Source organism: Leopardus geoffroyi, chromosome C2 (genome assembly GCF_018350155.1).
Source record: "Leopardus geoffroyi isolate Oge1 chromosome C2, O.geoffroyi_Oge1_pat1.0, whole genome shotgun sequence".
NCBI lineage: Eukaryota > Metazoa > Chordata > Mammalia > Carnivora > Felidae > Leopardus > Leopardus geoffroyi.
Window position 1 is genome coordinate 83,852,330 of NC_059333.1, and position 121,896 is coordinate 83,974,225.

Genomic DNA, 121,896 nt, shown 5'->3' on the forward strand with positions numbered 1-121,896 from the left:
GTCTCTGCTCTTCTTTACTGAGGTTTTGAAACTTTCGTTACTTAATAATAGTTATCTATTTAGCACTACTGCATGTCAGGTGCAGTGCTGAGGGCTTTACACACTGATCTCTCCTTTAATAACCGCAACAATGCTATGAGATGGTGAAGCCATCTTACAGGTGAAGAATCTGAGGTTCTGCAAAGTTAAGCAAATTGTCCAATGCCACACTGGGAAATGCAGTAATGGGGATTAAAATGCACACTAGAGTTTGGACCTTTTCCAGTGGTGTTCTTTGCTGTTCAAGCAGAGCCCCTCACCCCTTAGAATGGGATGATGGATTTCCTGACTCTCTGTCCACACCAGGATCATTTCTCTAGGTATAAAAACTCAAAATCCCAATTATCCCTCTGAGAAAGTGATGGCTAAATTTTCCAACCCCCAGGTTGAACTGGTTAATACATCTTCCCCTTCTCACATGCCATGCTGGAGGAGGCAGTTTGCAAAGTGGCAATGTGAGGTTCGGAGTGAGCAAGGACCTTTACTTTGTATGCACCCCGCACCAACATCTGTTGTCATCTCTGTACTTGGAAGGGCTGATATGATGACTAATTATGTTATAGATAGACTGCTGGTTATATAGGGCACATTTAATATTTTCTCTTTTCATTTATATATATCCACAGTGCTGAGCAGCAGCATTGTTAACCCAATACGGGGATCGTGTAAAAGTCTTTCCTAAATGGCTTTGGAATGTGTTAAAATATTTCTACATAGTTTTATTTAAAATTTTCTTTAAGGTTGATTTATTTTTGAGAGACAGAGAGACAGAGCATGAATAGGGGAGAGGCAGAGAGAGAGGGGACCCAGAACCCGAAGCAGGCTCCAGGCTCCGAGCTGTCAGTACAGAGCCCAACATGGGGCCTGAACTCACAACCCATGAGATCATGACCGGAGCCGAAGTTGGACACTTAACCAACCGAGCCACCCAGGCGCCCCAAAGTTTTAAAGAATCATAAAAGATAAGAGCTACTGGATCATATTTACTGTATCAGGTTTCCAGTATGTTAAGGCTAGAAGAACTTAAGTTAATTCAGAAATCTCTGGATAATGTGGATGATATACCCATAGATATACATGAAAGTTTCCCTTGAAATGGAGATGCAGAAAAAGTAGATTTTATTAATTCAATGTTTTTCTTATTTTTCACCTGTCGTCTAAATGTGTATTGAAATTCTGTAGCTTGAAACTTCAAACAGACTTGATCACATTTCTTTACCCTGGATGAAGTGTCTTAAGGGTGAAAAGGCCACCTGGCTGTTTCAGAATGACATTGATTGGAAGTCCCCGTTCCCCAACTCCTCTGCCCCAAGCTACGCCTTGTCTTATTATCAGCTTATCAGGTTCACACTTTAATTCTAATGGTATACCCAGAGGTGACCATCTCTGCTGGACTTATTTACTCAAGTTGAAGGTTGTTGTAAGACCGAGTCCTTGGGGGAAGCGATGGCATGGGTGTGATGGTGGCATTCCATGCCCTGCCCCAGCAGTATTACTGCTGCCATGCTGCAGCATCCTATGCTTGGAGGGTGAGGAAAAGGGTGTCCTCACAGGCTGATCCTTCAGAGTGATTTTGAGCCTGTTCTTGTCTGCCTCTCAAGCATCATTCTTCTAAGTTGGAGATTTTGTGCTCCCCATACACCCTCCAAACATTTAAAAATTTTTTTTCAACGTTTATTTATTTTTGGGACAGAGAGAGACAGAGCATGAACGGGGGAGGGGCAGAGAGAGAGGGAGACACAGAATCAGAAACAGGCTCCAGGCTCTGAGCCATCAGCCCAGAGCCCGACGCGGGGCTCGAACTCACGGACTGCGAGATCGTGACCTGGCTGAAGTTGGACGCTTAACCGACTGCGCCACCCAGGCGCCCCCCCCCCCCCCAAACATTTTAAATTTAAAGTATAGAAAAATAGTATGATGAACTCCCATATACTCTTTGCTTTATCTCTCTCTTTCTATAAAATATTTTCTTTTGCTGAACCGTTTGAAAGTAAGTGGCAGGTATGATGCTTCACTCTAAAAACCACATGTATCAGCTGAGTACAAGGACACTGTTCTGCATAGCTATATGCTATTATCACATGCAAGAAACTTAACCTTGATATAAAATCACTGAGTATAGTTCATGTTTAAATTTTCCTTAGTCCTTAAAACATCCTTTGTAGCTATGTTTTTTGGGCAATGCAATCAAACCTTTAATACCACTTTTGTGCTAAGATGAATTCATACATAATTGGAAATGTCTTAGATTATCTCAAATATCCCAAGACTCAACTTTGATTAATTTTCTGTTTCAAACCTAAGTCAATTTTCAATAGTGTTTGATCTAACAATATATTGAAACATGTGACATTTGATGTTAGTACTTTTGGAACTGTGGAATAATGCATGTGCAATATTCTCAATGTGTTAAAACGAGAAAGAAACCTTTTTTTTTTTTAGCTGTTTTTGTTGTTCTTGTTGCTTTTTTTTTTTTTTTTTACCATGTTAGCAATTTTTAAGTGTAGAATTTAGTAGTGTTAAATATATTCATACTGTTGTGCACCAATGTCCATAACCCTTCTCATCTTGCAAAACTGAAACTCTGTACCCATTGCAGAGTAATGGCCCCTGTGGTAGCAACACTTCTACTTTCTGTCTCTATGACTTTGACTACTCTAGGTACCTCACATAAGTGGAATCATGCAGCATTTATCTTTTTGTGACTGGCTTATTTCATTTAGCATAGTTTCCTCAAAGTTCATCCATGTTACAGCACATGATAGGGATTTCCTTCATTTTTCAGGCAGCATAATGTTCGATCCTATGTAAATACCACATCTTGTTTTTCCATTCATCTGTCAGTGAACTTGGGTTGCTTCCGCTTTTTGACTATTGTGAATAATGCTGCTGGGAATATGAATGTTGTTTTTCTATTTGAATCCAGGATCCAAACAAGAATTATGCATCCAATATTGTGTTAACAAATTCAATTTCTGCTAGAGATTAGCTGGTGTTGACTTATTGCTAGTCACCAGGGACTCAGACTCTATCAAAATGCATATGGATAGCATAGTATCTTATACATGATTGAGCTTGATTTAGAAACCTGATGCTAAATACAGTAACTCATAGTGGGTGTTGGTGAGTGTGAGTGCACCTCACTTCTGGTATTAGCCTTTCACCCCTGGCTTTTCTCCATCCGTACATCCTCCCTCCCTCATTCCGCCTCAAGGAAAATGGTGAGTGAGGAGTGAGGAGGTAGAAACTGTGTGTGCACGATCCAGAGTCTTCCTCTCCTCTTCCTTTGGTTTCTGGCTATTCTAACGTGTTTTGCAATTCTGGGGATAAAGTGGTGAGAGTGGGGGGCTGGCTCTGTTTCAGTGTTGCCACAACTGGGTAGATAATCTGTTGATTATACAGTTTGTCTCCCCAGCTTAGCTAGTACATAGGTATTTGGCCCACATCTCCTAACTCTTTGTTTTACTTGTCAGTTGGTTCATCTCCAGTATGAGGGGCAAAATATTTCTTTTTTTTTGGACTTCTTAAAATGCCTCAGTTATCAGGGGGACACCTGAATACCAAACTCGACCATCTATCTGCATACTGGACCTCCTTCTGTTGTATAAATCTGATTAGGACAACAAGTTACAGTTTGGAAGATGCCTAGATCTCTGTAGACCCATGTAAAAGAAATACGGTATTGCCAAAGAGTTATTAATGTTAAATTAATTTGACTTTTCCTCACTCTAGAGACATTCCTGTTGAGGTTACTAATGCCAGTTATGAGAAGTAGAGAACTCCTCTTTGCTACAAGCATAGGGAAAATTTTACTCTTTTTAAAAACTCTGTTTAGAAAAAAATTATTTTGGGGCGCCTGGGTGGCGCAGTCGGTTGGGCGTCCGACTTCAGCCAGGTCATGATCTCGCGGTCTGTGAGTTCGAGCCCCGCGTCAGGCTCTGGGCTGATGGCTCGGAGCCTGGAGCCTGTTTCCGATTCTGTGTCTCCCTCTCTCTCTGCCCCTCCCCCGTTCATGCTCTGTCTCTCTCTGTCCCAAAAATAAATAAACGTTGAAAAAAAAAATTAAAAAAAAAAAGAAAAAAATTATTTTTCATTGCTAAAAACATGAGAAATGCAGAAAAGTACAAAGAATAAAACAAAAGATACAAAAGCTTATCATCCAGAAAGAACCACTTTTCATGTTTTAGTACATCAGTTTTATCTCCAATCCACACTTCTCCTTTGAGCTCCAGACTCTGTATCAAACATCTCACTTGATAGCACATCTTGAATGTCCTAGAGTCCACATTCAGCATGACCAAGAATAAACTCATATTCCTCTCACCCAAACCTGTTCCCCTTAGCACATGTTTCCCATATCAGAGTGTTGGTGTCTTCCAGCTGTTCACACTAGAAACCTCAGCCATTCTGAAAGTTCTTTTTCCTTTACATTCCACATCCAATCCTACGTGAAATTCTATTGATTTTAATTTTTCTATGTGCCTCAGATTCTTTACTTGTTTATATTCTCAGCACTACTCCCCCATCCATGCTGCCATCATAGGCCACGTGGATTATGATCGATTCCACACTGGTTCTTTTCTCTTCTAGCTGCCTCATGCTGGCCCCTCGTAATTTGTTCTCCATACAGAGACAAGTATTTTCAAAGTGCAAATCTGATGATATCTTCCATACCCACCCTCACTTGTTTCCCCAGTCCCTCAGCAGTAAAGACTTCTGACCCTGGCATATAATGCCCTGCATGACCTGGCCCTATTACCTCTCTAGCCCCATCCCACACCATTCTCTGCCCAGCTTTTTTTACTTCAGCCACATGGCCTTTTTTAAGTTCCTTATACTTGCTATAGTCCCTCATACCACTGGGCTTTGCCCACACTGTAGTCCCTGCTGAGACAGATCTTTATGTAGGTACTGCACAGTCGTCCATCACAGCTCAGTCACCAGAGAAGCCTTCACTGACCTCCCTAACCAGGTCAAATTGTCCCTGATAAAGGTTCTCCACCAAGCACATCTCTATCACAGCATTTAGAATGTGCAATGTGTGTGTGTGTGTGTGTGTGCGCGTGTGTGTGTTTTGTTTGTTATTTAAGCTTTTATTTACATTCCAGTTAGTTGGGGCACCTGGGTGGCCCAGTCAGTTGAACATCTAACTCTGGATTTCAGCTTAGTTCATGATCTCATGGTTCATGGGATCAAGCCCCGTGTGGGGCTCTATGCTGAAAGTGTGGAGCTTGCTTGGGATTCTCTTTTTCCCTCTCTCTGCCCCTTCTCTTCTCACGCTGTCTCTTTCTCTCAAAATAAACTAAAAAAATAAATAAATTCCAGTTAGTTAACGTACAGTGTAATATTAGTCTCAGAAGTGCAATATAGTGATTCCACACTCCATACGTGTGTGTTTGTTTCTTAATGTAGGTCCTCCCTCACTAGACTGGGAGCTCCTTGAGGGTGGGAAATGTGACAATATTTGCTCACTATGGATCCTGAACACCTAGGACATACTCATTAAACATTTGAGGAATAAGCAAATGCCTTTCCTTCTGGTCTTCTATATATACTCATATTTGCAAAAATGGAAACATAGTCTATCTACTGTTTTTCCCCCTTCTTAGCAATAAGTGAACATTTGAGGACTATTCTTTGACAAAACCCACTCCTTGGAATTTTTGCTGTTTCCAGTTTTTTCTGTGATTCTTCATTTGGAAAGCCTACTTTAGAGTTGGATATGGATAGAGGATCTGAAATAGTACTGGCCACAGCTATGACATCTGATCCTCTTTCAAGGCCCATCTCTGCATCTGGAGACATCTCTGGTCTGTGGAGAAAGATAGGACAGTCGTTAATGTGTGGGATCAGAGAGATGAGCTTTACAGCACTGCTCTGCTTCTGTTCCACTGAAGTCCTTTTGGATGTAAGGAACAGTTTCAATAAAGTTACTTCAAGAAAAGTGCGATCTAGGCAGAAATCTCTCTAAAACCCAAGAGCAGAGCCCTAACTAGGGCTGGAGGGTGGTTTCAGGATCAGAGTGGCCTCAAGTCTTCAGCAACAGGAGCCTATGACTTTCTACCTAGTTTCAGAGTGACCTGTCTCAGCTTCTCTCTTCATGTTGACTTCAGTCTTCTCTTCGTACCTTCCAGGTCTTTCTGCTCTCTCTGCTTACTTACCTTCTGCATCTCTTCTGCTTTTCAGAAGTTGGCTTGAAAATGGCTTTAGTTTGGTTCTGACTCTATCATCTGGTATTTCTTTATGCTTCCTTTTACCTCCTATTTATTCTCTCAAATGGCAAACTCTGTGTTTCTTATTTCAAATTAGAGAGAGTGTCTCTAATTGTCCTGTTGGATTTTTTTGAGCCAGCTCTTTGTGTCCCTAAACTAATCTCTATATACACTCTCTATGTATACCTTTGGATGGGTGCACCCACTCTAGTCCAAATAGCAAAGGGGAGTAGCAGAGTCACGTAGTACCCTAAATGGCTTCCTGGGCAACATCGGTCTGGGCTAGGAATTTTCCATTAAATTATGGCCTGGGCAAATCAGATGCTATAACTTGACTTCCCTAATACAGCCGGTGTAACTTGGGACAAAGTGCCCAACTTCAGTTTGGAGTCTTGGTTTCCTCAGGTTTAAAAAGGAGAAAATAATCTATTTTTATCAAGGCATCAGGATAAAAGGAAATAGGATAACACAAAGCATACAGAGCACTTAGTCCAGTAACATCTTAACAAACGATGCTTTCTATAGTAATAGTGTCATCTATAGTGTATTAATATACAGTTGACCCTTGAACAACACAGGTTTGAACTGCATGGGTGCACTTATATGCAGATTTTTTACAGTACAGTGCTGTAAGTGTATTTTCTCTCTATGATTTTCTTTATAACCTTTCCTTTTCTCTGGCTTGCCTTATTGTAAGAATACAGTGTATAATACATACGTATTATAATACATATAATATGAAAAATGTGTTAATTAACTATGTTTTTTTTTTTTTTTACTTTATTTATTTATTTTGAGAGAGGGAGAGGGAAACAGAGAGAGAGAGAATGATAGCATGAGCAGGGGAGGGGCAGAGAGAGGGAGAGAATTCCAAGCAGCTCCGCATTGGGAGCACAGAGTCCGATGCTGGGCTCAGACCCACAGACCATGAGATCATGACCTGACCCACAACCAAGAGTCACACGCTTAACCGACCGAGCCACCCATGCACTCCTCAATGATTTATATTATTGATAAAGCTTTTGGTCAACAATAGGCTACTTAGTTAAGTTTTTGGTGGTAGTCAAAGTTATATGTAGATTTTCAATTGCACAGAGTTTGGTGTTCCTGATCCCCATGTTGTTTAAGGGTCAACTGTATTTGTAATTAACATATATTAATATATTATATATATTAATATAATTGAAATAATATATTTTAAAATTGCCTCTGATTAGACTGGGTTACTTCTGGGAAGAATTTCCCAATGGATAAATTCTTCTATGAATTGTTGTGACTCTGGGTAGAACAATATTTCTGATGCACAGGGTGGAGTAATGGGAATGTTTATTTCCCTGGGGAGATGGTGGTCTATGGGCCTCTCTACACTGACTATATGGAAATTGGCCAAGATAACATGGGGACAATAGATAGCCTGTAGGTACTAACAAAGGTCATTGTACTGAAAGAGTTTTTGGTCTGAAGCCAGAAGCCAGATTTAGACTGAAATACACATACTTTCTTTTATATAGAAAGGTTTAAAAAATGTTTTTTTATGTTTATTTATTAAAAAAAAATTTTTTTTTAACGTTTATTTATTTTTGAGACAGAGAGAGACACAGCACGAACAGGGGAGGGTCAGAGAGAGAGGGAGACACTGAATCTGAAACAGGCTCCAGGCTCTGAGCTGTCAGCACAGAGCCCGACGCGGGGCTCGAACTCAGGGACCGTGAGATCATGACCTGAGCCGAAGTCGGACACGTAACCGACTGAGCCACCCAGGCACCCCTTACGTTTATTTATTTTTGGTAGACAGAGAGAGACAGAGCACAAATGGGGGAGGGGCAGAGAGAGAGGGAGACACAGAATCCGAAGCAGGCTCCAGGCTCCTAGCTGTCAGCATAGAGCCCGACGCGGGGCTCGCACTCACAAACCGTGAGATCGTGACCTGAGCCGAAGTCAGATGCTTAACCAACTGAGCCACCCAGGCGCCCCTATATAGAAAGTTTTGAATAATAACAACTAATGCTTACATAGGGCTTCATATATGTCAGACATTGTTTTAAAAGAATCACATATATTCATTCATTTCCCCTTTTTCACAACACCTGGAGGTGGACACTATTGCTACCACCAATGTACAGATAAAGATACTGAGACATTGACCTGTTCTTAAAATCCTTTCAATAAACTGACCTTACTTTAACCTTATGCCTAACTCTAGTTCTTTGTCTTCTGGGTACCATGTTTGGTATTGCTATTCCTTCAGGGCTGGAGTCTTGCCTCACTCCTCCAGCTTATTTCCAGGGCTAATATTCTTCCATAAACTTCAAACCTGAGGGCTGCTGCCAGAGCCCTTAATACCCCCCACCGCCTTTTTTAAAATAGTCCAGAGTTTTATTTATTTATTTATTTATTTATTTATTTATTTATACACCTTATTACGCCATGAATTCATAAGGAATGGGTCCTAGAAGTTCAGGTTCCTTTGTGTTGATTTTTACAAAGTATGCTTCTCTGGTTGGAGCAGGCTGGCATTTTGGCTTGTTGGGGCTCCGGGAAGGTTGTACTAAGATGTGCTACAGAGGCATATTGATTATTCTGAATTGAAGTTACTTAAGAAACAGCCAGTGTGAGAGGAACACTCTAACCTTCTTTTGTCTCCAGAAAGCAGGAAATAAATCTATCATGTGGAAGGTAACAGAAGTATAGAGACATCCGTATAGTCAGAGATTGGAAATTGAGGGCCAAGAAGGCTATGTAAGCAAACTCTGTTTAGATTCTCCACTAAGTAATAACCAAACCTAAGTTTGTCTTATCAATTCATCAGAAATTTATTTCTTTGTCTAAAAAGTATAAAAGCTACCTGCCTTGGTTACTTCTTATATCTGTGGGATCTCCATACATATGAATTAAATCTGTTTTCCCCCCCTGTTTATCTGTCTTATGCCAATTTAATTATTACACAAGCCAAAAGAACCAAGCAGGCTAGGGATAAAATTTTCCTCCTCCCCGACAAGTTGAACCCAAGTACTTTTCTTTTTGGTTTTCTTCTTTTTCCGATCATACCCCTTCACACATTTCAGGAAGCTATCTTGGCTCTTAGAATGCTTAATTTGCTCAATGTATACATTAATTCTCTTGGAAAGAATCTTGCCCTTAACTTATTTGCTTATATCAATGCCAGAAGTATGCTGGGTAATATTGTAGACTCCTGCAGTTTTACCATGGGAACATTTGTGGGGCATTCCTTTTTGAGCAGTGCTATTCCCTTAATGTCTACGACATTGCCCTTCTTCTATATTCAGATGTATGTGGCCAAAGGAACAAGTCCATGTTTTCTAAAAAGCTTGGAGAACACATAGTGGGTGCCTCTTTCCTTTTGTGTTAGTCATTTTGGTGAATTATTGGAATATGGTGGTTTGGGGAAAGAGAAAGAAAGAAAGAAAGAAAGAAAGAAAGAAAGAAAGCAAGCTCTTAATATCTTGAGCAAATTTGGCCAAGAGGCAAACTGGGACAAAAAACCATAATGGGGCAATGAGTGAGAGGTACATGAAGATAAATGGTTCAAAAATAAGTGTCTTTTGGGAAATTCTCTTTTTGAGAAAACTGGAATTGCCATGAGGGCAGGTGTAGAAGCTAGAAGGTACCAAGTTGGGCTGTAGATGTTTCCATAGTGAGTGCTTGGAGGTGAGGCCCACATTGGAGTCTGTGGAGGAAGGGTGGTATGGTGGTTAGTGTGTGGGTCAGACAGAAGAACATCCTGATATTGCTCTGTTTCTGTCTAAGCAAGCCCATTTGGTTGTAAGGAGCAGAGAGGCTCAATCAAGCTACCTTGAAAAAGGGGGATTTAGGGATATAGACATTCAGAATTTCTCTGAAATTTGGTAATTAGAGTCTTAACTGGAGCTGGAGAGTGGTCCAGATTCAAGGTCACCTCAGGACCTTGAATAGTCTAAAGGGGAAGGTGGTATATGTTTAATAACTGGATTTTAAACAAACAAACAAACAAACAAAAAGCCTCTGGTTTATAGCACTTGCCAATTTCTATGATGTAAATACTCCCATTGTGGCCAATTTCAACCAACATAGTATCACTTAACCTGAAGTTGGGAATAAATAGACACAACTGTCTCTAGTTAGTTAAAGTCTATTCCAGCACACCAAATGTTAACTTTAGTTTTTTTCCTGAACTTTCCAAGTTTTCAAGAAGGTGATTTATTATTGTTTTATAATCAGAAAAAAGTAACAAAAAATATTAAAAAATAAATATAAATATATGGGATGTGGGCTGGCATATTAAGGACAAACTTCTCCAATTTTGCCATTTGTTGAGGGTCAGTCTTCACTTTTGCTGTTGGCCCCTGGGACCACCTTAGGGCTTGCAGCAGGTTTGGTTGGACTCACAGCTGCCTTCAAGAAGTCACTTCCAAATTTTGACTCCCTGTTTTGTGGACATTGTTGCAGAAAGAGGTTACTCAGAACCACCTGGTGGGGTCTCAGGAACCCCTGGCCTTCCTTAAGTTCAGGTCTGCAAAGGACATTCCAGAGTGATGCTCAGGGACCTGGCAAGGTGGCTCTGAATAGAGTTTGGGAAAACTATAACCAATATATGGCAAGTCTTTCATTGTGTTGACTAAAACATACAAATTTAGACTATGGAAAGTGTTTGCTGTATGTGGCATTTGTAACAGAAAATGAAGCCTTGACACAGATCTTTTGAAAATAATCACCTCCAGATTTAAATTATGAAACAGTTGGCTCTGGGCTTGGCCCTGTACTCAGATTTTGGTTTCTGGGCTCCCCACTTAGATCAGCCTTATGTTCCTTCTCGTGCAACCTTCCAACTTCCCGTTTCTGACTCCTGCAGCCCCCCAGCTCATTATTCTCTTATGAAAGCATTTATCTTTTGTTACTATTATGCTGGGACCAGGTTGTCAAGAGGAGTTGGCTTGAGGGGCCCAGGGCTAGGCCTCTGATGGGCAGGGGCTAGGGGCCTTGGGCAGCCTTGAATCAGGCAGGGAGGAGAGAGACCAAGCCATAGCATCTGCAGGATGGGAGTGGCAGAGACTGGGGTGCACCACCCATAGGCTGGGGATGCACAAGTGAACCTGACCTGAAGTAGAGGCTGTAGGTTCTCTGTCCTCTGGAACCAGAAGGAGATCACAGAACAGAAGGTAAGGCTACTCTTATTTGAGGCATAGGTGGACGTTCCAGTCACCTCCCACTTACAAGCACAAACATACAAAGTCTTGATTGTGCTCCTTGAGCCTGAGGTGGATAAAGCACTGGCTCAGGAGCTGCAAGTCCTGAATTCTTGCCCCATTTCAGCTAATTACTAGCTGACGTTGCGTGAGTCACATAATCATCTGGGTTTATTTCATGATCTGTTGTTTGAAGCAGTTGTAGACCAGCCGGGGATGACGCTAAGGATTTGAGAAGTCTTCACATTGGACCCCAAGTGGCCTGCCTGTAACTCTTTTCTGTTGGGTCTTTCTTGATTCACTGGAGTCATCCTCTACTTTCTTCCACCTGATGGCCTTCCAAATCCTGTATCAGAGCCCTTCTTTTTCCCTTTGTTAAATACCTACAGAGCCTCTGACAGATTCACATATAACAATGGTTCTCAAGGAATAGACCTGGGACCAGGACCAGCAGCAGCAGCACCACTTGTGGCTTGTTAGAAATGCAAATTCTCAGACACCACGCTTGATCCACCTAATTAGAAAGTCTGGGGTTGGGGCCCAGGTAATGCTGATGCATGCTCCAGTTTCACATTGCTGCCAGAGGGCATGGCTCACTGGCTTGCTCTCTTACTATTGTACCCCATTCTCCAACCCCAACCCCCTCACACACCTTGTCTTCTAGTTCTACCTAATGGTTTGTAGTTCTCCAAATACTCTTTGTTCTTTTATACCTCTGAGTGTGTTCATTCTTCCTTTGCCCTCCCCTTTTTCTCTCCTCACAAATTCTTCTTGTCCTCCTGGGTCAGCGCACACATTACCTCAGCCATGCAGGAACTCCTCTTTTTTTTTTTTTTTTTTTTTTAATATATGAAATTTATTGTCAAATTGGTTTAGGAACTCCTCTTAAGAGAGCCACTGGCTACCAAGGCAGAGCTCTTGTTCCAGTTTTTGATTATTCTTTCATCCAACCATGAAATCTGTCTATCCGCCCCATATTACTTGACTGAATCATATGTAACTGGGCTTGTGCCAGACTCTGGGATGTAGAATGACTTGACTTGTGTGCTCACAGCTTACTGGGGGAGACAGACCGTGAGCCAGACTAATGACAATACAGTGCTTTAGTGCATCTGCAGAAGCATGAACACACATGCAAGGCTTGCAATAAATGTAGGTATGTTGGGGAAGCTTTAGGAAGACAAGAGAGACATTTATCTTGAAGGATAAATAGGCATTTTGCAGGCAGCAAGGAAAGTATGAAGTCCAGGTCTCCCTTGGTAGCATTTAGACCCTGAAGCAAATATTTCTTTGTTCACTCTGCTGCTCATCCTGGAGAAATCAAGTGAAAATGAACTCATGTTAGATGTGTATGTGTGTGTATATTTCAGTTTTTTCTTCTGACAGGAAATATGAGGTCTCTGAATCAGAGAAAAGATCATTTATTACTCACAGATCATCTTCTTACCAATTCCCTGCATCCCTTTCTCTTTAGATAATGTGCAGTGGGGTTGCACCACAGGAGATGAGCACTGAAGCTGGAAGACTCAGCTTATATGGGTAGCACAGGTGGCATGTGAGGCCATTTCCTCCTCCTCCTCCTCCTCCTGAGAGAGAAACCTTTATTCTGGAATGTAAACAAATCCTCTCTGGGGAGGGGGCGAGCACTCTCTACTTTTCCTTTTCTACGTTGGAATATATATAAGTGAGTGGCTTCAGATACTACACTTGATCTTAGCCAAAAGGCCCGAGAAGTGATAAGCAAATGGCTTCAGGAGGAAATAAGTCCCTAAAGCTCCCAGGGGCAACACACCATCTCTAACTTCTGAGGCATGTTTTTTATTGAATCTTCCTTCATCCTGGTATACCAGTGCTCTTTGCTCAGAAAAGGAAAAAAGGGGTCTTCCCCTTCTCTGGGATACAGCAGCAGAAGCAGTGGGTTGTTGGCAGTGGTGATGTTCAAGGAAGTGTGGTCCTGAAAATATGGCAGGCAGAGGCCCAGAGCACTGCAGGCGTAGCTTGTGATGCTTTGGTGCCATTGCAGTTGTGACTATTTCCTAAAAAGGTAAACACAGTCTCAACTGACTTTGTGAAGTCCTTCTGTCAGTGATGAGTTAGGTGCTTGAGCGTTGATTGAGGTGTAGCAGCAGACAGCAGGAGATAGAGCTGACTGGACATTGGTAGGGTTGGTGGAGAGAGACTCTCAGGTCAGGAGACTGGAAGGTGGGGTCCTCTAACTTTGATCAAAGTCACAGTTACACTGAAGTGTTTCTGGGAAAGCCTCTGTTGCAGATTATGATTCTACTGGGTCATTGGGGAACAGTGGAAGGTGAAAACGTTGGGCTTTAGAATCAGCCAGACCTGAGTTCAAATCTCAGTTCTGTCATTCAGTAGCTATGTGTTTTAATTTGTCTTCACCACAAAGTAGATATTAGACAAGGACTGGCTACAGGTAGTTTATTTGAGAAGCACAGTGATAGGGTGGGGAAGTGAGAGGATGAATGGGTTACTACTATGAGCAACTAGAGCTCAGTGCTCTGAGAGTCTTATGATAGACAGGGTAGAATGCACTTCACTAGTGTCCCATGAAGAGACAAGGAAGCTAGCGTTTTTATCTACCAACTTCTGGCTTTCAGTTGCAGGTCAGTCTGGGGGGCACCTCTGGTGAGCCCACATGCTCTTGTAGCTGGAAAACTCTCTCAGGCAGAGTGATGCTATTGGTGTGCTTCTGGGAACTTTCTGTGGGTGACCTCCAGGATGTACTGAGGGGCTATGGACAAGATACTAATTATGTGATCTTACCTGTCTCCATGTCTCCAAAATGGAGTTCATAAAACTTAACTGCACTGGATTGGTGGGAAGATTAAGCGCAACAGAGTTCATAAAATGCCTCTCATAGTTCTTGAAGCATAGTCGATACTCTATAAATGAGAGCTTTAGTAGCATTAAGTTAACGTGACAGAACAGTGGCTTTTCCTTTGTAGCTGACTTAACACTTGTTTCTATCACGATAAGTTGTGTTAGAGAAGAAAGTTGACTGGGGTCAGAAGGGGCAATCTGTGGTTTTAGGAATAGAGATTTCCATGGAGTGAAGCTACCCATTTGTATGGAGACAGAATCTATTCCTTATAAGCATTATAAAGCCAACTAACTAGCCTAATAAGATATAATCAGATTGTTTTCCCAGTATTAAAGCTTTTGCCAGTGGCTTGTACATTTTGTGGCTATAAAGAATATCTATAAAGAATATTTGTTGGTTAATGCTAAATCTCAGAGCATATCCAGGTTGACATGGATGCCAAACTGGTTGTGTTTTTTACGTTTGCACTAAATCTAATTGTAGGTATTACCACACCTACAGTACAAGTCTGTGAATACATCCCTACTAGGAAAATGTGGGGTTGGGGAAAAGGTAACAGTTATCTGCTTATGTCAAGGGAATGGGGTGGGTGGACTTGGAAGGTATGTGAAAAATAATAAGGGAGCTTGGTGAACAGGATCCATCATGAATGGAGAACTGAATTTTATTCTTATTTCGTTTTATTTGAGGGGGAGTTGGAGTGGAGCTGAATATGGCCAGTGTTGTTCATACTTTGAGAGGTTCTGGGGGACAAGATGCCATGAGAGAGATTGGGTCATGTGTTGTCCTCAGCTCTACCAGAGGTGGCAGTTGGAGTCATTTGGGTGAAAGTGGAGTTCCTCCTAGTTGAGGCCTGCAGGAAGAGTCAAGGTGTGTTCGTCCCTGTGATGGGCACAGGAGGTCAACTATGTACCAGCCCCTCCCTCTCCTCTGTGCTAACAGACCCTGATTTTGTTTGGCTATCAGGTATCTACTCCTTGATCTTGGGGAAAGTGGACTGGAGCCAGCAGATGAATCATGTTTGGTGCAAGCCAATCATGTTATTCCATTCGTATTTCCTAGAGTTTGATCTCTGGTAGTCTAGTGACCCAGGAGAAGCCTAATGGGGATTTTAGGAAATATTTTCTTTGTGGTAAAAAGAAAGAGATGAAGGAGAAGAGGACTTCCCTTCTTCCTGCTTTTGGACTGGTTAGTATTGTGGCAGCTATTATGTGATCATAAGGGGACATCTCCGTCACACTGAGAATGTGACAGAGTGGGAAAATGGAAAAATTCTGTGTCATTGATGACATCACTGAGCTTCTGGATTAACCTGAGACTGCGTACATTTGCCTACTTATAGTGTGAGACTTCTATTGTTTAAACCACTTAAAATTTTTTTCTAATGCTTATTTATTTTTGAGAGAGAGAGACACAGAGAGCAGGGGAGGTACAGAGAGAGAGGGAGACGAAGGGTCCGAAGTGGGCTCTGCGCTGATAGCAGAGGGCCTGATGTGGGGCTCGAACTCACGAACTGTGAGATCATGACCTGAGTTGAAGTTGACCCTTAACCAACTGAGCCACCCAGGCACCCCTGTTTAAACCACTTTTGATGGACTATTCTGTTGTTGAAGCCAAAGCATCTTGATTGACAGAGCTCTGGATAAAGCACAAGTCTGGTGGGAGGGGAGATATGAAAGACCCTAACCTTAGGAATAAGTATCTATGGAAGAGAGGAAGAGCTGAGGCAGAACTGGGACCCATGGAGGAGGCTCAGTCACCACTGACCAGGGCAGAGAATGGATTGGGACTCCCTGTTGATCACGAGGACAGCCAGTGTTCCCCACTGCTAGAAAGTACAGTCAGACCAACACACTAGTGTTGTCTGTACATGAAAGCAGGAGCCAGACAGCAGAGGCCACTTTGGTTAGGTATTGTGGACTGGTGCAACCATGGCGAGCAAGCCCTACCATTCCTTCTGTGGGAGATGCGGGGGTCAGGACCAACATGATATTACAGCTCTGGGTAGCCTGATGGTGGTGGAGGAAACAGGGGCTTTGAAGCCAAACAGATCTGGGTCCTGCCACTCACTTGGGCAGAACTTCAGTTTCCTTCTCTGTAAAATGAGGACAATCGTATCTGCCCCACTGGGTTCTTATAAAGGTTAGAATACATTAGAGTGAATTAACTTCTCTAGTCTATAATATAGTGGGAGTTTATTAAAAGATGATTATTATCACTTAATAGAAACCTGCAGAGGTAATGAAGATGCTTCATGGTGTACCACTAGATGCATGGCCAATAGATGCTGAGTGAGATTAGGCCAATTTGAGACTTGCTAGGGTAATCTGGTGTTGACGTACTCTGATTAGTCTTCTAAGAGAGAAGACCCTGGGGATGGAGTTTCTGGAGATCATTTGTTCTCTGTCCACACAGACATATCTGAAACAATAGACTTTCTTGGTAGGGGGGAACATTAATATTTGCAATGACATTGTTTTCCCCTGAGCAGGGAGGAAGACAAAGACAGAACATGTGCAATGCTGATATAAACAAGAATGCCAGCGATAAGTGGGTTTTCCAAAGTTCCCAAGGGACTGCGTGGGGGCTTATCATGGGGTCCCACACTCCTGAGAAGAGGGAGGGGGAAGAATGTAGAATGTTCCCTGCACATCCTATCATTGACAACTTGCATTATAAAAGCACCAGAGGTATGAATGTAATAACCAGAATCAGAAGCTTCCTGCTCACGGATATGAGGGGGAGATGGACCAAAATAGCCTCACAGCACTAATAGCAGACTCTGGGAAGCCACCCCTTCTCCTCTGGAGCCCCTTTAAACACACCTCTTCTAAGTAATTTCCAACCTTTTGTTGACTCACAAAAAGAAGAAGAATAGAAGTTACTGGCGTTTGTAGTAACAGGATGAGAAAGTACGAGACTTCCTGTTGTGTGTGTGTGACAGCTGGTGATAAGTGGAGGGCTCTGCACAGGAAATCCGCTCAACTTCTGCAATGTGACCTGCCTGAAACTTGGGCGCTCCTTCAGTCTGGATGTTGATGGCAGGACAGGGGGGTGCCTGGACCATGGGCGACGTGGTAGAGAAGAGTTTGGAAGGGCCGCTGGCACCTTCTACGGATGAGGCCTCCCAGAAAAGAGGAGACCTGGTAGAAATCTTAAATGGGGATAAGGTAAAATTCGATGACACGGGACTCTCCTTAATTCTGCAGAATGGCCTGGACACCCTCCGCGTGGAAAATGCTCTGACGGATGTCATCTTGTGTGTGGACATTCAGGAATTCTCCTGCCACCGCGTGGTGCTTGCTGCGGCCAGCAACTATTTCAGGTCAGCATGCCTAGGATTGCAGTCAGATTGGGTGCAGGTTGTAAGGAAAATCGATATTGATGTGATAACCCAATCTAACTAGTTGACTGTTGTTGCATGTACGTTTTGTGTATCTATTTAGGTTCATGTGTCTATTCCAGATACAAGAAAGGAAGCTGTTAAGCCTTAGATTTTAGATTTGTTTAAGGCATATTAAAAGAGAGATTGGTGTCATTTGAAAACAATGTTTATATTTATGGTGAATCTTCTGTATATGTATCATTGTTTCAGAGGTTGGAAAATTACTGAAGTCATGGGGATTTTTTTCCCCCTTGGTCTGACTAGTGTGTTGGAAACATGATGTTGTCTTTGTTCACCAATGTTGTGGCCCCTCTTTTGGAGTTATCAAATGACTTGCTGAAAATTAGGGGCATCTGGTTGTGCAGAGGGTGGATTGGAAAAGAACGTAGTAACAAAGGTGCTTTAGCAGGGAGAGGCTCCCAAATATAACACACTCTGAGACCTGGGTTCCATCCCTCTCTTCCCTTCCTGACAGTGAGACTTGAGGCAAGTCACTTCATGCTCTGAGTTTCTGTTTTGTTATCTGTACATTGGGGATAATGATGATTACCTCTCTGGATTGTTGTGATAATTAAATATGAGAGGGAAAAGGTCTTACACAGTGCCTAGGGTATAGTGGATGCTCAGTATGTCTTTGTTGAAAATCTTCACCTCATTCTGTTTGGTTCAGCTTAGAACCATTTATTGTTTACCATGAGCAAATGCCTGGGATAGGAATGTGGGAAAATCAGGAACACAGTGAGTAGGGCTGGATTCAGAGATCTCCAGACCAATGTAGACACGGTGGGAAACAGTCCCAAAGAGAAATGGGGATGAAGAAGGTATCTGGGGAACTTGAAAAAGAAATACATTTAGAATTTCTTTTTTTTTTTAAAGCTAATTTATTTATTTATTAATATTCATTTATTGTTGAGAGAGACAGAGTGCGAGTGGGGGAGAGACAGAAAGAGAGAGGGACACAGAATCCAAAGGCTCCAGGCTCCAAGCTGTCAGCACAGAACCTGACATGGGGCTCGAACCCACGAACTGAGAGATCATGACCTGAGCCAAAGTTGTTGCTCAACCGACTGAGCCACCCAGGCGCCTCTACGATTCCTTTTAATGAGATTCTTCTTAACTCTTGGTTCTGAGGAAAGTAAAAACTATTTATCTATGTAAACATCATGAAAAGTATTTTATCGGGGCGCCTGGGTGGCGCAGTCGGCTGGGTGTCTGACTTCAGCCAGGTCACGATCTCGCGGTCCGTGAGTTCGAGCCCCGCGTCGGGCTCTGGGCTGATGGCTCAGAGCCTGGAGCCTGTTTCCGATTCTGTGTCTCCCTCTCTCTCTGCCCCTCCCCCGTTCATGCTTTGTCTCTCTCTGTCCCAAAAATAAATAAACGTTGAAAAAAAAATTAAAAAAAAAAAAAAAGAGAAGAAAAGTATTTTATCTTTTTACTTTTTCTGAGATGCTTAGAGGGAAATTTTTACTTGGAATTCAAAGAGCAGTGTCAATGGATCATTGTGGGATTGATTAGGTCCCCTATGTAAACAAGGCAAGGGGACACCTGGGTTTGTGGGAAGTAGCGCCAGCCATGTGCCAGACAGACATAGTATCTGATTTTGTTTTTGCAGCACTGTGGTGAGGTGGCTGATGTCCCCTTTTACAGATGAGGAAATGGAAATCCAACATTACAAATGTAATCATTGCTGGAGTAGGGATTGGGCACGTTCTAGAAATCCTTGTTTTTACTGCAATAAAAATTGCCACTAAATTTGGGGCTCCATTCCAGAGGAAGTATATAACAGGTAACATGGAGGTACAGCCATAAAGTTGGGATGACAAAGATAAACATTTCTCACCCCACCGGTATTGGTTGTATCTTTCACATTGATCAACAACCACTTTCAGAAGTGAATGAAAGTCAACTTAGCTCAATGTACTTAGTACCCATTTTTAGATTTATTGATTCTCTTTTGAATCACTGGAAAATGGCAGTCATACAAATGTATGCCTGATTAGCAATTTAGTTAGTGGCTCAGCCTGCCTATGGAACAGGACCTCTGGGTGTGTGCTCTCAAGCACATCATTGATTCCTCTGGTCCTTGGGTTTCTCATTCTAAATGGAAGGTGTTTAGGCCCAGGTCCTTCCCACCCTGCTGATGTAGGATACTTAGGGAAAGTGTGTACCAGCCCTCAAAGGTGGTGGTGGCCATGAGATGCTGGAGGCACCCACACAGTGTGCATGTGTGCCTATGGTTGAAGACTCTCTTCCAAAACTGCCTGCTCACGTAGGGAGATTCCTTCTTTTCTCTAGAGCAGCAACTTTTGATTCTTATCTTGGTATTTCCAGGATGACTTTCCTCCTATAATGAACACAGTCTTGGAGACAGAATTCTTTTTTCCGGTATTGCTATTAACTGCTATTAATAATAACTTCTGTTGTTGAGCACTTAGTGAGAGCAAAGCTCTGTGCCACCTGTGTCTCATACACCATCCCACGGCAGCCCTGCGGGGTAGGGAATTGTATGCCCGCTTACAGATGAGGAATGAAAGCCCGGAGTGTCTTGGTGAATAAAGTGACCGAGTGGGATTTGGACTTAGGACTGACATGAAGTCTGACATTGCCTCACCACCCGTTTTGCTTAGTTTCTAAGGTTTTGAAAGGGCTAGGGAGCCAAGTTCCTCTTATGCTCACAGTTAGGAAGGGCAGAGAGCCTACTCTGTCTGAGAGGCTTCTGACACAGCCCTCTTTGCTTTGGAGGGCCTGGAAGCTGGCTATTAAATTTTGTACACTTTTTCTTTATTCATTGAGAACATAAATATTTTCCATGGAGTGACTGAACCACAGTTTATTTAACCAGTCCCCTGTTGACAGACATTTGGATCGTTTCTAATCTTTTTTTTTTATTATTTTTTTTAACGTTTATTTTATTTTTGAGACAGAGAGAGACAGAGCATGAATGGGGGAGGGGCAGAGAGAGAGGGAGACACAGAATTGAAAGCAGGCTCCAGGCTCTGAGCCGTCAGCCCAGAGCCCAACGCGGGGCTCGAACTCACAGATGGCGAGATTGTGACCCGAGCTGAAGTCGGACGCTTAATCGACTGAGCCACCCAGGCGCCCCTCGTTTCTAATCTTTTGCCATACAACAATGTTGTAATGAATAACCTTATACATATGTCATTTTTATATGTGTGCAGGAATACCTGGGAGTGCATTTCTAGAAGAGGGTTTGCTGAGTTAAGGAGAAATGCATCTGCAGTTTAAGTGGATATATATGCCAGATCCGCCTTTATAGGGGTTCAGTCATTTTGAACTCCCGACAGGCTTGCCAAAAGAGGATGGCTTCCAACTTCGGGATTTTTCCCAGTATGACAGATGAGAAACAGTATCTCAGTTTTGTTTTAATTTGCATTTCTCTCATTTTGAATAAGCTCAAACGTCTTTTTGTATGTTTAAGGATTGTCTGTAGTTCTTTTCTGTGAACTGTCTCTCTTCACGGCCTTTCAAATTTTCACGTATATATATATTAAATGTTTATTTATTTATTTTGAGGGAGAGACAGTAAGAGACAGGGAGTGCATGTGTGAACAGGTGACAGGTAGAGACAGGCGGAGAGAGAGAATCCCAAGCAGGCTCCATGCTCAGCACAGAGTCTGATGCGGGGCTTGAACTCATGAACCGTGAGATCATGTCCTGAGCTGAAATCAAGAAGTCTGTTGCTTAACCAACTTTTCAGATATATATTTTTTAATACGCCAAATTTTCAGATATATATTTTTTAAAATTAATATTTTATTTTTATCAAAGTACTGCATGCAGATAGTTAACGAAGAGTCAAATAGTATTTAAAGACTTATAATGAAAAAACAAAATTCCTCTTCACCTCTTCTACCCTTCAGGATTGTTCACCAAAAGTCACCATTTTTTATGTTTAGCTGTTTCTTCTGGTATTATATTTATATTTCTTCAAAATATGCTTATGCTACTATTTCTTGATTTCTCAACGTTAGACATCATTTACTGATTTCCTAGTATGTCTGATAAGGACTTAGCACTTACTCCTAGCTGCCTTACCATACACTGACCTTTACTACAATCTCTCAGTATAATGTTTTCACATTTTTCCTGGATAAGTTTGTATTAAGAATTTGCATGATGTTCATGAAAACATTTTTCTTGTTGAACCAAGTTGTGTGAAATGATTACATTTTGTTTCATGTAAAGCTTTTTGTCTTTCCTGAAGTTAATAATTCATTGTTTTTTCCATTTGCTTAGTTGTGGGACTATCTTTTGCTCACATCTTCTCACCATGATCTTTCATGTGGTCTAGTGCATCAAAGAATCTACCAGTTCCATTTTCCCCCAGAATCTTCCTCACCGACATCATTTTACACATGTTCTCTGGACCTGCTGCCCAGCTATTGTCTACCTGCACATATAACCATGGTGGCTATAAACAGGGACTATATTAGTAACTCAGACAATGTAGTTCCCTTTGGGGGCCTATTTAGAAGTCTTGAGTGGAATGAGGAAGTTGGGAAAATACATAGAGTTGAGGCTGAGAAAAGCGCAAGGGAGAATAAAGCTGAAAAAGTAGCTCGTGACATACATTAAATGTCAACAGCCAAGTGTCAAGGTGTCTGAATATTATCCTAGCAGGAAAATCAAGGAAAGCATAATTTAATATTCATAGTAATTGTTTTTTAAAATGTTATAAAACTAGTCGTGTGTTTTAAAAGACCACTAAGGGGCGCCTGGGTGGCTCAGTAGGTTGAGCGTCCGACTTCGGCTCAGGTCATGATCTTGCAGTGTTTGAGTTTGAGCCCTGCGTCAGGCTCTGTGCTGGCAGCTCAGAGCCTGGAGCCTGCTTCTGATTCTGTGTCTCTCTCTCTCTCTGACCCTCCCCCGTTCATGCTCTGTCTCTCTCTGTCTCAAAAATAAATAAAAACATTAAAAAAAAAAATTAAAAAAAAAAAAAAAGACCACTAAGCTGCCATTTGTGTTATGCCTTTGGACATGTCCCCAAATCAAAGTCTTTGGAACTGGTTGTGCATCCTACATGCTGAACCCACCTCCCATAGGATCTCCATCTAAACCAGTGGTTCTCGCCATTTTGGAGGGGCAGGGAACAACAAATCATTGCAGATACGGCACACTCCATAGGTGAGGCTGACCCCTGAGGGCAATCGTGTTGTGATTTCAGGGGTGGCTGAGGGAAGGAGTAGTGATGTAGGGAGGGATCATCAGGCTCCTCATAGTCCTACCAGATGACTGGCCTTCCCACATGAATAAAAGAGCTTCCAGGCTGAGGCTGAGTCGATAGCAAGCTCCTTTGTTGCTGCTGCTGCCCCAAATCTGCCTGGACCTTGGCTCCTGCTTGTACCTCAGTACCTTGGTCTTTGGGTCTGGTTCCCTGAGTCCATGATGAGGGGATTTTGACCACTGGCTACAAAAATCAAGCACAGGTCAGGAATGGGAATGGCATTCTGGGCCCAATCTATTAATATTATTATTATATATTAACTAATTACTGTATGGCAGCAAGTAGGGTGAGAGGCTACCCCTTTTTTTTTTTAATATTTTTTTATTTTTAAGAGAGAGACAGAGCATGAGCGGGGGAGGGTCAGAGAGAGAGGGAGACACAGAATCCAAAGCAGGCTCCAGGCTCTGAGTCTTCAGCACAGAGCCTGACGCGGGGCTTGAACTCACGAACTGTGAGCTCGTGACCTGAGCCGAAGTCAGACGCTCAACCGACTGAGCCACCCAGGCGCCCTGAGAGGCTACTCTTAAACCATGTGTAGAGGTTATAATCCTTTGCTTTTTCTGCATAATGGTGTAAGGGGTCTACAAGGGAGCCGGCAAGCACAGGTGAGAGAGTAAGTGCTAAGGAAAACAAGAATGAGTTAAGGCCATCTGGGTCTGGATTAGAAATCTTGCTAATGGTGAAAGCATTGAGTATTGCTGTTGCCACAGTGGGTATGCCTGATCAAGTGAACTGGTGACTGTACTTCGAGCATTGGGTCCTGCATTTTATGCTTTTAGTCTTGTTCATTTAGTAGAATCAATGTGGTGGTTAATATTTAAGTACTATAGACCAGGACACCTGGGTGGCTCAGTCAGTCGAGCATTCGACTTTGGCTCAGGTCATGATCTCTTGGTTTGTGGGGTCAAGCCCTGCGTCAGGCTCTGTGCTGTCAGCTCAGAGCCAGGAGCCTGCTTTGGATTCTGTGTCTCCCCCTCTCTCTGCCGCTCCCCTGCTCGCACTCTGACTCCCTCTGTCTCTCAAAAATTAGTAAGCATTAAAAAAATATTTAAGTACTATAGATCTATAATTTCTTACCAGCAATTCTAAAATCCCCCAAGTGCTGATAAATGAGAAGGTTTTTAGAACTTATTTGGCAGACAAATTTGTGACTTGAGCTGCACATGTCTGATGGAGACATCTGTCCTGAACTGAGAAGAGGCTACTTGGAGTCTGTTTATTCCATTATGCATATATTCATTGCTGGAGTACTAGTGCTCTGGATATAGGAATGCTGGCGGTGCTATATAATATTCAAGATATGGTAATATTCAAACAATTCTGAATGTCAGAGCACATCTGACTGCAAGATTTGGGGGACAGGGGATTATGGGACTTTTCTGATAAAGTTTGTTTTCGTTTAGGTGTTATTATTCTACTTTGTTTCATATGAATATTTTACATACTTGTAAAATTAGTTTAGATACAGTTTTGCATCTTGCTTTGCATCTTGTTTCATTATAATCTTTCCCCTATAGTTTTCATAACTCTTATTTATTTATTTAGCTACCATTTTTAATATATGCATAATATGAAAATCATTCTCTCATTGTGAATATAGGTTACTTCTAATATTTTTGTTTTTATAAATGATGTGGTGATAAACATATTTGGAATAAGTATTTCTGCAGTTTGGGATCTGGAAAGGACAATATTTTTTGAGTATTTACTGCATGCCAGGAACTTTGCTGGGTTTCCACAATATCAACAATTAGGTAACAACTAGTGGATAGCATTGTCTCCATTTCACCCTCCAGGGAACTCACTTTGATAGCAAGAATGGTTTTCCCCATTGGGATCCAAACTGAGAGCAGACCTTTCTATCAGGCAGAAATGTGGCTGTTGGGACATTAACTGTGCAAGACTATTAACTTTCCCTCTCTACCATACACTAGTATAGTCTATGTAAGCTGTAGGTGAGGAGAAAGTGTAAAAGTTATTGCCTCCGCGTGCACTTACACACACACACACAGGCAGAACACTATGGGAACATTCAAGCCAATTTGTATCTGGGGGCTGAGCTGACAGATCCCCATAGCATTGAAGACTCAGCATGCCTTAGGGCACCAGTCTGGGTCAAAGGATTAAATAAGAAATAAGGAAGTAGGTCAGGATGTGAGGTGAAGAGACAGTATGCTTTGAAAGCATAGGGCCTCAAGAACCTGTAGGACATCAATTGGGGCAGGAACCAGTAACTGCTTGGTATAATGGAAAGAACACCATCTTAGAACCTTGTCACTGGCATTTGAGTCTATACCCTGCCACTTACTGGCTGTGTAAATTTTGGAGAAATTGCTTGGCCTCTCTGAGGTTCAGTGCTGTTATACAACATATTGAAGCTACTGATTTGTGTCTATCCATCCCAGTAAAGTTTGCGAAATACGTGTAATAAAATAGATCATTTATGAATTTTTTTGCCTAAACATTTTATGCATGATAACAAGTCAGATTTCTTCATTCTAAGGAAGAGCAATCAACTGGCTTTTTTGAAGATTTATGTAGGTAACTCACAGAATCCCTCAGAAGTCCAAACTCCGAAAACAGACAGGAGCCAGGGAGGCCAGGTCGTGGCCAGGACCACAGCTTAAAGCCACCCAGAACCCATCTGGGGAGAATTCCCCCGCTGTTGCAGGATCCTGGAGGCCAAGGCTAGCACAGCTCTGGCCACTAGCACTGTCTCCCTTGCAATTCCTGGAAACTGGAGGCTGCTGCTTCCACCAGAATTGGTTCTCCTCTGTCTCTGATTCTTTGCATTTCCAGCTCCCAGTTCCTAGCCTGGGGTAAGTTTATCTAATTGGTCAAAGCTGAGTTACGCATGTTAATGCAATAGCTGTGACAGAAGTTGGGAAAGTGTGCGTTGGGCCTTTGCAGCTTCTGGATCAGGAAGTGCTTCTGCCACACACCACATCTCATTTAGAGGGACAATTTGCCATATCTCAGGAGGGTTTCAGATGCTGGGCAACCAAAAACTGACAAGGATCCATTATATGCAGCTACTATGTGCCAGTCCTGCATTAGGTGCAGAGTAAGGGTTAAGGTATCATGAAAAATATACAGATATTAGAGAATTCCATGATTCCTGTCTCATAGGCATCAGAGATAATGATCCTGAGATCTTACAGGCAAGAGGACAATTATTTTGCATTTTTACTTCTCTTCTCCCTTCGGACTTTGAGTGGCTCTGGTATACATGTGAGACTGTGTGGCATGTAAGCATCATCCATCATGCATGGTCTAGAAACTGGCTGGGAGTGTGAGCTATGGGAGGGTCCTTGACACCATTGCAATGGCTGACATTCAGCAGACACCTACTACATATTTGATATCCATAAAAACTTGACATTCCTCCTGAAGGTTCAGTCACCGATAGGCAGCATCCTGGTCAGAGCAGGAAGTCCTCACAGAGTTGGGAGGCTATTGCATAACTTTAAAAAAGGGAAGGATGATAAAGCGTGGTCATTATAGGAAAGATTTGAAGGATCAGTTAAAAATCCAGAATGCTTCAGAATGTTGTGGATTCAGCAGGTTACTCACATCACCATCTGGACACAAATGTGCTATGCCTACATAGAGACTCCTGCAGACCATTTTTTTTTTTTTTTTTTTTTTTTTTTAGGATTGGAAGGTACTTGGCAGGAATTGCTGCCTCAAGGCAGAAGTGCATGTAGGTCCTTTGAATTTTTAATAAATATCATCTCTGTCATCTCCACCCCTGGTGTCTAGGGCATGTGGGTCTTCTTTCACTCAAGAATAGAAAGTCCATTCTTCTCCTGTTTTGAATAATGCTCCATGGAGCTCTCAACTAAAACACAACACAAATACTCATCATTGACATCTTAAGTTCTGAACTTTACCCCATGCCAAGTACACTGATATGTAACTGTCCATTCATGAAAATGCCTTTGCAGAGTAGATTCTAATATAGCAAACATTGAACAGTCCATGAGAAGAGCTGCCCATATGAAGAACATGTATGTTTTTGGTAAAACTGCCTTGGAGCTCACCATCCGTCACATTGCTCAATGTTCCTGTATTAGTCAGTGTTCTTTTGATGGCAAGGAATAGAATCTGAGGTCAAATCAGCTTTGGCAAAAGAGGAAGGTATTTGGCCACATAGCCAATTCATAGGAAGGGCCGGGATGCAGCAGAACCCAGGGAGAAGAGGAACCAGGGCCTTGAATGCAGTCAGGGTGCTTTCTTTTGACTCTCACTTGGCTTCTTTCTAAGGTGGGATTTCTCAGATGTACTTCTGCCACATGGTTGGGGGTCTGCTCCTTGGCAGCTCTAAGACTCCCTCCTTTTCAGTTGGTTCCAGAGAGAAACTGAGGGGCTGGCTTCAGTTTGAAAAGCCCCCAGGAAAGACTCTGTTCCATTCTATTACCCAATCCTAGACCAATCATTGTGTCAGGGAGGTGGGGCACAGTGATCAGCCCAGTTTAGTTTAGGAGTTCAAGGTTGGCCAAAAGCAGGGGCAGAGGGCAGGGCAAAGGAGGGGAGATTGGTAAAAAGGTAAGAGCTTCTATTTGAACCACATGATTTGAGTGGGACTTGGGAGAGCATTTCCCAGAAGGCACTAGACAAAAGGAAAAATGAATGTACACTAAAGAGGGCTAATAAATGCTGGTTTACTTTCTTTTCTTAGCTAACTTATTGTACTTCTGCCTTTGCTTTGGCTGTCAGGAAGCTTATGCATTAGCTTTCCTTAGCCTAGATTTCAGTGACATAGTCTCCTACTTTAATTACTTAGATCTTATTTTATTACTTTTTGTTGTTACTGTTTTGCATTTTATAATATCTCTGAGACTATAAGCCACCTTAAGTTATTTTGGAGAGGCTTTTTTTTTTTCTTTTTAAAGTAAGCTCTAGGGGCGCCTGGGTGGTGCAGTCGGTTAAGCGTCCAACTTCAGCCAGGTCACGATCTCGCGGTCTATGAGTTCGAGCCCCACGTCAGGCTCTGGGCTGATGGCTCAGAGCCTGGAGCCTGTTTCCGATTCTGTGTCTCCCTCTCTCTCTGCCCCTCCTCCGTTCATGCTCTGTCTCTCTCTGTCCCCCCAAAAATAAATAAACGTTGAAAAAAAAAATTTAAAGTAAGCTCTAGGCCCAGTGTGGGGTTTGAACCTATGACCCTGAGATTAAGAGTTGCATGCTCTACCAACAGCCAGTCAGGAGCCCCTGGAGAGGCCATTTTTGTGTAAGTCTCCTTTGCTATGAAAAAAATATCATTCAGGCAACCTACATATCCTCTGCTGTAAGGGTAGTCATTCTGTTATTATGTTTAACTTTTGTGGAAAGCTTTAAGGCCACAGTAATTATAGGAGTGCTGATATTGTTATGACTTTAAAACACAATCAAACCAAAAGTTGCATTGTAGCTGTTTCTGAGGAGATATTCAAGGATCTATAAAAATTACCTGCTGGCAGGTATGCATATAATAATTCAGGTTCAGGGTCAAGTAAGAGCTTACTGATATTCAGGAGATCATGTGTCATGTAGAGTAAGCTCAGGTTTGTCTGGGGTAGATATCAAGGGAATTTTGGTGTTTGGGGAATTAAGGGAGGGGCAGATGCCCAGTGAATAATTCTTGGAAGGTGGGGTTAGTGGACATAGCACTCAAGGTCAATTGAATGAATGACCCCACTCTCTACCATGCACTGAGTTTACAAAGATTAATGAGTTCTTGTTCCCTATTGACAACAAAATCACAGTCAGTTAGAGGAGAAAGATAGGCAAATCAATGCTTCAGTATAGGGTAATAATATCAATGTTTCAGTATAGGTAATATGATGGAGTTCTGCTTACAGAAGGGGCATTAAGTCAGACCGGAGAAAAAAGGCAATCAGAGAGGGCTTCCTGGAAGAGTATAGGCCAATCTATGGTAGCTCCTTCTTCACCTTTGGCTTTAAAACTCCTCTCCACTCTCAGCTGGAGGATCTCTTATTTTTTTCCCCTCTCCCTCTGGATCTGTGTCATAAAAGCCCAAGGAACAGGCCTGGCAGTCCAGATTCCTCTGTGGCAGCCGGTGAAGGGAGAAGTCTGGAACATGTATGTGATCACTTTTGCCCTGTCATAATAGGGATAACTTTTATGCCTCAACATTTGAATACCTTGGGTGAGGATTAGGACCAGTGCCAGTTCACATGTTTCTAAGTGATCAGAACCAGGGAATGCTCAGAAAAATCTCTAAGCCTAGGCTGATCTTTGACTTTTGGTTAATGACATGGAGGTCATAAGGAGGCCAGGATGGGGTCCTGTGGGTTGGGATGGAAAATGTTTGGAAAGGGGTGGTGATAAGGAGCCTTTAGGGAAACAGTCTGGTCAGGATGTGGCAGTGGACAGTGAGCACAAATGCTGACCCTGCTCGTGGCCCAGTGGGAAGTGAGAATCAGAGCAGACCTCATTGATGAGGGAAGTGGTGTTTTGTTAGGGGAAGCCAGGTTTCGTCTCTGGCAAGGAGATGGAAGATGTGCTAAAGCAAATTAAGGTGGAGAACAACCACCATGTTTTGTACTGTAACATCTCAAGTGGGAGGGCTTAGGGTAAATATCATGGGTCTGGGGTACCAATTTGGAGAATCACTAGATAATACAGTTCTCTATACACACACTTCATTTCAGGTCACTGAGTCTTGGAGCTCGTTGTTATTTATTCGCATGGCAGTTAGAAGAGAAATGTGGATGTGGACAGTATGGTGTAAAATAGGCAAATCCTCTTGGCCTTCAGGACCAAGTACAGGACTACGCTGCATGTGTAGTTTCCTTCTGTCCACTTACCTATCCATCCATCCATCCATCCATCCATCTATCCATCCATCCATCCAACAAATATTAAATCTATACTGTGGGTCAGCAAATAAGAATTGAGAGAGAAATAAAATCTAGCCCTTGGCTTACAGAGTCTTATAAATCTAATAGAAGAGAAGACTCATTAAAAATAGGCTATATAGGGGCGCCTGGCTGGCTTAAACTCCAGGAGTTTTAAGTCATAGAACATACGACTCTTGATCTTGGGGTCATGAGTCAATCCCCACGTTGGGCCTAGATTTCACCTAAAAAAATAAGCTATATAGAGTGTACATAGAGAAGCCTGTCTGGCCCAAGGGTGTTGATGTAAACAGAGGCACACACCGGAAACTGCTAGTTGTTGGGCATAGCTGCTTCAGGGGGTTTGGAAGGGGGTATTTAGACCAGACTCTGAGGGGTCTTGTATGGCAATATTGAGCGTACATCAACATTTCCTTTTCTGGGCACTTTTAATACAATGTTCTTTAGCATTTGGGCCCGTTTGTTATTCATTATTCATTTGTCTAATTGTGTCAGTCAGGACTGTGAACTGCAAATGGTAGCTACTCAGTTCAAACTGGGTTCAAGCATATCAACAAAAGAAGTTATTTGCTCACATTATTTAAAAGTTTAAGAGTATTGACTTTAGGTCTTGTTTGATCCTTGTGTTCAAATAATATCATCAGGACTGTTTCTCTCTTTGTCTCTTGTCTCTTCTTTCCTCTGTGTTGGTTACTCTCTCAGGGAGGATCTTCACAGATGGAGGCAAGAAAATATCCAGCTGCTCCAAACTTTTATTTCTCCCAGCTCAGCAGTTACAGCAGGAAGAGAACTTCTCTTTCCCAGGGGTTCCAGGGAAAGTTCTAGGATTCGCTTTGATTGGACTGGCTTCTTCCTATGCCCATCAGTGAACTGATCACTGTGGCATGGGAGACTAATGTGCCATGGACTGTGCTCACCCATGGTCTAGGATGTGGGACCAGCTCTATTCAAACCTTGCAGACTGAAATTAGAGGAGGGATAGTTTCCTAAAGGAAAATCTGGGTACACCTACTAAAAAAATTAGGAATAATAAGAAAAATAAGGAAAAATAAGAACTGCTTATTATATCTTTGTAGTTGAATCATTGCTGAATCCTGGTCATAAGCATTTGCTATGACTGATACTCTACCCTGCTTGATGTAGCAGGACAGAACAAGCCTTTTCTGTCATAAATTTGGATGGGCTGAGTTACATGACATGCTGAGGCCTCAGCAATGGTCCAGTGGAGCTGGGAGGGACACTGGTGCTATAGAAACATGGCTGGAGTTCTGGTCCCCAAAGATGCCTGTGCAGTGTCCTTGAGGAGTGGTGAAATTGGGCAAAGAGCTTGGTAGGAGGCAGTTCTTTCAGGGCTTAATAATGTTTAGAGTCAGGTGGGGGGCAGCTCTGGGGTTCTAGCTCCTCTGTCAGTTTGGAGCAAAGACTTAGTCAGCAGCTGGGGGTTCAGGGAGCTGACTCCAGGCTCCAGATAGAGATAGCAGCATGTGGTTAGTCATGTCTCTTGGAGATGGCCATGAACCTTCAAATCCTTCTCTGAAGACTCCCCTCCAGGTGTGTGAGATTTACATGTGAACTGCGGGTAAGAACAGAGAATTGCACACTGTTAATTATTAATAGGACTTTGGCACCACATCCTGTTTCGGAACTCCTAGCTCTAATGAACTGTGTTACTTGAATATAAGCTGCAGGGACCCTGTCTATATAGCTAATCTGGAGAAAGACTTACAAGGCCAGGATGAGGCCAGCTTCCATCTGAGCCTGCGTGCCCCACCCCCTACCCGCAGTTTGGGAGGCAGCTTTAGGCCTCATGGAATTCTAGGAGGGTTGAATCTCAGAAGGTGAAAGGGAGAATCTACAGAGAGGGAAGATTTTCAAGGGCATGTCTGCCCCAGCACCATAGCCAGTTATTTCTTTGACGTAGAACTGTGTGCAATCTCCTCCTTCTCAGGGTGAGCCATAGGGGCTTGTGTTAGGAAGTGAGGTGACCTCTTCATAGAGCATTGGTACTTGAACATTGGTTTGCCGAAGAATTATGGGTAGGGGTTAGGGGAGCCTAGTAAAATTCATATTTCCAGCCCCATTGCCAGGGATTTTGATTCAGTAGGTCTAGGGTGAGTGGGGTTCAGGATTCTGCATTCTTAACAGCCATCACAGGAATTCCAAATGCAAGTGGTCCAGGGAACATACTTTGAGACCCACTGGCTTTGAGGCTGAACTGTCTGCAGGCCAGAAATGTGGGCAGGACTCCAGTGTTGGGACAGCGTCTATATCGTAAAGCTTAAGGAGCACCTTGAGGTCAGAAATGGGGCTGAGCCAAATGTTTATGTCCTTCCCTTGGTTAGGAAATGGCAGGTGAAAGGTTTTGGTGCCCTCAGCGTAGAGGAGCTGGGGACCATCAGGAGTGTTGTCATCCCATGCTAGGTCACCCCTGCATGTGCTCACTCCCTGCTTTTTTGCAGTGGAGACCCCTTTGACCATCCACATTGGGTTTATATCCAAATAATCTTTTCTTAATAATACTATTCATTGAGCAGCACATGATTACTAATTAGGTTTTTTTTAACCAATTGTATAGACATTAACATTTATATATATATATATATATATTTTTTTTTTTTTGAGAGATAAAATGTGTGTGCAGGGGAGGGGCAAAGGGAGAGGAAGAGAGAGAATCTTAAGCAGGCTCCATGCCCAGCTCAGAAGCTGACACAGGGCTTGATCTCATGACTGTGAAATCATGGCCTGAGCTAAAATCAAGAGCCAGATGCTTAGTTGACTGAGCCACCCAGGTGCCTCAACATTTATATTCTTAAATAGAATTTACTCAGTTAGTTAACCAATATTAGAGCTATTCAACACAGAGTATGTCACTAATGCAGAGGAGTTAGTTCCTGGTATAAATGGGGTGGTGAGGGGATTAGAGGAAGAACAGAACAGGGGCAGCATGGGTGGACCTAGCCTAGGAATGAAATAGTGGGGATGGTGGGTGTTGGTCTGTAATTGGGTTTAGAGGTACAGGAGGGAGGAGGTGGGTGTGGAGGCTCAGGGAAGGGGTAAGCCATAGTAATGTTGGGCTAGGTGGAAGATTATGAATTGGTAACATTTAGGAATGGCAGAGGTCTAAGTGGAATGTTCCGGTGTGGCTGTGTCCTTTCCAAGCTCCAGGCCCTGGACTTGGGGGTGTAATGGGAGTTCTCTGTGGAGGTGGAGGGCTTATGAGGCAGGCCTCCTCAGCCTCAGTCTCCCAAGTGTGTTTGGTAATTTTGGAGGTGCTGATTCTTGTCAAAGCCAAACACACAGGGGTTAGGAAGGACATGTCATTTGTTCATTCATTCATTTTCTCCCCAAATATTTACTGAGTCCCTACTAGGCTCCAGGCACCATTCTAGCCCCAGGGATACAGTGGTGATTACAACGCATGCCCTCACTCAGCTCCCGTAGTGGGAACACAATTGTTAAACTAGTTAATTTCAGGTTGTGACAGGTTGTAAAGAAAAATAAAGGAGGTGAAGATGTTAGGGGGTGACTATATTGGGGGCAGCATCAGAGAGGGGCTCTCTGAGGAGACTTCTGAGCAGAGACCTGAATGAAGTGAGGATTAAGGCCGGCAGAACTCAGAAAAGAGTGTGGTCCAGGCTGTGTTTGGGGCCATGCCCTGACTTCATTCCAGAAGACTCTCAGGCCCATGGAAGTTTTCATGGCTATTGTGGGAGACGAGCTCACTTGCCCAGTCTCTATTTTGGGATTGGCACTGACTCACTGCTGAGTATTGGGCAACTGGCTCCCAGCTTGAGACTATTTCTACTGTAAAATGAGGATCTTAATAGCTACCTCTGTTTTACTAGAATCTCATGAGAATTGGTCAGTGTCTGTCTAGAAAGTATTTTTTATTACAAAAAATTGTATTTATCTTGAGTATAAGCTAAGGAGTAAATGGTTAGCAACTAAGTTTTGTTTTTAGAGAGCAAAACTTAGTCCAGTTCACTTAGTGCTCTCACTCAGTTGACCCCCCAATGGCCCCCAATATGGCCTTGAACTTCTGCTGATTTTCTTGGTTTCAGCTCACTGTTCAGCTCTAGAATAAGAGTCCAAAACTAGATTCTGATCTCCATTCTATTGCTGACAACCTGTATGGCCTTGGGCAATTCACTTAACTTCTACTTCTATAGTCTTATCACCTATAAAATGGGTATAATAATCAAGCAAGATAAGGCTGTTTGTCCTGCAAAGTGCTATAAACATAAACATAAGAGATAACTGTTATTAAAGTGGATATCTAAGGGTGACCCACCTTATATAGGTTATATACTGTTTATGGGGTCCCAACTTTGCCTCAGTGTTTCAATGGACTGCTCAAGAGAGCAGGAGGAGGCCTGGGTCTTTAAGAAATATGTAGTTCTCTCGTAGTTTCACCTTGTCTGTATTCAGTATGATTGTGTCCCAGGAGAGTGTATTTAAGTGATAGAAAATCAGTGACAAAGTCTCAGAAGAGAGCAGAGAAATGCTGGGATTTGGGGAGACAAAGCAGGCAAAAAGAGCCTTAGAGAGAGGACTCTGTCTTTAGAGCACTTCCTTTCTCCTACTGTGTGACAGGCACCATGCTAATGTCTCTGGACCAGTCTGTGTGTAGCCCTAGCCTGACTCTATTCTGGAGGGGTTGTGGACAGCAGTGCAGTGACTCTGACACCCACTTACCTGATGATATGCACCAGGCTGAATGCTGGCAAGTCAAGGGTTGCAAGACAGAGTGTGATGGGTCTGCCTACTCCAAGTATGTACCGTCAGCCTGACAAGATTTCTCTGGTCTGGTCCCAAATGCCTTCCCTTAGTAAGTGCTGGGTATTGTGCTAACACCTTGTTTATATTATCTCACTCATTCTTCTCAACAACTCACTGGGGTGAGTTTTTACTCACTAGTACAAAGTCTTGTAGTGAGTTTGTATTAGAGCCTAGACTAGACCACAGCCCCCTTTGCCTTTCAACAGCCAGCACTGCAGGCTCTTCCTACTCCTAGGAAGAGCCCCTTTGTGCACACCCATTCACATACACAGAAAGCCAGAAGTGCCTGAGAATTTTCCTGCTCCTGGGGTGGCCCCTAGCTAAGACTGTCAGGAGGTGCTGGAGTATCAGACCAGCTCCTTCGCCACTTGCTGAGACGGCTCTGGAGTATATATTCTCCAGCAGTCCCCTGCAGGGTTAGGCTGAAGTTACTTTCTATCCAACTTTTGTCTTGCTTGGCCTCCTCCCTTCCCCTGTCCTGCTCCTCCTATATCCCAAACACGTCACTAGCTTACAAGGGTCAGCTTCTGGGCAATCAAGATACCCACTCGGGTATGGGCTGAGCTGGAGCAGGATGTTATTCAGTGACTGATTACAAGAAAGAATTCGGAAGCTGTGTCTAGCAGTGACATCCTGATCAAGAGTCCAGATAATCCCAGAGATCCCAATAATTGTGTCATACACAGAGACTTCAAAAGAGCCCCTCAAAGTGGAAGGCATTGAATTAGGGAATTTATATTCCTATCTTATTTAATATTAAAACATCTATTAGACTTTTCCAGTTTTCATTGGCATGTTTGAGATCATACAGATTCAACAAAGTTCACCTTTTACTAATCTTAAAATCACATTGTACGTGAGGTAGCATTTCTCAATTGCACTTGGGTGGGACTCTGTTGATATGTTGCCTCAGTTATGTGAAGCTTTGTTTGACCCCATCATCATTGCCCACCGTCTCCTGCTAAACGTCCTGTTTTCTGTGTATTGATCTACATGACATTTATGTGGGTGGCATTTTTTAAAAAAAATTTTAAATGTTTATTTTTGAGACAGAGAGAGACCGAGCATGAGCAGGGGAGGGGCAGAGAGAGAGGGAGGCACAGAAGCTGAAGCAGGCTCCAGGCTCTGAGCTGTCAGCACAGAGCCCAACGCAGGGCTCGAACTCACAAACTGTGAGATCATGACCTGAGCTGAAGTCGGACGCTTAACTGACTGAGCCACCCAGGTGCCCCTTATGTGGGTGACATTTACTTCACCCCCTGAGATGATTGCAGATCTGGGTGATACTCTAGAGCAGTGCTATCTAATAGAGTAGCCACTAGCCACATGCAGCTATTCAGCATTTGAGTTATGACTGGTCTGAATTGAGATGTGCTTTTAAGTATAAAATGTCTATGAGGGATTTTGTAGTCTCTGTGGGAATAAGGATGTAAGTTGTCTCATTAATAACTCATTAAAAATATTTATTACATGTTGAAACAACATTTGAGGTGTATTGGGCTAAATAAAAGATATTAAAATTAATTTTATCTCCTTTTACTTTTTCAAAACATGGTTAGTAGAAAATTTGAAATTACACATTTGGCTTACATTATATTTCTATGGGCAGTGCTGCTCTAGGGACTCAAAGAAGGGGAGATTTGGCAAGTGAAGTTGTCCAAATCCTGGACAGGCTGATCTGGGAAGAAATTGTGTGGATGTTGTGATGGCAGGGTTCTTTATGTGATCAGGAGGCAGCAAGGTGAGTCCTGTGTGACACCACTTTAAAAGGCATGCGGTTCTGCAGATGACCATTCATCTCTGGCTTGGAGGATTTATGGCTGACAAAAATGGCTTTTAAATCGGTCATCTGCCCACATGACATCACTGCCTTTCTGCTTCCAAGTACTTTGCAGAATTCACATTTGTTGTTTCTTTCTTGCTGTCATATTCTTGAGGGAAAAGAGGCCAGTTGAAGGAAGAGAAGAGGAGGAGGGAGGGTGGGAGGATTACTGTTGATTAGAACAGGGATGGGGGTGGGGTGTGGGGGGGATAGGACACTAGGAGACCTTAGGGAGAAGATCTCATTGGCTAACACAAAAGGTTCAAAAAGTCAGCTAGTCAAGTGATTTCTCTCTTTTTCTCAGTCTCTTTCTTTCTGGGGACTTTTGATTTTTGATGTTTATGATTGTTCCTGGGAAACCAGAAGCAGGTACCTTTGTTTTGCAGATTAGGAAATGGGGAAAAGAAACTGATGGGGGATTCCCAGACAGAAATAGGAGGTGTGGAAAAGGGAGGAGGAGCAGGATTTAGGGATCAAATTCTCTCTGTGTTGGTATGGAAGTCCCACTTTGGGGAAGTGCATTCTATCATCAGGGCTCTACACTGGGACTTTCCCATTTCAGTGACTTACTTGGCTGGGAGATAATGATTCTCTAAGGCTCCTGTTCATGTGTCTAAAGCTCAGGAGGTCCAGTCACTTAGCAGCATGGTGACTGCCTCAAGTAGTACAGTTTCTGGGACAAGGCTTTGGCGCTGTCACAAGCCTCCCGGCTCTGTTTGGGTGCAATTAATGCTTTACTCCAAATGCATCCATCACCAGCAAACTAAAGTGAGAACACACCTGTTAAAATGTTATTTTTGGGGCACCTGGGTGGCTCAGTCGATTAAGTGTCTGGCTCTTGGTTTTGGTTCAGGTCATGATCTCACGGTTCATGGGATCATGCCCCGAGTTGGGCTCTGTGATGATGGCGTGCGGAGCCTGCTTGGGATTCTCTCTCTCTTTCTCTCTCTCTCTCTCTCTCTCTCTGCCCTTCCCCTGCTTGTTCTCTCTCTCTCTCAAATAAATAAACTTAAAAAAAAAAGTTCTTTTTGAGTCCTGCCTCTGTTCATAAACCTTCAGTGGCTCACCATTGCCCACTGAATAAAAAACCTAACTCCTTAGCCTGCCTCTAGTACCTTCCACAGTCAGGACCCAGGTTATCTGTTTGGACTGATCTCTCCCCACCCTCTCTCATCACCGCTGGACTCCAGCCAAACCATGTGCTTGCTAGATCCTCTGCCTGTCCCACACTCTTGCATCTACTTACCATGTTTACTACCTGGATGTCCTATCCACAGTTGTCACATAGCAACCTTTTCCTTCTCCATGAGAAGCCACCCCTTGCCTCCACAGCACTTTATAAGTCTTTTTGACCCTTGTAGACTATTATTTGTGGAGATGTGTCCCTGCTAGATTCTGAACAACTAGGGACTAGGGGAGAGACAGCCTGTATTAGTCAGCCTGGACTTCCATAAAAAAATTGCCATGGACTGGGTGTCTTCAACAATAGAATATTATTTTCTCACAATTATAGAGTCTGAAAGTCCAAGATAAGAGTGTCAGTACGGTCGGTTTCTGGTGAAGACTGGCTTATAGACAGACACTGTATGCTTACACAGCAGAGAGAGAGAGAGAGTTTTGATGTCTCTTCCTCTTCTTTTAAGGACACAAATCCTATTGGATTATGACTTCACCTAACCTTAATTACCTCCTAAAAGCGCTGTCTACGTTGGTGGGTTAGGACTGCAATATATGAATTTTAGGGGGACTCAGTTAAGTCCAGAGACTGCCTGATATTTAAATCCCTTCCAGCTTTAGCCCAGTATTCTATGCAGAGAGGGTGCTCAGTAAATGTATGGCATATTGAAAGAAATTTAATTCCATTGCCTCCAAGTAATTGTTTTTATAAGCTGTGCTGTTCAAGCCTGTGGGACTGCTGGGGTCCCACAGCTCCTGGGAGGGCAAGAGGGAGTTAACAGGTTTTTATGGGAATCAGACTGAAGGAATTGTGTCAGCTATAGCTATTAAGGATCAGCCTCATGAATATACTGTCTCTGGTGGGAATGTTGCAAGGCTGCTGTCCATTCATAAGGGAAGTTCCATATAGTTTTTGTGCTGAGAACAATAGTAATTCTCTGAGCATTTGGATTTGTTATATATGAAATTGTGTGATTGTGCACTCAGATATCACCTCACACCAGTCAGAGTGGCCAAAATTAGCAAATCAGGAGACTATAGATGCTGGAGAGGATGTGGAGAAACGGGAACCCTCTTGCACTGTTGGTGGGAATGCAAACTAGTGCAGCCATTCTGGAAAACAGTGTGGAGGTTCCTCAAAAAATTAAAAATAGACTTACCCTATGACCCAGCAATAGCACTGCTAGGAATTTACCCAAGGGATACAGGAGTACTGATGCATAGGGGCACTTGTACCCCAATGTTTATAGCAGCACTCTCAACAATAGCCAAATTATGGAAAGAGCCTAAATGGCCATCAACTGATGAATGGATAAAGAAATTGTGGTTTATATACACAATGGAGTACTACGTGACAATGAGAAAGATCGAAATATGACCCTTTGTAGCAACATGGATGGAACTGGAGAGTGTTATGCTAAGTGAAATAAGCCATACAGAGAAAGACAGATACCATATGGTTTCACTCTTAACAGAAACCCATGGGGGAGGGGAAGGAAAAAAAAAGAGGTTAGAGTGGAAGAGAGCCAAAGCATAGGAGACTCTTAAAAACTGGGAACAAACTGAGGGTTGATGGGGGGTGGGAGGGAGGGGAGGGTGGGTGATGGGTACTGAGGAGGGCACCTTTTGGGATGAGCACTGGGTGTTGTATGGAAACCAATTTGACAATAAACTTCATATATTGAAAAAAAAATTGTGTGATTATGTAACTGACCAGATGGTCTCTCTTTTGCATTGGTCAAATGGGAGGCCCACCTGTAGTGACAGTTCAGTGGCACTCCTAGCCTCATTCATAGACTATCTTCATGTCTCCACTCACATGTTTAATCATCTTTACCCTGCTTATCATTTATGCAATCATTATATTTTAGATACCTTTTAAGTTTTCAAAACTCCAGAAACACAGTAGGACTTCAGTGCATTTTAAAAATAAATAAAATTACTCATACTTTTCTTGAGAGGAATTGATAATTCAAATATCAATGTCCAGGTAGCATGATAAATTCACATATGAGCTTAGGAGGGGGTAAAAAAAAATCTTTGTATTTCTACTTATCTATTAGTTATTGAGAATCCTTACATCAATCTTTTAAATGACTGCTAAAATTCCCATTATAGACGAGAAAGCTGAAGCTCCTGGAGATTAAGTAACATGTCCAAGTTCTGAGTTGGTGGATCTGGTTTTCAAATCTTGGTCCATCCCATGTCAAGATCAACATCTTTTCCATCTGTTCCCCTGCTTCCAGGATAGACACTAAATATCCAATAGTCTAGTCTGGGGGAGGGAATAAGCATAGCCAGAGGTGAGACAGAGTAATGGCCTTGGGGAGTTCTGTCCTATGATAAGGCAATTCGAGGCTCCCAGTTGGGAGACAAGCTGTAGACAGGGGTTGAGCCTCTGGAGTGAGAGGTACTAGCAAGATCTCTTGTGTTACTGGAGGGCATTCGGGCCCCAGCTGGCCAGGCCTGGGTGTGGAGGCCAGCTTCCAGGACAGAGGAAGGCTTAAATGAGAACTGAGAACTGAATGAGAAACCCTGTTTTGGGGTACTAGTAGTTGAGAAGGCCTGGGCAGGAGAAGGGTGCTACAATGCTCCCAGAAGACTGTCCAGTACTTTGAGCCATTAAAGTAGTTCTTTGGGCCAATAAAGTAGTTCTAGATCCCACCAGCTTTGCCAGTAGGGCTCCTACTCTTCCTTCAGATCTGGGATTGCCTTAGGGACCACAGCTGGGTACAGCAGAGCAGGACACCTCAGTTCAGTAAGTATTAATTGAATGTCTGGTGTGTTCTGGGTGTTAGAGGAACACAGAACAATCATCCCAGGTCCTGACCTTAGGGACCTCGCTGTTCTGTGGGGGCAGATAGGTGTGAAGGGGGTCTGTTAAGGTCATGGTAGCACTCACATTCACACATCTCTCTTCCAGGGCCATGTTCTGCAATGATTTAAAGGAAAAGTATGAGAAGAGGATCATTATCAAAGGGGTCGATGCTGAGACCATGCACACTCTTCTGGACTACACGTACACCAGCAAGGCACTGATCACCAAGCAGAATGTGCAACGGGTCCTGGAAGCTGCTAACCTTTTCCAGGTGTGTGAAGAAATAGTCTCAGTGCTTTCCTCTGGAGCAGGGGAAAGCAGTGATTCCTCAGAGATCTGTCTGGACTGGCTCTCAGGCCTATACCTGGGACATACATACAACCATTCTCATACCCACAGTTAGTTGGGCCTCTACTTACTTGAAAGTCAGAAGATGCTCCTTTGGAAGTTTCCTCAGAGGGGGTGAGATGTGGCATTGACTCCTTAATGCCATAAAGCCAGGGCAGCTTGGTGTCTGGAATCTATATGTATTTCCTGACTGCAGTAACTACAATTTGCAGAAGCCTAATTGGAGCCAGGGGCTCCAGTCACCACTTCATATTCATAACTTCGAATCCTTACTGGGAAGGAAGGGAAGGCAGTTTCTTCTCCCTATTTTACAGGTAGGAAGAGCAAGGCACAGAGAAGGGGGTTATTTGCACCCTGGGCCTTCTGCATCCAGGGGCTGTATGCTTGCCACTAGACCCTACAGTCTCTCTGGGAGCAAGTATCTAGACTTGGGGGGAATGCCCGACCTTGACTGGTCGGCACTTTGCGGTGGGTATGAAAGAAGAGCACTTTTCATGAGGGGTATTGCAGAAGATAAAAGACAACCCTTGGGATTAATTAAGTTTATTCATTTATTTTGAGAGAGAGAGAGAGAGAGAGCGCGCGCGCGCGCGCACACACACACACACACACACACACACGTGGGAGAGGGGCAGAGAGAGAGGGAGAGAGAGAATCCCAAGCAGGCTTTGCACTGACAGTGCCGATGCAGGGCTCAAACTCACTAACTTCGAGATCATGACCTGAGCCAAAATCAAGAGACTGATGCTTAACCAACCAAGCCACCCAGGTGTCCCTAGGATTAAGTTTTATTGTTTCCTTTTGACTACATTTGTTTCAATCTGACTACAAGAATATTTAGCTTCATTGACTAATTAGATCCATAGATTCTGTCAGTTGCATCCACAGTTATCATTGGGGCCCCATCCCAAGTTACTATCTTTGCTTAGGTCTAAAAGTACACCTTAAACTTGGTTTTGCCAGGTGAAGACAGAGATTGTCTCACTGAGGATGTTGAGATTTATTGACAGAGTCTAGGGACAAACCAGGTCATTCCCAGGGACTGAGACAAACATCAGATCTTGTGCATGGTTTGGGACTTGGGGACGTGGTATCCTTCTGAATCCTCAGTAGGTCAGTGGTTGAGGGGAAACAGGTGGGGAATGAGGGGCCCAGAGTCAAGACCAGCGGCTATGGGATTTTTTTTGTTGAGACTGGAGCCTAGGCAGGATCTGTGGAGTCCAGCAAGGAAGGGAGAGTAGAAAGAGGGAGGAGAGTCAACTATAAAACAGCACTGATGAGTTACGAATAATTGCCAATTTTATTGTCTCAGCTTCCTCAGGGTATTGTAAAGATACAGAGCAAGTTACTTCCATCAGGACTGGTCATGCCTTCTGGTGATGTGTCCAAGTCAGTTACCACCCCCACATACAGCCCTCCCCCCTTTCGCTGTCCTTACCTGCTTACACCTTTAGCCTTACTAACCGGCAGGGAAATACTCCTCATTATGTGGAGTGAGGGGCTCAGTAGCTATATCGTATTCCTTCCCTCCCCCACAACTGCTCCAACAATCTGACCTCAGCGAAATCCTTCCCAGGTCAGATAGGGCCTCTATCTAGTTCAGCTTTTACCTGGGGGCTAAAACAGAGCTTCATGTATTCTACAGTGGGTGTGTGGGTGTGGGTATATGTGCAAATCTTTATTTAGCCTCCTTGTTTTCAGTAAGATGTCCTCATGTGTCTTTCTCAGTTTCTGGTGTCCCTGAGTCCAGAACCTCTCTTGTGTGGTTTCTCCAGAGATAAATCTTTTCCAGCAGGAACAAAAAAAATCTATCTTTTGTTAGGTTATAAGAGGTAGGGAGGAGTCCCAGGAGGCTTAAATTCTTCTTAAACCCACCCTTGTTATCAGCCCCATCTGCCCCGGCCTTGCTATTTCCCTGGGACTTTAATATTTCTGCTTTCTGGGGTTCTGAGGGACAAACTCCTTTGTAGGCACTTGGTCTGACCTCTCTTCTCTCAAAAAAAAATCACTCTCCAGTCTTCACATTCTGTGGTTTGGGGTTACTGATATCTCCTGGTTTCAGTGAGGATGGAGTTTGTGTTTCTGTTTCTTGTTCTCCTTTTCAGTTTTGGGTGATTTTTATAAAAACTCTTTAGATAGTAAAGACTGTTATCTTTTGTAATAATGTTGCAAATATTTTCCATTGGTTGACTCATGATTTTTAGTAATGACTTTTTTTACATATAAAATTTTAAAATTAGTGTTTAGTCAGATCTATTGATCATCTCCTTGATGTTTTTTGCCTTCGTTGTATGTTTTTAGAAAGACCTTCCCTATTGCTTAATTATATACTTACTCACTTCTAATTTCTATTAGTCTTGTTATGTCCGCAGCTTTGATATTTAAATCTTTAATGTATCTGGAAATCATTCTGGCATAAAGTTTCTCCGTTGTCTTCATTGTCATCGTCCTCCTCCTCTGCCTCCTTTCCCTCCTTCTCCTCCTTCTTCTCATTTTCTCTCAAGTTGTGAGCTTCAACAGAGATTTTGGTTTTAATGAGAGGTGGAAGGAAGAGGAAGACAGAGACAGGATAGAGATAGAGCATGTTCTGTTTATTATTGATTCCCCTATCCTGGTAATCCCTCACCTCAAAATTTTCCAAATCTCATTCACTTTCTAGGCAAAAAATAGTAAGTTCTCTCTGAGGCTGTTTTACTAATTTTCCTAATGAGTGTTAATTCTTACGAAAACAAGAGAAGAGTGCTCTAGGTGTCTGGTTAGAAAGTCTGTTGCTTCTGGATAACTTGCTTTGAAGACTCAGATGTAGAAAACTGGGGATATCTTCATTCCTGAAAACACCACAAAGGACAGAGATTTGTAGGTTGTTGAAATCACTTTGTGGTCTTAAAAAAAAAAATTCTTTTGAATGGATAAAACATACCCTTGTTCCAAATTCAGAAAAACAGAAGGGGAGACAGTGAAACATTTTGCTATCTTCACTTTTAGTAGTATCTTGCTGTCCTTCGTATTCTTTTTTTTAAATTTTATTTATTTATTTGTTTTGAGAGAGAGAGCACGCGTGCATGCTCTTGTGTTGGGGGGGAGGGGCAGAGAAAGAAGGAGAAAGGGAATCCCAAGCAGGTTCTATGCTGTTAGTGCAGAACATGACACGGGGCTCGATCTCAGAAACCATGAGATCATGACCTGAGCCAAAATCAACAGTCAGATGGTCAACCAACTGAGCCACCCAGGCGCCCCTGTCCTTCATATTCTATGCACACCCCAGTGTATATGTGCATATATCATTCCCACTCTTTGCTTCCGGTTTTTAACACAAATATTGGTGCACTATACACTTTTTTTTTTTTTTGCATCTTGCTTTTTTTTGGCTTCACAATATATTTTGGAGATTGTTATATATCAATATATACAGAGCCTTTTTGATGGCTGCATAATGTTGTTGGGATCTCCTCAGAAGTGAAACATGTTGAGTTATCTGTAATAGTCTCTTATAAGGCAGAATGGTGGATTAGAAAGAACATCGGTATTGGACTCAGACAGAACCTGGGTTTAAATCCCAGTTCAGTCATTTATTTGCTGTGTGCATGTGGACAAGTTACTTAGATTGTCTGAGTCTCACCTTTCTTATTTGTGAAATTAGGATGATTATAATACTTACCTTTCAGGGAGAGTTATTGTGAGAATTAAGTGAGATGCTATTTGTAAAATACCTAATACATAATAGATGCTGGGTAGAATTTTCTTCCCATCATTTGTGCATTAATTTTAACTTTACTTTGGATAATTTGTGCCTTGAATAAACTGACTGACATTGAGCTGTGAGGACATTTTCCTATGCTATTCCCCAAGTTTTGCTTTTTTCCTGGATTAGGATTTTAAGGGACCATGATTTAAAGTTTTGTTTCATCATGTTCATGTAACACTTGGTTAGTAGAATGAATTGGACTGGTGCTATATTTAATTGACTCAGAATTGTAGATGGAGAAAAGTGTGCCAGAGTTGGCATTTTATCTTGTTATTTTAGAACGTGCACAGAAGCTGATACCACCTTTCTTGGATGGAAATCAATGGGAACCAGATGATCTTGGTGTTTTCTACCCCATCTGGTAGTAAAGGGTTTTAGCTGTTACACCGTCACTGTGCCTCAGCTGCCCCCTCCCTTTCTACTTCTCTTTTCAAGTCTCTTCCTGTTATCCGTTGATTCCTTCTATGCCAGAATTTCCTAGTCCAGAAAGAGATAATTTGATTGACCAAGCCAGTCACCGCTAATGCTGTTTGAAAAGACCTTTTCAGGGGCGCCTGGGTGGCGCAGTCGGTTAAGCGGCCGACTTCAGCCAGGTCACGATCTTGCGGTCCGTGAGTTCGAGCCCCGCGTCAGGCTCTGGGCTGATGGCTCAGAGCCTGGAGCCCGTTTCCGATTCTGTGTCTCCCTCTCTCTCTGCCCCTCCCCCGTTCATGCTCTGTCTCTCTCTGTCCCCAAAAAAAAAAAAATAAATAAATAAATAAACGTTGAAAAAAAAAAAAAAAAAAAAGAAAAGACCTTTTCATGCAAAGCAACTTCATGAGTTGCTGGCCTCCTGAAGACTGATAACCCTGGGGTCAGCTACCATTACCACTGTCATCGGTCCAGTCAGCTGTGGCACAGGGTGGGACAGTTTCTTTTAGGAGGAAAGTTAGGGTGTGGCAGGTACTAAATGGACTGCCACGAGAGAACTTTGCAGTCACTTAGCTGTGATTAATTAGCCAATTATGGGGAGAAATATATTTTCTCCAAGTAGTTTCTAGAAAGGTAAGAGCAAGAGAAGCACCTATGAGGAAAGGCCCAAGCGACCCTTCACAATGTGAGGCAGGGTTTTTGAGATGAATGTCATTCAGTGGGGGCTGCAGGGAACTTGCCTTATCTGGAACTTCAGGCTTCTGAGTTCTAGATAAGCAAGGCAGTGAGAAACTGTAGAAACTGTAGTTGTGGGACAATGGCTATAAGAACTTGGTAAGATTTTTCAGTTGTGGAGAACTGCCATGTTAGTTTGGAGAACTTTGTCATATTTGTTACTTTCATTTTTATTATTAAAAACTCATGAAAGAATAAGGGTTTGTGAGCTTATCTGCAGGGTAGCAAAAGATGTGAGGTCAGGGAGACCATGCTTACCCTTCATTTAGTCTTGGGACAGAAGATGGCTAAGATAACAGAGCAGCTGGTTAGAAGGAGCTTAGAAGAGAAAGGGAAATCAGGCTGAGACCTGAGGGGTGATGTGAGGAGAGAAAGAGGGATGCCAGAGTGGTGGTCTGGTCATCTGGCCTGGGCCCGAGAAGACCCAGGTGGGGCCTCCACAACACCTCTGGGGCTGAGATCTGTATGGATGAGGTAGCCATGTAGTCAGTGGCTGACCCGGATGGCTGGGACTGGCTTCTTGGCTTACTCAATATCTGGATCATAGTACATTAATATTTGTTGAATCGGTGAAGGCATGTGTCACTCTTGTCTATTACTAGTTGAATATGAGGACTGCCTCAGAAACTGCTCAACGCCCCATCAAAAATTGCCTGACCTCCTTTAAGAGGACACTGAGAAGCCCACTCGTGGCTTTTAGAAATGTTGTGGGCTGGTAGAGGAGGAAGTATTCCACAGGTTAATACTAATAATTGCTTCATTTTTAAGCACCCACTAAGTGCCAGGCACCTAACAAAAGCAGGTCTCACTCATTACATTACATCATTACAGATGGACTTGTGTTGTCATTGATAGGGACCCACAGATTGTGTCTACCCACCATGGGAATAGCCAGTGGATCCAGGCGAGAAAACCAGCCCAACTATTTCTTTGCTACTGTCTAGAGAAAATCAATCTGTTGACTGATGCATCCTCTCCCACACATTCCCTTTGTCAACCAATGTTGCTGTGTGGCCATTGTAGGTGATAAGAAATTGGGGTTACTCTCCTGGGTCCGCAGGACAGTAATAGTTGTGCTTCCCAGAGTATTCACCATGTGGCAATTGTTTTGCCTACATGGTTTCATTTAAAATGAGTTATGTATTTTTACCCCCAATTCTTAGTGATGTAAAAGATCAAGGTTTCATGGCTAATGAGAGAGGAGCCTGGATTTCACCCCTATCTGCTTATGCTAGCCTGTGTGTTCCCCACTACATACTGCGTGCGTCCCTCAGAGCAAGGCCTGGAGCAAGTCAGGATGCTGAAGGCAGCTGGGGCTGTTGACATCCTCAGGGAGGGCTGCCCAGTGGAAAATTCTGGAAACCAGTGGGGCCCTGTAATTGTGTCAGCAGGTGAGACTGGCACAGCTGCCACCTCTCATGCCTGACTCCCTCTGGGGAAACCAAATGTCCCCATCTCAACAGTGAGCCCGCTGCTGTCCACACAGTGTCTCTTTAAACACATTTCTGTGTTTAATCTCAATGTTTACTCTTTTTTACTTTTAGGTATAACTTACATTTAGTAAAATGCACGCATCTTAAATGTACAGTTTTTGATTTTTTACACGTGTTTGCAGTCACGTAACCACCACCCAGATCAAGCTCCAGAACATCCTTGGCATCTCAGAATGCTCTCTTATGCCCTCCACAGGTAGTACCTCCCCAGGGAGAGCTATCACCCTGGCATCTGTCACCATACATTAGTTTTGCCTCTCTGAATTGCATATTGTTCTTGAGTTCTAATTAGTATAGAGGATCTAAATCTGAGGCTACAAATGTAGGTGTGCAAAGATAAAAGCATGATTTAACCTATTATTTTTCTAACATTGAACTTAATCTGTTTCCTGAGCTTCCCATTCTATCAGTGATAGAAATTGTAGTCAACCTAATGATATCTCATTTCAGGAAAGCTTCATCAATTTAGCATCTGGTTTGCTTAAATGGTTCCAAGGGGGTGTTTACAGATTACCAGGACATTATAGAAAGAGGCATCTGGCCCAGGCTTACCATGGTTATTTGCATCATTGGTCTATGCTGGCACCTGCTGGAACATCTGTGTTCCCATTGGTCTCTCTCTGATCATTGACTCCTTCACCCGTGGCATCAGCTGGAAGTCCTCTCAGGCCCACCTGGCTCAGGCCCTCAGTCTTTGTGGGTCACTGTGCATTCTCTTTGTCCCGTTTGCAAGGCCTCCTCAGGTCTGCCAGCCCTCTCAGTGATTTCTTTGTCCCTCTCAGGAACACACAAGAAACTTCCATTTGCTTGCCTGTGCCAGTCTGGAACTATAGGGAATTTGGAGCAACTGCCATAGGTCCCCTTTGTCTAGAAACAACGCATTCCAGCTTCTCTTCTGCTTCTGCTATACTGAACTGCCACTTTTCTGATTTCCTTTAGGAAGTCGAGGCACACATCCTTTTGCTCTCAGCTCCACAATCTCTAAGGAGCTTTTTGCTTTTCCTTTACTCTAGAGTTTGGCCTGGGTTGGGAGGCAGGGCATCATCTCAAGGACCCACACCTGCTTCTCACTTTATCGCTAGACTCTCTTCTTTTTTCTTGGCTCTGGAATCATTGTTGGAAAAGCTGGCTGCTACATTATCATCCATTCTCCTACATCTGTTGCTTTGACATAAACTGTATGCCTAGACTCTTTGGTATTCTGGCTTTTCCAGTTCAAAGGGCCCAGTTATTACTACTAACTCGTGTTTCAAAACTAATTTTCTACTGTAGGTTCTGAAAGTGTATTTAGAAACTCAAAAATCAAAATTGTCTTCTTTTGTCTATCCTATCATTCTTTCCCTGGGTATTCAGCCCTAGTTGCTGCCCATGGGTGGTGAAATACAGGAAGTGGGATATGGGGTTTTTGTTGTAATGAAAATCCATGTTACTACCAGATTTTGACTTTTACTTCTACCTAATTTCTACAAATTACTAACTATTTACTACATTCAAGGTACTTTGTAAAAAACTATCGGGGAAATAAAGACAAAAATTATAAATATTGATCACATTTGTTTAGCAATTTATTGTATTCTTTCCCCTGCACGATCCATTCTGATGTTGACAATATTTCTGTGAGTGGGCTGGCCAGGTAATTCCTTCACAATGAGACTGCAAAGTGGGCTTTATTATTCTCAACACTTTCCAGACAAGGAATCTGTGGCTCAGAGAGAGTTCAGCTCATCAAAGAGTTGAAGCCATAATCAGAGGCCTAAACCCAAAACTTTTGACCCCTATACCTGCCTCCCACCACTACCCCCAAAGCCTCAAAAGCAAGGACTCCCACTGAGCTTTCAAACCACAGGGCAATCCAGCCAGACCCCAGGGCAGAGTATAGGGTAGAAAAACGTTCTGGCCCTGAAGGAGGTGGCATTGACTTGGATTTCATAGAATAGGTAGGATTTCAACACGTGGCAGCTGGGTTGGGGGAAAAGTATTTAGGCAGAAGCAAAGACTTAAGTTTCCACTTCCCTACCTGATACCTTACCTGTTGCAGCTGTCTGCTCATGGACCTGCTTCTCAGGACTTGGGTTTGCTTAGATGCCCTACTGCTTCTGTGCCCTAAATTTGCACACGCGCGCGCGCGCACACACACACACACACACACACACACACACACACACACACACACACCATATCCTGAGCATCAAACATATCCCAGACATAGTCATTCCATTTAATCCTCATAGTGGTGTCCCTTCTTGGCCTTCATCGTGTCCCTGGGCTGAATCACTAAGCTCCAGCACTTGCCCCTTGACTCTTAGTATGGCCCATGTGGCTCCCTCATTGTGTGCTGCTGGCCCGTTGGGGGCCCCACTAGCTCCTCTGAAAATTCAGGGGCTGTCTGTTGCCTGAATCTTGACCAACCTTCCCACACCCTTTCCTTTCTCCCTGATCCCATTTCTGAGGTCAGTGTACCTCTATAGTTGCCTCAGTCCCCCAGAACCTGCCCCACCTTAGTGAGCGGACCTTTTGCAGGTATTAGCTCCCTTTCCTGCTCACCCCATATAGTTTCCAGGAACCAGCAGACCCCTCAGCCAAGTCTAGAGCAAGGACTGAAAGTTTGGAGCAGAGGACATCCTAGGAGTAGGGGGGCGGCCTATGCCCTTTGGTCTGAAGTAGATTATCATCTGAGAGAGGGGGAAAGGGGCAGGGATGGAAGATTAGGATCAGTGGCAATTTACAAATTTTAAGTATGAAGATCCTTCTTTCATATCAATACACACCCCATAGAAAAGTTTTATTTTTTATGACTATTATCTGAGAAGAAAAATGGTGACAAAAAATATTTACTATGAATTCATAAACAAGGGTACCTGGGTGGCTCAGTTGGTTAAGCATCTGACTTTGGCTCAGGTCATGATCTCACAGTTCAAGAGTTCAAGCCCTGTGTTGGGCTCTGCACTGACAGTTCAGAGCCTGGAGCCTGCTTTGGATTCTGTGTCTCCCTCTCTCTCTGCCCCTCCCCTGCTCATGCTCTCTCTCTCTCTCAAAAATAAACAAACATTAAAAAAAATTTTAAAAATAAATAAACTTAAAAAATGAATTGACACTTTCAAATAAATTTGAAGTTTTTAAATCTCATCAACAAATTATATGCTCTTCACATACACTGATTTGTTGGGGCTTGAAGGTAAGAATACCAATGTCTTTATACACCCTTTGCAATAACTATAAGGTCACTTAGGGACTGTGGTCAATGGAATTATTGATTTGGGTCAAAATATGGCTTCAGTTTTTCTGGGGTGGATTTGAAGGCACCTCTAGGGAGATGTGGAATTACATTAAGTCTGTTAAGTCTGTTAAGATCCCAGATTCTGGAGACCCTGAAGGGAAGCAGAGGAAGGACAGTGGAGATGGGGAGCAGGGCATACATTCTCATTGAGACATACACCTCTCATGGGAACTGCAGCTATGTCTCAAGTGGTTTCTTTGATTGTATTTTTAGTCCTTGTTCGAGGTCAGGTGCCTGACTGTAACCTTTTGCTCACATGTCCCCTCAAACAGGAAGTTGGCTGTCTGTTGCCATTATCTGTCATCGCTCAGCTTTAATAAACAAGTTCATGTGTCATTTGGACAGGCTGAGAATGAAAAATTACACTAGCATCTTAAATAATCTTGAATATGAAGAAATAAAAAACACATATATTTTAAAGAAAACAATTTCTTGTTCCCATGACTCCCCTGCCCATCAGCAGTTTCTCAGCCATTGGTTAGTATGCTGCTCTATACCCCTCATACTCAAAAGTATTTATTGAAGCATATTCTGAGGGGAATGTAGACAATTTGGAGATCACCACTACCCTTGTTCTCATAAGGCCTCTTCAGACTCTCCTTGAATTTTGTTAGCTCAACAATGTGACAGTTACAGAGGCAGTGTGATGCCCAATGAGAAGAGTAAGCTAGCCATGACCTTGAGCATCATCTGTACCACTTACTGGCTGTGTGGCCTTAGGCAACACACTCAACTCTTTGAATTCTCTATTTCTTCCTTTGTGCAAATGGTCTGTGCTAATACCAACCTTATTATTACTTGTTAAATAAAGTATATTTGTTAAAAAATAAAATTTATTCATTAAAAAAAATGGGTGGGAAAGTGTCTAGCATAGGTCTTGGTACATACTAGGTATCTGAAAACTATTTTCCTCCCTCTCTTCTTTTTGGCAGAGTTTGTGCTAGGGGCTATTAGAAATAAAAACACAAATATGACCCAGAACCTGCCCTTGGGATGCCTGACTGTTGTACAAAGGAGAAATGTAATTGGTGCTCCACAGAGGGTCAAGTGAGTCGCTCAGTGGAGCACAGAGGAGGCAGGGATTGATTCTGTGTTGGGCAACTGAAAAAGCCATGAAGTAGGAAGTGGCTTTTGAGAAAGAACTTCATGAATTGGCAGGATTTCTCCATTTCTTTTCCCTTCCCTTATCTTTCATTTTCCTTTCTTCTTAAGCACATATTGACCCAGAATTAAAAATGTCCAGAGGCAGAGAAGGCTTAAAACACAGTCAAGACTCTCTGGTCTTGTCGTCCTGGCTCTCCTTCTTGTGTTGGCTTTGTCCTCAGGTGCATGGATACTAGAGAGCAACTCACAGCATCTCCTGTAAACTCAATTTTCAGAAAATTGCCACAGGTGCAAACAGATGCTTGCACACTGTTGTAGGGGTTCACAGACTCTGGACCCCCTCCGTCAGTCCCAAACTTAACACTCCAGATGAAAAAAATAACCTGTGTGTAGATGAGGCGATGGCCATGGTACTCCTTCCCCCCACCTTTTTTTTTTAGTTTTATTTATTTATTTGGTGGGGGGGGGGGCAGAGAGAGAGAGAATCCCAAGCAGGAGAGGGAGAGAGAGAGAATCCTTTGTCGGGCTCTGCACTGTCAGTCGAACTCACGAACCGTGAGATCATGACCTGAGCCGAAATCAAGAGTCACTTAACCTACTGAACCACCCAGGCACCCCTCTTCCCCTTTTTTTGAAGTTAATTTAAAAGGGGCCTTCTCAGTTGAAATTGGGGTGAGCTATCCTGATTCCTTTCTTAAACAGTGGAGGTCTGGAGTCAAACTTGCCTGGGCAGGGAGAGCAGGATTTTAACAGAGTGATGGGAGAGGAAGCAGGTTCAGGCTGATGAAACAGCCTGAGCACAGAAAGGCTCTGTGACAGACAAGCTTAGGAATGTTTGGGGAAGGTGAATAGACAGGTCTGACTGTGGAGAGGTTCTATCAGGGAAAGTCCTGGTGACAGTGTACAGCTTGAGGGGTAAGAATAGGGCTGCCTTCACTTTCAAGCAGTGGAATCACTGAACTGTGTTATATAGCATTTATCACAGTTGTAATTTGACACGTGTGTGATTATTTGATTACTGTTTGCCTTCTCCACTCGTCTGTCAGGTCCAATGAGCACAGGCACTGTGTCTCTTTCTGCTCACCTCTGTTGTCCGATACTGACTGATGGCCTACTACATAACAGATGTTCAGTACACATTCTGGAAATTAACAGGTGGATGAATGGGGGAATGAATGGTGTCTGGCTGGGGAGGGACACTCTGGATCAATGTTTCTAACAAATGTGAGCTCCAGTACTTGGTTTGATTCTCCTTCACGGTTTCCTTCTTTGCTCATCAGTAGTCATGAAGCAGGGGTAGGAATTGGCACCTTGTGGGTCAAGCTTTCCTCCAGGCAGATCAGATTACTGGAGCTCTTGTTGGTGAATTGTGCAAATCATGGTTGCCGTCTGCCAAGCCCTTGTCCTGTACACACACTGCTCGACCTGAGGAAGCTTGAAGTTGTCTTAAAACATGCATTTTTGGAATTAGATAAGACTGCTTCAAATTTTAGCTCTTTTATTAGCTTATTAGCTAATAATTACCTACCTCTTATTAGCTATAACTGTTTGAGGAAATCACCTCACTTCTCTGGATCTCCTTTCCTCATCTATAAACCAGGAAAGATAATAAACATCTACTTTATAGTATTGTGAGGATTAAATTAGCTCAGTAATATAAAGGGGCTGGCACATCATAGGTGTTCTGTGTTTTATTTTTTACATTTTATTTTATTTTCTCATTGTGTCCTTGAAAATTGCAAGGAGTATTTCTTTTCTTTCTTTTTTTTCTGATTTTAAAAGCAACTTCATGCTCAGTGTAGAACATTTGTTCTAAACAGCAAAGTCTAAAAGAAAAATTAGCAACTGCATTTGAGATAAACACGATTCGCATTTTGATGTGTTGCCTTCAAGTGTTTTCGCCATTCATGAGAGACTTTTATTGTAAAACAGATAATTCTGTCACATGGTGGACAATGCAAGGGAGGACATAAAGGTAAACAGTGAGAAGTAAGCCTTCCTCCATACCCAGACCCCAGCCACTAGTTCCCCTCCTCAGAGACAACCACTGTTACCAGGTTCTTAGGTGGCCTCCTAGAGATAGTTTACATATTTAGAAAATCTGTTTTATTTTCATACCATCTTCTTCTTATGCAAACACTGGAATAGTGTATGTGCTATTTACACTAGAGCCTGTCACAAAAGTGAGTTCCCTTTTAGCGCTCATAGATATCTCTGTGGGCAGGGCCACATACGGCTCTGGTGACAGGTTCTGAGGGCTCAACAAGGCTTGGTCTCAGATGTATATTTTTACTCTTTGAACTGAAAATCTGCAGACAACTCAACAGGTGTTAGAGTTCTCAGTCTCAACCGTTTCTACAGTTGCTCATGCGAGGAGTAGATCTGCAGGCCATGGCTGGAGCCAGCTGACAGGGCAGTCTGAGGTAGAATTAAAGCTACTCCCACATTTCATTGACCCTCAGTCAATTTTCTTAAAGTTTATTTATTGATTTTGAGAGAGAGAAAGCGGGGGGGGGGGGGGAGGAGGGGCGAAGAGAGGGAGAGAGAGAATCCCAAGCAGGCTTCATGCTGTCAGTGCAGAGCCTGATGCAGGGCTCGATCTCACAAATCTGTGAGATCATGACCTGAGCCAATATCAAGAGTTGGACACTTACCCAACTGAGCCACCCAGGCGCCCCTGACCCTCGGTCAATGTTTTCTAAACTGACAATTGGAACGAGAGTTCTGACATGGAAAGGTAATATGTTGCAATTGGGATTGATCCAAAAATCAGGGATGTGTGCCCCCTAGAATGCACTGGACTGAAGACCAAAGCCCAATCATTCTAAGACCAGTCCTGCCCCTGCCCCCACCCTTCAGGCCCCACAACTCTGCTACCCTCAGCTCCTGTCACTGGAGCCTCTTCTCTGCAGGCTACATCCGTCCCAGTGCAGGTCTGTCCCATTCATACTGTCACTGGGCCCTGCCTTCAAATTGGCCCTCCCTGCCAGGTCCTCTCCACTCAGCCTCCCTCTTTCCCTCCTGTTAATTGATCAACACAAGAACACTGAGACCTTGACTCTCCATGGAGCCCAGTGGATATGGAGTGGGGATAGGAAGTTGGATGTGTTCAAAGCTAAGCTCCAGAGAACAGTGAGTAAGAATGGACTGAAACATTTGAATATCGTACACTTGAAACTAATGTAACACTGTATGTTAATTATATTGGAATTAAAATTAAAAATGAAAAAAAGAATGAACTGATCTGGAAAATGAATATTAAGTAATATAATGGATATGGCAGTGCTTTGTAAAGTGTTAAGTGCTATATAAACATAAGGGACTCATTTTTTTTTAAGTTTTTTTAATTTATCTTGAGAGAGAGAGATAGAGAGTGAGCAGGGGAGGGGCAGAGAGAGAGGGAGAGAGAGAGAATCCCAAGTAGGCTCCATGCTATCAGCACAGAGCCTGACGTGGGGCTCGAACTCACAAACAGTGAGATCATTTCCTGAGTTGAAACCAAGAAGGGACTCATATTTTTATGAGGATGATGATCATTTAAAACTAAGACACGTAAACCAAGGATTTTACAAATGAACTTTTAAATTACAGAAGTGCTACTTCATTTTAGAGGATTTATAAAGTATGTAAAAAAAAAAAAAGGAAGAGAAATTCTCAGAGTCTTATTAGAGAGTGTAGTACCTTGTATTATTTATACAGTATATTCCCTTTCTATCCTTATGGGACTGTTTCTGTGGGAGGATTATTTTTTCCTTGACAATAGATTTTGCCACGTGACTTACTCTGGCTGGTTAGGTGTGAGTGGAAATGGCATGTGCAACTTCTGAGCTAAAATTTTAAGAGCCTTTCGGTAGCTCTGCTGTCTTTTTTCTCCTTCTGTCATAACACTGGCATATATCTCAGTCAAGGGCTTTTCAGTCATCTTGGAATGAAGACCCCTGTAGGACATATAATGTGAGTGAGAGATAATCATTTATTCTTGTTAGCATCTGAGATTTGGGGGTTGTTTGTTACTGTAGCAAAAATTATCCTAAGATACCTGATATCCTGAGATATCATACCTGTTAATATTTTGGTGTACACACTTCAGCCTTTATTTTTATGCCTGTGTCCCATATTTTCAATAAAAAGTGGATTATAACATACCTATGGTTTTGTGAAGTGCTTTTCTCATTTCAGCTGCAAATGTTTTAGTATATATTTCTAAAAGACAAGGATTCTTCTTTAAACGTAATCACAATACCATTACCACACTTAACATGAATAATAATCTGATTTAAGGATCCAAATAAAGTCCATACTTTGCACTAGCTTGATGTGTCTCTTACATCTCTGTGCGTTTTCAGGTTCCTCCTCTCCGTCTCTCTCTCTCAGCCTTGTGATGTATTTGTTGAAGAAATTGAACTGGCTGTTCCGTAAAGTTTCTCACAGTCTGGATTTTGCTGATGGTATATTCCCATGGCATCATTTAACATGTTCCTCTTTCTGCTGTATTTCCTGTAAATTGCTGATTAAATCTAGAAGCTTGATCAGGTTCAGTGAACAGATTTTTAAACTCAGTACATTATGAACATTTTCTATGTCATTTAATTTTCTTGTACATACTTTATTAATGACTACAGGGCTGTTGAAAACAAGAACGTACTATCATTTCTTTAGCTATAGTCCCCTATTGTCAGTCATTGGGATTGTTCTAATTTTTTGTTGCTACACACAACTCCCTGATAAACCTCCTTGGGGACTAATGGTTTTCTGGCCTGATTTGCCTCCCTTCTGTTCTCTTAGTTCCTGCGGATGGTGGATGCCTGTGCTAGCTTCCTAACAGAAGCCTTGAATCCAGAAAACTGTGTTGGAATACTGAGGCTGGCAGATACACACTCCTTGGACAGCCTGAAAAAGCAGGTGCAAAATTACATCATCCAAAACTTTGTGCAGATTCTGAACTCTGAGGAGTTCCTAGAACTTCCCGTGGACACTCTGTACCACATCTTGAAGAGTGATGAGCTGTATGTAACAGAGGAGGCTCAGGTGTTTGAGACTGTGATGAGTTGGGTCCGACACAAACAGTCAGAACGACTCTGCTTGCTCCCCTACCTCCTTGAGAATGTGCGCTTGCCACTGCTGGACCCGTGGTACTTTGTGGAGACGGTGGAGGCAGATCCTCTCATCAGACAGTGCCCGGAGGTCTTCCCGCTGCTTCAGGAAGCCAGGATGTACCACCTTTCAGGCAATGAGGTGAGCTGACAATGAGCAACACTAGCTAACCAGTGAGGTAAAGGAGTCTGCGGGCCTCACAGAAATATAGGTGAGGCTGGCTTATAGAACCTTACTTCATGGTGAAGACAATTGCCACACCGTCTACGGTTTGAGTCAGGCAGTTCCAGATGCCCTGGATTTCTGATCTGTGAAATGGGGATGATACCGCATCATAAACAGCTACTGAGAGGATTGAGTGAGATAGGAAATTGCTCAGCACCATGCCCAGCACATCCTTCCTCTTCCCAGGGCTTAAGGGTAGAGGTTGGTGGGGGTGACGTACACAGGACAGAATGCGCCCTGTTCAGTCACCATTCCACAGGAGCACGGCTTTCCTAGTTTGCCCGCTCTGGGAACTGCGAGTCTCTTGGATATCCTGTGAATGTTACCTTGGTTCAGACTGTCGTTGTTTCCTTTCCGAATTTCCAAAAATTCCTCAAAACTCACACCTTCCTGCCCTCAGTCTGGCGTCCCTCCAATTCATTCACCAGCTGGATAATCTAAAACTCAAGCCTCATCATTGTGTTCTTGGGCTTACCCTCTTCGTGGCTCCCCGTGACTCCCAGGATCAAGCCCACACACTTCCTGCCTGAGCTCCTGTTGCAGGGAGTATGGCTGGAGTCGCAAAAGAGGAGTCCGAAAACAAAACGCAGTTAAGTGAAGTTCCCCATACTCGAGTCGGAATGAGGCCCCGACTCCAGAATGAAGCTTCTTTTTATTAGGATAATTGCTAAAGACTACGTGCATAAAGTCAGCTAAGTAAGTGTGTTAATCAGGCTAATGGTTTAGCTTTTTTCAAGGTTGAATTTCGAGTTAATTGGTTTCTATACCACTAGGAAGGGTCAGGTGTGAAGGACGATCTGGCCCTGGACAAATGGCTCTAGGTGTTCCTTAGGAGCTGCAGTCGCATTCAGCTGTGTAAACGTGTCCTAAGCCCTTGCACCTTCTCCAGCCCTTCCCTTTTGAAGTCTCCTCCTTTGAGCCTTCCCTCCTGCATCTCCCACATCTCCCAGAGCCTGGCCCTACACTCTTTACCTCCTGCCCACTTCTCTAGCTCCATCTCCAACCTCTCCCTTCTGCTACACCCTAATGCTCTGCTCGCAATTCCCCAAAGTGGACGTGCCTTTTCACCCTCTATTGCAGGAGAATGAGGTGCTGTTCAAATGCCTTTTCCTCTCTCCATCTAATTAACTTTTACTCTGGCTTCAAAAAGTTAAAGCATCACCTTCTTCAGAGACCTCTCTCTTCTCATAGTCCCTGGTGCATTGCTCTATCGTAGCACCAACCACTGCGTGGTAACCATTGTGTTCCTCATCTGTAAATGTCTCTATACTGGGAGCTTGTTATGGTAGGAAATATATCTTATGGGACTTTTCATCTCCAGACCTTAGGAGAATCCCTGGTGTAGAGTAAGTGATTGGTAAATGTTTGTTGAATGAAGAAATGAGTACCAAGATGATGAATACATGTATCGTTTGGATGTTCCTGGTTCTGCTTAACAAATTTCTGAAGAAATGTTTTATTCAAATCTTTATAAAGACAAAAATAGGCTTAGTGGAGAGGAACAAAACTATCAGGAAATAATACTATAGGGATAGTGTATTTAAAGCTTATACACATGAACACACACACACACACGCGCGCACACACACACACACACACACAGACAGACATATATACCACTGTCCAGTAGATCTGGGATAGGCTACCAAAACTTCATTAGGCCATTGATAGAAATCCTAGCCACAGGTGGTTTAGAAATTGTCTTTCTGAGGCCCCTAGGAGCCTCCTTCTTTTCCTGTGTGTCCTCTTCTCATTCTTTGTTGCCCTCAGATCTGCTGTCATTGGTTCACTCTGCAAATATATCCTTAAATGTTTGGCAGAATTTACCAGTGATACTGTCAGAACCAGGAGTTTTCTTTGTGAGGTTTTTAGCTATAAACTGTATTTCTTTAGTAGATATAGGGTTATCTATTTCTTCCAGAATGAGCTTTGGTAGTTTGTGTCTTTCAAAGAAGTTGTGGAATTTATTGCCATAAAGTTGCTCACGGTATTCCTTTATTATCCTTCTAATAACTATAGAATCCATAGTGCTGTCACATCTCTCATTCTAGATATTGGTAATTTGTGTCTCCTCTTTTTTTTTTCCCCCCTGATCAGTCTGGTTAGAGGCTTATCAATTTTATCAAAGAAACAGCTTCTGGTTTCATTTGTTTTTATAGTTTATTTCGCTTATTTGTACTCCGATCTTGATTATTTTCTTTCTCTGCTTGCTTTGGGTTTGATTTTCTTTGATTAAAAAAAATTTTTTTTAATGTTTATTTATTTTTGAGACAGAGACAGAGTGTGAGTGGGGGAGGGGCAGAGAGACACACACACACACAGAGATCTGAAGCAGGCTCCAGGCTCTGAGCTGTCAGCACAGAGCCCGACGTGGGGCTTGAACCCATGAACCATGAGATCACGGCTTGAGCTGAAGTCTGGCACTTAACCTACTGAGCCACCCAGGCACCCCTAATTTTCTTTGATTTTTTTTTTTTTAAAGTGGGAGCTGAAGTCCTTGATTTGAGAACTTTCTTTTTTTTTTTTCTAGTATTGCCAGCAGTGCTATAAATTTCCCCCTAAGGACCACTTTAACAGCATCCCATATATTTTAATAAGCTTTATATGTATGTATGTATGTTTGTATGTATGTATATATTTAGTTATTGCAAATAAGTCCTAAACACCAGCTATTTGCCAGATATGGCCCTGGGCACTACAAAAACAGTTTCTGCCTTATGAAATTGATGGTCTGTCAGAGAAGCCAAGACAGTAAGCAGATGAACAGTGATGAGTACACAGATGTAGGAGTCTAGGCAACCATATGGACCCTGCCCTATGCTGGATATGTGGGTCACTGGCAGATGGCTCAGCACCGGGCATTAAAGCTCTCATAAAATTGCAGACTGTGTCAGTCTCTGCAGCTGCTCTCAGTTCAGGGTGTTGATCAACTACACTTCCAGTATTCTAGCTATTTTTATTTCTGCTTCCTGTTTCCTAAGTCCCTGAAATGCAGGTGATAAAGGTTTTCCTCTTCTATAAAATATCTATACTATGCCTTCTGCAAAATTGCTGCTCTGAAATATGTGCTCTCACTTCGGTGTTTGCAGCATGGGGGAGAGTGGGAGACAGAAGTCTTCTATCTGGAAGAGTTTCCAGTGGCAGGAACTTGGGCTTGCGTTTAGGTAGATCTGAGTTTTAATCTTGACTGTACAATTTACTGACAGTGTGACCTTGGGTAAGCTACTTAGCTGTTTTAAAGCTGTGTCCTGCCCTGTAACGTGGAGATAATGATGTCTACCAACTGATACCAGTTGTTCTGAGAATTAAGTAAGGTAATGAACGTGATGTGGTTAGCAGCGTCTGGCTCATGGTGTAAGACCCCACAAATGAAGACTGTTCTCATTCTTCTGCAGTTCCTTTATGGTGCTCTGTCTCCCACAACCAAGCATTTTCCTTCTCTGAAGCTAACATTTCTCTTTTCACTGTGTCCTAGGGTTGCTGATTTATTGTCCTAAATCCTCCTCAGGGCTCTTTCTCATTCCCATGTTACAGTCTTGGTAGCTGAACCAACCAAACACAGTGATCTTCAAATCAGGGTCTCATTGCCAGTTGATTCCCTGAAACTCCCCGTCTGTTTGCTGCCTGAATGATCTTGGGTTTACTCCTCAGAATAGTAGTGAAAGCCTGGAGGCTAGTCTCTGAACACACTTCTCCCCTTAACCTTCCTTTTCCAAACTTGAACCCTTCTTGCCCTATCATTATCTCTCCCTTTTAACCTTGTTCCTCCCCTAAGCTTGTGGAGGTGGCAGCGGTGGGATATTTTAGAACCCTAAAAGCAGATGTCAATCCACATTTGATTTAGGGGTGGTAGCCAGTACCTTCACTGAGAGAAGTCTTTTGGGGCAGAGAAAGTTTCTCCTGTATTTAATTACCTCCTAAATTTCCTGCGACCACCTTAATCTGTACCAAAGACTGCTCTGACATGTGTGGTGTCATTCATTCCTGAGGACAGAGGGGGCAAAGGCTCAGCCTTGAGGACAGCTTTGTTGAAGCAATATGATCACTTATGTTGGTCCTCTAGTACAGGCCCTGTTAATGAGTAGTCAGTAAGGTGAAACTGCCTGTTCTATTGAAAAAAAATTTTTAATGTTTATTTTTTGAGGGAGGGGGGGGGAGAGAGAGAGAGAGAGAACAGGGGGGAGGGTCAAAGAGAGAGAGGGAGACACAGAGTCTGAAGCAGGCTCCAGGCTCTGAGCTGTCAGCCCGACAGGGGTCTCAAACCCACGATCCACAATGTTTAATGTTTATTTTTTGAAGGAGGGAGGGAGAGAGAGAGAGGGAGAGGGAGAACAGGGGGGAGGGGCAAGGAGAGAGAGGGAGACACAGAGTCTGAAGCACGCTCCAGGCTCTGAGCTGTCAGCACAGAGCCCAACATGGGGCTCGAACTCACCGGCTGTGGGATCATGACCTGAGCCGAAGTCGGACGCTTAAGGGACGGAGACACCCCGGGTTGCCCCTGCCTGTTCTGTTTTTAACAATCTGAAAATAAATTGGTTAGGCCTGATTGTTGCATGCGATTCTTTGGCAAACACTTCTGTGTGTCTGCAACAAAGTTGCACGTCTCTGACTTCAGACAGGCACGTCTCATGCCTTTGGAGTTAATATTTTGCCAAATGTATCTGTGTTTACAGTTTGGTAATAGTGCCACCACTGAGGAGTCCTGCGGTGCCAAGTGATAAGGCAGGTCTTAATACCCAGCAATTCCATCAACTAGATGCCTGTATTAGTTTTCTATTGCGGTGCAACAGATTATCCAAAACTTTACAGTTTAAGACAACAAACATTTATTATCTCACAGCTGGCAGGAATCTAGGCTTAGTGGTTTAGTTGGGTGGTTCTGGCTCATAGTCTCTTACGAAGTTGTAGTCAAGCCATTAGCTGGGGCTGCGGTCATCTCAATGCTCAAGCGGCGTTGGAGGATCAACTTCCAAGCTCATGCATAGGATTGTTGAGAGGTGTCTGTTCCTTGCTGGCTATTGGCTAGAAGCCTCAGTTTCTGCCAGATGGGCTTCTCCATAGCAGCTGGCTTTCCCCAGAGCAAATGGCCCCAGAAAAACTGAGAGAGCAATCAAGATGAAAGCTATAGTGCTTTTGATAACCTAGTTTCAGCAGAGATATACCATCACCTTTGCTGTATTCTGTTGGCCCAGGGACCAACCCTGGAATAATGTGGGGAGAACAACATAAAATGTAAATATCCTGAGGTGGGAATTGCTGGGTACCACTGAGGAAGCTGTTTACAACAGTGATCTAGACTGGAAAAATATATCTGTCCTGAGTTACCTAGCTCTCCTATTCATTCATTCATTCATTCATTCATTCATTCATTCATTCACTCATTCAACAAAGGTTTATAGAAACTCACAACCTCCAAGCACTGTTCTTGATGCTGAGAATCCATTGAAGAATAAGGGCTGTTCCTGCCCTCAGGGATCTTCTAGTAAATTACAAAGAAGTATGCAAAGTGCTGTGATGGGGAAATTCAGGACTGTGGGAACATGTGTGGAAAGTCAGGAGGCACCTGGATGGCTCAGTCAGTTAAGTGTCTGATTCTTGGTTTCAGCTCAGGTCATGATCTCATGGTTTCATGAGTTCGAGCCCTGCATCGGGCTCCGTGCCAACAGTGTAGAGCCTTCTTGGGATTGTCTCCTCCCTCTCTCTCTGCCCCTCCCCCATTTGTGCGCGCGCGTGCGCGCACACTCGCGCGCACTCTCTCTCTCTCTCTCTCTCTCTCTCTGGTGCACCTGGGTGGCTCAGTCGGTTAAGCATTTGACTTCGGCTCAGGCCATGAATTCCAGGTTTGTGAGTTCAAGCCCCGCATTGGGTTTTGTGCTGACAGCTCAGAGCCTGGAGCCTGCTTCGGATTCTGTGTCTCCCTCTCTCGGTGTTCCTCCCCTGCTCCCATTCTCTCTCTGTCTCTCAAAAATAAATAAAGATTAAAAGGAAAAAAGAAGAAAGTCAAGAATAGGCTCTTGGAGGAAAGGACAATGGGACATTACAAATAGTGCCAATGACTTAAAAGGTAAGTGGATGGGGAAGTGGTGTGGGAAATCAAGGACAGATATTAGGAGGGGATCCATATAGCAGGCAGAAATGCAGGGGTTTTAGTCAATTGGAGCAGAGTCTTACATAGCCCAGGACTCAGGAATGGGGTACCAGTCTGGGAATCAGGAGTAAGATCACAGTCGAGTCCCCTACTGGCCAGCAGGCTATTGAGGCAGGAAAGCAGTCACTATGAAGAAGATAGGGGGCTTTGGAGGGAGGCTGAGGCATGGCTCTCAGAGCCGGAATAAAGGTCACGTGGGGACCAGTTCTGGGAGGAACCCATTGCTGTCCTCTAAGCATTGCCCTACAATCCCTAATCCTCTTGAGAGGTTGTGCTGTGAACCAGGGTAGATAGTTGGAAAGAAAATCACAGAGTGGCAAAAACTGTCTTTGGTGCTCATCTCTCAGCTCCTGTCCTGCCAGCTTGGTATTCTCATAGTGCCTCCAAGTTCCCAGGACCACCCCTCCCACCTTTATCTCAGTTGTCTTTTCCACTGTCAATGCCCTCAGGTTCTGCCCATTGCCCCACACATCCTTACTTTCTGCTCGCCCCCAGAAGAGATTCCTGCCACAGACTTTATGGCCATGAATTGAGGATGCAAAATTTACTGTATCTGACTCTTTGGTACAAAAAAACAAAGTCTGTGATGGACAAGTAGAGGTTGGGTGTTGGCTGGCCTGATTGCTTGTGACCATTGATTGGATTCACCACTTAGGGTACAGTTTTTGCTACTGTAACTTGTTTGTTGCATCTGTGGTCAAGACTGAAGCTTCATAGTCTGTGTTAGGTCAGCTTGACCTTGCAGGAAAAAGCCGCTTTGGTCATCTGGGAAATGGGTGCTGCCTCTCTGTCTCCCATCAACCCACCTGCAGAACCTTCCCCACTGAGCCCAAGGGACAGATGGAACCAGGAGGAGGGAAGCCATCCCCTTTCCCTAAAAATGCTGATATGACATCTCCAGCTGCTCCTACCACCATGACTACCTGTTAAGGGCTGTGCATGTGCCAGGTGCTCTGCTCATCCCTCTATGTCATGACTTCATGAGTGCTCACAATGACCTGATGGCACAGAAGTGAAGACAGGCATTTGCAGAGATTGTGTTGCTTCTCCAAGGTCACATGGCCATGCGTGATGAAGCCAGGGCCAAACTCTGGTGTGTTTGATTTACAAACCTCTGTTCTTTAAGCTGGGTTCAAATATCTGTGGTGTGGGTGTATTTGCTTGTTCAAGGCTCTGAAGGGTCATATCTTTGGTGTTGGAACTCAGTCCTCCAACCTCCCCGGCCACACCGTGCTCCCTTTTGGTTTTTCCTTCCTAAGTCTCTAAGTGCTCTTAGGTGCCTACTATCAGGACTTCTCTTTCAGAAGAGGTCGGGTGGTGAGCAAAGTCTGGGATATCATCAAGAAATTGAAACCAGGAGAGAGTGGAAGGTGGCCAAAAATGAAATTTCAGGATTCAAGCCCTGGTGAGGCAAGAAGTGCATTTGATGGTAAATGGACCTGGATTTCTTAAAACAGCAGCAAAAGCAACAATAGGTAGCCTTTGTTGAGTACCTGTTATACACCAGGCCCCTTTCAGGCCAAGCACACCATGTATATGATACCATTTAATCCTCACAACAAACCTATGAGGTGGTTACCACTAAAATTCCCATTACACAGATGATGAAACTGAGGCTCAAGGAGGTGAGGTCACCTGGTCATATGGTGGCAGAGTTGGGAATTGGGCTCTTCTCTGTCTGGCTGCATAGCCTAGTCTCTGAACCTCTGTGTCATCCTGCCTTTATGTACTCCCGTTGGTTTTCCAGATCATTTCCGAGCGCACCAAGCCCAGGATGCATGAGTTTCAGTCTGAGGTATTCATGATCATTGGTGGCTGCACAAAGGATGAACGGTTTGTGGCGGAGGTAACCTGCCTGGACCCCCTGAGGCGCAGCCGTCTGGAGGTGGCCAAGCTCCCCATGACGGAGCATGAGCTGGAGAGTGAGAACAAGAAGTGGGTGGAGTTTGCATGCGTGACATTGAAAAATGAGGTCTACATCTCAGGTAAGCAGGAGCCACATGATGCCAAAGCAAGCCCCAGTGGCACGATGTACTTTCCTGAGTGAGAGCCAGGCCACCATCTTACAAGAATTACTGTGAGTGGCAATGGTCTAACTCTGACTGGATCAGCATACAGAAACCCAGGGGGTCTTATCTGGGAAAGCACATTATTACTTAATGGACACTAACCTGTGAGCAATATTGTATGAGGATCTGGGGTAGCAGGCAGACAGGTCCAGTCCTTCATGGAAAAGGAAGAAGTAAACTGATACTAGAGTTTATTTGGTGTTTGCTCTAGGTGTAGGGTTCTGAGCTGGTCACTGAGAATACAGTAATGAATAAAAATGTCTGCTCTTCTCCGCAGACCTGAACCTCAGCTCAAGTTTACTGTCATACTTTTAGATGCTCCAGTAGAACATAGTACTTTTTCATTTCACACTTCTTTCTTTTTTTTGAGAGAGAGAGAGAGAGAGAAAGAGAGAGAGAGAACGTGCAAAAGTAGGGGGGAGAGAGGCAGAGGGAGAGACACAGAGAGAGAGAGAGAGAGAGAGAGAGAATCCCAAGCAGGCTCCACACTCGGCACGGGGCCCGTTGTGGGCTTGATACAACAACCCTGGGATCATGATGCCAAGCCGAAATCAAGAGTCAGATGCTCAACTGACTGAGCTACCCAGGCACCCCTCATTTCTCTCTTCTAAGTTATTTGCTTAATTATTTACAATTACACTATGCCTCATTCCCATTAGTCCTTTAATTCTACAAGAGTCAATACTATATTGTCAGTACCTAGTATTGTGCCTAGCTACATAGTAAATAATAAATATTTATTAAGTGACAAAATCTGTACCATTTTAACAGCACAGTAGGTGAATTTTCACTTTGGTGGCATTTAATCATTTGCCTGTCACACCAACTCTGTAAGGTAGGTGATTTTAATCTCCAAGTTACAAATGGAGAAAATGGAGGCTCTGAAAGATTATGGAACATATCTAAAGACAGGTCATACCTTGGTAAATGTCAGACAGGGTTCCAACCCAGGTTCTGTGAGTCCCATCCTCTCCCAATGACATCAAAAGTCACCCAGCTCTTCTGGGGGCCCCAAGGAAGGAGACAAGCATACCTTGTCCTCTCTTGGAGGCTTTTTCTAACCTGAACCTGTTTGGGGAAGAGCTTCTTCGCAGAACTGGCTTCCTCCAAAGTCAAGGGCAGGTCAGTTCTTCCCTGGGTATGTTAATGCCATAGATTAGATTATAGCTTTCATTTATCTTGTAGAAGTATTTTTTTGATTGTTGTGGAAGATTCAAATAATACAGGGTGTAAAGTAAAATATGGCAGTTTCTCTGTGCTATTACAATCCTATACGTTTTAACTTTTTTACAAAAATAGTTTTATATTGGCTTAGAGTAAGTAATGCCAGCTGCTGTAACAAACACTAAATCTCAGTGAATTATGGCAGTAGTATGTGGGCATTGGGGGGTGTGGACCTCCTTCACTCAGTCATTCAGGGACCGAGGTTCTTTGCATCTTATGATGCTGCTGTTTTCCACACGTGGTCTTCAAGTTTGATGCATTAGAGGAAGAAGGAGACACTGAACAAGTTGAGAAGGCATACCTGCTCACAACAACCTCAGCCTGGACATGAGGCATCAGTGTACTCGAATGCTATTAGCAAGAACTAGCCACATACCCCCACCCCTGCAGTCCCAGCCCCCATGCGGTAGGCTAGGAAATGTAGTTGAGCTGTGTGTACAGGAGGAAAAGACAGATTTGGGAACCATAGTCAGTCTTTGTCACATACGCTACATATGTTGTTCTATGACTTGTCCTTCGCCTCACTTAAACTTGTTGTTGTCTATTTAAAAGTGACACTGGGGGCGCCTGGATCGCTCAGTCGGTTGAGCATCTGACTCTTGATTTGGGCTCAAGTCATGATCCCAGGCTCATGAGATTCAGCCCCTTGACAGGCTCCTTGCTGAGCATGGAGCCTGCTTACGATTCTGTCTCCCTCCTGCTCTTCTCCCCCGCTCTCACATGCATGCTCTTTCTCTCTCTAAAATAATAATAATAATAAAAAATGACACGAGCAATACATGAAGCCATGCTTGTTATACACAGTTAAATCACAGAGATTTGTGCTTCAATTAACAGTCTCTTTTGGACATCATCACGTGTTGACATAAGGGATCTGTCATGTGGATTAAGTGATGTAATATGTATTACATAAAGCACAGCACAATCCCAAGCACATAGGAGAGCTCAGCAGTGCTATTCATCATTATTGGTAGTGTTCTTTCCACCAGCTTCAGGGCAGTCTACTGATTGAATGAAATACAGTTTTTTCAGCTTTTATTTTCCCACTGGAAAAAAATGCTGCAATAGGCATTTTAATACACATGTATTTATGAACTTGTGCTGCTGTTCGGAGAGATTCCTGGAAGTGGTCATAAGATGTGTCCATTTAGAATTTTTGTAGATGTTACTAAACTGGTACCAGTTTGCAGTTCAACCAATGTTGAATGACATGGGCCATTTTCTTCATCCTTGCTGACATTTTTTATTATCAATTGCATTTTTTTCATAGCCCAAAATGTTTATATTTACATTCTTGGATCATTAATGATGTTAGCATATTTTCATATATTTATTAGCTAACACTTTATTTTTGAAAATTATCTATTCCTACCCTTTGTTCTTTATTGGTTGTTTGTCTTTTTAGTAATTTTTTGCAGTTCTTATTCTATGTCCTTTGCTATTTGTATTGCAAATAGTTTCTCTCAGACTATGGTTATCTTTGAACTTCAATTTATATTTTATATAGTAACTTTCCTATGTGATTCTGCGTTTTGTGTCATGCTTAGAAAGCCCCTCCTCACCCCAAGATCATCAGCATCTCCCATATATTCTCCAGTTACTTTTATACCATTTACTTTTGAATTTTATTTTAACTATAATGTGAAAGAAAGAAGGCTCTAACGTCATTTTTCCCTAAGTAGTCAATTGTTCTAATACCATTTATTTAATGATCCTTATATCTTTCAGTCTGTTCTGTACTCTTGTTTTTCGTTGGTCAGTTTGTCTCATTTGATGCTAGTACCACACTGCTTTTATTATTGTAGCTTTTTAGTATATTTTAATATTTGCTGGGAAAATCCTCCTTGTACATTCTTTTTTCTTAAAATTTTTTTTTCAACGTTTATTTATTTTTTTTGGGACAGAGAGAGACAGAGCATGAACGGGGGAGGGGCAGAGAGAGAGGGAGACACAGAATCAGAAACAGGCTCCAGGCTCTGAGCCATCAGCCCAGAGCCTGACGCGGGGCTCGAACTCACGGACCTCGAGATCGTGACCTGGCTGAAGTCGGACGCTCAACTGACTGCGCCACCCCGGCGCCCCAGTTCTTTTTTCAAAAGTTTCTCAGACATTTTTCCAAATTTACTCTTCCAAATGAAATTTAGAATGATCTCTTCAAGTTCCCTGAAAAGTCCTGAAGGCACTGAATGTATTGATGAACTTGGGGAGGGCTGACATCTTTACAGCCCTCGTCTGTCCTCTCGTCTATGCACATGTCATGCCTCCAACCTAATCAGGTCTTCTTTACATCTTGAGGTAAAACTCATAGAGTTTTTGTTTCCTTTTTTTTTTTTTTTTTTTTTTTTTTTTTTAATTTTTTTTTTTCAACGTTTATTTATTTTTGGGACAGAGAGAGACAGAGCGTGAACGGGGGAGGGGCAGAGAGAGAGGGGGACACAGAATCGGAAACAGGCTCCAGGCTCTGAGCCATCAGCCCAGAGCCTGACGCGGGGCTCGAACTCATGGACCGCGAGATCGTGACCTGGCTGAAGTCGGACGCTTAACCGACTGCGCCACCCAGGCGCCCCATTGTTTCCTTTTTAATACAGTGTGCATACATTACTTTGAAAGTATATAGTTATTTTATAACTTTAGACGCTGTCGCATTGGGATCAATATCATGCACAGTGTTTTGAATAGAGACCTCTAAAATGCACACAACCCAAGGAAAAAATGGTTGAACTATGTGAACAGAAACTTCATGGAAGAAGAAGCTCAGGAAAAACCAAACCATGGTGTTATTTTTCTCCATCAGCTTGCAAAACAAAATAAGCCAAAAAACTCTCTTAATATATGCTGTGAGTGGGGTATAGGGAAAGGTCAACCAGGACAGCTCTGGAAGGCTCTTTGGAAACACCTATAAAAATTCAAGGTGTGCATGCCTTTTCCTTAGAAATCTCACTTCTGGGCTCTACCTTAGAGAAACATTTACCCAGGACAGAGAGCATCATCAGTGATACACATTGCCCCACTAGTGCACATTTATAAGTCTGAAAAGTACATCTTTTTTTTTTTTTTAGATTTTATTTATTTATTTTTGAGAGAGAGAGAGCAGGGGAGGGGCAGAGAGAGAGGGAGAGAGAGAATCTCAAGCAGGCTCCATGCTCGCAGTGCAGATCCCAACGTGGGTCTCGAACCCACAAACCATGAAATTATGACTTGAGCTGAAATCCAGAGTTGGACGGTTAACCAACTGAGCCACCCAGGTGCCCCTGAAAAGTACATGCTTTGCTTTAAGTAGTTGGTGATACTCTATGCTGATGGGGAATAGAAACACAAAGCTGTTAAAATATTTTTATTAAAATCCCCCCAAAGATCTTGGTCTCTCTCCCTAACTGAATTATGTATTTTCAGAGAGTTGTCTTGAAAAAAATATTTACCATCTCATTCTCAAATTATCTATTGTGAGTATCTAATTCTTTTATAATAAAATCTTTTAACAATAGGACAAACCCTACTTATGTTTTTTATATAGATCAGAGATTTGAACCAAGACAATTTTGTAAGATTTCTTGGTGATTTTCCCAGGTTTGTATTTGTCTAGATAAACAAGCAAACAGAACTTAAGGTACTTCCTAATTTGCCTGCCGGTCAAGGTCCTCCTATCCCCACTGCAGTGGTCCAACCTTACTTGTCCTGCTTTACTTCCTGCCCCTTGGCTGCACAGACACGGAGTCCAGGTGCCTGCTGGCCCCCGTCCACCCAGGCCACTTGGGCGCCACTCCCCTGGAGACTTCTCTGGACCCAACTCACTCAGCCACCTCTTCTCTGAACTCTCACAGCACAGACGTGACACCTAGCACAGTCTGGTACACGATTCACCCCAGCCTCACCTGGCTTTCTCTATTCCCCTGTGTTGGCTCGATTTCCCCATCCAGACCACACACACCTTCACGATTTCTTTTGTTTGGGAGCGGAGCTGACCTGGGGATATAGCATTTAAGGACTGTGGGAAATTATGGGGGAAGCTGTGTTTCTGATATACGTGGTGGCTTCTTAAATGCTCTGTATCTCTTCTAGGTGGCAAAGAGACACAGCATGATGTTTGGAAATATAATTCTTCAATCAACAAATGGATTCAAATTGAGTATTTGAACATAGGCCGCTGGAGGCATAAAATGGTGGTATTAGGTGGCAAGGTCTATGTGATTGGAGGTTTTGATGGCTTACAGAGGATCAACAATGTGGAGACCTATGATCCCTTCCATAACTGCTGGTCAGAGGTATAGCAGATTATTTCTATGAGTAATTTTGTATTATTACTTCAAAGCTTTAAAAAAGAAGTATGTGCCAATGTAGGTATATGGCTTTCTGATCTCTCTGCTCCCACTGAGAACATTTTTGGTGGCTCCAAGCTTCCCTCTTAATAGGAGCCATTGCTTCAGCATTGCTGATCAGGTCAGAGAAACAACTTCCTTCCAGACGGGGAAGCTTTGCGTGGGCACCTGTCTATCCTGGCAAGAAGCCCAGATGTAGAGGGGAGGCTTGGTTCTAACCTCAGTCTGCATGTTTGAGCTCAGAGTCTGTCTCCTCAGATGCCATCCGCCCTTGTTGTCTCCCCAGTGGGCATACAGAGATCCCTTTCCTACACTGTTTACTGATTCAGAGTCATTTGGTAGTGTTTAGAAGTTAGCCCTTGTAATTATGCTAGGTGAATAAACTCCGGAGATCTGCTGTACAACATTGTGCTTACAGATAACAGCACTGCATTTTATGCTTAAAAAGTTGTTAAGAGATATCCTTTTGTAGTTCATAAGTGTGATGATTGGGTCTTCAAACCATTGTGTGACATGTGCTGCCCTCAAACCTTGTTACAACCTTGGCATATTACCTGTCTGATGTGGAAAAAGAAATTGTTAAGAGAGTAGATCTCATGTTAAATGTCATAATAATAATAATAATAATAATAATAATAATAATAGGAGTAAAACAGTTTCACTTCCTGTATTTCCAGGTTATTCTTAATTACAAATTTTCTTTCTCCTTATGAGACTATATGTCAGAGTATGTTCCACTTTGGGGAGTGTAAAACATGGCCATCAGAGGCACAAGCAAAGGTAGCTAGGTCATCATGGCATCTAACCAAGCAAGACCTGTCAACCTGAAAACTGCTATATAGCCCTTCGTGTTTTATAGGAGTGTGCCCTACATCTTCTCAACTTGTCAAGTGCCATGACATAGCTGCTCCATGACCCAAGAGGGCCATGTCAAAAGGCAAGAAGCTCTTGGAAGTCCCCTTGAGTGCCCTGGGGTTCACAGGGTAGAAGCACAGGTCTGGCTAAATACCAAAATCTTCATGCTGCCCCAGAGTGGGAGTCTGCTTACCTATGGCCCCCTGAAACCCTTATACCAGCTTTTCTTCCTAGATAAAAGCAGTAAGGACAATGGCACATAGTAGGCACTCAGTAAATATTTTTTGAATGAAGGAACACATGAATGAATAGAAATATGCATGTTTGAGAAAGTATTTTCCTCCAAATAGTGGCTGGTTTCATCTGTATAAACACTTATTCCTATGTACACCTTCCCTCCCCTGATAGCTGGACTCTGGGAGAAACAGGCTGGAAACATCCAACACTGAACCCGTTCTAGCCTGTCCAGAGCCTGCAGGGAGGGTGGGAAATGAGTGCTTTGACCTCATGTCTCAAGGGGAGTCAAGCCCACAGGCCTTGTGACTTCAGGCAAAGGATGCCCAGGCTTATGTTCTCGAGCTCCTGGCCTGTGTCCTGTGAACCACTGCAGCAGTCTGGGGGCAGCCTGTAGCTGCGTGACTGACAGCTTCTCCTGATGCCCTGTGCCTCCACAGGCAGCACCCCTTCTTGTCCACGTCAGTTCCTTCGCAGCTACCAGCCATAAGAAGAAACTCTATGTGATTGGGGGCGGGCCCAATGGGAAACTGGCCACAGACAAGACTCAGTGTTATGACCCTTCAACCAATAAATGGAATTTAAAGTCGTCCATGCCGGTGGAGGCTAAATGCATCAATGCTGTCAGTTTCCGGGACCGCATCTATGTTGTTGGTAAGTAAATGAATGGCATCTTATTTATCTGAGGTCCCCCACCCATGCAGCCATGGGGGTAGATCAGATAAGGCCCTCCTGGGAACTCACATGGATTCCTGGGTGATGTGGGTGAGGTTGAAAAGGAAGAGAAGGGATTGGTCCAGGCCTTGGTGGGAATTACCTTGTAGTACTGGACACAGAGACAGCCCACGTTTAGGGTACATACAAAATAGACCGACAGTGGGGCCCAGTGGAGGAGCCAGAAGTTGCCACAGGAACGAAGTGTGCTGCAAACATTAGCAAATGTATGAAAATTGAAGTGTGCACAGTATAGTAAGTGACTGATGAATGGTAGCTATCATTATTTCTTATTTTGTGTTCATGGGAATTTTACTCTTTCCACTTGCTCTGGGGCTCTGAAAAGTTGCATTTAGCCACAAGGAAAGCCTGGCTAGCCATACCACAGTTGGCATGGAATTGTTAAGGACGACAGATCTCAATACCAACTACTCATTAGAATCACCTAGGGAGCTTTTTACAAAAATATGCATAGCTAGGCCCTATTCCAGAGCAATTATATCAGAATGAGAGGGAGCACATTGGTCTACAGTACAAGGTGTTTCTTTTTTTTTAATTAAAAATTAAAATTTAAATAAAATTTAATGTTTTACTTATTTTTGAGAGAGAGAGAGAGAGAGAGACAGAGTATGAGCAGGGGAGGGGCAGAGAGAGAGAGAGAGAGAGAGAGGGAGACATAGAATCTGAAGCAGGCTCCAGGCTCTGAGCTGTCAACACAGAGCCCAACGCCGGGCTTGAACTTGTGAACCTCGCAATGGTGACCTGAGCTGAAGCTGGACATTTAACTGACTGAGCCACCCAGGCGCCCCAACAGTGCAAGGTGTTTCTCATGTGCAGGTGACTTTCATGTGCAGCCATGACTGAGAATTACTGATTAAGGAGATGCCAAAAATATGTAACTTCAGCAAACAAGAACTAATCAGAGCAGGCTTCCTGGAGGCAGAATACAGGAACAGATTAAGGAAAACCCCCTTCTCTCTTCTCTCCTTCTCTCTCTTGCTTCAGGTTTCCTGTGTGTTTATGGTCAGCCTCATGACTTCAAAGCTCATCTTAAGATGGGTAACTTGGGCTGGCGTCCCAGGTCATGCTCAGTCTACAAAGAGACGCCACCACCTCTAGTCACTGCCATGTATCGATAGCTTCTGTGTACCAGGCTTTCTGCAGGTGCTTTATGAGCATGGTCCTTCTGACGTCTTACAACCACCGCAGCCTCAGTGCTTATGGTTACAGTAAAAAAGTGGCAGAGCTGGGGCTGTGAGCTGAGTGCCCCAGCTGTACCAGGCGGTATTTCTTCTAGGGAGCAGTCTTAGGATACATTTTGGCACCACGTGAAGCCAGTCGTCCTTGAGACCCTGATTAGCGCCTGGCAGCAGAGTTTAAGGGGCTCTGTGAAGTGTTTCCAGCACAGACATACTGTCCCTAGAATCCATTAGAGCTTTCTGGAGAGCCGTGAAGCTCCTATTTCCATTGGCGAGATGGTAGATTTGACCTAGCAGAAGTGGGCTTTTTGTGGTTAAAGGGGAAGAAAACCAGAAAAACAGTGAGATGCCCACCGTGTTTCCCTTCCTCCTCAGGAGGGGCTATGAGAGCGCTGTACGCCTACAGCCCTCTGGAAGACAGCTGGTGCCTGGTGACCCAGCTCAGCCACGAGAGAGCCAGCTGCGGCATCGCGCCCTGCAACAACCGGCTCTACATCACTGGGGGGCGGGACGAGAAGAATGAGGTCATCGCCACGGTGCTGTGCTGGGACCCCGAGGCCCAGAAACTGACGGAGGAGTGTGTCCTGCCCCGGGGGGTGTCGCACCACGGCAGTGTCACCATCAGGAAATCTTACACCCACATCCGGAGGATCGTGCCCGGAGCCGTGTCGGTGTGACTGCGGGAGGGCGGAGCCACGGGGGCGCGGGGCGAGGTGCTAGGAGACCTCCCTCCTCACCTGTTGCCCGGGTTCGCCCCACTTCAGACAGCAGGCTGGGCTGGAGCTACAGGCCACACACCTGGGTACCCCGCGGCTCCGCATGGGAGCTCCTTTTGGAAGTCACAGCTTTGGGACACCAGCCAGGAATGTTTGTGCGACCTACCTCAGGAGGGAAGAAGAGTAATATGTAACATTCAGGACAGACCTGTCCCCTGCCAGGTTCTGTGCCAAGCACTTTTGTGTATCAATTTGTTTAACCACCATAATGACCTGGTCACCGGACATTATCACTTCTGTTTTACAGGTGAGGAAACTGAGTTTCAGAGAGGCGAAGTACTTTGTCCCTGGTCACCCAGATTATAAGTAGCTAAGCCAAGAGGCTAACTCCAGGTCTTTTCAATTTCAAGGTCAGTGACGGTTCTGTCATGCTGCCTATTTCTGCATAGGAAAACAACGAACTAAACTGGCTCATTTTTTGTTTCTGACAAGTTTGCTGAAGGATTCACTCAGCAAGGTGGGGAAATAAAGTTGTTTTTTTTTTTTTCTTTCTTTTTTTTCTTATATTTAAACCACATGGAATCCTTGGTGTTAGAGCCTTGGGCTCCTTGTCAAGAGGGTTTCAAGTGTTGTTCCATCTGACAGGACCGGAAGATGGGTCTGGGAAGACCTATATGCTTTGAAAGAGATAAAAAATAACTTCTCACCCATCAAAACCTTTTTTTTTTTTTTTTTTTTTTTAATGATCACAGAGGTGCATTTTGGACTAGAACTCTTGTTGCCAGACACAATTGTACCTTCAGCAGAGTCCAGTGCCCCGGCCTCTCAACGTCCAACACTTGTATTGCAGTGTTAAAAGGGGTTTTCCAGAGACTCAGAATACTGTTTTTGTTGTTGTTTTTAATGTAAACATCCCTACACTGCTGGCCACTGCAAGAATGACTGACTCTTCTTGACAGTATACTTTATGCTTTTTAGACTGTGACTCGAGTCCATGTCCCTGAGACCCCCACCCTCCTGGAACCTTAGTTTTCAGGATCCTTTCAAGCCCTTCTGTTTGGTTTTTGGCTCAGTTTGGCACAATTTTGACTCAAGGAATGGAGTCTGTCCTTCGCTCTGATAGAGCTTTCAAATGAGCTCACTGGAAATTCATTCTAATCCCCAAGTTGGGGAAACAGATTAAGAGATCCTGTTTCATGTGCTGTACTTAAAGAGCAACAACAATGACAGCAACATAGTAACTGCATTACCCAATGCGTTTTATTTTCATCATATGATTTCAAATCTCTTTAATAGAGTTTTATTTCATGTCAGATGCAGCACATTGTGCCTGTACTTCTGGAACAGTTTGGGCAGTAGCGGTTTTAGAGTTTATAGTGAGTTGAATTTTCATAGAAAAGTTATGGTTAGAAGAAGCTTACAGTTCCAAGCTGATAAGAAAGGACTTGGAACATTACAAATGAGATTTCTGTGTATGCTTAGATCATTGAGGATAAATATAAACACATGTTGGTGTGTGAAAAGCTCTGTGCCTTAGAATCAGGTGTGACAGTTCAGCTCCCTGCTACAAAAAGTAGGAAGGGAAAATACAAACATATCTGGGGACATTTAGAACACGTTACAGTACGTGATGTACTTACTCATGAGCACTAATAACCTTAACAAAGCTTTCAACTGAAACAAGTTAATCTAGTTCCATTTAGCAGACATTCAAGGAGTTCTTTCTGTTTGTCAAGACTTTGGGACACAAACAGGTAAGATAACCACCCCTGAAACATTCAATAAACAGGTAAACAGGCCACTAGTCAACATTATAGTTTTTCTTTTCATCAAGTTAGAGAAAAATGATACATCTGCAAAGTTATGAGGTTACACCCACTTCTTTATTGCCCTTCCAGTGCTCTTCTTGGGAAGCTGTGCTCTTAGGTCAATGATGCGGTCATTGCTTACATATTTGACTTCCTTTGAGATAGTCTTCAGAAACCATTTATGAGTTATAGGAGCAATCATTTTCTGAAGATGATTTCAGGAAGAACTTCCAAAAAGTCTATCCAATGACAACATCAGTGGCATTTGCAGAGAGCTCCCCTCAGAAAGAGAGTGCTCCTTGTCATCGAGAACTTTTGATAAGAGCAGTTGACAAATTTTGTGCCCATCAGTGGATCAGCCTTACTCTGGGAAAGTGAGGATTCAAGACCTCTGTGTTATAAATCTGCTTCTAACTGCAGGACCCAAGTTTCAGGACTAGTTCAGAAAATGTAAATGAAGTCAAGGAAAGGATTCTATGTCATTTTTCATTAAATATTTATTTTTGAGACAGAAAGAGACAGAGCGTGAGTGGGGGAGGGGCAGGTAGAGAGGGAGACCCAGACTCCAAAGCAGGCTCCAAGCTCTGAGCTGTCAGCACAGAGCCAGAGGCAGGGCTCAAACCCACAAACTGGGACATCGTGACCTGAGCCGAAGTCAGATGCTTAACAGACTGAGTCACCCAGGTGCCCCAGCTTCTATGTCATTTTAATGTCACTAGATATGCAGGTCAATTGTAAAATCTCAAGAGAGATCCTCAATAATGGCATGGGTTGGCAGACAGATACACCTGTTAAGACGACACAGAGTCCTGCACTTAAGGCTGCCAGTCAGTAGCTTTTAGGGAAATAAGAGTTCAAGTAATTCAGGGAAACTTTATAAGCATGTCAGGATTTAAGCTTCTAGGCACTAGCCAAGGATGGAAGCTCTTAAAATCTAATTTCCATTTACAGATAAACAATCAATAGAAAAATCTAGTTTGTGTGATTGTCGTACCCATACCACCATCGGGGGATGAGGCAAATCGGCACCAGATGAATAAGAGGCAAAGGGCCCTAGGACTGGGGAAGGGTATGTGGAACATCCTGGCATAACACACTGGATGTTGAAGCAGGTCATGTGAATGGACAGAGCATCCCTGTCTGGGAGGAAAAGGATGAGGTAGGAGGAGGAAGACAAGGTCAGGTTTAAGGATACAGGTCTAAAAAATGATATCATGGTCCCTAGAGTTTGTGAGCATGACTGCATTCTAGAGAAGGGTAAGGGAAGAATAAGGAACAGAGGTTTCAGGGAGTGGCTTCCAGGAGAAGAAAGGCACAAATGAGAGCAGGACTGGCAGCCAGACCCACTTGTTGGGGGTGGGGGTGCCTCTGAGCTTCTTGGCAGGGTCTTCTATTTTACTGCACTTAAAGAGAATGAGGCCCAGAGGCTCTGATGGGATGGAAACTGTAGGAGAGGTTAAGGGACCCTAGTTCCCACAGCTGATCTGAAATGGGCAGGGAGCTGATCTCACCTGAACATCAACAGATACATCTTCTCTTCTTAGCCTTCCCCACATCTTGCAATCAATGACTTCAGGAAACACACACACACTCACACACTCACATTTTGCCCTTGAACTCAAACCATTTCTCAGGGAAATACAAATATCATTTGCTTATAGCTGTGAAAGTATAGCTTTGCTATTTATAAAAGCACTTGAGGTACTGTTGTTATTTATATATCCTACTTGATTTTGAAAAAGAAAAGTACTCATTAGAATTTTCAGAGTGGGCAAATACTACTGGAATTTCCTATATAAGGTCCTAACTTGGGGTTGAAAGTTCATTTTTTCCTTTAATATTTGATTTGAGTGTTGTATTGGATCTCATAATCTGAAGAGTCAATCTTCATGGAAATCCACAAATATCTCAAGTATGGCTATTGCAAAACCAGTTTTGGCAGGCTGAATATTCATATTTATAGGTAAAAATAGTCAACACTTAGTTGGCTAAGTCCTTCAAGCATTTTGGTTATATGAATCTGTGTTTTTTTAAATGATCAAACTAAGGATATTGTTTATATGTAAGTATACAAATAAAATTTGTATTTATTCAATAATGTGTGTGGAATGGATAAGATTATGTTATATACAATCACTAGGTGAATTTTTTCTTTTTTTGCTTGTTTTGGCTGATATGAGTTAGTGGTATCTGAATAGAAATTAATTTATGAGGTGGAAATTTAAAACATTTCAGTTGGTTCAAGAGGGTTTCAATAAAATCAGGATAGAATTGATCGGAGGTAGTCTATGGAATGGCAAAAATTAGATAGCTTTTACCTCCTTAAAGTCTCGTTGCCTCTGAGCATGCTTTTTACCAACGCACTTGCAAACTATGACTCTTATTTTGCCTGTCTTATCCCTTCTTACAAAAGCCACCTTCTAGGCTTCTGATTTCTGACTCTTAACCCTGTCTTCACCAGTGTCACTGTGTTGTTTCTGAAGCCTTAACCAACCTGTGTGTCTCAAATCAGGGCACAGGGAACTTGGCATAAGAGACAGTGAGCTGTACTTTTCGGCCACTGGAGAATTTGTCATCGATTTAGTTTGTTTTGGATTACAATACAAAGATCCTATGCCACTGAAATGGAGAATCTGAAGTTTTTTATTATTTTTTAATTTTTTTTTTTTCAACGTTTATTCATTTCTGGGACAGAGAGAGACAGAGCATGAACGGGGGAGGGGCAGAGAGAGAGGGAGACACAGAATCGGAAACAGGCTCCAGGCTCTGAGCCATCAGCCCAGAGCCTGACGCGGGGCTCGAACTCACGGACCGCGAGATCGTGACCTGGCTGAAGTCGGACGCTTAACCGACTGCGCCACCCAGGCGCCCCGAGAATCTGAAGTTTTAAAGAAATGTGGGGTCACATGAATAGCTTTAGACCATTCCTCCTGGGCCTCCCAAGAAATAGAGGTTCTGGCTCATCTGCTCCAGGGACTCTGGGTGGAAAACCTTGGGAAGCATAGCCCCATCTCACCGGTGGGAAGTGTTCTAGAGTTAATCCTGGGCAATAGATCTGACAACCAGTGCACCAGCTGTGGGTCAAAATGGAGTTTTGACCTTACATTCACTGCTGATCCCTCCAGTTCCCCTGCTGCGTCTAAGTAAGTGGCAATCTGATACCTGGGCATCCTGGCCAGGGCCTGGCATCTGCCCAACTCTCCTTGGCTCCTTTCCTGCTCTTGGTGTTCCCTGCTGGTGTGTGGCATCCTCTGGACCAGCCTCCTTTTCACTGGAGATGTGGCCTTCATATAGGATCTCTATTCTCCCCTGCCTTCTATGGGCTCATGTCTCATTGTCTGTCCCCTTGGTGCTGGGAACTGATTTGGGTTAGGTCCCACCCACTCCCAAGCTGCCCAGTATCAGCCTGTGTGATTACCAGTCACTCTGGTTTTCACTTCCATGTTTGTTTTGAACACCTAGGGATTTTCCTTTTCTTCTTGCATGCTTAGATGTCTCCTTTTTTTTGGTTCCTGCATGGCAGGCTACCTGGACACCCATGCCTGCCCCATCCAGTCATCCATCTGGGTCCCCAACGTGCTGTCTCCCTTGGGGTCTCCAAGCATAGAACCCTCAATACCCTTCTTGTGTTGTCCTCTAGCTATCCCAGCACCAAAGCATCTCTAAGGGTCTCCTGATTTCTGAAGTTTGGACAAAGAGCAAAAGAAGATATGAGACTTCCTGGCTACATATTCTTTGAGACGGTTTGTGGGTAAGGAAACTTTCCTTTTCCCTTAGTAAAACTAACCCGGATCCTCCAAGTTTGGCAGTGGAGGGAGAAACTCCCCGCGGAGACAGAGAGTTGGATCTCATAGTCCCAACTGTTGTCCCTATAAGGAAAGAGTCCTATACATGGCTCTGAATTTCCCAAAGGACATTGCAGACCAGGCTGGAACAGCTGAATAAGACTTTACTGATTGATGACTGAGAGATGATATAGGGAAATAAGCACAACAAGGAGCAACGCTCTGGAGAATGAGGATAAGATTCAGCTGTCCTTGAAAAGCAGTGTTATCCATAGGAGGGGTGTGTGTGTGTGTGTGTGTGTGTGTGTGTGTGTGTTCACGTGTGTGTGTTCACGTGTGTGTGTACATGCTGTCAACAATAAAGCTGGACATAGTTAAAATGGAAAAAACAGATTTTATCCAGTAACTACTGACAGTAGAGAAAAGAGCTGAGCCCCATTCTGATTTGTGCACAGCTGACTAGGTGCTTTAAAGGGAAAATTGAGAAGGGGAGGGGATGGGGAGCTGGTAGGCACCGAAGTAAAGGCCGGGATGTGAAAAATTACAAAACATTGGTCAGTAAATGTGATTATTCCAGCTGTCTGCTGGCTGGCAGTGTTGAACTTAGGGTTGTATCCTCCCACAGAGACTGGCAGCCAGGGGCCCTGTACTTCCAGATTGTTACATTCAAAGGATGACTTTCAGGTCCTTGAGAAAGACATCCTGGGCCATAAGAGATACATACATATATCTCTCAAAGGAACAGAGGAAGGGCTTACAATCCTAAGCCCTTTTTAGTAAATGCCCTAAGAAAGGGAGGTTAGGGGCCTATCATCAGGTATTGGTTAGAACAGATGGCAAATTCTTTTGACAGTCTTGACCTTTTCCAGACAGATACACAAAAGGAGGGCTGGTTCACCCTGGGGATGTGTTCTTAGGCAGCCATGCTAGGGTTGATCAAGTCTGTTAATGCAAGAGTTTGAATGGAGTGTTCACGCAAAGAATTTTTGCCATTTTCAGTGACCCAGGTATATTTGCTTCATGAAAGAGATACAATTAAAGGAATAGGTGTGCTCACCACTTGTACTGCTGGTGGGGATATTTTAAGAGTGAACTGCCCATTTTCTGCAACTTAACACAAGCCCACTGTGAGACCAGGAGTGCCCAAACCCCTCCTTCTAGAATATTCTAAAGACGACTAAAGAGAAAAATAATACTAAAACCTCTTTCAATGTATATAGGCCAGAGTGGTGTTCTAAAACATTTTGGACTATGTCCCACAGTTTCAAAATGGAAACATTTTCAATATTTTCTGTTCTGTTTTTTAAGTTTTATTTATTTATTTTGAGATAGAGAGATAGAGAGAGAGAGAGGAACTCAAGCAGGCTCCACACTGTTAGTGCAGAGCCTGATGTGGGGCTCAGTCCCATGAACTGGGAGATCAAGGGTCAGGTGCTCAACCTACTGAGCCACCGAGGTGCCCATCTATTCCATTTTTTTCAGGTTTTATTTATTTATTTTGAGAGAGAGACAGAGCAGGGGAAGGGCAGACAGAGAGGGAGAGAGAGAATCCCAAACAGGCTCTGTGCTGTCAGTGCAAAGCCCAATATGGGGCTTGAATTCACAAACTGTGAGATCATGACCTGAGCTGAAATCAAGAGTCAGATGCTTAACTGACTGAGCCACCCAGGTGCTCCTATTCTATTTTCTATTAAAATTCTGTTCACAACTTATTAAGGTAATTTCATCACCTACCCATGGGTCACAAGTCACAACAAGCCACATCTGAAAAATACAAGGTGTCTGGGCACAAACCTAGACAAAGACAGGGCAGGGGTGAGGGAAGAGGAGGTTGACAAACCCTTGGTTTAACACAACAGATACCAGAGGGAAAAATCTTGAGTGCACGAAGAAACCCATGTGACTGACCTTTGTAGGTAATAGTCTATTCTTTTATAACAAAAGTATAGTAATGGTAGCATCTATTGTGTAATTTCCCAGAAACATGGCACACAGCCAGAAATAGTAGACGAGACTGGGATAGTGACAAACCAGTCTAGGAAGGAATGATGGGGTTTTTCATGATCAAAGTGCATCCTGGTAGAATGTTGCATTCCCAGAAAACTTCAACCTGGAAACCTGGAGGAAAACAATACATTAGGCTTTGTTCTGGCTTAATAATAAATAGACATTGGCAGAGGAAGTAATGGGGTTGGTCTTTGTGAAACAATGCCGCAAATGTTTATTGAGCACCTACTATGTGCCAGGCACAATTCTAGGCACTAGGGCTCTACATCCACAAATAAAACAAAGCTGCTGCTCTCAAAAGCTACCATTCTAGTGAAGAAAGGTCACAACGAAACAAGTATATAAATACGCCAAGTAGTGATAAATGCTGGAAAAGCAGGGTAAAGGGTACACCTGCTACTTTAAACAGGGTTAGCAGATGTACTTTCTGATAGAGACAGTTACATAGAAATTTGGGTGAAGAGAAACTGCGATGCCTGTGAATATCTGGAGGAAGCATGTTCCAAATAGAAGGAACAGCAAAAAAAAAAAAAAAAAAAAAAAAAAAAAGGCAAATAGAAGGAACAGCCAGTGCAAAGGCCCCGAGGCAGGAGGCTCAGTGTCTTCGAGAAACAGTAAAAAGGTCTGTGTGGTTGGAGTGAATTCTGAGCGATGATCAGGAGTCTCAAGGCCACTGTAAGCACTTTGTATATGATCAGGTAAGATGATTGGTCACAAGACAAGTTTAGAAATACTAAAGATTCACCAATGTTACATACTCAAGCTTGTGGCTTACACATTCAACTCTGCTTCATTTACGGTGGCAGTTAGTAGCTAGGATCTGCTGAGCGCACGGTTTTTGTGAATCCAGCAAACATTATGCTCTTTCTCCAAATCCTTGGTCTTTCTGATCCTGCCCTGTGCACTCACATCAAGGTGGGCTGGGCTGGCTCTCGCAAATGCCTAGTTACCGGAGCCTGGGGGGTGGGGCTTGGGGAAAGCCACTCAAATAACTAAGATCTTTACCATTCCCTGCATAAATAAAAATGGCAGCACTCATGCATGGACATCCTGGTAAGAAGAAGACCACTGGTGATGATATTGGTGGGGCGGGTCAAGGAGGATGGAAATAAGAACTTTTAAAGTCAGTGGCCCCCAGAAAGCCTAGATGATATTTGAAAACCTCTTATCAGTAGCCCAAACTAATGTGGACTGTGATTCAGCACGTTTAAAAACAAATAAAAATCCTTAGTGGTTAAGTGCAAACCAACAATCTATTTAAAAATCTCTGTAGAATGTGTGGCAATTCACATTTTAGAAGTTAGATGCTAAAAGCATTCTTTCCAGATGACTTTAGAGATTGTGTCTTCCCAGACGGTGGCTGGAATCTTCAGTAGGAACCAAATCTGGAGATGAGGTGCATTAGACTGTTCCAATGTTGTCACCAGCCTCTGTGACTCCCAAGGGGAGATATCATAGATGCTGGGTTTTGCTGGCCTTTGTAACTACAGCATCTTGCATAGAACCTGTCGCCTGGCAGAAATAACGTCGGGACGTTGGGTCCTGAGGAGTTGCCACCACAGCCGTTACCACCACCATAATTGATCACCTCCCAGATACTGTACACACATTAGAAGTTTTTATTAAAACCACTGATATCTTTTGTTTGGACTGTGCAATATATCTAAAAATTGGCAACACTGGGGGGCACCTGGGCAGCTCAGTTGGTTAAGCATCCAACTTCGGCTCAGGTCATGATCTCGTGGTTCATGAATTCAAGCCTGGCATCAGGCCTTCTGCTGTCAGCACGGAACCCACTTTGAATCCCCTGTCCCCCTCTCTCTTTGCCCCTTCTTCGCCTGCTCTCTCTCTCTCTCAAAAATAAATAAACATTTTTTAAAAATTGGCAATACTGGGGCCATATTTCTACTTAACAAGTGTCTGGAACAGAACAGGGGATGTTCTCTTTAGAAAGGGGCTGTGTTTTCTAGTTTACCAGACTCCACTGACCCGCTTGGCCCCAGAGGCATTTGAATTTGTAGCTTCTGACGTATACTATCTTGTTTAACCCTTGCACCGACTCTGTGAAGTAAATTGGTGCTTTATGGATGTGAAAACAGGCTCAGAGATGTTGAGTAACTTCTCAGGGTCAGGGCTGGACACAGGTCTGTGAGTTTCTGAAGCTGGTGATGCTTCTGCTATGCCCACTGCTGCTTGTGAGGAGGGGCCATATTGAATGCAGTGATGACATGGGACCCATGTAACTCCATGATTGTTTGACTTGAGGATTTAGATCATGTATGTCACAATTCCAGAGTCACCCTGAAAAATATAGAAATCCTTATGGCTAACTCACTATGTGGTCTGTGCAAAGCCAGAGACCTCTAACAAAATAACAAGGGATTGGAGATGACTTTTAAGTTGACTTCCAGCCCTGATGGACCTCCCTGCGGAGGAAGGACTGCACTTTTAAAAGGTGTCCACTTGGGGGCGAAATATGATAATGAATTCCTTAGTTACACCGTGATGATGGGGCACAGCCAAAGACTCCCAGGGTTTATTGTCTTAAAAGGAAAGGTCTGATGGGAACTGCCAAGCCCCAAGTCTCTGTCCTCTCCTTCTAGTTCTCTGCCAGGCGTCCTGCCTCAGAATGAGCTCCTAGAGCGACCATGGCCTGTTCTCTCCTGAAGTCAATGAATCTAACACAATATTGATTGTAAGATGCCTCTTTATTTTAGACTACTCTAACAAAGGAAATATGTTACAATGCTTCAATGATAGAATTTCACACTGATTGCTCACACCAGCTTTTCTTTGCTTTGAAATTTATTTTCTGTGTCTTCAGAGAATTGGCTGTTTACCCTGCCCTTCACTTGTATTCCTCAACCTAAAATTGGCAATCTTTAGCACATATTCTCAGTACTAAAGCATAACAGCATCATTTCCTTAGGTGTTTTACAGCAGTTGCTTGTTGCTCTGCAAGAAAAATGTGGGAGTGGGGTCAATCTCCCTCTAATGAATATTGATTTCCCTAATATAAAACTTACGTCCCAATGCTCTATTTCCTTGCTTTTCTGGACACGGTAACTTTCTGTTTCCGTGCCAAATCATAGCATTATTATCTTGAAGTCATTTCTTAGAAAAGCCTAGTTGAGATATAATTGGTATACAACAAACTGTACATCTTTAAAGTGTACTATTTGGGGGCACCTGGCTGGCTCAGTCGGTGGAGTGTGCAACTCGTGAACTCACGGTTGTGGGTTCGAGCTCTACATTGAATGTAGAGATGATTTTTAAAAAATCTTTTAAAAAGTGTACTATTTGATGTTTTGACATGTGTATACTTTCATGAAACCATCATTACAAACAAGGTAATAAAACCATCCACCTTCAAAGGTTCTCCTGCCCCTTGGGACTCCCTCCCTCTCACCCATCCCCATCTCTCCATCAACCTGTACAGGCAGCCAGTGATCTGCTTTCTGTCAGTGAAGATCAGTTTGCATTTTCTAGAACTTTATATAAATGGAGTCATACAACTTGCATAAAAAAAAAAACAGCTTTGTTGAGATATTACATGGGACAAAATTCACCAGATGTAAGTGTACAATTCAGTGGGTTTTAGTCCATCTACAGAGCTGTGCAAACATCACCAAAATCTGATTGTAGAATATTTTCATCACCCTAAAAGAAACTTCATGCCTCTTTGCAGTCAGTCCCTGTTCTACCCCAGCCCTAAGCAACCACTATTCTACTTTTGCCTCCATATTTTTACCTTTTCTTGACATTCCATACATATGGAATGATATAATATGTTCTGGCTGGCTTTTTAGATTTAGCATAATGTTTTCAAGGTTCATGTATGTAGTTAACATATATCAATGTTTCATTCCTTTTTTTAAATTTTATTTTTTTTAATTTACATCCAAAATAGTTAGCATATAATGCAACAGCGATTTCAGTAGATTCCTTAATGCCCCATACCCATTTAGCCCATCCCCCCTCCCACAACCCCTCCAACAACCCTCTGTTTATTCTCCATATTTAAGAGTCTCTTATGTTTTTGTCCCCCTCCATGTTTTTATATTATTTTTGTTTCCCTTCCCTTATGTTCATCTGTTCTGTGTCTTAAAGTCCTCATATGAGTGAAGTCATATGATATTTGCCTTTCTCTGACTGACTAATTTCACTTAGCATAAGACCCTCTAGTTCCATCCACATAGTTGCAAATGGCAAGATTTAATTCTTTTTGATTGCCGAGTCATACTCCATTTTATATATATACCACATCTTCTTTATCCATTCATCCATTGGTGGACATTTGGGCTCTTTCCATACTTTGGCTATGTTGATAGTGCTGCTATAAACATTGGGGTGCATGTGTTCCTTCAAAACAGCATACCTGTATCCCTTGGATAAATACCTAGTAGTGCAATTGCTGGGTCATAGGGCAGTTCTAGTTTTAATTTTTTGAGGAACCTCCACAGTGTTTTCCAGAGTGGCTGCACCAGCTTGCATTCCCACCAGCAATGCAAAAGAGATCCTTTCTCTCCACATCCTCACTAACATCTGTTGTTGCCTGAGTTGTTAATGTTAGCCATTCTGACAGGTGTCAGGTGGTATCTCATGGTGGTTTTGATTTATATTTCCCTGATGATGAACAACGTTGAGCATTTTTTCATGTGTTGGTTGGCCATCTGGATGTCTTCTTTGGAGAAGTGTCTATTCATGTCTGGTGCCATTTCTTCACTGGATTACTTGTTTTTTTGGGTGTTGAGTTGGATGTGTTCTTTATAAGATTTTGGATACTAATCCTTTATCTGATATGTCGTTTGCAAATATCTTTTCCCATTCTGTCTGTTGCCTTTTAGTTTTGCTGATTGTTTTCCTTCACTGTGCAGAAGCTTTTTATTTTGATGAGGTCCCAGTAGTTCATTTCTGCTTTTGTTTCCCTTGCCTCCGGAGACGTGTTGAGTAAGAAGTTGCCATGGCCAAGGTCAAAGAGGTTTTTGCCTGCTTTCTCCTTGAGGATTTTGATGGCTTCCTGTCTTACATTGAGGTCTTTCATCCATTTTGAGTTTGCTTTTGTGTATGGTGTAGGAAAGTGGTCCAGGTTCATTCTTCTGCATGTCGTTGTCCAGTTTTCTAGCATTACTTGCTGAAGAGAAATGGATATTCTTTCCTGCTTTGTCAAAGATTAGTTGGCCATACGTTTGTGGGTCCATTTCTGGGTTCTCTATTCTGTTCCATTGATCTGAGTGTCTGTTTTTGTGCCAGTACCATACTGTCTTGAGGATTACAGCTTTGTAGTATAGCTTGAAGTCTGGGATTGTGACGCCTCCTGCTTTGGTTTTCTTTTTCAAGATTGCTTTGGCTATTTGGGGTCTTTTCTGGTTCCATACAAATTTTAGGATTATTTGTTCTAGCTCTGTGAAGAATGCTGGTGTTATTTTGATAGGGATTGTATTGAATATGTAGATTGCTTTGGGTAGTGTTGACATTTTAACAATAAGAACATGGAATCTTTTTCCATTTTTTTGTGTCTTCTTCAATTTCTTTCATAAGCTTTCTGTAGTTTTCAGTGTACAGATTTTTCACCTCTTTGGTTAGATTTATTCCTAGGTATTTTATGGATTTTGGCACAATTGTAAATGGGATCGATTCCTTGATTTCTGTTTCTGTTGCTTCATTCTTGGTGTATAGGAATGCAACCGATTTCTGTGCATTGATTTTATATCCTGTCAGTTTGCTAAATTCATGGATCAGTTCTAGCAGTTTTTTGGTGGAATCTTTTGGGTTTTCCATATAGAGTATCATGTCGTCTGCGAAGAGTGAAAGTTTGACCTCCTCCTGGACGATTTGGATACCTTTTATTTCTTTGTGTTGTCTGATGGCAGAGGCTAAGACTTCCAATACTATGTTGAATAACAGTGGCAAGAGTGGACATCCCTGTCTTGTTCCTGACCTTAAGGGGAAAGCTCTCAGTTTTTCCCCATTGAGGATGATATTAGTGTTGGGTCTTTCATATATGGCTTTTATGATCTCGAGGTACGATCCTTCTATCCCTACTATCTTGAGGGTTTTTATCAAGAAAGGTTGCTGTATTTTGTCAAATGCTTTCTCTGCATCTATTGAGAGGATGATATGGTTCTTGTCCTTTCTTTTATAGATGTGGTGAATCATGTTAAATTGTTTTTGTGGATATTGAACCAGCCCTGCATCCCAGGTATAAATCCCACTTGGTTGTGGAAAATATTTTTTTTAATGTATTGTTGGAGCCGGTTGGCTAATATCTTGTTGAGGATTTTTGCATTCATGTTCATCAGGGAAATTGGTCTATAGTTCTCCTTTTTAGTGGGGTCTCTGTCTGGTTTTGGAATCAAGGTAATGCTGGTGTCATAGAAAGAGTTTGGAAGTTTTCCTTCCATTTCTATTTTTTGAAACAGTTTCAAGAGAATAGTTGTTAACTCTTCCTTAAATGTTTGGTAGAATTCCCCTGAAAAGCCATCTGGCCATGAACTCTTGTTTTTTGGCAGATTTTTGATTACTAATTCGATTTCCTTACTGGTTATGGGCCTGTTCAAATTTTCTATTTCTTCCTGTTTCAGTTTTGGTAGTGTATATGTTTCTAGGAATTTGTCCATTTCTTCAAGATTGCCCATTTTGTTGGCATATAATTGCTCATAATATTCTCCTTATTATTGTTTTTATTTCTGTTGTGTTGGTTGTGATCTCTCCTCTTTCATTCTTGATTTTATTATATGGATCCATTTTCTTTTTGATCAAACTGACTAGTGGTTTATCAATTTTGTTAATTCTTTCAAAGAACTAGCTTCTGGTTTCATTGATCTGTTCTACTGTTTTTTGGTTTAGATAGCATTAATTTCTGCTCTAATCTTTATTATTTTCTGTCTTCTGCTGGTTTTGGGTTTTATTTGCTGTTCTTTTTCCAGCTCCTTAAGGCATAAGGTTAGGTTGTGTATCTGAGATCTTTCTTCCTACTTTAGGAAGGCTTCGATTGCTATATACTTTCCTCTTATGACCGCCTTTGCTGCATCCCAGAGGTTTGGGGTTGTGGTGTTATCATTTTCATTGACTTCCATATACTTTTTAATTTCCTCTTTAACTTCTTGGTTGGCCCATTCATTCTTTAGTAGGATGTTCTTCAGTCTCCAAGTATTTGTTACCTTTCCAAATTTTTTCTTGTGGTTGATTTCGAGTTTTATAGTGTTGTGGTCTGGAAATATGCATGGTATGATCTCGATCTTTTTGTACTTGTTGAGTGCTGATTTGTGTCCCAGTATATGGTCTATTCTGGAGAACATTCCATGTGCACTGGAGAAGAATGTATATTCTGCTGCTTCAGGATGAAATGTTCTGAATATCTCTGGTAAGTCCATCTGGTCCAGTGTGTCATTCAAAACCATTGTTTCCTTGTTGAGTTTTTGTTTAGATGATCTGTCCATTGTTGTGAGATTGAAGTCCCCTACTATTATGGTATTAATATCAATGAGTTTCTTTATGTTTGTGATTAATTGATTTATATATTTGGGTGCTTTCATATTTGGCACATAAATGTTTACAATTATTAGGTCTTCTTGGTGGATAGACCCCTTAATTATGATATAATGCCCTTCTTCATCTCTTGTTACAGAAAGTACTTTATTTTAAAGTCTAGATTGTCTGACATAAGTATGGCTACTCCTGCTTTCTTTTGTTGACCATTAGCATGATAGATAGTTTTCCATCCCCTTACTTTTAATCTGAAGGTGTCTTTAGGTCTAAAGTGGGTCTCTTGTAAACAGCGTATAGATGGATCTTGTTTTCTTATCCATTCTGTTACCCTATGTCTTTTGATTGGAGCATTTAGTCCATTGACGTTTAGAGGAGTAATGAAAGATATGAATTTATTGCCATTATGTTGCTTGTAGATTTGGAGTTTCTGGTGGTGTTCTCTGGTCCTTTCTAGTCTTTGTTACTTTTGGTCTTTATTTATTTGTTGTTTTTTTCACCTTTTCTCCCTTCAGAGAGTCCCCCTTAAAATTTTTTGCAGGGCTGGTTTAGTGGTCACAAACCCCTTTAATTTTTGTTTGGGAAACTTTTTATCTCTCCTTCTATTTTGAATGACAGCCTTGCTGGATAAAGAATTCTTGGCTGCATATTTTTCTGATTCAGCACACTGAATATATCCCACCTCTCCTTTCTGGCCTGCCAAGTTTCTGTGGATAGGTCCGCTGCAAACCTGATTTGTCTTCCCTTGTAGGTTAAGGACTTTTTTTCCCTTGCTGCTTTCATGATTCTTTCCTTGCCTGAGTATTTTGTGAATTTCGCTATGATATGACTTGTTGATGGTCCGTTTTTGTTGAATCTAATGGGAGTCCTCTGTGCTTCTTGAATTTTGATGTCTGTGTCTTTAACCAGGTTAGGAAAGTTTTCCACTATGATTTGCTCACATAACCCTTCTACCCCTATTTCTCTCTCTTCCTCTTCTGGGACCCCTATGATTCTGATGTTATTCCTTTTTAATGAGACACTGATTTCTCTAATTCTTAAATTGTGCTCTTTTGCCTTAATCTCCCTCTTTTTTTCTGCTTCATTATTCCCCGTAAGTTTGTCCTCTATATCGCTGATTCTCCGTTCTTTCTCATCCATCCTTGCTGCCGTGGCCTCCATTCGAGATTGCAGCTCAGTTATAGCATTTTTTATTTCATCCTGACTAGATTTTACTTCTTTTATCTCTGCAGAAAGGGATTCTAATCTATTTTTGACTCCAGCTAGTATTCTTATCATGATTCTAAATTCTGGTTCAGACATCTTGCTTGTATCTGTGTTGATTAAGTTCTTGGTTGTCGTTTCTTCCTGCTCTTTCTTTTGGGGTGAATTCCTTTGTTTCATCATTTTGAAGGGAGAAAAGGAATTAATGAGAAAAAAATTAAAATTAAAAATATATTAAAATTAAAAAATTAAAAACAAATACACACACACACACATTGGAATAAATGATGCTAAATCCTAGGTGTGTTTTGGTCTGGGTGCTGAAAGGGGCTTGATAGATTAGAGAAAAAAAGGGAAAGAAAAAAAAGGAAATAGTTTGAAAATTTGAAAAAATGAATACACTGAAGTAGACTAAAATGAAGTGATGGAAGTAAATTAGAATTTGAAAACATTTGCAGGAAAGTAAAAAATATAGTAGAAAAAATTAAAGAAAATATTTTTAATAAAAATTGAAAATAAAAATGAATTTTTTCTTTCTGTAGTCAAGAAAAAGAAAATAAACGAAAAAGAGAAAAAAGGAAAAAGAAAAAAAAGAAAATTTAATAGATGGACCAGTGAACAGACTGAAATACGACTGAAATTACTTTGTTTTCCCCTAGAAGTCAAACTATGAAGTGGTTTATAGTCCATAAACTAATCAGGTTGAGAGATTTGTGTTCCTGAAGAGCGAGGTTGGCCTAATTGGGCAGGGTAACCACTCCGTTCTCCACTAGATGGCTCTGCTTAGCTTACTGAGGTGGATTCTTGTGGTGCTTGTAGGTGCATATGTGCATGCGTGGGAGCGGTGAAAATGGTGTCGCTCAGCTACCAGTCTCTAGCATGGAAACTCTTCTCCTGGATCAGCAGTCGCGCACCTGTTCTTTGTCTCCAGCTTCTGTCCGCTCCCCGCTTTTACACAGTCTGTGACCGAGCCCCAGGGAGCTCCTCCCTCCTGAGTTTTGTTTCAGATGCGGCTGTTTTTCCCAACCCTTTACTTCTGAGGGACTGCGGCTTTGACCCGTTCTGCCCCTCTGCAGGAGAGTCTCACCAAGCAATGGCCAGGTGCCGGCCGCACCCAGGAACATTTGTGGGTTTGTGCTGCTGCCGATGCCCACAGACTGTGGCTGGGTGCCAGCTCCCCCCAGAAAAAATTCACGAGATAGTGTAGCAGCAGCATTTCAGGGATTATGGAAAATCACAACACGCATCTGGCACCAGGCTTCACCCTTAATGACCTTGTTCCAGCACCAGTGAATGTGGTTGTCTCCTGGGTCAACTGGGGCCTTGCCTTTGGGGGACCCACACGGCCTCTACCAGGTGTCCTCCCAGCAGGGGAACCATCTCTCCCCGTGTGGCCTGAAGAACCCCGGACCCCACTCTGCTCCTGGGGATTCGCCCTTCCCACCAGAGCACCGCCAGGTATGGAGCTGCAGAGTTGCAGCCTTTGTGCTCCCCTTGTTTACGGTCTTAATGGAATTTAAACCCTCTCCTTTCTCCTTTCTCCCTTTTTAGTTCAGTCCCTGAGGCTGCTTCCACTTTCTCTCCAGCTGCTTTTGGGGAGGGGTGTTTTCCCATATTCTCCTCACTGTCTCTGTCCTCTCTCCGCACGCAAAGCACCTCCCTGCCCTCCGCGGCTTCTTTCTCCTCAAATTCACCTCTCCGTGCCACGTTCCTGCTGAATTCTGTGGTTCAGGGTATGCAGATTGTTGTGTAAATCCTCAGATCAGTTTTCTAGGTATGCAGGATGGCTTAGTGTTGGTCTGGCTGTATTTCATGGACGCGAGACACACAAAAAACTTCTCTGCTGTTCTGTCTTCTTGGCTCCTCCTTCATTCCTTTTTTTTAAGTTTATTTATTTTGAGAGTGAGAGCATGAGCTGGGGAGGGGCAGAGAGAGAGAGAGAGAGAGAGAGAATGGCAGGCTCTGTGCTGTCAGAGTGACGTGAGGCTTGATCTCACCAACTGTGAGAGCGTGACCTGAGTCAAAATCAAGAGTTGGATGAAGCGTCCTGTCTGTAGCCATGCTGAACTGATCTGTCCAGGAAGTGGATCCTCCAGCCCTCAAGTCTCCAGATGACCACAGCCCCAGACATTGGCTTTACTGGACTCTCAGGAAAGACCCACCTAGAACCACTTAGCTGAGCCGCTCGCAGAAACCATAAGATAATAAATGTTTGTTGTTTTAAGCTATGAAGATTTAGGGAACTTACAGCAAGAGATTACAATATATGGAGTGAAATGTGGAGGGCAGCGGAGAAACTGGCTCAGGGAAACTGGCTTCCACTGCCTTCCTCCGGATGTGACTCAGGGACATCTGCAGTAATGCCCAGAGACTCCTCTTTAGGGTGGTCATTCAACATGATCCCCCGATGCCCGGAGCAGGCAGTGAGGACAAGGAATGGCAGTCTTGCTGAAAGGCTGTAAGGGAGGAATGGAGAAGACTTGCCCTTGACCACCTACCATGGGAACAGAAGGGTTGAGTCTCCAGGGGCTGTGGCCTCAGTGTCCCAGACAAAGCCAGGCCGGCAGGGCTGGGGTGGGGTGAAGGGTAGTGGCCAGGGACCCAAGAGCCACCCACTTGGAGGCCAGGGGTGAGGCCGGGCTCTGAGGCCTCTGGCAGCCATGGAGCACTCAGGGCCTGGGGCTGGCAGCGCTGGGGGACAATGTGGGAACTGGGAGACCTGATAGCCAGTTCCAGCCACTCCACAGGTAAGTGGCACCTGGGGTAAAGTGATGACCAGGCACTGGTGGCTGCTTTCCTCTCCCTCCTGGAGGCCCTGCCGCAGGGGGACAAGGTCTTCAGCCTGGCGCAGGGCTGGCACAGAGGACCTCTCACACACTTGGCCACACATTGACTGCATTATTTCAGGGTCATCTGGGCCATTTCCTGCCTCCAGGAAGGATATGTCTGAGCTTGGAAAGAGAATCTACCCTCCCAGCACTGACAATATCCAGATACCCCCTCCCTGCTGGGGACTGTCAGCACACAGGGTACCCCAGGTGAGGGTGGAGGACACCGTCAGTTTAGTCCAGAGTTTTCCATACTCCTTAGAGATGCCAAGTTTTCTAAAAGGAAAACTGTTTGTGGAACAATATTACCCTTACAGGTATGATGTCCTCATCTGATCTATTCTATGCTCTTATTCTATTCTACTTTATTCTATTGTGTTCTATTCTATCCCATTCTATTCTGGGACACAGGGGAGGAGAGGGGCTGTGGAGGTGGTGGGGTCACCCGCAATCCCCTCACAAGACCCTTCGAGGGAGAGTTTCTTCTGACACAGCCCACAGCTGCTCTGGGTGAGCCCTCACTCGTCTCCCCCTTGGGCCCTGGGGCCCGTGGCAGCAGTGACTATACCCTATTCGCCCAGCATCCCCCGCGGCTCCTGGAAGGAGCTCAGAATTCTCAGGACCCGCAAGCCTTGGAGAACGTCCTTCAGTCAAAGCTGGAAATGTGGGGGCCGAAAGTGCAGCTCACAGGATGAGTTTTGCTATATCTTTGTCATTCGAGTATTTAATCCCTTCCTCCTGGATCCACTGGCCATGGGCTCCTAGGGGTCTTAGGTACTATAGCGGTGACAGCACTATGGAGACCCCAGAATCTTGGGCTCAGGGTCTGGCAGGTCATATGAGTAAATAAAGGAAAGACCCTCTGTCCAGTGGCAGGAGCAGGGGCTTTGGAGTCAGTGAGACCGAGTGCAGTTCTGACTTTGCCACTCACTCACTAGCTGTGTGATCTCGGGTAAGCCACTTAACTTCTCTGAGCATCAGTTTATCTCTAAGATGGGGGGTGATACTACCTATTTGCAAGGTTGGGGTGAGGATTAGCAAAAATGCATATAACATAGAGCACCTGGGAATTCAAAAATAGCACATGCTATGATTATTATTAGTGATAATTACAACCACACTAACTAGAGGGTCTCAGGACCACTCTGGATACTTCAGGTGTGCTGTCATTACTGAGTTTTGGGGGAGACTAGGCTGCTATTGTTTTCATCCTAGACAAAAAGGAAATACTCATAAACACCCAGGGGAGGAAGCTGGTTATGTTTGTCATGAACAGCCTTAGTAATAAAAGGAGAGGAAAAACACACTCAGACACACACACACATACACACACACACACGCACATGCACACACACAAACCAAGAACACGGGCCCTTGCCAAGCATTTATCCTGGTTGCAAAGGATAGTTGCATCCTTGAAAAATGAACGGAGTGACTCTGATCCTGGCCAGTGTCTGTCCAGCAGTCTGTAGGGAAGACATAACCCTGGTCTCTGGTGGAACTCACAGTCCTCATGCCAGAATAAACACCAAGGGTGCTGATAGAGAAGGACCAGATGAATGAGAATGGTGGGGCATGAAAATTCATGCTGGTAAGACCTGGGGAGCATTCTCTGTTTCCTAGGCAGACCTGTTTCATCACTGTGCAACAGGAAATTCAGCGTTTGGGCTTAATGTTTTAAGTACTAACACTGTCGATTTGCTTTAACTAATTGAATAAAATCTCTTAACTAGTGAATATGATAGGAAATTTAAATTATCTTGATCATTTTCAGGGGCACCTGGGTGGCTCAGTCAGTTAAACGTCCGACTTCAGCTCAGGTCCTGATCTCTTGGTTCGTGAGTTCGAGCCCTGTGTCGGGGTCTGTGCTGACAGCTCAGAGCTTGGAGACTGTTTAAGATTCTGTGTCTCCCCCTCTCTCTATTCCCCTCCCCCACTCGTGCTCTGTGTCTCTCCCCGAAATAAATAAACATAAAAAAAATTAGAAAACACATTTTCAGTGAATTAATTGAAACATCATGACTAGGTTACTTTCCTCTAAATTTGTGTTTTCTGTAATTGTCCACTAGATGGCGGGATGAGACCACACTAGATATCACTAGCTCAGAGGCTGCTCTCACAGTTTTAAAGTGAGGAAAACTATATTTTGGTTCCTTCTAATTTTTTTTCCTTTCAGAAAATAAAGGTAAACAATTTATGCACAACTTTTTAAGGACCCTCTCTAACACTTAAAGGGAGGTATGCCATTTCCCTGTCTGAAGCTCTAACCTCAGGTATTTTCCTCTTATCTTTGAGCAACAAACAGTTGATGGCACCAGTTAGTAATGAGTGAAAGCTTACCCTGAGCCGCGTGCTGTGCTAGGAGCTTCATCTCATTTATTCTGCACAGGGAGACTAGAAGGTGTCACTTCCATTTTGTTTAAAAAACTCTATCATTTTGTTGCATGGACGTTGTGTAGGTAAGAGCTCTGATATGGGAATTTCAAGTGTGACTTCATCAGCCAAATGAAGAATCTGTCTAGTGAACATGACCTCCAGAAACAGACCACACTCTTGGGTGCCATTCCTGGCAGTGACAGCAATGTGACTTCTTGCACAAAGAAGGAAGAAACATCTGGATAAATACATCAGCACAAAGCCAGTCCAGAAACAAAAAGCAGAAGCTATAGGACAGAGGAGCCTGTAATTATAATCACTAGAAGCAAAAGGGTTCCTTCCTTTCCAATCTGATCAAGTATCCAAATGAGTAGGTCCTAGGGCCCTTTCTTCAGCATCTACCAGGTGCCAGGCATGGTGCTAGGTGCTTTATTTATGATTTAATCCTCATTTACTCCTTTTTTAAATTTTTATTTTTTATTAAAAAAATTTTTTTAATGTTTATTTATATTTGGGAGACAGAAAGAGTGCCAGTGCGTGAGCAGGAGAGGGGCAGAGAGAGAAGGAGATGCAGAATCTGAAGGAAGCTCCAGGCTCAGAGCTGTCAGCACAGAGCCCAACTCGGAACTTGAACCCACCGACCACGAGATCATGACCTGAGCTAAAGTTGGACGCTTAACCAACTGAGCCACCCAGGCGCCCTGACTCCTTTAAAAAAAAAAAAAAAATTATCTATTTATTTTTGAGAGAGAGAGAGAGTGCTTGTGCGTGCACACACACAAGCAGCGGAGGGGGCAGAGAGAGAGGGAGACAGAGAATCCCAAGTAGCCTCCATGCTGTCAGAGCAGAGCCCAACACAAGTCTGTAACTCACAAATGGAGAGATCATGACCTGAGTTGAAATCAAGAGTTAGATACTTAGGGACGCCTAGGTGGCTCGGTTGGTTAAGCAGCCAACTTTGCCTCAGGTCATGATCTCATGGTTCGTGGGTTCAAGCCCTGTGTCAGGCTTCTGTGTTGACATGACAGCTCAGAGCCTGGAGCCTGCTTTGGATTCTGTCTCCCTCTCTCTCTCCCCCTCCCCCACTCACACTCTATCTCAAGAATAAGTAAATGTTAAAAAAATTTTTTTAATAAAATCTTGACTGAGGCCAGTGTTATGTCACTGTTTTTCGTATCTCTCATATTCTAACCATCCTCAAATATTCGGTTCCAATCCCAGACTTCAGTCAAGCTACCTCTTTAACAAATTCAGCCAGAATCAGTACCACAGACTTGATCTTGTTTCCTGCTCTAAAATAATACAATTCATGGGGCGCCTGGGTGGCGCAGTCGGTTAAGCGTCCGACTTCAGCCAGGTCACGATCTCGCGGTCCGTGAGTTCGAGCCCCGCGTCAGGCTCTGGGCTGATGGCTCAGAGCCTGGAGCCTGTTTCCGATTCTGTGTCTCCCTCTCTCTCTGCCCCTCCGCCGTTCATGCTCTCTCTCTGTCCCAAAAATAAATAAACGTTGAAAAAAAATTTTTTTTAAATAATACAATTCATTCACCAAATATTATTGATTTCCTGCTATGAGTCACACATAATTATAGGTACTTAAGATAGAACCATGAACCAGACACACTCCCAGCCTTTAGTAAATTCTTATCCTAACAGATGAGATAAGAAAAAAAACTATGATAATGTAGAGTGAGAAGGTGATAGTGATATTTACACAAGATTTTACAGGAGCTGTAGAGACATCTAATTTAGCTAGTTGTTGGGAGTGGGAGCAGACGCTGGCTATGTTAAGTGTGCACAGTTTGAGCAGAATTTTGAGAAAAGCAAGGGAAGGGATCAGGAGGGAGCAAATATGTCCTGGGCTCAGGGGAACAGCCTGGAGCAGGGAACAGAGGTGGGAGATGCTCACTCTCCCAGGAGTTCTGAGGCAGGGCTGGGCCAACGATGATAGGTTTATAGAATGATAGAATCAGCTGGAACCTTAAAGGCCATCCAACTCTTCCCCATCTTTTACAGAGGAAAGAACAAAGGCCCAGAGCTGTGAAGTGATTTGTTACAGGCCTAAGGCTTTGGAAAGTTAGAATGGAAATCGAGATGTCCTGACTCTCACTGACTTCACTGTTCTTTTCCCTGATCGTGATGTTTTGGGCCTGTATTGGTGCATATCTGAAATTCTATTTGCTGGCTATTAAATGAAACACAAAATGAAGCTGGTGTTATAAAATACTGAGATTCCCTAGTGTTTCAATTCTGGAACTAACCTATTGGAGAACCTCGAGCTGGTCACTTCTTTTCTCAGGGTCTCAGTTTCATTATGTGTCGAAGAACTGGGATAGATTGTTTTTATGACCCCTTCGCAGTCCAAAATTATTCTATAAATGTATGTCTATTTCTAGAATATTTTACCATGTGGTCTTTGGTCTAATCACACCTCGCTTTTCGTTTCTGCTAGAAATGAAACAACGCTTGTAAGACTGTCAATTCATTCACATCCTCAAGGGGCTAAATAGCCAGTGTGTAAATGGAAAGTGCACCAGGACAGCAAGGAGAAAGGGAATCAATGTGGGCTGGAGACGTCCTGGAGACGGTGAAATCTGAACTGTCCTCTATAAGAGGTGAGGGCTTGGCCAGGAAGACAGAGGGCTGTTCCAGGAAGAAGGAAACATGAGCAGCGTCTAGGAGTTCTGGCCACACGTGGGCCTTGTGTGAACCACGCTGCTGAGGCAGGGGCTGGATGGGGAGTGAAGGAGGTGGTGGTGGTGGGAGGGGCAGATGGAGAAGATGGTTGTCCTGCTGGGCTACAGCGTAGACTTGATGCAGGAGCCCAGGGGAAGGTGCAGGAGATTCATTTGGCCTGCAGGGCAGACAACTCTCCAGGAACCCTTTTCATTAGCACAGAATGGGCCCTGAGGGCTCTGACTTAGGAGAAGAGGTTCTTAGTTCGACATCTTTCTTCTGTTTTGATTAGGTGTTCTGTAATTACACAATAAATTCTAGAACTGTAAATGATAGCAACATGGACAATGCAGACCCATACAGTGATCATGTTGAAACCAATGATTTTTTAAGCATTAATTTAAAAAACTGATTAATATAAACACTTCCCTGTTTTTAGGAGGCTCACTGTTGAAAGTCTTGCTCACTTGCTCCTGTCATTGATTGGTTCCTTCCCTTCTCTTTTTGTGTCTCATTTTCTGCCTTTGTGATCATTGGACTTGGTCTTATATTTCTTTTTTTCTTTTCTTTTGTTTAAATTTAAATTTTAGTTGGGGCACCTGTGTGGCTCAGTTGGTTAAGTGTCCAGCTTTGGCTCTGGTTGTGATCTCATGGTTCATGAGTTTGAGCCCCGCATCGGGCTCTGTGCTGACAGCTCAGAGCCTGGAGTCTCATTCGGATTCTGCTTCTCCCTCTCTCTGCGCTCCTCCCCTGTTTGTACTCTGTCTCTCTCTCTTTCTCAAAAATAAATAAACATTAAAAAAATTTTTTTTTATTTAAATTTTAGTTAACAGTGCAATATTGGTTTCAGGAGTAGACTTCAGTGATTCATCCCTTACATACAACACCCAATGCTCATCCCAACAAGTGCGGTCCTTGATGACCATCACCCATTTAACCCATCCCCCCACCCGCAACCCTCTATCAACCCTCAGATTGTTCTCTATTGTTGAGAGTCTTTTGTGGTTTGTTTCCCTCTCTCCTCTTTTTTACCCACTTCCCATAAGTTCATCTGTTTTGTTTCTTAAATTCCACATATGAGTGAAATCATATATTTGTCTTTCTCTGACTGACTTATTTTGCTTAGCATAATACACTCTAGCTCCATCCACGTCATTGCAAATGTCAAAATTTCATTCTTTTTGATGACTTATTAATATTCCATTGAATATGTACCACACCTTCTTTATCCATTCATCAGCCAATGGACATATGGGCTCCCTCCATAGTTTAGCTACTGTTGAGAATGCTGCTATAAACATTGGGGTACATGTACCCCTTCAAATCTGTATTTTTGTATCCTTTGGGTAAATACCTAGTAGTGCAATTGCTGGATTGTAAGATACTTCTATTTTTAGTTTTTTGAGGAAACTCTATACTGTTCTCTAGAGTGGGTGCATTCCCGCCAACAGTGCAAGAGGGTTCCTCTTTTTCTGCATCCTCACCAACACCTGTTGTTTCTTGTATTGTTAATTTTAGCATTCTGACAGGTGTGAAGCAATGACTTATTGTGGTTTTGATTTGTATTTGCCTGATGATGAGTAATGTTGAGCATCTTTTCATGTGTCTGTTAGCCATCTGGATGTCTTTTGAAAAGTGTCTATTCATGTCCTCTGCCATTTCATAACTAGGTTACTTGTTTTGGGGGTGTTGAGTTTGATAAGTTCTTTATAGATTTTTGATACTAACCCTTTATCTGGTATGTCATTTGCAAATACCTTCTCTCATTCTGTCGGTTGCCTTTTAGTTTTGTTGATTGTTTCCTTTGCTGTGCAGAAGCTTTCTATTTTGATGAATCCCAATAGTTCATTTTTGCTTTTTTCCCCCCTTGTCTCCAGCAATTTGTCTAGCAAGAAGTTGCTGTGGGTGAGGTCAAAGAGGTTGCTGCCTGTTTTCTCCTCTGGAATTTTGATGGTTTCCCATGTTACATTTAGGTCTTTCATCCATTTGGAATTTACTCTTGTGTATGGTGTAAGAAAGTGGTCCAGTTTCATTCTTCTACAAGTCACCGTCCAGTTTTCCCAACACTATTTGTTGAAGAGACTGTGTGTTTTCCATTGGGTATTCTTTCCTGCTTTGTCAAAGATTAGTTGACCATATAGCTGTTGGTCATTTTCTGGGTTCTCTATTCTGTTCCATTGATCTATGTGTCTGTTTTTGTGCCAGTACCATACTGTCTTGATGACTACAGCTTTCTAATATAGCTTGGTATCCGGAATCATGATGCCTTCAGTTTTGTTTTTCTTTTTCAGGATTGCTTTGGCTATTTAGGGTCTTTTGTGGTTCCATACAAATTTTAGGAGTGTTTGTTTTAGCTCTGTGAAAAATGCTGGTCGTATTTGAGGGATTGCGTTAAATGTGTAGATTGCTTCGGATAGTTTTAGAATGTTTAGAACAAACATTTTATTTAACAATGTTTGTTCTTCCAATCCATAATCATAGAATGCTTTTCCATTTCTTTGTGTCCTCTTCAATTTCTTTCATAAGTGTTCTATAGTTTTCAGACAGATGTTTTATTTCTTTGGTTTGGTTTATTCCTAGATATCTAATTGTTTTTGGTGCAGTTGCAAATGGGATCAATTCTTTGATTTCTTTTTCTGTTGTTTTGTTTTGGTGTATAGAAATGCAACAGATTTCTTCATGTTGATTTTATATCCTGCGACTTTGCTGAATTCATGTATTAGTTCCAGCAATTTTTTGGTAGAGTCTTTCGAGTTTTCTACAGAATATCAGTCTTATATTTCTAACTTTTTTTTTTTTACATAATAAACTACTTCAAATGCTTTTTGGAAGTGGGTAGGATATAAATAAATAATTACGATTTCTCTAGATCTATTTTCTTCAATATCTTATTATACTAATAATTATAAAATAGCTCTTCATAGATGTATCCCTTTTGGACAGAGGACCTGAAGTCCTTCATAAACCCATGTTATTAAACCAAATTCAAATCAGTTTACATTTGTATAGCATTTTAAGGATTAAAAAAGGTGGAGTTTTTCTTGGTGTCCATTATTTTCATTGAGCCACAATCCTGACAGCAGCTCTTTCATCCCCAGTACCTAGCACAGTGCTTTGACATAGATTCTCCATAAATGCTTATTGAAAAACACGAATGATTGAATTAAGTCAAAATAATTCTGTGAGTAAGAATATGTTCTAGTCATTATTCCTGTTTTACTGAAGAGGAAGCAGTGGTGTGGAGTCAGGACCATCTGGAGAGCCAATAGCATATATTTCTTCCCAGTTCAACTACCACTTAATGACTTCACCTCAGCAGCTTGAAAGTGGCCTTGGCAGGAATATTTACACCAATGAAATCAACAAATATTGTAAGTCAGCACCCTTCCCAACCCCCCCCCCCCCCACTCCATCCCTTGAGAGCAAGTTTTTACGCATTGGCTAGTGATGAGGGAACAACAGGCAAGTTGAGGGCAAAGCACAAATGAGCACCCAGCAACCTCTCCCCCCAGGTGGCATATGTGTGCCATTCCTCAGGCACTCCTGGCTGGCTGCTCAGGAACAAAGGAAAGGGAAAAACAAGTGGTTAACTGATAGAGATCACAGACACGCAGGACAGGAGTCTCCATCAGTTTGCAACTGTCTCAATGATTTATAAGAAAAAAGCAATCTTACCAATAGAAAAACCTCCAGAAACCTATAGACTTAATTTCCTCGGACCCTAGCATCACCCTCCCCTCTATAGGATAGAAAATCTTATAATGCAGCTCTTTCTGCCCACAGGTCCTGTCCTCGTGCTATAATAAAACCACCTTTTTGCACTGAAAACATCTCAAGAATTCTTTCTTGGCCATTGGCCAAGACAGCACACCACAGAAATCTCAGTTCTTACTAATTCAGTGACTCAACTGAGGTTAGACTGTGGGCTAAGCAGTCAACTCCAATATCATACACCTGATGCTAATATAACATTTTATGGTAACTATACTGGAATTAAAATAAAAAAAATAAGGAGATCAGTTCCACATTCTAAGAAGAGAGACCATTAGGGAAACTGATGAGTCAAGGACAAGGGAGTAGCTAGCCAATGTCTGACTTTACAGCAGAGTTCTGTGACAGGGTCTGCACAGCAAGGTCACAGACAAGCAGGTTAGAGACAGGAGCCTGCAACAAGCACTCCCCTGTGTATGCCTAGGATTTAAGGAACCTGGCCTGACTGTCAGTCACAGTGCAGCACACCTACAATCCAAACGCAGCAAGATGTTGAGTGAGAGAGAGGTTCCTGGCATACCATGGAATACTACAGATGGGAACTATTGGAAAAACCATCGTTGCTTCAACACGCAGGGGAGAATTGTGCTGCCAGTCATTCCCAGCAAGAGTATCCAAGTAACTAAATAATCTTCAATAAAGAAAAACATGCTGAAATCATCAATGTGCTCTCAGCTCGATTACATAGAAGTAAAAGTAGATCCAGTACAAAAATTCTCATGGGTGAAAAACATGACTGTTTAATATTCCAGAAATGTTTAGAAGAGCCTGCTGCCTTTTCTACACCCATTTTCATCTTTATGGACCAGAAGGTAATCTATTATTCTACTAATTAATCCTCTGACTCCCAAGAAAATGTGTAGGGGCTGAGGGCATGCCGCTCCAAAAGGTGCCACTTTGGCATAAAGATTCCTTTGAATTAAAAGTCGTAAATACTCAGCAGATGCAGGAAAAGCTCTCTGCTTCCCCCATAACTGCCTAAATTTACTCTGGAAGGCAGAGCCTGCAACAGGAAGGAAGAGAGCTAGTAACAAGAGACTCCCTTTACTTAAAGAACCTATCTGCATAATAGGGCAACCTGTTCTTCTAAACATCTCCTTGCACCTTCTTGCTAAAGAGCTTTCTCCCCTTTGTGTCCTCAGACCCTCCCCCCTCTCCTAAGCTTTTCTAAGCTTCCTGTTTGCCTCCTTGTTTTTGGAATGTCATGTCTGTGTGGATTCCTCCTGTGACCCGATTAAATTGGATTTTCTCCTGTTAATCTATCTCGTGTCAAGTTGATTCTAAGTCCAGCACGAAGTACCATAGGGTGGAAGGTCTTCCTCCTCAACAAATGTATTCAATATGATGAGGTGTACGTCTACGGGATACTGTTCACTGTTTCTAACACTGCTTTGCTCTAAATTTGCAGCATCAGTGAGGTGTTGTCATTGTGATTTGGACCATTTGACCAATCAGAACTAAAAAAATTATATTGCTTCAGGTTACTTGCATGTTACTTGTACTTTACTGACTTTTAAGAAGTGTTAGTATAATAAGAATATCTCAATGTGCAAAAAATACTTAACCAACAGTTTATTTTTAAAAATATATACACTATAAGTTTGTGTGATTAATTAAAATAAAGCTATTATATGGTTCAAAATAAATATATACACTATCTCAGTTAAGAAATGGGCAGAAGACATGAATAGGTACTTTTCTAAAGAAGACATCCAGATGGCTAACAGACACATGAAAAGATGTTCAACACCACTCATCATCAGGGAAATACAAATCAATATCACAATGAGATACCACCTCATACCTGTCAGAATGATTAAAATTAACAATGCAAGAAACAGCAGGTGTTGACGAGGTTGCAGAGAAAGGCAAATCCTTTTGCACTGTTTTGCTGGGAATGTAGCCTGGTGCAGCCACTCTAGATAACAGTATGGAGGTTCCTCAAAAAAACTAAAAATAGAACCACCCTATGATCCAGCAATTGCATTATTAGGAGGTATTTACCCAAAAGATACAAAAATACAGGTTCAAAGGGGTACATGTCCATCAATGTTTATAGCAGCATCAACAATAGCCAAACTATGGAGACAGCCCAAAAGATCATCAACTGATGAATGAATAAAGAAGATGTGGCATGTACACACACACACAGACACACAGACACACACACACACACACACACACACACACACACACTGAAATGGAATATTACTCAGCCATCAAAAAGAATGAAATCTTGTCATTTGCAATGACATGGATGGAGCTAGAATGTATTAAGCTAAGTGATATAAGTCAATCAAAGAAACACAAATACCATATGATTTCATTCACATGTGGAATTTAAAAAACAAAACAGATGAGTATATTGGAAAGTGGGTGGAAAGAGATGAAAGGGAAATAAACCATAAAAGACTCTTAATGATAGAGAACAAATAGGAGGTGGGTTGGAATGGGTTAGATGGGTGATGGGTATTAAGGAGGGCACTTTTTGTGGGGAGCATTGGGTGTTGTATGTAAGTGATGAATCACCGAAATCTACTCTTAAAGCTGAAAAATAAAAACAAAAAACCAAACCAACCAACGAACAAAAATATCCACTATAAATTCCAGACAGACTTATAACTGCCATTTGGAATTGTTTTGAGTGGGATTTGAACCACATATCCTCCACAGTGAGTACTTAGTAATTATTAACTACCAAGAAAATGGACATAGAGAATGATATTCTAGTTGTCTCTTAAATATCAGCACAATCAAACTTAATTAAGTACAAAATTTCTAACACAAATGACTGCATCTGGGCCAGGCATGTAGCACCCCCACCCACCACTGTAGCATAGCCAGTAACTATTTTCTGAACATTTCCATGCTCTATATTTTTCTTCTTTTCCTCTGTACCACCCCATCACAGGACCCAAGTCATTTTGCTCACTTTAGATAGCTCTGGCAAGGCTGGTGAGTTGTCTTTTAAAATATAAGTGAGGAGCACCTGGGTGGCTCAGTTGGTTGGGTGTCTGACACTTGATTTTGGCTCAGGTTATGATCCCAGAGTTGTAGGACTGAGTCACGAGTTAGCTCCATGCTGAGCATGTAGCCTGCTTGAGATTCAATCTCTCTCTCTCTCTCTCTCTCTCTCTCTCTCTCCCCCCCTTGCCCCCTTCCCCACTCATGCATGCTCGCTCTCTCTCTCTCTCTAAAATAAAATAAAATAAAATAAAATAAAATAAAATAAAAGTGATAACCAGGCAGCATTCAAGATCGTCCCTCCACAAATGTCACTCATTCACTCAATTTGGATATGCCCTCCTGAGTAGGAGGAGGAGGTGGAGTGAGAGGCAGCCCCTTGGAACTTGCACAGAACCCCATAGGGCCCTGGGAGTGTGGAGCAGGTGTCAGATCTGCAGGTGGGGAGGGGAGAAGGAATGCTGAGCGATCCACTGTCAGGGAGTGGTACTGAGTCACTGTCACAGGGGCTGTCTGAGCATTGGCAGCATGGAGGGAAAACCTGTGCCAACCTCACTCCCACCCCCAATCCTCTCCCCGAATCCTTCCCCCAGTGAGGCTCACCCTATCAGCTCTCCTGGGTCAAGGAAGGGCCCAGCGAGCAGGGCCTGCCTCCAAAACTGTCCCCATCCCTGTGAGGCCCCTAATGAGAGTTAGATGAGCACATGAGAGATGCCCTTGTGCATTGATGTGGAAGGAGATGATCACTAGGGTCAGGGGGTGGGGGAGACTTCCCCAGTGCAGAGGAGGAGAGAAAGGAACAAGATGGGTTCTGAGAATGGCCTGTGGATGAGAACTGCTGTGTGCCATCAGTTCCTTTCATCTTCCAGTTCTGGGTGTACCTACAATGGTTTCATCCGCCCGCCGAGGTCCTGGAACTGAGGGAGAATGCTGAATGGTGCCAAACACAGGGGCAGAGGCAAGAGCTTTAGGAAAGGCACTAGAGTGCCTCCAGTGTCTGTGTTGGGCCTCGATGGCATCTCGGGAGCAGTACACCAGGGCCATTGTGTTGCTTCATCTTCTTGGAATGAAAGTTTGAACATTTGATGAGTGTGGGATGCTTTAAGCAAAAACTCAACTTGATTGGCAGTTAATACGTATTCGCTCTGTTCCAGGCATTGTGGGAGCTTCTGCAAGGGAACTGGAGATGAGCAGGACATGGTCTCTGTCCTCAAGAGGTCTGAGGACTAAGAGTAGGGAAAACAGATCCACACAAATTTGTTTACTGAGGAACAGATCACCAGAAGAAGCCAGGGGAAAGTACTTAGAATGTAGAAATTGAGGTAGCATAAATAATTTAGAGGTAATTTTATCTTTCTTTTGCCATCCTTGAACAAGAGTCAAGAATTGTTCTACTTTGGTGCTGCAAGATTAAAAATAAAAGATACAAAGCAGTAAAATTGAGGTTTACTGTGGCTTCCTAGGGGATCCTCATCAGTTTATGTTCATAACTTTTGAACCTGCCACTTTCATGTTTAATACTGATGATTTGAAGTGTTTTGAATATCAGATTGATTAAAAACATTTTTTTAAATTTACATCCAAGTTATTTAGCATATAGTGCCACAGTGATTTCAGGAGTATATTCCTTAATGCCTCTTACCCATTTAGCCCATGCTGCATCCCACAACCTCTCCAGTAACCCTCTGTTTGTTCTCCATATTTAAGAGTCTCTTATGTTTTGCTCCCTCCCTGTTTTTATATTATTTTTGCTTCCCTGCTCTTATGTTCATCTGTTTTGTATCTTAAAATCCTCATATGAGTGAAGTCATATGATATAACTCTTTCTCTGACTAATTTCGTTTGGCATAATATCCTCTAGTTCCATCCACATAGTTGCAAATGACGACATTTAATTCTTTGTGATTGCCGAGTAATACTCCATTGTATATATATATACCACATCTTCTTTATCTATTTATACATCGATGGACATTTGGGCTCTTTCCATACTTTGGCTATTGTTGATAGTGTTGCTATAAACATTGGGGTGCATGTGCCTCTGTGAAACAGCTCACCTGTATCCCTTGGATAAATACCTAGTAGTGCAATTGCAGGGTCATAGGATAGTTCTAGTTTTAATTTTTTGAGGAACCTCCTTGTTTTCCAGAGTGGCTGCACCAGTTTGCATTCCCATCAGCTGTGCAAAAGAGATCCTCCTTTTCCACATCCTTGCAAACATCTGTTGTTGCCTGAGTTGTTAATGTTAGCCATTCTGACAGGTGTGAGATGATGTCTCATGGTGGTTTTGATTTGTGTTTCCCTGATGATGAGTGATGTGGAGCATTTTTTTCAGGTGTCGGTTGGCTGTCTGGATGTCTTCTTTGGAGAAGTGTCTATTCATGTCTTTAGCTCATTTTCTAATTGGATTATTTGTTTTTTGGGTGTTGAGTTTGATAAGTTCTTTATAGATTTTGGATACTAACCCTTTATGTGATATGTCATTTGCAAATATCTTCTCCCATTCTGTTGGTTGCCTTTTAGTTTTGCTGATTGCCTTCTTCACTGTGCAAAAGATTTTTATTTTGATGAGGTCCCAGTAGTTCATTTTTGCTTTTGTTTCCCTTGCTTCCGGAGACGTGTTGAGTAAGAAGTTGCCATGGCCAAGGTCAAAGATGTTTTTGCCTGCTTTCTCCTCGAGGATTTTGATGGCTTCCTGTGTTACATTTAGGTCTTCCATCCATTTTGAGTTTATTTTTGTGTCTGGTGTAAGAAAGTGGTCCAGGTTCATTCTTCTGCATGTCGCTGTCCAGTTTTCCCAGCACCACTTGCTAAAGAGACTGTCTTTTTTCCATTGGATATTCTTTCCTGCTTTGTCAAAGATTAGTTGGCCATACGTTTGTGGGTCCATTTCTGGGTTCTCTATTCCGTTCCATTGATCTGAGTGTCTGTTTTTGTGCCAGTACCATACTGTCTTGATGATTACAGTTTTGTAGTATAGCTTGAAGTCCGGGATTGTGATGCCTCCTGCTTTGTTTTTTTTTGTTTTTTTTTTTTTGTTTGTTTTTGTTTTTGTTTTTGTTTTTCAAGACTGCTTTGGCTATTCGAAGTCTTTTCTGGTTCCATACAAATTTTAGGATTGTTTGTTCTAGCTCTGTGAAGAATGCTGGTGTTATTTTGATAGGGATTGCATTGAATATGTAGATTGCTTTGGGCAGTATTGACATTTTAACAATATTTCTTCTTCCTATCCAGGAACATGGGATCTTTTTCTATTTTTTTGTGTTTTCTTCAATTTCTTTCATAAACTTTCTGTGGTTTTCAGTGTACAGATTTTTCACCTCTTCGGTTAGATTTATTCCTAGGTATTTTATGGTTTTTGGTACAATTGTAAATGGGATTGATTCCTTGATTTCTCTTTCTGTTGCTTCATTCTTGGTGTATAGGAATGTAACAGATTTCTGTGCATTGATTTTATATCCTGTCAGTTTGCTAAATTCATGGATCAGTTCTAGCACTTTTTTGGTGGAATCTTTTGGGTTTTCCATATAGAGTATCATGTCTGCGAAGAGTGAAAGTTTGACCTTCTCCTGGCCTATTTGCATGCCTTTTATTTCTTTGTGTTGTCTGACGGCTTAGGCTAAGACTTCCAATACTATGTTGAATAACAGTGGCAAGAGTGGACATCCCTGTCCTGTTCCTGACCTTAGGGGGAAAGCTCTCAGTTTTTCCCCATTGAGGATGATACTTGCATTGGGTCTTTCATATATGGCTTTTATGATCTCGAGGTATGATCCTTCTATCCCTACTTTCTTGAGGGTTTTTATCAAGAAAGGATGCTGTATTTTGTCAAATGTTTCTCTGTATCTATTGAGAGGATCATATGGTTCTCGTCCTTTTTTTTATTGATGTGATAAATCACACTGATTGTTCTGTGGATTATTGACCAGCCTGTACCAAATGTACTCCCAGCAGGGGCACTGCCTCTCCCCATGTGGCCTGAGGACTGCTGGACCTCACTCTGCTCCTGGGGATTTGCCCTTCCCACCAGAGCACTGCCAGGTATTGAGCTGCAAAATTTCAGACTCTGTGCTCCCCTGTTTATAGAGTCTTAATTGAATTTAAACCCTCTCCTTTCTCCTTTCTCCCTTTTTTGTTCAGTCCCCATGGCTGTTTCTACTTTTCCACTTACTTTCCAGCTGCTTTTGGGGGGGGTGCTTTTCCCATATTCTAACCTCTCCCCCACCCCCCGCCCCATCTCTGTCCTCTCTCTGCAAGCAAAAATAGCTCCCTGTCCTCCGTGGCTTCTCTCTCTCCCAGTTCACCTCTTTGTGCTGCATACCTGCTGAATTCTGTGGTTCAGGTTGTGAAGATTGTTGTGTTAATTCTCAAATCAGTTTTCTAGGTGTGCAGAATGGTTTAGTGTTGATCTGGCTGTATTTCATGGATGCCAGATGCTAAAAAAACACAAAAAACTAGGTTGAGTTTTGATGAAAATACCAGTCTTCTTTCCTAATTCATATGAAACTATTCACGCTGAAATAAGAGACCTAAAATATGAGTGTATTTCCATAGAGGGGATTTAGAGACATTAGGAGTGCAGGTTTTATTATAGTGCTTAAAAAAATCTTTTTGGGGGGCATCTGGGTGGCTCAGTTGGTTAAGCACTAGACTTCAGCTCAGGTCATGATCTCACAGTCTGTGGGTTGGAGCCCCATGTCAGGTTCTGTGCTGGCACCTCAGAGCCTAGAGCCTGCTTGAGATTTTGTGTCTTCATCTTTCTCTGCCTCTCCCCTGCTCATGCTCTTTCTGTTTCTCAAAAAAAAAAAAAAAAAAAAAAAAAAAAATTAAATATTAATTTTTTTAAATTTAAATTTTATTTTTTAAGTTTATTTATATATTTAGAGAGAGACAGAGACAGCATGAGTGGGGGAGGGGTGGAGAGATAGAGAAAGAATCCCAAGTAGGCTCTGCACTGCCAGAGTAGAGCCCAATGCAGGGCTTGAACCCAGCAACCTTGAGATCATGACCTAAGGTGAAACCAAGAGCCAGACTGAGCCACCCAGGCACCCCTCATTATAATGCTTTATTTCCCTAACAAAGAGGAACGTAGAGTCAGAATGGAATGATTGAATGACTTAGCATTAAAAAAACAAATATTTTTTAAAAAATTTAAATGACTTAGTTTTTTTTTCTAATAATCATATAGTATCTCCTACTTATAGTCCTCTAGTCTTCTCTTTGGATGACATCACCTCCTTTGAGGAACTTTGGGGTTGGTTTTTGTTTTGGCAATGATCCCAAAGGAAGAGGATGCCTTTACCGTCGGAGAGAACTTTGGTGCCCTCTACTGGTGGTTTTGGTTTCTTCAAATTGCAGGCCTCCATTTGATGGTTCATGGAATCCATTTAGTGGGTTCTATCAGAATTTTCTTAAAAAGTGAAAATGTAGATTGCCATATAGTAAGTATAAATATTTATTTGTGAAACTTTGTTTCCAGTATGTATATGTGAATGCAGAATCCAGGTGATTTCCAGTTAGCAACATTTAGCACCTATATCCAGCAGGATATAGAATTAGCATGAGGGGAGTGAGGCAGGGTGGAATAAGTGCAGGGTTACATCCTATCTCTATTTAAAATTTTGAAATTTGGTTTATCATGGGTTTTGTGCATTAATTTTGATTTTAAAAAAGCATTGCTTTACAATAGTATTTATTTTGATTACTGAGCTTTTTGGTGCCCACTTAAGTTTTGTGCCCTAAATGAGTGTCTCGCTTGTGTCTCTCTGACAGTCAGTGTGCTTTATGGAGGGACTGGAGAAGGTGGGCCAGCCTGTGGAGCCGTGAATAGGAGGCACACGTGGGGATGAGAAGGGACAGTGTGTGTGATGTCTTCTTCTGAGGTAGGAGGTGAAGCCATCAGCAAAGAGTGAAGGACACAAGCCTCGGAAGAGGGGGAAGATTGAGCATGGCTGATGAGGGGACAGGAGAGGGAGAAGGTCCAGGAGAAGTGGAGGCTGGTCACACAGCATGAAGCCCTCTGCCCACAGCTAGATACTGCCATTGTGGCAACGCCGTCCGCATCTCCGGCAGCCACAGGTGTTGGGGAAGTAGGGAAGACAGGAGGGACCCAAGATCTGGGGTTGTTGGGGTGGAAGGACAGGAACAGAGAGAGGAGGGCAAAGGTGCCAGGTGATTCTGCATCTGAGACAGGGAGGCGGGCGAGAAGGAAGGTCAGGAGATTGCTGGGTGGGGTGCAGGTTAGGGAGCAGGCAAGGGGTGGGCAGAGGATTCCAGGTGAATATTAAGAGGCTGCGGTCAAAGAATGAGTGGACTACAGAGTGAGCGGACTGGAATTCGAAATTTCAGAGGAAATGCAGTTGTAGGTGAAGCCCCTTAAACGACTCTCCCGCTGAGAAGTTGCCTTGAGTGTGTGAGCAGTCACGTGAACAAAATGGTATATACTTGATGACATAAGGGCTCCTGAGACTTCTGAGTATTGCATGTCTACTAGGTAAGATTTAGAAATATAGTTTCTCTAAAATTAGATGTTGATAATATATTACAACAATGGCCAGAAACAGTGGTCAAGAAACATACAGATAGACGCAAAAAGGGATTCATTTTGAATTCGAACCCCCTGGCTTTCTCTGGCTCACATTCCTCAGCCTTTGGGTCTCGGATTCCCTGTTGCTCCTCCTGGAAGATGACTCCTCTGCTCCACCCACCCCCATCTCTACCCTCCTGGCTCCCAGCATGTCACCCACTCTTTGCCCCATGGCTCTCTTCCCGCTCAGAGCGCCACCACGGGCCTTGTCTGTCCTGCCTTCTGGTGATCGCCCTCTACTCATTTGTTACCCCATCTCAATTTGCAATGAACCAGCCCTTTAAAATAGTTCCTTTTTAGAAGAAATAACTATCTGAAGTTTTACAGAATTTGTACAGTATTCTCTTTCATTCATCAAAAGGTATTATCTAGTCCTTGAATTCAACCCTGTGCACATAAATTGAGAGGCCACATAAATACATGCATGCATGCATACATACATGCATCCACTAAAACGCATGCAACGCATACACACATGCATCCAGGAAAACCCATGCATGCATCCAGTAAAATGAGATGCTTCCTTTCTCTGTGCCTCCTCCCTCTCTCCTTCCTCTGAGTTTGCTCTCCCCCAGGCCTCTCTGCTCCTCTCTCACCCTGGGGGCCCACAGCTCTCCCACAGCCATCTTCCTTGCACTCAGAGTGCTCCCCCGATCTGCAGTCCCGGCTATCTCAGGTCCCCATTGGACTGCTATACCTGCTGCCTCTCCAGCACCTCATGCTCAACACCAGCCCAAGCCCACATATGCTCCCTCCTCACCCCTAAATCAGGAAGCCAGTTTCCCCTCAGTTGTCAGTAATGCTGGAAACTAGAATTCACCCCACCCTCACTCCTCCCATCCTAGGCCACTCCTCAGGTACTGCTGGGTGTGTTTTTCTCCAAAGGGTCTCCTGACCCCTGACTTCCCTCCCCACCTCCATCACCCCAGACGAGGCTCTCCTCACCTTATCCTGCTTCAGTACGAGGCCCTGATGGAGCCGGGGTCCAATCTCCACTGTCCCTGCTTCTGCCCTGCATACCACTGTTGCATTAACCCCTTTCACTTAAAGCCTAATACATATGGTGAGGTTTTTTGGGGTGATAGTGGGGCTTACAAGGTCTGCAGCTGATGGCCAAGAAAGAATCTTTGAAGATGTTTTGGTGCAAAAAGCTGATTTTATTAAAGCACAGGGACAGGATCCGTGGGCAGAAAGAGCTGCTCTGGGACCACGAGGAGAGACTGGTTACATACTAGGAGATGGGGGAGGTAAAGTCCAGGTTAAGTTTCCAATGAGACTTCCATATGCTAAAGAAGACTCACAGGATACAGGAAGCCTTGACAGTGTCAAGCTAAGGTTTTCCCTCTAGCAAAGCATTAGCATTAAGACAGTAGGGAGTTCTGGAGAAAGGTTTTACTCTACCTGCCTCAAGTATTTGCCAATGGGCTGCAGGTTATAAGGAAATTTAGTTCTATTTGCCATTTTCTTCTGCCTTTGTTTCCCATATCACTATGGAGGGGTGATATTGGGGCTCCAGGAAACAGAGTCTATAGGTGTCTGGAGATTAGGCTATTGACAAGATTGCCTTTTCTTGTGATTTACTAAAATATTTGTAAATAGATGGATCAGGTCCTGCAGGACTATGATCTCTATCAGTTAGCCATTTGTTTTTCCCCTTTCCTTTGTTCTTGGGCAGCCAGGAGTGCCTGAAGAATATCACACATATCCCCCCTGGGGGTGGGGGCGGAGTAGTGGGAGTAGTGGTGCGGCCTGTCCCCTTGCCTTATACTCCCTCATCAGGAGTTATCATTAGAAGCAAAAACAGAAACTCCTGTGACTTCTTGCTGCCCTTAGCACACACTGACTCCTCTGCCTCATTTGCAAAGTTCTCCATCTCCCTGCTTTCAAATAACATGCCTGTGTCTCAAATATTAACCATACTGCAATTCTTTCTTTGGGTGAAGCAAACTTTCCACAAATAATGACTCCGTCCAAACCCTTGCACTAAGACTTGACCTGCCATGACTTCTGGAAGCTCAAGTTTGCATCCCTGTGATGACCCAGCCTCCTTTTGAGTTCCTATCTGAAAAAACTCAAGGAATGCATCGTTTGTCCTAACCAAGACCTGAAGATAGAGCCCTGACACACCTCTTTCTTGGAGCATTTACTAAAATAAGCTTACAGTTGTGTATTTTTCCTCTGTTCCCTTGAAATGTATACATATTTCCTACAACCTGGGAGTGTCTTTCTCAAGGACCCAAAAGCCATTCCTCTGAAATGTAATCATCAGAAAGGACTGGACCTCTTCTGTCTGCCAGTCTCTGTGGGAGGACAGGATCCTAACTTCACGATTGCCAGCCAGCAGATACAGCTGGGCTAACCATGATTACACTGACACCCACTTCTTGAAAGTTCTCATTTCCCTGCCTCTATTGGGCCCCTGCCCACACCCCCTCCCTACTCTCTCAGTCTCCCTTTGAAAATGCCACTCAGCTCTGCACAAATTGGGGTGGGCTCAGCTCTTTCTCCAACTGATAGGAGCTACTCGATAAAATCTGTTTCCACCACTTTAACTAAGGTCTCACTTTATCTTTGACACCTGAAGCAACGATTGTGCCTCCTCCTGTGACCACCTAAATCCTGTTGATCCTCAGCCTCTTCTGAAATCCTGTGACTGATCCCACCACCACTGATCTCTGCTCTCAGGGACCCTCCATTTGGACTGCCATTGGGATCACCCAGTTCCAGCTGACGGGCCATCTGAACCTGACTGAGGTGCCAGTTTTCTGTCATTTAGGATTGAATCCAACTGGTTGTTTTCAATACTTCAAGGTAGAAGACACTCCTACTTTATTATTCTCCTTTGTGCCTAGTATAAATGTTACGGAACCAGGCTGGAATGCTGGTGGAAAAACCAAGCGGCACTCAGAGATCTTGGTGTATCAGAGATTTATTTAACACCAGCGGACTCAGAGGAGACTGTTTCTCCAAAGATCTGAGCGCCGAATGCAAGTGGGGAGGGTAATTTACAGTTGTCAGCTTCCATAAGTGTGGGGGTTTTCGTGAGCGCAGCAAACAAAGGAAGAACCCAGAGGAGTGGTCTCTAAGCTAGAGACCAGAGCTTGTTTTAGTCCCGTTGGCCATCTTTGGTGCAGTATTTTATTCATTTCTCTGACATAAGTACTTACATAGAAAGTACTCAAATACTAACAGGATGAATCGAAATACTGGAAATTGTTGTAGTTTAGTGTAAATTAAAATGCAGACCTCAATCACCTTAATTACAACTTCAATGGGTATGGTTGGTTTTGCATATATTTTAGGATCAGAAAGTAGACTCAACAAGGAAATGAGTTACCAGCAGGGGTGAGGCAATAAAGGAGAGGTCACTGTAGTAAACCGGCTTAGTCCAGAAAATATTAAAGGGAACTCACTTGTGAAGAAATATGTTTTGAATAGTTGTGAAGCATAGCTCCCAGACTTGGGGTGGGGTCTACCACCTGCTTCTCAATATTCCTTTACTCTCCTATTCTCTTTTTCATCCTTCTGACCACTCCCCACCTATTAAAAAAGAGGATATAGGGGCACCTGGGTGGCTCAGTCAGTTGCGGTTAACCGTCTGACTCTTGATTTTGGCTCAGGTCATGATTTCACAGTTTGTGGGTTCGAGACACACATCGGGCTCTGCGCTGGCAGCATGGAGCCTGCTCGGGATTCTCTCTCACTCTCTTTCAGCCCCTCCCCTGCTGTCTCTCAAAATAAATAAATAAACTTTTTTTTTTTAAAGAAGATATAAATCTGTCTCCAGTCCAAACACAAGCCCAAGTTATATTCCAAATATTTGCCTATTTCCCTCTAAGCAGTTCTTTGTCCTGTTCTCTCTCATGGTCTTTCTTGTTTCCTATTTACAGCAGACTCTGAAGCCATCTGTAATTTTTATATCCCCTCGGTAACAATACATGGACATTCACCCCCGGTTTGCAGATGAAGTCACCAAATCAGAGTGCAGTGAGGGTTGCCTGAGGTTACACAATGAACCTGGCCCCACGTGGGGTAGCCCTGGAGTTTGCAGCCTGTGGCCTGGTGCCTGAGCTGGAACACGGGCACACAAAGGAAGCTGCAGGCACAGCGTTCTGCTGTGGATGGTTACTGAGCTCACATGCATTATCGGGATCTTTTGTTTCCTGTAAGGCCCAGCATTTTCTTTCTCCAGGTCAGGCAGGCCTGTGGGTTTCTCTGCAGTCTCCTCCCCTGCACTTGGAATACAGAAGCTAGAAGATATGCTTTATCTAGACAAGCTTTAAGATTGTGCAAACCAGGAGCACTGGCGGGGGCTCAGTCGGTTAAGCGTTGGACTTAGGCTCTGGTCATGGTGTCACAGCTCATGAGTGTGAGCCCCACGTTTGGCCTGGAGCCTGGAGCCTGGAGCCTCCTTCAGATTCTGTGACTGTGCAGACCAAAAGAGCTGGCATTGGTAATTTGTGTGAGTTTTTTAATCAGCAAAGCCAGGACTGGGGCAACATCGTTTAGTTGTAATTAATGAATTTAGACACTGAAAGTGCTTTTGCTTTTGGTTGGGCAAGCTTGCCTAGTGACTATGTTCAATTTGGGGAAGTTCACATGTTCTTTTGTTATAAAAGAGAAGCTGTCACCAGCTAGACCCTAAGACCTGACCTTTACTGCCCACCTGCTTGTGCCCCCCAAACTTTCTCCCATAATTAATCTTAAGCTCTTCCTTCTAACTAATCTCTGAACACGGGCAAATGGAAGTCAAAATTGCCCCTCCAGCAATAGTGACTCCTGTGACAAAACCTGCAGCCTGCAGAAGTCACTTAGACCAGTTTGAGCTTTAACCACTGATTTGCACCTGTGCAGATGGACCATGGAGTGACCTGTAGAATGACCAGCAACTACCTCTATTTCATTATAATACTGAAATCTCTGCCCAAGGAGGAGCACAAGCCTCATTTACATAACACACAATGAACATACAATGAATATGCACATAGGCATGTTTCCTTAAGGTGCATGTGTGACCTTATCCCTGCCCCTATACACGGTGACAAGACTTCCCTATCTACATATTCATCCTAACACTGAATAAAAGGAACCCATCCACCCTTGCTTGTGCAGTTAGACCTCCTTATTAGCTACAGATAAAGTTTTCTTTGTGTCACAACTCAACCTGATGCAGTTTGACTCAACAAGGAGCAAACTCACATTGGCTTGGTTACAAAGCTGGGTACTGCAACAGTAGTTCATCTTTCCTAATCTTGCCCTCATCAGATCAGTACTACCAGTGGGGTTTGGTTATAGTTTATGTAAATGGTGCTTCTGAGGATGGGGCATTTGGATTTGAAGACTTCCTAACTACCCTGAACTGAGGAGGGTGACTGTAACTGAACTCTTTTGAGTTTGCTCCTTGGTGAATTACAAGTAGACACTACACTGGGGGGTGGGGGGGGCGGGGAGGAGAGGAGGGTTGTTACACCAAGTAAACTTTATTTGCAGCAATTAAAGAGATCAGGGGAATAACTTCCAAAGCCATAACTCCCTGAGCAGGGGTGAGCAGTTTCCTTTTATTTAGGGTTTAGAATGAATATTCAGAAAGGGGAGCTTTCTCATTGTCTGTAAAGGTTGCACAAGCTTAGAAAACACGAAAGGTATGGTGTGTTAATGAAGCTTGGGCTCCCGCTAGGGCAGAGACTTTAACATTATAGTGTGGCAGAGGTAACTGTCAGAGGAGGGGAAGTGGCTAAGGGCAAGCTCCAAGAGCTAGTATAAATTAGCTGGGGTCTTGGGCTCCTTATCTTGGGAGGGGGCTTTAGGGCCTTGCTTACTTTTGAAATAGCACTGGAAGTTTTAACCACTGATTATTGTCTCTGATACAGTTAGACTATTTTCTTGCCTGGTAGAGACTGTTAGTTTTTGCACTTTCTTTGTTCCCTCAAAGTCCTTAACTGCTGAGGTTTTTGTGTTGTGTGTGTGTGTGTGTGTGTGTGTGTGTGTGTGTGTGTAATTCTGACAGCTCCTAGGAAGTTCTGTAGGAAGTGTGCTTGGACAAGTAGGGTATAGATGGGGGGCGGAGGGCTTGGGGTGGGGGTTGGGATGGGGGTGAGGGGATGGGGATAGATGGGGGCCTGAAATGACTTCTTTTGTATCAGAAAAGCTGTGTCTTGACTTTCTTTTACTGGAGACCCCTAACTCCTTCTGCTTACAAAACTGGCTGTTCCTATTTACGTAGCACTGTTGAGTTAGTATGGAAAGTCCTGTGTTCTAGGAAACCACTGCCCCAGCACATGAAAAATCCCAGCTTTAGACAATGTACGCTGAAGGTTGGGGAAAATGTGTAAATCCATATGGCCAGCCCCCAAGTGTCCCAAAAGCAACACTGCTTTTAGTGTCAAATGGATACAGCATAGATTATCTGTCTTCCAGTGTTGGTGTTGCTGATGTTGGCCGTCATGATTTGCAGTTCACAATAATCGATTATTCATTCATGTATGACTCTAAGTGATGCAACTGAAGTCTGCAATCTCAGTGTGTCCTAAGTGTTCATTATTTTAAAGAAAGATGGAAGGACACATACAATTGGATTAAGAAATTTAATAACCATCAGTGTTCTATAGTTTTCAGAGTATAGGTCTTTCACCTCTTTGGTTAGGTTTATTCCTAGGTGCCTTGTTACTTTTGGCGCAATTGTAAATGGGATTGTTTTCTTAATTTCTCTTTCTGGTGAAAGAAATTGAAGAAGACACAAACAAATGAAAAGACATTCCATACTCATGGGTTGGAAGAACAAATCTTGTTAAAATATCTATACTACCCAAAGCAATCTACACATTTAATGCAATCCCTATCAAGATACCACCAGCATTTCTTGTAGAGCTAGAACAAACAATCCTAAAATTTGTATGGAACCACAAAAGACCCCAAATAGCCAAAGCAACTTTGAAAAAGCAAAGCAAAGCTGGAAGCATCACAATTGCAGACTTCAAGTCATATTACAAAGCTGTAGTCATCGAGACAGTATGGTACTGGCACAAAAATAGACATACATCAATGGAACAGGATAGAAAACCCAGAAATAAACCCAAAACTATATGGTCAATTAATCTTTGACAAAGCAGAAAAGATTATCCAATGGGAAAGGGCAGTCTCTTCAACAAATGGTGTTGGGAAAACTGGACAACAACATGCAAAAGAAAGAAACTGGACCACTTTCTTACACCATACACAAAAATAAACTCAAAATGGATGACAGGTTAAATATAAGACAGAAAACCATCAAAATCCTAGAGGAGAAAACAGTCAACAACTTCTTTGACCTCAGCCGCAGCAACTTCTTACTAGACATGTCTCTGGAGGCCAGGGAAACAAAAGCAAACGTGAACTATTGGGACCTCATAAGGATAAATAGCTTCTTCACAGTGAAGGAAATAATCAACAAAACTAAAAGGCAACCTATGGAATGGGAGAAGATATTTGCATATTGACATATCTGATACAGGGTTAGTATCCAAAATATATAAAGAACTTATCAAATTCAACATCCAAAAACCAAATAATCCAATTAGAAAATGGGCTAAAGACATGATTAGACATTTTTTCCAAAGAAGACATACACATGGCCAGCAGACACATGAAAAGATGCTCAACATCACTTATCAGGGAAATGCAAGTCAAAACTACAATGAGATATCACCTCTCACCTGTCAGAGTGGCTCACCCAAGTTCATTCTTCTTCATTATCACTATCCAGTTTTCCCAATACCATTTGCTGAAGACACTGTCTTTTTTCCATTGGATATTCTTTCTTGCTTTGTCAAAGATTCATTGGCCATACATTTGTGGGTCCATTTCTGGGTTCTCTATTCTGTTCCAATGATCTATGTGTCTGTTTTTGTGTCAGTACCATACTCTCTTAATGATAACAGCAGAAACAGACTCTTAATTATAGAATACAAACTGATGGTTACTGGAGGGGAGATGGGTGGAGGGATGGGTTAAATAGGTGATGGGGATTAAGGAGTGCACTTGTTGTGATGAGCACTGGGTAATGCATGGAATTGTTAAATCACTGTATTGTACACCTGAAACTAATATAACACTATGTTAACTAAGTGGAATTAAAATAAAAACTAAAAATAAGAAACTTAATAATCAAAAGAGTACATTCTGCCCAAAGATAGAAAAGAATTTGGGATTGGACATTGCTATAGCTTGAATGTTTGTGCTCCCTCCATCCCCCAGCCCCAGACAAATTCCAAATTCATGTGTTGATGAAATCTTAATGCCCAGTAGGATGGGACTGGTATGTTGGGCCTTTGGGAGGTGATCAGGTCATGAAGGTGAGTATTCATGAATGAGGTTAGTGTCCTTATAGAAGAGGCTCAAGAGAGTTTTTTTGCCTCTTCCACCATGTGAGGATATGAGAAGTCTTCAGCTAGGAATAGGGCCTTCACCCAACTATTCTGGCACCCTGGTTTGAGACTTCCAAGTTCCAGAACTGTGAGCAATAAATGTTTGTTGTTTATAAGCTACCCAGTCTGTGGTATTTTGTTATAGTTGCTGAACTAAGACAAGTATGGTGAGGAAGGGGATGTGAAGTCATATATGGAGGCTAAATCTCACAACTTGGATTAGATAGCCAAGTCTCTCTAAATCAATCCAAAATTTTACCATCTGCCAAAAACTATATTTTGAAAATAGTGGCTGCTATATTAGCTTGGATTGAATATATGAACACATGCATTATCACACCTTTGATTGCCTTATGAAACTACATAAAGTTATATTTCCTGATTCAGAGGTGCCAACTAAAATGTTTTGTGGGTGAGCAAAAGGGGAAATTTGATAACAGATATCTTGGCCCCTTACAATGTGGAACCAATTTTGTCAGGTCTTACTACAGATGCTTTTTACACTAAATCAAAGAGTATGTCAACTCACAGCAACAACAACAAAAATGTTCCCCCTACTTCCTAGTTATTCTGATTTGAACAATGGAGTTTCAAATGGTCTTCTTGACTTATGTGGATATTTTAACAATGCTGCATAAATAAAAAGAACGTTGATATCTTGTCCAAATACAAACTAGATTTTGTTTATTTATGAACATATTTGGCAGATATTGTACATATAATTTCGGCAAATTCCATTCTGTCTATAAACTTCTTGGTAGAGAAAATGAAAAGATGCTACCTCCCAAATATCCTGCACACCATGTATACAAACACCATTAAAAGGGGTGTCATTGGCTTATTGTGATATTTAATGCAAGTTTTGATCATTTTTCAGTTTTCTCAAAATGTGCTACTAATGAAATTTTTGCCTTATAGAAATAGAAGGAGATAGCCTCTTCAGACATGTACCCACAAGACGGCTATCACTGTTGCTGGTCATATATTAATAGAAACAAAAGACTTGATTGACAAACAGCTGGTCTACAAAAACAAGTCTGTAGATACAAAGTGAATACTATTGAAGAGCTAAGACCTAATTCCTACAAGTCTGAAAACCTTTTCTTCTGGTTTCTGGCCCAGCGTGTAAGAAACTGGAAGTTGCCACTCCCTCCTAACAAGAAGTAAAAGGCTGACCAAATTGAAAAATCAGCAACTCTTCTTATCCATGGGAGAAGTGAGGTCACAGGGCAAATAGCTGCTCTCAAATTGGAGAGACCCCCATGTGAATACAGGGAATCACAACTTACCTGACCGGAAGCCCGCAAGCGTAGTTCGCCATGGGAACCAGTTCCAGGGTAGGGAAACTTCAACTGTAATCGATGAATTGGTGGGAACTCAGTGTGGACAACTCTGAGAGTTAAAAACTTCAAGGGGTATAGTTTCATCAATTGTAATACTCTAGTTGGGAATGGTGATAATGGGGGAGGTAAAGGGTATATGGGAAATCTCCACCTTCCCCTCAATTTTACTTTGAATCTAAAAATGCTCTTAAAAAAAGTCTTAATTAAAAAATTTTACTTTTAAACCGAAGAAGGACCCAATCATTGATGGCTCCATACTTTGTATATTTTACTTCCAGGATTTTTTTTTTAAATTTTTAATGTTTATTTATCTTTGAGGGAGACAGAGCATGAGTGGGGGAGGGGCAGAGAGAGAGGGAGACACAGAATCTGAAGCAGGCTCCAGGCTCCAAGCTAG

The 121,896-nt window shown here is 42.9% G+C and overlaps 1 protein-coding gene and 1 non-coding gene across 6 annotated transcripts; both read left to right on the plus strand.

Annotated features, from left to right (window-relative positions):
* Positions 1-17,243: 17,243 nt before the first annotated feature.
* On the plus strand, positions 17,244-115,394 carry KLHL6 (kelch like family member 6). 5 transcript variants are annotated; one of them, XR_006718484.1, is made up of 9 exons: positions 17,244-17,598; positions 40,464-40,629; positions 56,257-56,706; positions 64,686-64,923; positions 70,291-70,493; positions 72,077-72,290; positions 74,573-74,675; positions 79,714-79,824; positions 114,440-115,394. XR_006718484.1 is itself a non-coding variant. In XM_045502823.1 (7 exons), the coding sequence occupies exons 1-7, from the start codon at positions 17,306-17,308 to the stop codon at positions 74,224-74,226; spliced, it is 1,866 nt and encodes a 621-aa protein (XP_045358779.1). In that variant the 5' UTR covers positions 17,244-17,305; the 3' UTR covers positions 74,227-76,580. The 5 variants fall into 5 exon arrangements, 3 of the variants coding, with proteins under 3 accessions (XP_045358779.1, XP_045358780.1, XP_045358781.1); XR_006718483.1 differs by lacking the exon at positions 74,573-74,675 and adding an exon at positions 73,925-74,572 and having other exon boundaries at positions 114,440-115,391; XM_045502823.1 differs by lacking the exons at positions 79,714-79,824; positions 114,440-115,394 and having other exon boundaries at positions 73,925-76,580.
* On the plus strand, positions 71,008-71,111 carry LOC123576309. Its single transcript, XR_006701316.1, has one exon. It is a non-coding gene; the product is annotated as a small nucleolar RNA U13 (small nucleolar RNA).
* Positions 115,395-121,896: the final 6,502 nt, after the last annotated feature.

What these genes read in the sequence shown, in the direction of transcription:
- KLHL6 (XM_045502823.1), top strand. Translation starts at nt 17,306, where the DNA reads ATGTTGATGGCAGGACAGGGGGGTGCCTGGACCATGGGCGACGTGGTA. An exon ending in AAGCTGCTAACCTTTTCCAG is followed by an intron (nt 40,630 to 56,256) that starts GTGTGTGAAGAA and finishes CTGTTCTCTTAG; the next exon opens with TTCCTGCGGATGGTGGATGC. An exon ending in AAATGAGGTCTACATCTCAG is followed by an intron (nt 64,924 to 70,290) that starts GTAAGCAGGAGC and finishes TATCTCTTCTAG; the next exon opens with GTGGCAAAGAGACACAGCAT.